This window comes from Zootoca vivipara, chromosome 4, assembly GCF_963506605.1.
Source record: "Zootoca vivipara chromosome 4, rZooViv1.1, whole genome shotgun sequence".
NCBI lineage: Eukaryota > Metazoa > Chordata > Lepidosauria > Squamata > Lacertidae > Zootoca > Zootoca vivipara.
The window spans coordinates 42,526,112-42,670,290 of NC_083279.1; the positions used below are offsets into that span (position 1 = coordinate 42,526,112).

Here is a 144,179-nt window from a genome sequence, read left to right on the forward strand (position 1 = left end):
CAGGTATAGTATCGTCACCTCAAAGTGAGGATTACATAGACTTCAAAGAAATTGGCAAAAAAAAGTTAAAACTGAAAGGTTCATGAAATGGTAGGAGATGGGTTCATGGGCAAAGGCTAGCCTAGCTGCTATATGCCGCTTGTCTTTTCAAAAGTGTCTGAGAGTTCCTGTTTTAAAATCCTGTAGTATAGCAGGGTAAGAAGCAACCTGAAGACCAGTGTATTTAAATAATAAGAACATCACAAGCTTTTAGGGAGATAGGAAACAGATTCTCAGTCTTGACTGCTACCTTGTTTTTTTGGCTTTTGTGCCACAAGCCTGTGGTGAGCAGGTACATTTACTGGTATTCTCTTTGTTTAGAATTATGACTCTTTGTTGAGGTGGTGGCAGTTTTCTTCCTACTTGGCCTGTACCAAACAGGGTTTAATAAAACTGCATTTATGACTTAGTTTTCTGGAGTGGGGGGTGGGCACAGAAAATGTGTCTCCAAACCTTTCAAGCTATTAAGGAAATACTTTTGTTGTCAAAACTCCTATTTGATCAGCTGTGGAATTAGTCTTCTGAGGCCCACATAGCACATGTTGTTATTTGAACAGTGTTTTGCACAAAATCATTTGCACAGATGTTTATTTCTAGTAGCTGCAACTGTGCTTTGCTTCCTTGATAGCATTTTCCAGTACGGCTTGAATTAGCCCTGAGTAAATGTCATAAGCAACTTTTCTCTTTTCATGTAAATGAGCATGTGCCTAAAATATTCCACAATATAATGAGCCTTGGTTGCTCTGCAAGTTCTTTTTTTAATTTTATGTTTTGAAAGACCCAACACATGATATTTTCTGCATGAAAGAATTGAGTTTTATAAAGCAGCATTGTGTAAGCTGGAAATTACCAGATGTTTATAATTAAGATGAAAAAAACATTTATATTTTCCATGTAAAACCTAATTAAAAGCCTTGCCAACAGAAGCTCTCTCACTGTACTTCAGAAGCAGTGTATGAAATGTGATTCCCCTCACTGCCCTCCCAACACCCAGGTTTGTCTTTTAGCTAAAAAGGGGCAGGTGTCTCATAAAATAATTAAAAATTGGTACATCACCATTTGGCTCAAAAAGAATAAAATACAATTGCCAACTGTTTAAGCACATTAAGAATAAAATGCCCAGATTCCATTTCTTTTAGTGGGCATTTCCAGTTTCTTACAAATATACTCTTAAAAATGCTCAAAAATCAGCATAATGGGAGCAGGTGCCTTTAGCTGAGTTATATAGCTCTTCGGTGTTTCATCTGGAAGATTCTACTTTTAAAAAAAAGAAGACGACCTCTTCTGTTGGAGTAATAGTGTTTGGTACTTTTAAAAACAAGTTTTTATCTTTTCAACTCTGCTGCATTAGAGAACCCTAGCTCTCAAGCCTCCGTCTATTCATAACAGTAACTGGTTATTCCACCCCCCCTTTCCTGCTCCCTGTTCCCCCCCCCTGCCCTCTACCCCTAAGCTATTTCACAAAAACGATTGCCCATGTTAAATTGAGGTCTGCATCAGTTCAAAAGCAGCTAGAGGAAATATGAAAATGAAGTAGGGAAAAAGAAAATGGAGCATGGTTGGATGGAAGCTATTGTAACAATGCCTTATTCTATGCTGCTTTCTACTTGCTAAAACTTCTGCACATGAATTCTTTGGGAATGTTATTGCTACATGCCACCCCACGCAGTGCACAATTTCAGGAATCCAGGTGCTTACCCAGGGTTCATGTTTCCTATGGAAATGAGGCACAGTAGTGTCTTTATGATACATGGTTTATTTACACGTATATACAATCAGAGCCTATGATTGAGGGGTTCAAAGCATTACACTCCAAGAGGTTCTTGCTTCTCCCAAGGTGGCAGCCCAGGATTCAAACTGTCAGCACACATTGTGCCCTGACCTCACGCCCCAATATTGTCGCTGCAGACTGAAACCTCTTTTCCCTGGCTCACATCAGGTGAAAATGTAATCCTAAACCTATTACTACTGGCCTTTGTCACTGCTAACTAACACAGAGCTCAGGGAGGGGTGAATCTCGCAGTGAAATCAAGTCAATTAAGAATACTTAACTTTGGCTGAAGTCCTTTCACAACTTGGGACACAGATATGACTGGATTCTATATCTCAACAGACAAAACATTATTATTCTCAGCAGACTCTTCTTAAGAATCATTTTAAACACTGCAGAACTACATGCAAAAAATGTATGAATCCCAAAACCAGAAGAAAGTTCTAATTGCATGTATTTATCAAATTACCAAGTAATTGTACTAAAACAGCTCAAGTTAAATTGCATGAGTTTTAATTAAAATTCATTTCTCTGCATAAAAATATAAAGGATTAAGTGGGACCTTATAATTAAATCTCTATGGAGTAATTGTAATAGAAAATGCCAATGTTTAACTTGCATTAATTTTTTAATAGAGTTTGGCCTCACCTTCTTGGCAAAGTTAGTTGGAGAAGGAACATTATTCAGGAGTGGCATAAAGAAAAATAATGCTCCAACTGAAGCTTCTTTCTGAAGTAATAGCTATTATTCATTCACTTCACACTGAGCAACTGATTAACAAAATATATTACCCCAGTTTTCAGAGAAATGAAGGTAATGTGCTCTCAGCAGTAGACAGCAGCTGTACTGTAGTAATAATAATAAACTTGAACATGGTGATATCATTGACTGCAAGTTATTTACAGATGTGATGAAATGAATTATTGTAGAGAACTGAAACTTGACAAATCCTCTGCATTTATGAATTAAACAAATGTGGGTATGACATGTGAATTTCAAGGGAGAGGAAGGAAAGAAGATGAGGTACAACTGGTGGTCCATACCAAACTAGTGTTCAGACATTCAAACAAATGGATCTATATAATCAATCTACATGTTAGAAAATTTATTAGCTTTCTTGCATTTATGGAAAGTCACTACATGCTGCCAGCTGAGTCGTAAGATGTTTATGCCCTTAGAAGCCAGTTAAATTGTCTGTCAAATTCCAAAGGACTTGGAACACAATTTAATACATTAACACCTGTAAATCTCAAGGTGTCCAAAACCATATTTATGTCACTGATGAGCTCTGAGCAAAAGATCTGTGATTTTAAAACAGGACCAAATCATGTGACAGAGCATAAATGACAGTGCTAGTGAGCCTTTTCTTAGGAAGACATTATGGAGTCCAACAAGCTTCAAAAGTGTATTGACTGCTTTTCAGTTCAGGCATCCTGGGCAGGTTCAATTTTCATTTACAGATTATGTGCATCCTTACTGATGCAAAATAATAAATGAGTCAGCACTGTATATGCTCACCACTAAAAATACATTCAAAGTTATCCATCTGACCTCATTTCAGGTGGTGGTTTGTAGTAGGGGGAAACTGTCCAGCCAAATCTGCTTCTGTAAGGCTACTGAGGAAAATGAAACTCGGTCAACTCGGGTAATGAAGAAAAACAAATGAAATATATTGGCCAATCACGAAATGATGCAATGACAAGAATTCAAACAATAAGACTGGATAAAAACACCTAATACACAAATAACCTCAGTTACTGCAGGACTAAACCATCCTTGGATCCTATGTGTGGAAGGAAGGCATTTGAGTAAAGGGTTTCTGAAATCCATTTTTACACATAGGGTGTGACGGTTCTCCTTAGCGCTGGTATTATTATTATTATTATTATTATTATTATTATTATTATTATTATTATTATTATTATTATTATTATTGCTTGGTAACCTTATGAGGGCGCTTAACACTATGCAAAGACTCTTCCTCCGAATAACCTCCGCAGAAGCATCTCTCCGGTGATGCGTTTGCTCGTGTGAGAGCAACCTAACAAAACGAAACAAAAACACCGCCATTGGGGCAGTAGCTGTTTTTGTGAAGAGCAGCGAGGAGCTTTTGTGAAAAGCCGGCGAATCGGGCATTATTATTAGCTTGGCCCCCGGCCATCCCGAGGGAGCGCGTGCGAGCAGGGAGGCGGCGGCGGCGGCGGCTGCGTCGCCACAGCAGGTGAACAAGCCGCCTCGGTCTTTCCTTCCAGCCGAGGGGAACTGGGGGCTAAGCCATGATGCTTTCAGAAAGCCGCCAGCCTGAGCGGGGAGGAAAGCAAGCGCCGACCTGCTTTTGCCCTTCGGTATAGCAGGAGCTCGGCACCGGCCCTGGTCTTTCCTCCTCCCCGGGCTTCAGGCCGCGCGCGCCGCAAAAGGCTCAGCAAAGGCGCACCAAAATGGGGAGAGTTGGAGGAAGATCAGAGGGTGAGTAGAGAGAGGGTCGTCGTCGGGATCCTCCCAGAGTAAAAAAGGAGGGAAGGGAAAAGGCGGCGGAGAAATAGGGAAACCGACAAAACTTGTTTACTGGGGCGTTTTCGCCTCGGCGGGGCTTTGCTCCCGTGTAAATGGAGACGAGATTGCAGCCTCGGGCTTCCGCGCTCTGCCTCGTTAGCTAATTCGCGTGTTGCTCTCAGACGCGGCAGGACTGGACGAGGTAGGAAAACCAGCCCAGGGAGAGGAAATAGCCCTTTCCCTCACACGAAAGTTGCAGCTTCCCGCGAGGAGGGGGCGAAGCAGGTCGGCGGCTCCCCTGCGATCCTTGCTGCCGAAGCATTGATGGCGCAGGGAGTTATGGGGTGGGAGGGGAGCGGAGGGTTTTAATGCGGCAGCAATATGGTCGTCATTATACGGTGATTTCCTCTGTGGGCGGCTAACGGCTTGATATCTGGTTGCATGGAGGGTATTATTATTATTATTATTATTATTATTATTATTATTATTATTATTATTATTATTATTATTCCTCTTCCACGTTGTATTTGATGCAGTAATTATAATGAAAGCCTCTTCGGGTCCCCTAAACAAATTATCCACAAGGTGGCTCCTTGTATTTTGGATCTCACTTTAAAAAAAAAAAGTTGTGCGAAACATCCTAACAAGTTAAAAACCGTGTAGCCAGCAGGATTGTCAACGCAGTATTGAAATCCACCTGCCATCGTAACAACTTTGTGCTGCAAAGAAATGGTAGCTCTTAAATAAAGTGGGGTTTGGGGTGTATGTTTTTAGGGATGTTGAAACTTTGGTTTGGCTGCTGGGTTTCCCTCTTGTTGGGGTGGCACTTAGGGTGCTTAGAAGGACGTTTCTCTGCTATTGCTGAATGGTTCTGAGCCCAAATGGAGTAATTGGAGTGCTTGATGTTAAAGGAGAATATAAATATAGCAGGCATTGTGGAAACCTGGTAGAATGAAGGGTGAGATGGGATATGTGGTCATTGCTAGATAAAAATGCTATATAGCAGTGTCGACTTAATAATAATAATAATAATAATAATAATAATAATAATAATAATTTATTATTTTTACCCCGCTCATCTGGCAGGGTTTCCCCAGCCACTCTGGGAAGCTTCCAACAGAGAGATAAAATAAAATAATCGATTAAACATTAAAAGCATCCTGAAAAAAACTTAGCTTTTTTTGGCTTGAAAGTTGCATTCACTGTAGGCCAGCCCTCTGAGTGCCACATGCCACTGGTGGGCATGGCCAAAGCAAAAGTGGGTGTAGTTAAAGCAGGCATTGCCACCCCATCCACACACACACCTATCTCACAAACAGCACATGCACTCGCCACAGATACCGCACACAGAGAGCAGATCTGAGGGGGGATTCAAAAGGCTTTCTTCCCTGCCCAGTGCCCACTACCCCTTCTTGCAGGGGGTGTATACTGGGTTAGAGAGGTGAGGGACTTTTATCCAGTGGGGGGGGGCTGCAAGGAGTGCCAGTAAACAGGGTCAAGGATGAGCAACCATCACAATGTGTCTGATCTGGGTTTGCTATGTCTGCTTTACAAGGATAGGGGAGGGAGCGGTGTCACTCTAGTTCAAGGATATGGTGTCAAGCAAATCGGGAAGAATCTCAGTTTTACTCTACCTTTATCCTGTTTTTCATGTAATTATCACCTAAAACATCTCACATCATTTAAAAAAACAGACAGGCGCAGTGCCATCAGGCTTACAAAGAAGCACAAGAGAAGTGAAAAGCAAAGGTAGAAAACATATATCAATTCTTTGAGGCCAAAACAAAGAGATGAGTAGGCACTTATATCCATTGGTGCCAGGATGATATTTCCTTGAAGGCATCATTGCTTGAGTTGGTAGCTCTTTTTTTCCTTTTTTTGACCAGCTGATGGAGCCAGCGCGTCCTTTCCCCCATGCTTCTGCACAAACATGTAACTAAAATGATCAAGGGGCTGGATGGAGCAAAGAGCAGCTACTCTTTGCAGAATGGTTACAAAGTTTGGGCTTTTTAGATTAGAAAATATTAAAGCAATGTATAAAATCAGGCACCATGTGGAAATCCATTCGCATAATTATAGAATCTGATATTATCCAATGATTCCAGATGCTGGGAGATTCTGGACAAGACCCCCAAGGAAGTACATCATCACATAGCACGTAAGCTATGCATGTAGTGATGCCACCAACTAGGATGACTTTAACAGGGGATAAGACAAATTTGTGAAATATATACTGCATCCGGTATCAAAAGCAGTATGCTCCTAAATACTGTACCAGTTACTGAGGAACACCAGCAGGCGAGTGCTATTGTACGTTTGCGCTGCTGTTGGGCTTCTCATAGGTGTCAGGTTGGTCATTTTAGGAAGACAACACTAGGCTGAATGGGTGTCTAGTCTGATCCCACTGGATTCTTCTTCTGTCTGAACAAAATAGAGTGAAACATAAAAAAGTATGTATTGACATCTGTTCACAGTTTGGGAATGACATTGCTGACTGACATTGGGTGTGTGGGTGTTTGTGTATAAAGTTAAGCAATAGTCATTTCCCTCTTATTTTGATTCTCCAAAGTAGATTTTGGAAGGAAATTTCAGAAAGCCATTTTTATTCTCTTAAATACATAAAGAATTCTATAAATAACCCACACCTTCCTAATTGCGCTGTGGTTAAACCACTGAGCCTAGGGCTTGCTGATTAGAAGGTCGGCGGTTCGAATCCCTGCGACGGGGTGAACTCCCGTTGCTTGGTCCCAGCTCCTGCCAACCTAGCAGTTCGAAAGCATGTCAAAATGCAAGTAGATAAATAGGAACCGCTACAGCGGGAAGGTAAACGGCGTTTCCATGTGCTGCTCTGGTTTGCCAGAAGCGGCTTTGTCATGCTGGCCACATGACCTGGAAGCTATACGCCGGCTCCCTCGGCCAATAATGCGAGATGAGCGCGCAACCCCAGAGTCGGTCACGACTGGACCTAATGGTCAGGGGTCCCTTTACCTTTTCCTTTTTATCCAGTGCCATGATAGTCAATGTGAGTTTTGTTTGTTAATTAATTAATATACTGCCCTGCATCTGAGTTTTTACAGGATGGTTTACAATATAAAAACACAAAAATACATGTTGACTTCCCATGGATGAATTCACTCAGTCATTGACTCCTGTAAAGCTGTGCCTTGATTCTGATTTCATCACACCCTGGATTTCAAAATACATTGAATGTCATATTTGTCCATGATTTATGATGTCTTAACAAGTTTCTATGGCTTCTGACTAGATTTAAGCTTCTTTATCCGTTTCTGTCAAATTGCAATGTGAATTTAAAATTCAATATGGGAATTATGAAAAGTGATTAAGGAAAGCAGTCCAAAGCCAGTACCAAATAATGTGACAAACTACTGGTGAGAGACAATTCTGATGAGCTTATTACTATTCTTAGCCCTGATTACTCCACAGTAATAATCCACTAGCACCAATTGAACTCTCCCAGTAAAACCTTCTGTATGGGTGTTGACGCCAAAGCATATTACAGTAAATGGGATTTTCAGTATTCCTTTCTATGCATAGGTGCCAACTCCTAGGGGCCAAGGTCCCTTCAGCCTCCCCCCCATTGAAATATTTGAGGAGGCCAGGGCCCCACAAATTTGATAGCCATTGCCATTCAAATGGTGTGCATGCACTGTGTCATGTGGTCAATGATGCAAGGTGGGACTCACCTGACCCCCCCCCCCGTCCCCCAGTATTTTATTTCTGTGGGATGATGTTTGCTTGTTATTAAGAAGTCTGAGAAAGACCTCCTACACAGTTTTAGGACTTCACCATTTTTATTTATTTTAAAGTTTCGGTGGCCATTATTTGGAATAATTATACATTACTGCTACCACACTAATTTAGAAGCATTTCAGCTGCAATAATATAAATTTTAAGCTGCATTTTAAACTGTACTGTATTCTAACTTATATTTTAATCAACTGTTTGTTTTGTTTTGTTTTTCTTTTTTCCTTTTTGTTTTGTTTTGTTTTTAATGTTTTCACTGTACAGTATTTATATTCAGTGTTAGCCGCCCTGAGCCCAGTCTTGGCCAGGGAGGGCAGGGTATAAATAAAATTTATTATTATTATTATTAAATAAACAGCCTGAAATCCAGGTCACTATATACTCAATATGACATTTTAAACTTTGGACAGTGCTGCACACACAAGCCACACCCCCAACCTCCCTAGTTATGTAGGCTCCTCTTTTAGAGGTCCTCAGAGGTCTGTTTTGTTATAAAGCTACTCATGGCCAGAGCTCTGCCTTATCAGGGATTCCAGTCATGGGGAGGTTTCTAAGTTTCTTCAACCAAAAATGCTTGGAAATCCTTGCATGCAAGCTGCAACTTCCACCTGCAGTCTCAGGCATTTGTTCAGATTCTAATATCTGCTTCAATATCTGAAGCAATATGTGGATATACTTGAAAAACTAGATGAGATTTTGATTTTAAGAAAGGTTTCAGAGGTAATAAATGTTTCAGAGGCTTTAAATGCTGGAAGGCTTTAAATCAATAATGGGAGAGACAGCAAAATAATTCCAAAGCTGTCAAGTTGGTCAAATGGTCTATGCAAAGGGACCACAAACTGCACATTGGAGAACCACAAATGCTTTTTAAAAATGTTTATATTGGGGGAAATGAAAGCAAAAGGAAGAAAATAAACATTCAGATAACCTCCTGTATAACTACCGTATTCCAAAGGAATGAGAATTCTGTGCACTGTTTAAAGGAAAAGCGCTTCAAATTGCTTAGCAATAATCATCTAATTTCTCCCTCTTACATACAGAGTGGATATATCTGTACACTATATAGTGGTTTCTGGAAAGTGAACATGTTCCAGCTCAATCCATTTTCATATCCTGTTAAATAAGTTCTATTTTTAAACTTTCATTAAGCAAATCTATAATCCACTCGCATTCATATCTCCACAGAATAAAGCATAAAAAGAAATATGAATATATGTAGGCAGCTGCCTTAGGTACTGTAACTAGGGATAATGCCTTTGTTTGCCTCAGAATTCTGAAATATATGCCAAAGTAAAACCCAGGCCCCTAAATCCAGATTTATCTTTCTTCTTGGTGAATTCTTCTCCAGTATGTGTGCTGCTTTGTTGGAGAAGGTTTCAGTGTGTAAATATTAATTGATGACTTGAATAATTTACTGAACATATGGCAAGCCTATGGGCATACTGATAATTACCTGATGCATTGCATTGTTCAATATGTGCTGCATATGAAATTGAGCTGTCAGATATTGTTTAATTAACCTTCACTTCCTTTTTTCACTTCAAAACATATTTATCCCTTAGGCCTTTGGTTCTGTTACAGTTTTGTCACCTCCTGACTTCGTTTTATGTGTTTTTTTCCTTATTCTTTTCTTGTGTCATACATCACTGCAGATAGATGTTACAGCCAGCTTCTGCAGGTGCAACCTTTCAGATTTCACAGAAGTCTTTGTCAGTAAGAATGGAAAGAAGGCTAATTCTCAACTATACTTTAGAAGTATATTGCATATCTGCTGCTTTTCGATGATGTGAAGAATAAATATACCTAAATTCATTCTCCTGGTCATAACAAGATCCCAAATCTCCAGAAATTTGAATTTTGCATGGAGAAAAAAGAACACATTTTATATCATTGTTCTTTTTCTTTACAAACCTCTCATTAAGGGTTTTCACTATGTTAATTTATATCTGAGGAAGCTTGGTGGGCATAATTAGATCCATGGACCAAATTTTCCCCACTGCTGTTGTAAACCATGGGTGGGTATTGTGGCCACTTTTGTACACAAAGTGCAAGCATGCAAACTTCCCTCTCCTGATATGTACAGAAGGCTTTTTTCCCAGTGGGTGCTTATTAGTTCCTGTGATAGTTTATACTTATCAGTGCCAGCTGGTCTTTATTGGGCCGAGTGATTTCTATTGGAGAATAATCCTAGCATGTAGAAGTTTTACTCAACAGTGGATGGTAATATCTTTCCTTAGATATTAGTCAGAAATCATATGCACTACAGTATTTCACAAAATGAACAAAGACTGCAGCCTTCTACTCTCTTATCTAGGGTTAGTAAGCCTTATTGAACTCAATGGAGGTTACTTCTGAGTAGGCATGTATAGGATTGCCCAGTAAATTTATCTGTACAGTACCTGTTTGTAGAAGGCGGGAGGGGGGAGAGTTACATTTTTGCATTTTGTTTCCCTCTGACATCACTGTTTACAATAAGCACCTGGTAAATTCTGGGATGGTGATAATATTAATGATCATCAAACATTTATATCACATGGATATCTATGCTTACTGTATCAGAGTCAGTAGACCTTGCTCCCCCTTTTTCTCCATACTCCTATGCTTTTAAGAGCTACAGGAGAAGCAGATACTCAACATGTACCTTACCCAAGAATGGAAATTTTGGAGTCTGCTGCACTCAAAGTCTATGAAAATACTTCATTCTATAAATCAAAATGGAAAACTCACTACATTTTCAACAGCCAAACTAAATTGTAACCACACATTAGTTAAAAAAATAATAAGGCTGCTACTGCAGGTTGTATTATTATTATTATTATTATTATTATTATTATTATTATTATTATTATTATTATTAGATTTCACAGATTGTAAACACTGAAAAGATTCTTGCCTTGTTGGCTCCCAAAACATGTTTCTGCAGCCTAGAAAGAAACAGTTACCAGTGCACAGGCTCAGAACAGCAAAAGCATAATTCTGGGGGGCTGCTGTAGGCCCACCCTGACACCTTTGTTAATCTGACATGTCTTGATATGCTAATTGTGTGTCCTGATTGGCTAGTGCTGCCATCCAAGAGGAAGATAGAAATCTGGCCAAATTGAGGATCCAGCAGCCCTGGTAAAATGTGCCCCAACCTGGAGACAAGAGGTGGAGGGAGACCTGCTTGCATAGCAATGCTTTGTGACTGGCTGTGCAGAAAGACAATTTCTCCTTGGAGTTGTTTCTGTCTTTGCAGTGGGCTAGCCAATCACCTCTCTGCACAGCCACTCATAAAGTATAGGTTTATGGTCTTTAAAGGGAATTTTAGGGGACAGATTTTGGTGGGACGGTGCACTAGTAGTCCTGTTTGAGAAACCACTCCTTAGACATTCAGTTTAAAGCATGTTTATGAGTATAACAAAGAATCAGAAACCACAATTAACTTACATTCTTTAATTCCCGCAGTGGGCTCTGCAACCTTCTGTAGTCAATTTTGTTCTTTATTTTCCCATAACAGCCAGTAGCATTGTTAAACTGTTTGTGATAAATAGCTCCAGATGCTTTTAAATTAAAAGGACATTTTAGTTAAGCTTCTTCGGGGAGCAGTAAAAAAAAAAAAGAACTGCATTTTACTTATTTGTCCTGTCACTACTACTTCCAGATGGCCCCGTCAGCATCTGCTGCAATTGAGACATTTCACTGCAATAAAGATTAAATAGCTGTGTTGAATGGCCATTCTCTGAGGTTCGAGACTCTCTGTGTTTCTGGTAAATTCTATGCAAAATACAGAAAATGTGACATCAGAGTATAGTGAAAGAGTTTTGTGTATCCTAATTTATCCATGACATATTTCTTCATGATTAATTTGCTGCGTGTACAACTGATGTTGTGTGCACTAGCTGTGGCAATCATACGTTATGTTTCAAAAACTGAGGAACGAAAATAAGTATGTCCCCCGTCCTCTCCCCCAAGGGAAGGGAGAGAGCGATGAAGGGGAAAGGCCCCCAGCAACACAGTGCGCTGCCGCCCCCCCCCCCGTATGCAGCCAAGAACAGCTAGGAATGGAGCTACTTATATTTGGGGGGGGGGTTCCCTCCCCTCTCCAATTTTAAAGGTGTGGCTTATATTCAGGTGCGGCTTATATTTGGGCCAATAAGGTATATATAAAACCACCCACACCAACACACTCAGCCTTACAAGTGACAAAGCGTGTTCTCCTTCATGGAGAGCCACGTGTTGCGGTGGGGGCTAGCAAAACACCCTCCTCTTGCTGTTGGGCGGGATCGTATGGATGGCCACAACTGTAATTGGAGAATTTGGGTTGTTGGGGAGATTTCTATGTTGCAATTTTTGATTGACAGCCTACTGGCTTTATATTCAAGGCTCGCAGAGTGGGCTTTCTCTTTCACTACGAGCTTCGGATCACCCGCCCACCCTCCCTTTATTTAGGCTGTTGCGTTTGACCTTGCTATGCCTGTCATGGGGTCGTCTGCTTTTGGGGCAGGGGCCTGGTAGGAATTTTACCATTTGGCTGATTGGCTGGTGCCACTTGGTTTTCGCCTACTGCGTAGCAATTCGTCACAACTTGTAATGTTGTGGTGATGCATTGGTTAATAAAAATTGGTTGGTGGAGGGATCAGGATTGGCTGTGCCAGTCCCTCCAATGCTGCTGGTTAGTGGAGGGGCCAGGGTTGTCTGTGCTGGCCCCTCCAATGGTTGCTGTAGGGGAAATGGTTGGCCGTGCCTGACCCCACAATGCTGCTGCTGCGGGGAATTCCGTTAAAGGAATTCAGGGGCTCGCCATGCTTTCGTCCGTACCCCCTACAAGGGGATAGGGCCATGGAAGAGCCCCTGGGAACAGTTGAGGAGAGTTTCAGGCCCCCCGTCTCCATTCTCTCCTCAATTTGTTTTCCTTGCCCTGACTTCCGCAGACGGGCGGATGTCATATAGTCGTAACCAATGCCTAAGCAACCACTCACATTCTGTATTTTAAAAAAAGTTGCGGCCAAAATTATGCCAAAAACCTTAAACCTAAATTTCTGTGTGAAGTGTGATTTATTGGGGGGTGTTTTAGGGACCTCCACACGCAAGTCAGTGGGGTTAATCCTCTACCTGTCATACTCAGATTATACTTCAACTTTTCCTTCGTAACCACTTCAAATCATAGTCCCGAATATAAACTTTAGTGCCCTCTAAAATGTAACTATTTTAGTCTATTCCTCTTCCACTGGTGGGTGCAAACTTCAAAACTGGTCTTTAATGGCACCTTCCAGTTTCTTTATTATGATCTTCCTTTGGAGAGTAATTTTGACTACATTATCTGTTGAAGAGGCCAGAAAACCTCAGGATTTTTCTTTATTTGTTTTAAGTTAGAATTGGCTGTCTTGAGTCCATTTTCTTTGGTATACCACATTCATTTTGAATGCCTGCTTGATTTAAATATTACCTTTGTTGTTGATTCTTTTAATGCTGTTGTTACCCCGGCTTGAGATATGAATATAAATAGCTAACTATATAGATAGGTGTCCCTATTTGAGTCAAGATGCTTGAGAAGTTGGGTGGGGCAAGGATAATGCATCGGTAGCCTTATGTTGCTAAGAAATGCACTGTAAACAGGAAAAAAACTGTTGAGTTACCACTTCTTCAAAGCTGGAAATTATCCATTTCCCCACTGCCTTACAACAGATTTACTAAGAATACAAGGCTTATAGATCAGCATCTTTGTCCTGGTTGACATTATTCCAGATGCCTGCCCCAAGTGCTTAATGCCTGCCCCAAGTGTTTTCTGCTTTCCCACTACAAGTATTTAGTCTCTCTTTAAAGGGAAAATTATCTATCACCATGGATCCAGTATAATTTCCCTGCTGAGGAAAGTAATAAATTTGATTACCACAAGCTTTGTGACACCTTCCTGTTTATGGTTTTTCTTGAGCCTCAAGGGAGTCCATGACTTTCGCGTGCAAATGGTGTCTGCACAAGGTTTGGCTGAGGTTACTGCTTTGCTGGAGCTAGGCAGGTTTGGGTCAGAACTGCAGATAAAGGTGAATTCTATGTTGCGGATCTTTAGGAAGGGGATTGAAAATAAAACTGCCTAGCCCTATATTTTATAATGCTCTTACATTTGGAATACTGTGTACATGCTTGGTCACCTCGTCAAAAGAGAGAAAGAGAGAGAGGGAGAGAGAGAGAGAGATGTAGAAATGGAAAGGTTTCAGAAATGGGCAACCGAAATGATCAAGTGATTGGAGCAACTACCCTTTGAGAAAATGTTACAAAATTTGGGGCTTTTTCCTTTAGGAAAAAGGCAAGCAGTGCCTGATAGAGACTTCTTCACACAAGGCATATTTAAAGTATGGAATTTGCTTCCACAAGACGTAGTCATGGCCACTAACAGTGTCGGCTTTGAAAGAGGATCATGGGAATTCATGTGCAATGGTTGCTACCTATGATGACTGTGTTCTACCTGTGTTTGATCAATGGTTACCAGCTATCTCCTCCTCCCACTGCTGGAGGCAGTATGCCTCTGAATATCAGTTGCTGGAAATCAAAAGTGGGGAGACTGGAGTTGCAGTCAGGTCCTGCTTGTAGGCTTCCTATATGTTGGATGCACTGGGAATACTGAGCTATGTGGTCCTTCGGCCCCGTCCAGAAGGGCTCTTCTTATGTTCTTGTGAAAGGCAGGATATAAATGCAAGAACAACAAACAAACCCTACAAGCATAACCTGATCCACAGAGAGAAATGGCCTTAAAAAAAGATGTGCAATGTGTTCTTTTTCATAAACAGCTTGTCATCAGTACCGTATGTCCATTCCTCCACGGAAGAGTCAAAAGTAAAGATCAGGAGCACGGGGTGGGGGTAGGGACACATCCAAGATTATTGCTGCGACCATACAGCCCTGACTCAATTCCAAAACTATCTGATCTGTGTGAGGCTCCACTGTTGTGACAGTCAATACAAATGTAATAATCACAACTTCCCCACCAAATCATACAGGGAATTGTGGTGAGATGCTGATAATTCTTTTTAAAGGCCCTCACAGAACTACAAGTCCCATGGTTCACAGGAAAGGGGGGAATGACTAGTATACTTATGTCTCAAAATTGTTGTGGGGAGAGGGGACTGATACTTGCACACCTGGGCTATATCTCTTCTTGTACCTGTAATCTCAAACCCACCATCATTAATGGCAAGTCAACTAGCTTGCAAGCATTGTTGTATATGATAACATAGGTTGTTGTTGCTTGTGAGAGGAGAGCCCATGCTGCTGTACACCATTAAATCTCTGAGCTGTTGTTTTTGCTACTAGAAACCCAGATGCTAGAACACTGATAATACTCTGGTATAACTTTCCTCATCCTCTGGATAAGAACCCCTCTCCCCTAACATTCCATTGGGAAACATTGTGCTCTCAACTCTTAAATTGGCAATAACTGCTACAAGCGTTTTAATGCATTGAGCACAGTGTAAAATTGGAAATGGGCTTTTAAACACAATTCTGCAGATCCGCAGTACGAAAAATATATGACACGTAGAACAAATATTTTTCATTCTTTTGCATCTTCAATTAATTCACTATATAGAAATATTATTCTACACAAAATAAAGCTAGAAGCTAGTTCTTAGGTCGGGCTTTTATTTCATAGGGTAGGGTTCAGTTACAGAACAGACCCTTTGAAATTAATGTACCTAACTTAGTCATGTTCATTAATTTCAATGGGACTGTACTGAACCCATAATAAGTATTCTGATTGAATAATTGAGGAGGTAAACGCAAGATGAACAACATTTATTCCCATTCATAAGTGAATATCCCACATTGGGTAAGGCAGTAGCCTAAACAGCCATTAAAAGTTCCCTATGAAAGATTGGGAAAGATTGAGGGCACAAGGAGAAGGGAACAACAGAGGACGAGATAGTTGGACAGTGTTCTCGAAGCTACGAACATGAGTTTGACCTAACTGAGGAAGTCAGTGGAAGACAGGAGTGCCTGGTGTCCTATGGTCCATGGGGTCACGAAGAGTCGGACATGACTCAACAACAACAACAACAACAACAACAACAACAACAACAACGAAAGTCACAGCTTTTCTGGCATAGCCCTTGTTCTAGTTATAACCTCCAATTAAAAAATGAATATTTAGTTATTATTTTGTTTCACACAGTTAACCTCTGTGTTGAAAACACAGCATGAAATAAGTGTTCTAATGCTGAGATAATACTCTATGGGATATTAAATATTAAACTTCAATATTTCACCACAGAAAAGTATGCACTCCAACTTGATGTGTCTTTGCTGTCCATAATACTAAGCTTCATTAACTCTTTTAATTTACAGTAACATTCCCAAATGCACTTTAAAACGAGCATGAACAGTTACTGCATGCTCATAAAAAATGCTCTTAATGTATATTAAGAAATAATTGCATAGACATAAATCATTAACAGTTAAGTCTTACTAAATAGGTTTTAATATTACCACTCTGTTAATTTACACTGTCTTATTAAGTTGAGATAGCTACATTTAATGATGGCTAATGTGTTTTCAGATACTACCTAATTATAACCTTAAAAATAACACTTGCCACCAAGCCACTTTGCTAAGCAGTTCTCTGGTTGCGACATTTACTTGCATTTTGAAGGAAGCAGCAGCAGCAGCAGCAGCAGCAGCAGCAGCAGCAGCAGCAGCAGCAGCAGCAGCAGCCATCATGTCCTTATTAGTGTCTGCATTCATTCCCTGGGGCATCATGTCCCAGCCTTTGTCGCCAGATAGCAAAAGTAGCAATTTCTAGCTGGTTCAGTAGCTTTTGCCATACTTTCAGGGCAGATGCTGTCCCCTGGCTACAATGATGATAAATGGTTTAATATTCACATGAAACATAACCAAGCATGGAAATGGAAAAACCCAATGAAAGTGACGGGTGGGGTGCTGTAGGGTTCTTTCCTGGGCCCATCGTTGTTCAACAGCTTTATAAATGACTTGGACAAAGGAATTGAGATGCTCATCCAGTTTGCAGATGACTCCAACCTGGGAGGAGTAGCTAATGCCATAGAAGTCAGAATTGGGATTCAACATTAATTTTATTTATTTAATAAAATACATAAAACATCAGCATGAGAAGGACATAAATACCCAGTGGGAGATTAACAGATTAAAGGCACCCTCCTAAGACTAAAGAGGAAGAAAACTATTTTGAGAAGGAGTTTTGCAATCTCTACAGCAGCATGTTAATGGAATTAGTCAGAAAGAGTGAAATATATTTCCCTTACATTTCCCCACATATTGTTTAGTAATACACAAGCATAAAAATGCAGTAGCAAGAAGCAGAGAAATTTCCCCATTTTTGCAAGATGCACAAGATGTCTGAAAAATGTTTTGCATCTTTTAATGTCTGTGGGTTTGTTTTGTTTGTTTTTGCTCTTCTCTTGTTAGGGTTCGCAAAGAGCCACCAGAGTTGATGGGATCTGACGGTTACAATGGAGGCAACATCAAACTCAACCACAGAAAACTCAGATCTTGTGAAGGGAGCTCATCTAGAGACAGATGATTGGTTGGCTTCTCCAGGAACTATCAGCAATGCTGAAGATGAAGCAACTGCGAGGGAGAACATTCACACGGACACTGAAAAAGAACTAGTAATGAAAGATCCACTTGTGCTGATAACAGATTGGGATCCACAGGCTTTACCTAGCCAGGAGGAAGACTCCTTGAGACGCTCACGGTATAGGTTAGGAGGCTCTGCTGATAGCATATTATCTTTAACTTCTTCCCATTCTCTCCTACCTCTTGAATGGAAAATTTTGAGATCTAGTCAGTCAGAGAGCACACTGGCACATTTTTCTGATGCCACTCTAGAAAACACAAGAGGAGGACATAAAAATTCATCAGACAATAACCAAGATGTTGTTGATGATATAATTGGAGATGAAGTTGCTTTCAAAATATGTACTCCTATGCTCAACCATAATTTAGGTGCTGCTTACACTGCAGAAAGGACAGCCTTTCCCGTAATACACAATGGATCACCCAGCCCTAAAGATGCAAACTACTCAAAGAAAACTTCAGATAGTTCACAGTGCAGACATATACTGCACCCAAGAACAGAAAAGTTTCCAGATGTTGGAATGCAAGTTAATCAAGCACATAACTCAGGTAACTAGGACAATCATGGCTGGGTGGTGGTTGTGACCCGGCACGGTGGCTCCTTCACACACACCCCATCCACCTGGCTGCCATGGTGCATTCTGGGGACCCATCAGACCCAGATTTGAATTCTGAACCAATCTGCATTGGCCGGGGGGGGGGGGCAGGGAGCAGACCTTGCTGCCATAGTCTGCACTCAGGTCTGCTCCCAGAACATTTAAGCAGGCCAGCTCATAACTCAGGTAACTAGGACAATTAACTAGGTTCTTTGAATGAATGAACAATTCAGTAGTGTTAATGTTCTTCATGTGTCCTTTTCAGCAGCTGATAAAAAAGATTCAAGTTTGACTAACCAGCTTTGGACAGCTGCTGCATCAGCAAATAACTTACATAATATCACCGTGTCAAATGGTTGGGAAGGCAATTCTTATCATCACAAGGTACCGTACAAAAAAAATATATTTTTCTTTAGTGTCATATGAATTCAAATGTTAAATATGTTTCTGGACTTTATGCATACAGTCGTACCTCGGGTTGCGAACACCTCGGGTTACGAACAACCCGGGTGAACTGCGCAAAGCGGCAGTTCAGGCCCTTTTTGGGTTACGAACTTTTCGGGTTACGAACTGCAACCCGGAACGGATCGCGTTCGTAACCCGAGGTACCACTGTATTAACTCCTAAGAACATAAGAGTCCTGCCAAATCATGCTAAACATCCATCATAGCATCCTGTTTTCATAATGGTGAACCAGATGCCCATGGGATTCTGCAGAGGTCCCAAGAGCACTCTCCCCGTTCCCAGCAACTGGCATTCAGAGTCACATTGCCTCCAGCTGTGGAGGAAGAAGATGTGTGTTTGGGAGGATCAATTGTGAACTAGTACTTTATTTGAAGTGAGAGATTTTACTTTCTTGGGCTCCTTGATCACTGCAGATGGTGACAGCAGTCACGAAATTAAAAGACACCTGCTTCTTGGGAGAAAAGCAATGACAAACCTAGACAGCATCTTAAAAAGCAGAGACATCACCTTGCCTACAAAGGTCCGTATAGTTAAAGCTATGGTTTTCCCAGTAGTGATGTATGGAAGTGAGAGCTGGACCATAAAGAAGGCTGATCGCCGAAGAATTGATGCTTTTGAATTATGGTGCTGGAGGAGACTCTTGAGAGTCCCATGGACTGCAAGAAGATCAAACCTATCCATTCTGAAGGAAATCAGCCGTGAGTGCTCACTTGAAGGACAGATCCTGAAACTGAGGCTCCAATACTTTGGCCACCTCATGAGAAGAGAAGAATCCTTGGAAAAGACCCTGATGTTGGGAAAGATTGAGGGCACTAGGAGAAGGGGACGTCAGAGGACAAGATGGTTGGACAGTGTTCTCGAAGCTACGAACATGAGTTTGACCAAACTGCGGGAGGCAGTGCAAGCCAGGAGTGCCTGGCGTGCTATGGTCCATGGGGGTCACGAAGAGTCGGACACGACTAAACGACTAAACAACAACAACTTTATTTGAAAATGATAGGTTCGCCTCTAGTTTGCTGGCCCAAATACATCTCATATACCAGTTCAATAAGCAATGTGTGAGGATAGTATGTTTGATTAATGACAATGGACGCTGTATTTAGCCTGTAATTAGCAGCCCCAGCTATTGCATGATATGGTCGATTTATACTCGCCTTCTAGGTATCTGCAAATAGTTTAAGTCTTTAAAAGTAAATTCATGGAAACCCATAAAATATGGCATAAAATGAGGAAAATATTTGTAAATGTTACTATGATTGTTTATATGTGATAGTTTTGATTACATGCAGACAGGAAGGCTCACAAAAGATTGCTTTGAAGTCTGAATGGTATATGTGTCTCTGCACTAAAATGTAAAACTTCCCAAAAAGTGATGGTAGCAGGAGAAGGAAGAAATTCCAGGTGTTTGAACATCTTTCTTCAAGCTCCAGTTCTTCCTCCTTTTTTCCATTGTTTTCTTTGCATTGGACATGCTAAACCAGGCTGCTGCTGCAGCCGCTGCACAAGCTGTGCCTCTTGACAATAGCCTTGCCTTCTGGCCTGATTATGGTTAGATTCCCAACACAAAAGCTCTTTTCTGATGTAAATGGAGGGCAGTGACATTACACAAGGATTGCTGGGGATGCTGGATGTGGAATCGTGAAAGCTGGTCAACGAAAACAAACTGGCAGAGGTAAAATGGTAAAGTGCTGTTAAATTAAGGATTTCTTTTTATAAAATATGAATAGAGCCGTCACTAAACAAAAACTAATGCTTCATGGTAGCAACATATTTAAAATAACCCTTTCTCTGTGATAAAGCATTTCAATCAATGTCTGAAGCACAAAATATATGCTTATGCTTATGCGAAGAACCCAAAATCTTCCTAATCATGATTATCTGCCACTACTGTTGTTTTCTTTTTAAAGAAACGAAAGTATTTTTTACTGGTTTCACCGATGCAAGATTTAGGAGCTCTTTGTAAAATGCAGACTTCATGGATTTTTGTCTGAATGTATATAACTGTTTGGTGTTTTTAAGATCTTGCATTTGTCTGCTATTTTTCTCATTTTGAGCACACTTACATTGTAGTACTCTGAATTATTCCCAATGATACTTTTATGTTGCATTTGTGTATTATCTTCACTAAGTTTTTTTACTGAGCCCCACAACCACTGCAGTTTCTATATCTTCAAAAGCTTAGTAGATATGGAGATCAGCAAATTGAGGGGTATAAAGCAAGCTTTATATTGATCAGGGCAGTCTCAAGCAGGTCGCGCGCCCTGGCGCTGAGGGGCGGAGATCGCTCTGGCGCCCCTGCCCTCGCAGGGCGCAGCGCGGCTTCACCGCACAGCGCCCTGCCTACCGGCCCAGCGCCCCGCACCACTGGGACTCTACCTAGAGCCGGCACTGATATTGATATAAGTGAGAAGTGTATCCTTTGTTATGGTTTTAACAATCCACTTGCTGTGTTGAAATCATTTACAGTAACATGTCTAATCACTAACTTTCTCAGCAGTGAAGGTACCATCTAAGCTTAAATGTGTATTCTTCAGTTTTATGCGGTTTATACGATAAGAAGCTTTAACCATCCATATATTTCAGATATTCAATATTCATATTTCAGATGGTAAAAAACATGTTTTTCTTTAAGGATTGTTGGAAATAACAAAGTTGAAGTTCTTAGTCTTTAAGCTGCCACAAGACAGGGCTAAACCTCTGAAGTTTGGATCTAGTATATGAACACCTGACTTTTGAAGCATTTATGTTGCATAGATATGGCTTAGAGTTGTCATAATTTCATAATATTTGTGGGGGTTTTGTATTGTGTTGACTATAAGCTGCTTAATGGACCTGGACCACAGAGGAGCTGAAAAGTACCCTTTCAATTCAGTAGTAGTAAAAATAATAATGTACAAATGCAATCTTTGTATATGTATAAATGCACAGGTTTGTTTGTTTTTTAAACAAAAGAACTTTATTCTTAATACATGGAAAAAAGCACACTTCACAATATGCAGGACCATGTAACAGCTCTAATTACACAGCACAAATTAAACACTTGAAATTTCTTCTTGTCTTTCTTTCTTTCTTTCTTTCTTTCTTTCTTTCTTTCTTTCTTTCTTTCTTTCTTTCTTTCTTTTTTGGTTAGTCAACAATGAAAGGAAGATGTCCTGCAATGTCAGAGTTTCTGCTGAAATCTCCAGATGAGAACAAACAGGAATTTCATCAAGCCATGAAGAATGTGCAGGCTAAACATAAAGTACTGTTGAAAGGACAGAGTCCACATGCAGATGATGGCAAACTTTACGGGAAGGTGAACAATTTACATCTTAAAATAGATTAAGTTTCTTTCATTATAAGAACAAAAGGCCAATGGCCCATCTGGTACAGCATCCTATTCTCAAAGTAGCTGTCCTGGGGAAGCCCCAAACATGACTGGAGCACAACCATCCTCTCCCATCCTGTGACTTCCAGCAACTGGTATTAAAAAGCATTACTGCCTCCTACAGTGGAGGCAAAGCATAGCCATCATGGCTTGTAGCCATTTATAGCCTTATCTGCCTAATCCAGGGGTCAGCAAACTTTTTCAGCAGGGGGCTGGTCCACTGTCCCTCATACCTTGTGGGGGGGCCAGACTATATTTGGGGGGAGGGGGATGAACAAATTCCTATGTCCCACAAATAACCCAGAGATGCATTTTAAATAAAAGGACACATTCTACTCATGTAAAAACACACAGATTCCCAGACCGTCAACGGGCCAGATTTAGAAGGTGATTGGGCTGGATCCGGTCCCCGGGCCTTGGTTTGCCTACCGATTGTCTAATCACCTTTTAAAAGTATCCAGCTTCATGGCCTATTGTTTATGCACTGAGTGAAGAGGTAGGGTAGTTTCTTTTACCTGTCCTGAATCTCCATTGAATCCAGCTTCATTGAATCTCCATGAGTTCTAGTGTGTAAGTGCAGGAGAAAAATCTCTCTCTGTCCACTTTTTCCATGCCACGTGTAATTTTGTAAACATCTATCATGACACCTCTTTCTCCCCTTTCAGAACCTTTTCCAACTCGGCAATATCCTTTTTGAGTACCAGAACTGTACGGAATATTCCAAATGTGGTCACACCACAGATCAGTAGACCAGCATTCTGATACCAGCAGTTTTATTTTCCATTCCTTTTCTACACACACCAGGTTAACATCTTCATCAACTGAAGCACTTTCACTTTGCTGTTATCCTTAGTTCTGGCATACTGTAAAATTCGAAAGCGAATAGAGAATACTCTGTTCTTAAATAGCATATGATAGCTGCAAGAGTGAAGCTACAATTAACTCATCAGCAAAACTATCCAAAAGAAGTGGGGGCACGGGAAATAAAAACTGCGTAATTCCCCATTCCTTTGCTTCCTCCCTGCATATTATACAGTGGTACCTCTAGTTATGAACTTATTTCATTCCGGAGGTCCATTCTTAACCTGAAACTGTTAACTAGAGGCGTGCTTTCACTAATGGGGCCTCTTGCTGCCACTGCGCAGCTGGCACACGATTTCCGTTCTTATCCTGGGGCAAAGTTCTCAACTCGAGGTAACTCTTCCTGGAAACGATGCCTTATGAGGAACGGCTTAGGGAGCTGGGTATATTTAGCCTGGAGAAGAGAAGGTTAAGGGGTGATATGATAGCCATGTTCAAATATATGAAAGGATGTCATATAGAGGAGGGAGAAAGATTGTTTTCTGCTGCTCCAGAGAAGCGGACACGGAGCAATGGATTCAAACTACAAGAAAGAAGATTCCACCTAAACATTAGGAAGAACTTCCTGACAGTAAGAGCTGTTCGGCAGTGGAATTTGCTACCAAGGAGTGTGGTGGAGTCTCCTTCTTTGGAGGTCTTTAAGCAGAGGCTTGACAGGCATATGTCAAGAATACTTTGATGGTGTTTCCTGCTTGGCAGGGGGTTGGACTGGATGGCCCTTGTGGTCTCTTCCAACTCTATGATTCTATGATTCTAGGTTAGTGGAGTTTGTAACCTGAAGCGTTTGTAACCTGAGGCGTTTGTAACTCGAGGTACCACTGTATACTTAAAGAACAATGGATTGAATAGATTAATGAAGCGGTTGTGTACTTGCGTGATTTGACTTTTGAAGGGGGGAGTGGCAAGTCAGGTGAACTGAAATGCTTCCGAAATAGATAATCTTGGTTGTACACTAAACAGATGGCAATGGCAGGAACTCAAGAGATAAAAATAGACCAGTGGGCGAGCTGCTGCAGACTCTTAGGCAGGGCTGTAAGCACAAGTTTATAGGGGCTTATCACACAGAAACTATAAGAACAGAAGGGTAAAAAGAAAACATATAGAGGTATTTTTTGTATTCGCATTTATATGACACCGCATAGCCAGCAATGAAAAAAACAAAAGAAATCAGAGCAACAAAAGTCAAAGACAAAAATTCTAAGCTTTACGTTTTCTCAGCTAAACAAACTGATGGATGGGTGTGGAGAAACCACAGGTTTTATACAATAATGAATCTAACAGATAGCATACCACACCAAAAATAAACAAAAGCTATCCAAATAAAGTATGGGAATGCCAGTATGCAAAGTAAATTTGTGGGGAAAAATAAAAGCTTAATAATAGACCAGGTTTTTTCTTCCTGAATTATAAAGAAGGTTCAGTTAAAAGTGAACATAGAGAACTTATTTCATGTTCATTGATAGGATGAGGAATACTATAAGCAAGAACGTAAAAAATGCATTGTACAGTATTCAAATATCTTGTTAATTCCTTTGTTCTTAGAGGTTGTCCCAATTTTGCTGTTGCTGCAATCCAATCATTTATTGTTAGTGCCTCCACTTGTTTGCATCATTCATATGTATTACATATATATATATATACACACACACACATACATACACACAGTGTATATATATATCACACACAGAGAGAGATGAATATAAGTATGTGTGACTTTATGTAGATATGTTGTAAGACATCAATTAAAAAAACTCAGAAGTATGGGGAAAGCACATATTAATTATTGTTCAGAATTACAAATAGAATGCAATATTTTTATCTTCTCTGTGTAATAAAAAATGTGGGTTTTGAAACTGGAATGTTTCAAATGAACAAACTAATACAAATATTATTATTTTTTAAGGAAATAGAATTTATTAATGAAGAGCTGTCAACTTGTAGCCTGCCAAAATTTGAATGCATCTCTCCCGGAATTCTACAGCAACAGATTGGTATGAAGTCATGCAAGCTTGTTAATTTCATCATTCAACATGCAGTTCCTTTAATTTCCATTTGAATGTGTGCTAATTTGCTTTTCTATGCATCAGTCCACATGATGATCCACATTTATTTATTTCTGTCAAAGTTCAAATAGCATTTTAGAAAAACATTGAAACCATGTTCTACTCCTTCTAAGAACTATAGGATGAGTGTTCAGGTTATTGCCACTACTACAATCCCACAACTGATTGGTTAACACTGGCTACCCCTGCAATCAGTCAATGCTACAGCAATAAAGTTAAGCATCAACTTAATGCATTATTCCCCACTTCCCCGCTAAAATCTCTAAATGCACTCAAGTAAACAAACGTTCCACCCCAAACCAATTCAAGCTGTACAATTTCCCCCCAAAGTGAATTCATAGAATTGCAGAGTTGGAGGGGACACCGAGGGTCATCTAGTTCTTTTGCGCAAAGTGCGTATCCTATGCCCCCCCCAGATACTAGGCACCATTCAATCGAGGCTGTATTTTTACGCACTTTTAATTCATTCTGAGAAACAAGCATAGTCCTGGGATCCAAGCTAAGTATTTTGAAGTCCCTTTTATTTCAGTAGGAGAGTTGCAATCCTATGCATGTCTACTGAGAAATAAGCTCAGTGAGACTTACTCCCCAGGTAAGTGTATCTTGCATTAAAGTCTTAAGCACAATAGGCATTAAATGTGACTAGACGATTCATACTGAATATTTTTGCATATTGATACACAGTAAACCTTAAAAGCCAGATCAACGATCTTCAAGAAGCCAATGAGACTGCGGTCTTAGAGCTAGGAAAGGCAGATGAGGAGATTTCACAATTGAAGAATGAAATGGCTCAATTAAAATCTGAGTATATGCAGAAGTTAACAGACTCTAAAGAAGAAAATCTTAATCTGAAGAAAAAGGTAAGGGGTCTGGGACAATCCTTTATTATAATTTATATACTTTAATTTTAAACCTGTGGTTTTCTTTAAGTGGGGTGGAATACAGGTTGATACATATTTCATCATGTATCAAACAGTAACCAAAGCTATAATTAGTCAATGGGTGATATTCATTTGTTTTATGCCTACAACTGTGAGCTTAAACATTCTTAGTATGTATGTATTTGTCTCCTAAATGTTTTATGTATTTGTACAGCATAATTGCATATGTCACACATTCACTGCTAAACCATGCAGTAAATAATGATAAACTCACTGCATGCAGAAAAGTAGCACAGAAGAGAAAGAGTTCTGGCCTTTTTACTTACATGTTTGGTTTGTTTGTTTATTAAATTCGTTGTTCACTTATTTTGCCACGGCAACTCTAAGCGACGTGCAATATTTTATGTGACTTACAATTTATTTTTACATGGGAAATTCAAACATAAGAACCCATCCTGCAGTCTGCAGTGGCACAGGACCAGGTAGGGTGGCATTGTGCAATTTCTCTGCACATGAATATAATCCATTGGGCAAAACTTTAACCAACCTGGAATTACAGCAGTTCAGAAGTGATCAGTTATGCTTTAAACAATTGATTTATTATATGTTGATGTCTACTCTTTATTGCTTTCCTCCTTCATGATCAAGAATCAAAACACGGTTTAAACTAATTCTCCCCCCTCTGAAGATCAATAGGATGCACAGCAGACATGATCCAGTAGACACTTATGAGCAGACCTTGCATGAAGAGATTTGTGAGCTAAGAGCTGAGTCCAGGAGACTGAGGGAAATCAGCCACCAGCTGAACGAGGAAAACCACAGGCTGAAAGAAGAGCTATGGGATGTAAAGAGGAAATATGAATGGCTCATGCATACAGTTGCTGGCAAACAGGATGGTAAAGGAACCACCATTATGGTATATTGCTTGGGTTCTTACGATGATCAGTAAACAGCCCAGTATGTTGCTCCAGCCACATCTCATTAACAAAATTAACACCAGTTACTTTTGAGCAATGACTTTATAGCAGAGCTTCATGGCAGTGGCATAGCATGGGCAGACACAGGGGCAGTTGTCCCAGGTGCATAATTGTTAGGGGCGCAAAATTTCAACACCTGAAGCTGCCTCAATACAGCTGCACAGGTCCGTCACTGGGCTGTGTTGAAAATGGCTCCTCTGTGCAAACTAGGAAGTGACCTCTCCAGACAATGGAACGACTCTTCTTGTCTCTGCAGCTGTGATCTCGGCGATGCAGATGCCGTTAGGCAGTTGAATGCGCATGCATACTTTGTCTGTTTCCCTCACTCCCACCCTCTCTCTGTGTGGCCCTGGGCGCTGGCAACTCATGCTACGCCACTGTTCATGGAGCCCATTCTTCTGCATGGGTTCATCATGTGTCCACTGCGATGTACTAATACAGGAGGAAGACTGAGTATAACAGGCCCCTATCCATCACTGTTGTGCACTGACTGCTGCATAAAAAATAGTTGCTACTCGCCATGCAATCAGATTTCTTAAAAGGATAAAGTGCATTCAACAGGTTTTCAATAATAATAAAAATCACTGAAGATATAGTGAGAATCAACTTGATTTCAACCACCACGTTCAATATGAATCCTATCATGGAGAGAAAAGTCGGACATTTCTTTCATAAGCTGGATAAGGCAATAACTTGTAGTGGTTAGTGTAGCAAGTAAGGCTTTTATTGATGCATGTACAGAGATACACATCATCTCATCATTCTGGGCTGCCTCTGTGTTTGTGCCCAGAATGACTGTGTTTTCATTTTAAAAGATCTTGTCTCTAGTCATCAGGTATATCTTTATACCCTCAACAATTATCCCAAGTATTTTATAAATTATCCAAGGCAAAGTTACAACATTAATACCAATACCACCACAGTGAAATTCACCAAAACATATCTTCATTGGAATTTGAAATTCCGGAAGAGGTATTTGTTGATTAACTGCAAAGGTGATTAACCCTCAACAGGTAATTAATACGGTCAGAGCTGATGGTTAGCAAAAAGAGATCCAGCTCTGCAGAAAAAGGGCTTCAGCTTTCTACTGCAGTCACAGCAATGCTGAATCATGGCAAATAGCTATAAAATAGCTTTCTTAAAACTAAAAGTGCCTGAAGATCAGTGCAACTAGCAGCATTGTATATTCATTTTACATTAAGTTCTTCCAATGTGTATCTAATATTACTCATTTGATTACAGTTTATTTTAAATGTGGCATCTGTGATAAGACAATTCTGTCCCAGCTATACTTAAGCTAAAATGAATTTCTCACGTCTTAATTTAAAATAATAATAATAAGCAGGAAGTTGCTCTTTCAGAAGACATTCAACCAACAAACGGAAAAGACATTTCACTTTTAAAAATACAACATTTTAATAATTAAAGCATCAGTGCTTGATAAAAAATAGTTTTGTTTTAATAGACTGCATCAACAGTGATTTCAAAAGACTGAATGAAATATTATTGCTTTATAATATCTAAAACATCTAAGCAGAATTTGATTATAAGCAAGGCTTTTATTTTTATCTAGAAAAGATTCAAGAACGTTCTAGGAAAAATGCTTCTTCGCCATCATCTATCAATAGTGAATCTACAGAATTTCTGATTTCTGGATACTGTGACACAGGGCTAGCAAAAGAAAACAGAGACTTAAAAGGTATGGTAATTAAAATATGCAATTGCACATTTTCTCATTTTGCTTGTTAGCACAGAAAAGAATAAAAAAAGTATACTGCATGTTCCCATGAATCTTCATATGCGAAGAAAAATCGCTAAATTGGTTTTCTGTTTTCAGCTTTCTTTTTATGCAGTCAGTGATAAGTAAGATCTAATCGGCTGATTAGAGTTGTGAAATACATTCCTTGGCGTTGGCTTTTATTCATTATTCTCCATGGCCTTTCCCCACAAAACATGCCAGATTTCAGTGCACCAAAAATATAGGAAAAATTCTGAGCTTGGGTGTTACTGCTTTTAGTAATGCATCTGCATGCTTTATTGGATTGGGATAAATTAAGTGTACCTCAAAAGTGTAGCCTCCCTGCATTTGTCCCATATGGGGGAAAGGATCATTGGTCAACATACTGTTTTCAGTATTGGCAAAACAGCCACAAAATGTGATGGCTATGTAAGGATTTTGTTGTTGTTGTTTAGTCATTTAGTCGTGTCATTATCATAAAGGCATACAGACAGACAACTGAAGAAAAGACTAACCTTGGAGCTGGATATCCTATTATTATTATTATTATTATTATTATTATTATTATTATTATTTTGTTGTTGTTGTTGTTGTTGTTGTTGTTACTACTACTACTACTACTACTACTATTATTATTACTATTTATTGAATTTATATACTGCCATATACCTGCAGGAATATAAACCACAAAGTACATAATCAAAATAAAACAACCCAGTAACACACACATACCCATATTTGTAAAAGGGCATAGGATGCCAATCAAATCAACCAAAGGCCTGGTTAAAGAGGAATGTTTTTGCCTGGTGCCTAAAGTTGTATTATGAAGGCACCAGGCAAACTTCCCTGGGGAGAGCATTCCACAGACAGGGAGCCACTGCAGAAAAGGTCTGTTCTCATGTTGCCACCCTCTGGACCTGTTGTGGAGGAGGTACACGAAGAAGGGCCTCAGAAGATTATCTCAGGGTTGTCTTATCTGACCATTCTTATCTAATCTTATCTATTCTTATCTGTCCATTAGGTTTATCTACAGAAATTATTTTCATCCTTGGAGTTGTCACAATATATCTGTAGTGGTATATTTTATTAATTGAACGAATGTGCTTTTGGCAACTCCATACCATTTCCCCAAGAGCACAGAAATAACCAGGAAAGTCAAACCTTTAGCCCAGGGAGTTTACCAGGGCCTTCAAGAATCCCCAATACATCCAATGGCATCTCCAGGGCTGTGAAGCGGACTAGCCAGTGACTGAGGCCACATCAGTGTCTCTTCCCTTGTCCCCTTTCAAATTAGCAATATGGGCTCAAGAAGTGTGGCAAGAAAAGAGAAGTTTGATCAAACTGAGTGCACTGGAGCAGGCTGTGCAAATTACAGTGTTCTAGCATTTTTCGTAAAGTAAAACCAAACCAACCAACCATGGATTGATGCACTTTAATGGGTTCCAGGAGGCATAGCACCACTTTGTCCAAAGCTGTCAGATAAATATCTACATTTTTACAACTTAAGTATATAAGTGAGGTGAGATTAGGTTTTTTGCAAACAAAATTATAGAATATTCCCTGAGCATCTGTTGGTAGGGACTGGTTCCACATTACCCATTTGAGTTGGGCATCCTTGAACAAAATATTGCAGCTAGATTTGATCCAAATTTTTGAGCAGCTTTTTAATTTTTTTAAAATCAAGATGATGCATCTGAAGAGGTCACAAAGGCGAGCAGCAGCAACTTTCTTTGTATTACTCAACACAATCAAACAACAAGTCATGAGAACTATGATCAAAACATCTCAAGTTCATCTTCGAGTGGTATCTCTCAAGTGGATACTTGCAATAAATATTATCCAAACAGGTAAGAATTGAATGGACATGAATATGATTGTGTTGTAAATGTACCAGTAGTTTTCTGCTGTAAAGAAAAACGTTGAGACCCCACACTGTGTAGTACTGCCAACTTAATGAATTCAAAGAGGTCAAGTAACACTTCAGCAACAGTCTAGCTAAAGCGGGAAAGCACTGAAACAGGTCTGCTGGGCTTGAGCTCATCACAAGATCAAGGACTGACTCTCCCCTTTGTTCTGATTGTGTATAGATGTCAGCCAGCACATTAGATGAGATCAATCAAAATCTCTTGTGCGCTCCAAGATGCGACAGCTAGGATTGTTTCAATTTATGGATACTGTATAACGCTAGGCTTGCTTCAGAAAGGTAGGGCTATGAGAACTACATGGAACTGAATGAGTGGCAGGTGTTGGATTGACAACTATGGGTACACTGATTGCCCCAGCAAAACCATTGAATAGGAGGGGAAGCAGTAGCATAGGGGGTCCCTTATTGCTAAGCTAAAACCAAGATAGGCACTAGAACATACAGTGGTACCTCGGTTTATGAACACAATTGGTTCCAGAAGTCTGTTCATAAACTGAAGCGTTCATAAACTGAAGCGAACTTTCCCATTGAAAGTAATGGAAAGTGGATTAATCTGTTCCAGACGGTCCACGGAGTACTTAAACTGAAGCGTTCATAAACTGAAGCGAACTTTCCCATTGAAAGTAATAGAAAGTGAATTAATCCGTTCCAGATGGGTCCGCGGCGTTCGTAAACCAAAAATTCGTAAACCGAGGTGTTCATAAACCGAGGTTCCACTGTACCTACATTTCAAGCCAAGCCTCCTGCATGCTGCTTTTAACATTATGAATGACAGGAAAAGATCACCACCAAATATTCTCTTTAGCACAGGGGAGGGAGGCCCCTAACCCTTCAGGACTCTCCCTAGGTTACACACCTCACCAGCCCTACTCCACACCCGCTAAGTAATTCTACTGGAGTGGAATGTGTCCTTGAGTTGTGCTAATGCCCCTTGCTTGCCTGCTTGTTGCAATAGAGAGGGGCCTGTGCTTGCAGAACCCTTTGGCTTTGTGTGTCTGGAATGTGTCATATTTTATAAAGCATTGTTTCCATTGCTGCACCCACTTTTGCCTTTGTCCCTAACACCATGTGAGTGCAGGCCTTGAAAAGTTGGCCACGAGGGAATATGGAAAAGACAAAGCTGTGTACAGTGAAAATCTATTTCATTTCTATCCCATATTTCATTACACCTGGTGATCCTATGGCAAAACCATAGAATAAAAGCATTTAAAAACAATGACCAATATTCTATTTCTATCCTATGTCTGACCAGAACCCTTCCATAGCCCACATACAGAGGGTAGCATTTTGGATCTCTGCCTCCTCCTTTGCCTTTCTTTTCTGTACTGCAATGTTGTTAAAAAGATCTTCCATAATGCTATTAAAGAGAGGCATGGACAAACCTAAATCCAAATTTTCCACAAATACTGCATGATTCCCAATCCTTTACAAGGATAATAATTGCTTTCCTAGAGACAAATTAAGCAGCTTGTCCTCAGTCTCTTTGATGTACTAGTTACAGGTAGGTAGCCGTGTTGGTCTGAGTCGAAGCAAAATAAAAAAATTCCTTCAGTAGCACCTTAAAGACCAACTAAGTTTATATTTTGGTATGAGCTTTCGTGAAGAAGTGTGCATGCACACGAAAGCTCATACCAAAATATAAACTTAGTTGGTCTTTAAGGTGCTACTGAAGGAATTTCTTTGATGTACTGCTACTGTTTAAAACACAGAGCAAGTTTTGCCAAGAAAGGAGGAGTTGATTTTGTTAAAATGTGTACAGCAGCTACCACTGGTTGAAGTTGAAAGAACCTGCTGCATAAAAGATTTTTCTTGCAACTTGCCTATAACATCAGAGCAGTGGCTTACATCAGAATAGCTGTGTCTTGTTTCTTCTGCAGACCAAATAGCAGCCAGTTGTCCCCTAATTTTGTGCATGAAGATTCCCATATGTTGTTAGAATCAAGAATTTGAACAGCTCTTTTACTTAAGTTGCAATGAAAATGCAGTGTTCGAGTGCATATACATTCAAGGGGAACAACTGCTTTTCTCAGGTACCAAAGTAGACCCATTTTCTTGCATGTCATTTCACCGATATAAATACCATCCAGTGAAGCTGTGAAGGAAGAGGAGAGAAAAATAGGGGCACCCATATTGTACCCACCCACCCCACCCATGGGCATTTCTCCTATTTAAATATTTACAGAACTGTGATTATCCCTAGAATGGGAAGAAGATGGGAACAATATAGGTGTCAATCCTTGCCCTTCCTACAAATTAGCATTGGCTTGGGGGTGGGGGGGCTGACTGAAGGAAATGGAACTGTGAGGGTAAACACTCAGCAACATGGCCCAATCCAATTTTGTTTCTGCAAAAAGTTGTTGGGAGATTCAGTCCCAGGTTTCCCCTGTCATGTCTAGTTTGTTCATAAGATATGTAGGATTCTTTGGTAATCACAGTCTGAATAATAAAGTTGTGCTGGAGTATAAAAAAACCCCAAACAACCCTTATTTCCTCTTTCAAAGGAAAGTTATTGATTTTCTACCATTTTTTATCCCAGGATTCGTCTAGATAAGGCAGCACTATCAAGACGACCATTTGCACCCAGGAGTGTTACAGACTTGAAAGTTGGAAACCTAGTGAAATTTTCATGCCCAGCAGGGAAAATCAGCAAGGGAACTGTTAAGTATTTGGGACCACTTTTGGGGAGAGAAGAGGACTACCTTGGAATAGAGCTGGAAGGCGATCAAATAGGGAGGCATGATGGAACTTTTCAAGGAGCACGCTACTTTCTTTGGTAATGTTTACTCTTATACCTGGCAATAGTATATTTAAGATCTTCCCTTCCCACCCCAAACCCAGTTTTCCCCAGGGGCAGAAATAAAGCAATTTCACAGTCTTCTTGTTCATTTTACCTTTACCATGCATAATATGCAACCACTAATGGATCACAAATGTGTGTTGGCAAGTTTGTGGTTTTGAAGTATTGTGAAAAATACAACATTACAAAAGCTATACTACTCAATTGAATATATTACTGGTGAGGACAGGTTTCATGGCATGCCCATTAGGATAGTAACTAACAATAGCAATAAGTTCACTTTTTATTGATGAGAGCTTCAGGATTTAGCTACTGTCTGTTGCAAATTGTGTTAAGCATTGATATCAGTATAAATGCAAGTACCTTGCATCCTCCCATCTGTAAAAACTGGTGTGTAAGAGATGGAAAAAGGAAAGTATGTGGGAAATCCTGTATCACGTGCACCTAATCAAGACTAGAATTTCACATTTTTTTGCACTTTATCAAACAGTAACCATGCCTTGTACTCTTAATTCGGAGTGATGGCAAATATTAAAAAAGCATTATTCACAGAGCTTTGTAAATGCACCATTTGCAACTTAAACATGTGTAAATGCTTTACTCCATCAACTACAAGGTATTAAATGTTTCACTCCCATAATTGTGGTAGTTTTGGAATTCCCTCCCTACAGCCGTCTGGCACCTTCATTATGCATTATTACATATTTCTATAACCCACTCTTGTTGTGATTGTAATTTGTTTCAAACTGTTAGTATCTCATCCTGCGACTGTCTGGTGAAGTGGGTAATAAATCTAAAAATAACGTTTTACTGGTGCTATTAAGCATTGCAATGGATGTAGGAGAAAAATCCTGAAAATGGGATGTTTTCCTGGCACTCTATATATGCCTGTTCCTGCCCACTTTCTGCCTCCAATCAATTATTTTATATCTATGTATCAAAAATATCTGAGAACTTCCTTTATATAATGGACATTATGAAAATTCTGAAGAACAAATTGCTTCATGCATCACTAGAGAGAAAAGCTTGAACTCAGAAATTCTATAGTTCAAAGTAGCTCTATAAACACAAGATGTGTGCATGAGCCCAAGAGTCACATTATATTTGTGCTTAAATATATATATATATATATATAACCTGAGTTGTTCTTCACACTTCAGTCTGTGCTTTGGGTTCAGAGGCACTTTGTATAAAACAAAAAATTACTTTGCTAGGCCAACTAAAACTCTTTTAAATTGTACTTTTAAATTGCTGGGAACCTCAGAGTGGTAGTGAGAGTTGTGTGACTTGAATAGTGCATGTATCGCCTATTAACTACAACCTATAACAGGAATAGCCAAAATAATGCTTTCCAGATGTTGCTAAGCTACAACTCTCAGCATCCCTGGTGAGCTGTAGTCCAACACCTAGAGGGCACCATATTGGCCATCTCTAGCAATTTGTATCTCCATCCCAAGTCTGAACCATGCTGTGCTCTTCAGAATTTTAATACTAGCTTTACTGCCTGAGCAATGGCTGTAACTTCAGTGCTGCAGGGAGCGTTTATCTATCCCCTCAAATAACCCTGATATCTACTTTCAGCGATGCCTTATCATTTCTTGATCCTTTCCTCAATTTATTTTTTCCTGTCTCTACCAGTGCTTCAGCATACATCTCCACTATTGTATCTCCCAGAGTATAGGTGATAAAGTGGTGAAATAGAAACTATCCTCAACAGCAAAAATATTCCACCCTATTGGGGGCGGGGAGAGAGAGAGAGAGAGAGAGAGACTAGTCACAATTAAAAGATAGTGGAAAACCCCTTTACCAGGACCAGCACTAACAAAAAATTGTGCATTTTCCCCTGTCATGGAGAAATGTATTTGTTGTCTTTAAATTGTGGCCTTTTAGAATCCAAGCAGAAAACACTGTCCAGCAGCAGATTTCTGTTTCCATGACCATCCAAGTAACTTGCACCGAGTTTGTAACTCTTGCTGGTTTGTTAACTTTATTTCATTAAAAAGTCATGTCAAAGAACCATATCCACATTACTGACTTTCAAAATTTGTTTTCCAGTGCACCCAACAAAGGAGTTTTTGTTAACTTCAGCAAAATCATTATTGCCTGGGAATAACGATTCCACTGCATCCTGAACAATGAATGCATGGACTTTAAAGCCTTCCGATATATTGTGCTTCTGCTGCAAAGAAGAAACAAAGTGTTTAGAACTCTGTTCATCGGTGTATTTTCTTCCATTTTTATCAAGTTGTATTTGAGCATTTTCTAGTATTGTATTTTTTTGTAAAAATAAAACTAGTTGTACTATTACTGAAAATGCAAACAGCAAACATCTAGACTCAAGTCATAATAGGTATGAATTCCCCCAGTGAACTGATTTAAAACAGTTTATTTTCGTTCCCATGTAGGGCATTCAAACTTATGATTGCTTACATATTTTTACAGAGAATGGAAACACATGAACAAAGTGGTACACAAATACAGCTGGAGTGTTTTCCATGATTTTCCATTAGGAAAAATATGCAATCATAACTGCAGATATAGATGCTCCTGCTCCCGCCACCCCCACTTAAAAAAAATGTACGTGAAGGCATGGCTAGGATAGCCTCTGTGTACAAGCAGCAGCCCAGGATAGCAAATGAGCCCAGGATAGCAAAAAATCTGGATTCTTCCACCATTCAAAAATAGCTACGACAGATTAATACAGCTATCCCTCTGAAAATTAGAGAAATGCTTATCACAAACTTGCTGAATTGAATCTACCATGGTTGGGAGCACATTTGTAAACAACTTCTCCCTCTTTGGGTTCACAGTACTGGTGCATGAAAATCAATTTTAGCTAGTTTTCAAGCACTTTTAAATCAACTGTACCATTTCACCAGTCATAACAGAGTGCCTGGGAAGAGTTGGAACCCTTTCCTGATAGCAGTAGTAATAGAGAAGTCCATCTAAGTATGAAGGAGCTGGTATATCTGACTAGGCATGAGAATTTATTATTCACTGGTAGTAAAAAATGGACCTAGCTTACATTGTTTGGAATTTGATATTTATCAGCCATTGGTTCAGAAGACATGATTACATATATTTTATGTACCAAGCTCCTAATTAATCACTTGCCTTGAACTTGTACTTGGACCTGCTGGATCTACCGGTATGATGAAATACAGTAGTGAAGTGACATCATAAAATGGCAACAATAGCAGCCCCAAGTATTCTAAACAGAAGGATTTTGCCCAGCCCTAGCTAAGAGTCCTTTGGCTCTTGTGCTTCAGCTCAAATCATAGGCAAGGCACTGGGCTTAAATTACCTAAGGGAGACAACAACAAAAAACAAGGCACCTGAAATAGCCCCAAGTGATTAACTTCAGCCCTCCCTTGCACTACTCATGTTAACATTACCTAAGTTCCCCTCTGCCCTGTCCAAAACTACCTGCAAATAAGTTCTCACGGCAAACACTGAATCTAAAATGATTTTATGGTAATGCATTGGCTTTGGTTCCTGTGTAAGGAGGAACCATAGTTATGGTAAGGATACAGCCTGAGGGAGCAGATTTTTGCTAAAGAGGGCAAGATCCTTTCGCTTACTCTGGATCTCAGGCCATGCTGAAATGTTAGCATCCATTCAGCAACCTATAGAAGCAGCTGATGGTGTGTTTAGTTGCACCTTGTGACTGAAATGTGGAAGCCTGAAGATTACAAAGCAAGAGTTTTTAATGGTTAAGGTGTCATTTCTTACAGTAAGGGGGGGGGGAGTATTTGATCCCCTGCTAAATTTTCCTGTTTGCCCTCTGACGAAGAAATGACCAGTCCATAATTTTGATGGTAGGTTTCTTGGAGCTGTGAGAGACAGAATAACAACAGGAAAACCCCCAGAAACCCAGAAAAGTCAGAGATTGATACGCATTATAATGAGTGAAATAAGTACCGTATTTGATCCCTTTGCAAAAGATGACTTAGTACTTGGTGGCAAACCCTTGTTGGCAATTACAGAGGTCAGACGTTTCTTGTAGGTGGTCACCAGGTTTGCACACATCTCGGGAGGTATTTTGTCCCACTCCTCTTTGCAGATCCTCTCCAAGTCAGTCAGATTTTGAGGCTGATTTCAGCTCCCCCCACAGATTTTCAATGGGATTAAGGTCTGGAGACTGACTAGGCCACTCCACAGGACCTTAATGTGGTTTTTCTTGAGCCACTCCTTTGTTGCCTTGGCTGTGTGTTTTGGGTCATTGTCATGCTGGAATACCCATCCTTGACCCATTTGCAATGCCCTGGCTGTAGAAAGGAGGTGCTCACCCAAGATTTGACGATACATGATCCCATCCATCGTCCCTTCAATGCGGTGAAGGTGTCCTGTCCCCTTAGCAGAAAAACACCCCCAACACATAATATGTTCCCCTCCATGTTTGATGGTGGGGGTGGTGTTCTTGGGGTCATAGGCAGCATTCCTCCTCCTCCAAACACGGCGAGTTGAGTTGATGCCAAAGAGCTCGATTTTGGTCTCATCTGACCACAACACTTTCACCCAGTTCTCCTCTGGGTCATTCAGATGTGCATTGGCAAACTGCAGACGGGCCTGTACATGTGCTGTCTTGAGCAAGGGGACCTTGCAGGCTCTGCAAGATCTCAGTCCTTCACGGCGTAGTGTGTTACCAACTGTGTTCATGCTGACTATGGTCCCAGCTGCCCTGAGATCATTGACAAGCCCCCCCCTCCCGGCTGCTTCATCACCGTTCTCCTGATCATTGCAACTCCACGAGATGAGATCTTGCATGGAGCCCCAGACCAAGGGAGGTTGACAGTTATTTAGTGTTTCTTCCATTTGCGAATTATTGCACCAACTGTTGTCACCTTCTTACCAAGCTGCTTGGCAATAGTCCTGTAGCCCAGCCCAGCCTTGTGCAGGTCTACAGTCTTGTCCCTGACATCCTTGGACAGCTCTTTGGTCTTGGTCATGGTGGCTACTTTGGAATCTGCTGGATTGATTGCTTCCATCGGCAGGTGGATATTTTGTATAGGAACTGTAACGAGCTGGGATTACAGGTAAAACCTCTCCCTTATAGCAGGTGCTTCTAATCTCAGCTGGTTACATTCAGTGATGATACCAGGTAGCCTGACATCTGGCTAGTTGATAGGGGATCAAATACTTCTTTCACTCATTATAATGCACATCAATCTCTGACTTTTGTCTTCTGGGTTTCTGGGGTTTTTCCTGTTATTCTGTCTCTCACAGCTACAATAAACCTACCATCAAAATTATGGACTGGTCAGAGGGCAAACAGGGAAATTTAGCAGGGGATCAAATACTTTCCCCCCTCACTGTATCTAGTAACCAAGTTTATTCTTTCTTCAACAACCTAGGAATTTGATATAGAAGCCTTTATGTAACTCGCATGCATGATCAAATGTGAAATATCTGCATTGGATATTAAAATGCAAGAGTTTCCTCTAGCAATGAGGATAAACAATGAGACACCATTTGTGCAAGATGATACCCAGGTACCTAATTTTGATTTTTATGCAGTTATACAGATTCACTGGAAACCGAAAAGACCAAAACCACATTTTTTCTTCTTCACGGTGGAGATCCAAGTTTAATGTAGTCACCAAACAAGATAGGTACTTATTTTCTGTTTAGAATGTGTAATGCAGCAGTTGCTTAGGGAGAAAGAATCCGCATTAAGCTGAGAGAGTAGATGACACAGCAAGAAGTATTCTAAAAGGTTTCTTACTACATATGGAAACAAATGCAGGGTGTTACATTTTCTTAGTTTATTGATTTTTAAATTTTATTTTAGGAAACTGCAGCTCCCAGTATATGTCATTCCGAGGTCCCATGCATGCACAGCCTCTTAATGCCTTTACACATTTCATCTTGCAGCAATTGTTTCCATTCACAGCATACATACATAATGTTGTAAGGAACACCCTATTTACAGGATTTCAAAAGATTGTGGTTTTTGTTTTATAGTGAAAAATATTAACAGGACTTCAACAGAGAAAAAAGTATAGATCAGATACATTGGCTTTGTCACAGATAACACAATTCAAAAAGTTTGTTCGAAGGTCTTGAGAATTAGAATATTGCTTGACTCTTGGCCATTGCTTGCTTCAAAAACAAGAAGACCTCTCAATAATAACAACAGAAACAAGATGTCAATAGCTCAAATACATGCCAAGTTTGAACAATTATTTGGAAAAACAGATCACACAGAGGCAGCGTTGGCTATAATATGCATTTATTTCTGTGCACATTTTCAGCTCTCTGTAGACTCATAGCATCTGAGCAGGTGACAGAGAAATTGAGAGCCCGGTTGGCTACTTCAATAACTACACTGTAAAATTTTGTATTTCAAATTACATATTTCAGGCTTCTTGTGTTAAAAGTTTGTCAAGCCAAGATCACAATACCATTAGCCATCAGCATGTTTAAACTTTTCATCATCTCTTTAAAACTTTTTTAAAAAATGTCTTCAAAAAGACTAAATCCAAGAAATTTTAGAGATTTATAATCAAATCACTTGTGGGGAAGTGAAGGAACAGTACATAAATGGAGTATAACGCAACTGAAAGAAACATTGACTTAGTAGTATGACTGAGACCAGCTCTTTAAAAAATATACTTGCTTCACACATCTGCCATAATGGGGGAAAACACACATACCACAGACACACAAACACACTTCTCAATTTGATCTATTTCACAAAACATTTTCTCGTCGCTTTCTTAGCCCCTCCTTTCCTACACAAGCTAGCTTGATAGCAATATCATATATCCAAGTACAGGATTTAATTTTTGTATGCTATATTCCAATGTTTTCCACAAGCTATTCTATTGACTAAAACTTGGAGGAGCTTTTATATTTTATATGGAAAGGGAAATCTTTTTACCAGCAGTTAAATATAAAACAGGCATTTATAAACAGACAATTATTTGAGAAACTGGACAGTCTTGAATAACTAGCATCCAATAAGGGTACCCCCTGTACTGACCCAAGTTCTATGGGCAACGAAAAGACCAGCTATTACTAAGAAGGAGTGCATTTTAAATATTCATGATGACCTCTAACGCCCATCACACACAGATGTGCACATTCAAAATTGTATACACTGCACTGCATTTAGTATCATGGGGTCTTTCACACATTAACCAAAGGTTTTATGCAATCAACATTTATTCTGGCATAATCTAAACCCACTTTGGTTGGTGTCACCTATTCACAAGCGAATTCCAAGTGGAAATTGATACCTAATGCTCATATATAACTTCCAGATGAAAATTAGTTTTATTACCATCATGAGTTTTACAGTGTGGATATTTACAACAGTTTTGCAGCAGCTTTTTTTGCAGCATGTATACTAGTTTTGCTTTTGTTTGATTTTTTTTTGCAGAATCAACGAGTGTAACTTATTAGTTTAACGTTTTTTCCTAAGAATCAACATGACCACTAGCTACCATCTCCCCCACAACAAACTATGTTCTCACCTTCTACTCCACAAGTAAAACTATGAGTAAAAGGAAATAGGTCTCCATAACAACACCGTCACAGATCCACCATGCAGTACTGCAATGTATATATGTATCTTCCCTGTTATCTCCCATGAGTCAGAAAATACTGTTCACACAATATGGAAATAATACGTGCAGTAGAACAATCCCTACCAAAAAATGAAACAGGGAAGGCCTATAAGCACAGAGCTGTATGCTTAGGGCAAAGACCCTGTAGGGGTCTTTCTGAAGTCTGACTGACTTCAGAAAGCATGCATTTATAGTGGATTGCACCCAGAAGTAACAGGTTAGCACTCCCCAACCAAAAACCATTAAAGTCGCACAGGTGTGAAAAATTGGTACATACCTTTCAAACATGCTCTCTACTCATAACTCAAATGACTTCAGTTTCCTCACCAATGGCAGCACCTAATAGTGCCAAACGGGAGCTTATGTTCAAAGAAGGCAAGAGGATCAATATGAAATCATGGCAAATGTTACAAACACATGATGCAATTTAACTGAAAAACCCAATGCTTCTTATCTCTTTGTTTTTATGTTTTCTAAAAACAAAACAATTCCATAACTGAATTCTTAACCAGAGCAGCAGAATTCTTAAAAAAATTTATCTAGATGTTCAGCAGTCATATTTGTAAGTGTCAAAATCATGACTTCAGAAAAGAAATCTCAACACTGATTCATTTCACTGTGTTCCTTTGCTGCTTGATATAAATCAGTAAGATTTTACACACCAGATAAATTCAACTTTGAATGAACAACCTCTACATCCTATCACTACATGGGCAAGATGTGAAACGTGCTTGCACAAGGTGCAAGTATTTGAAGTACTGTAATATAATTGGAGAGTGTAAGAAATTACACACATTGTTGCAGTGCTTTATCAGTGAGGAAAAAACAGTCTGACTGTTCTTGAACAGTTTTATTATAGAATGACTCAACTTCAAAACCAAGAGACCTTCACAAAAGTGTGCTTTATTTCAGCAACCTAGCACTCAAACAAATCAAACATCCTTTTTTATAATAATCAGATGCATAAAAGTACCAGTACAATTCCACTTTGTGTTGTTATGTTTATGCCTATTAACTGCCCAATGTTTTAAATTAAAAAATGCATTTAAAGATCTGCTGCTCTTACTAATTAATACAGACTGGCTTATTGGCAGTGTGCAAATAAACCTTTATTGAAGAGCTAATATTGATTACTGTTTTTCAGCTAAATCAGAATGGGGGCACAAAGTACCTTCTGTGCTGTAAACATAATGAATTCTTCACATAATTGGAAGCTGAAAAGGCCTAAGGAAAAGGGTGCAAACACTTCTCATAACAATGGCTGAGCTCAAGTCTTCCAAAAAGAATTTGGAATAGTTCTGCATTTGGCATACGTCCACTCTACTGTCATCAAGCACAGTTTTAAGGGAACGTCGTTTATAAAAGCATAATTTACTTTTAGCTTTAAAACACAATGGCCTAATAAAAGCATGCAGCACTATTTTCTTCCTCTGTAATATGATATAATTACTTAATTACCAGTGTTAACATGACTTGGTGAGCGCTGTACAAGCAAAAGGGATTGTAAAATCACCTCTGATTGTACTCTATAAATAAGGCTCATACAGTACGTCTCCCTCCTCACCATGATCCACAATTTCAAAACAGCATTTGTGTAGAATTAAATTACCCTGAAAAAAGCAGCATTTACAAATATCCTTATTTTTTACTTTTTTTGCTCAACCCCCCCCCCCAAAAAAGAAAAACACCTTCCTTCTTTTTCAGTAGTTTACAATCTGGAAACATAGGGAGTCTTTGTTTTCCAAACGGCTGTGGCCAGATTATCAGATCTGGCTCTTCACAGTTTGTCTGGATACCTGTAACACTTCACACCACAAAGTAATAGTTCTATGCTTATAAAAATATATATATATAAGGGCTACTACCCAGCAAATGTAATTATAGGGGCTAGAACAGCAGCAATCATCTGATTCCTTATACATTCTTCACCAAGGGAATCCATTTTGGGTATCCTTTCAGTCTTGCTCAACGCAGTGGGATAAGAGTATTTTCCCCAAACTAATATTTAGTGCAGCATGAATGGAAGGGGGATCTCTCCCTTATAATTTGAAATAATTGGCTGGCAAACGCCTGGCAGATGACTGAAAGGTGTCTCATATATTCGTCTCCTATGGCTGTGTCCTCAAGAGCTTGTTTTTAATCCAAAGCAGACCTTTATGGATTCAGGCATACCGCGGCATTTCACATTGCTCACAGCGATTCATTGCTGGGTGGTTTAAAAAAGTACAGCTCTTACAATTCCACGGAGCTCCTTCAAAGTCTTCGTCTCTTGGCTGTGATCGTGCAGCTTGCTTGGAACTTCTCTGATGATCTACAGAGAAATTTTTTCTTTTAAAGTCTTCAGTTTTAAAACACACCAAAGCCCATGCATGATAATATAATAAGACTACTGAAGTTTTAACATTTTGGAACCACATTGTTACCCACATCTGATTTTACCTTTGTTCCCAGGGGAGGCCAAAACACACAAAATATTTCAGTTATAAAGTGTTTCTTAGACATAGCCTACATCCCAGCATTATAAGGCTATGTCAGAGCATAGTATGGGAGCCCAGTGTGGAAGATATCACTGCTAAGGTCCACTGCTAAGTAAAAGCTAGCATTTACTTCTTACTCTTCTTTGCAAGGAGGAGTTGGACCAGGGCAGCTTCTGAATGTACACCAAACATTACTCTGGTCCTCTAGATGTTCAGCATGATACAGAGCATTACCACTATCATAATGTCATTATATCATTAATTATTCTATAGCATCTACAAATCCCTATGCTGCGTCACTTTCATACCTACTTCATACCTTATTGTTTCAGTCATGTGTGGGATGCATCTATTTACACCCAGGTGAATTCAACCAGAATGAATTTGTCACAAATTAACTTTGTGGCGCAAAACCACAAAGTTAAGCCAAAGATAATTTGCTGTCTCAAGTGTCCCATGCTATTCAAATTTTGCCACTAGATACCAAGAGAGGCTTTAATGTTGCCTCTCATTCATGCTCTCAATTCCTCACAAACAGCTTACTATAGCCACCTACCCTCACATTAGCAAGCATTTTTTAGGGCGATAACAAAATGAATGTAAGGAGAAGTATGTAGTACGTCTTCCACAAAAGGTTAAATGATGCAACGTCAGTGTTTAATGCTACACTGTCAAAGCACTATCAAATTACTGTAGCTAATACTTGGCAGAAAGCCACAAACATTCTTTTGTGCATTATTTTATCACTTGGCACCAAGTACTTCGGGTTATATAATGTACACCCTCTATTCTTCTGAAAATATTCTTCACATTTCACAGATTTATTTTTAAGCTGTGTTAGTTTTCCCAAATGACTGTAGGTTGTCCAATAGAGCCACGGTGACACAATGCTAAGGGTTTAGGTGCACAGAAATTTCTGTAAGATGTGTCCAACTATAATGAACATGAAAAGCAGGGGAGAGGAAAGAAAAGAGACAGGAAGATTAACTGATTCATTATTTGATCACACGTTCATCAGAACTGGCCACCTGGGCTATCACACTGACAGTTCTCGCTGTGGTGTTTTCAGTCCCTGAATTTGTCCCTGCTACAAGAGGGGTTGCCCAGTGGAGATACAGGAGGCAGATCACACCCAAAAGTAAGGAAGGGCAGGGTAGGGAAGAGACAGTAACACTTCTGTAGTTGCAGAGTTGTATTTTTCAAATGTTTCTCAATACAATGGCCTCAACAAATCAATATTAGATACAACACACTGATATACTAATACGCAGCATAAAAATTCTTCAGCAACGATCTACTAGAAACTAAATATTGAACATTTTATTAGCGACTCACCTTTTTTACATGGCTTTGGTGGCACAACAGGACCAGGCTCTATATGATCATAAAAGTTAGTCATGGCTTTTGGGTCAAAGTTCCCTATTAATATAAAACAGAAAAACAGAAAAATTATGATCCCCACAGAATAAATAGTAACAAAAGTGACTAGGCTTAGTTCACATGCATGTTATCAACACGAGAGATGTTGACAGCCTACATTGTCTCCTTCAGGTCTTTGTCTAGACTTTCCTGTCATGGAAATATGTGGAATTTCCTCCTTACATTGGTGCATCTGGCACCTTCATTGTATAGCTTTCACTGTATGCTGAAAATGTACCTCTTTACCCCGGCCTTTGGCACCTGATATTATTATTTTTAGCATCCGCCCTATTCTTCAGATTCTGAGTTATTTTAACTGATTTTAATATTGTATTCTTACACTGCTGTAACCCACCTTGGTGAACTAGCAGGGGAGAAGTTTACTTTTTAAATCAATCAGTAAGTAAATAATGCCTTGCTCTTTGAGGAGACTGTGCTTTCAGGGTAAAAATGCTATGTCTGTTTTGTCATTAAAAATGCAATTCCCTGGAACACTGTCAGAATCAGCTTTTGCAAGTGCCCTTTTCAATTTATACTCCTTAGTAAAAGGATCAAAAATTTTAAAAAACCATAACATATAGTATAACTGAAATACCCAGCGTCCAACAGCATAAATAACTGGCAAAGAGAAAACAACTGCAGATTTATATCACTTTACACTAGATATAGGACAGTCAATACATGTCAGTAATATGCATGAAACCAATCACATTCATTTGTGTATTGTTTTGCTTTCCTTTGGGTCTCATTGGGGAGGACAAGGGGGTGGGTCATCTGGGCAGCACAGGACCTCCATATACACTGCCCAGGCTTGCGCCCTGGAGAGATCACTTTGGTGATGCAAATGCTGCAAAAAACACCATGGTCTAAGGTACGAGCACTAGGGGTTGCCTTTGTCGGCAGGAGAGATCACCATGTCTCACCGGTCAACTACTACTCACCCTTAAGCTGGGCAGCCCCTGGTCAATAAAGTGCTGACCTGCCACTGTCTGACTGCTTCAGTGGGTACTGGAGCTCAGAGTATCATTTGACAAGCAGACTGAACTACAGCACCAGGCAAGAAAGAAAGAAACAACCCTTCTTGTGCTTAGCAAGCCAGAACATCAGGACCATGTGTCCTGGTCTTCTTCACCGACCTGCTGCAGGTCAACGACTTGCAGAAGATGGACATCATTGACCCTGAGCTGAAAACACTTAACAGTGACATTGCCACTTTTCAGGAGACCAAACATGCTTTGAATGGCAACCTCCAAGAAAAGACCTACACCCTTTTTCTGGCAAGGAGGGCATCCAGAAGAACCTTATATTAATGACATAGGCTTTGCAGTGAGCCACTGCCCTCTGTTTGCAATAGAACCACTAACTAGGGGCTCAGAATGCTTGTTTTCCCGCTGCCTCTCAATCACCACTGGTCCGGTTAACACCTTAAGCATTTACACTTCCACTATGTGAGCTCTGACATACAGGCCAAGAACCTGTTTTATGAGGGACCAGGCTGTCAGGAGAGTTCCAGCCTGCAAACTCCTAATCCTGCTGGGAAAATGCAATGCCAGAGTCACACATGGGACAACTGCATCAATCTCTACAGCCATAGCAGGCGCTGTAACTCTCCAACAGTTTGACTTTACCCCCGAAGGCACACTTCTCTACTGTTTCCTGAGACAGGCAGATGCCAACAACAATAACATTCAAATATACAGCTCAAAACAAACACATATTTTTGTAATTATTTTAAAATATATACCTCTAGACTGAAGGAGGTCTATTTCTTTCTGTGTACAGTCAACGTTTATCTGGAGCTGCCTGTTCTTGCTTCTCAATCTGGTCATCTCCTCAGGCTAGAAAGCAGAACCAAAAATAGAAACAGAAGTCAGCATAACCATTTTTGTTAAGCCATGCACATACATAAGTACAGTGAAATATTAATTTAGCTGTTCTTCCTCTCCTTATTTTTATGCAGATGTAATGGTGTAGTGAAAAAGGTTTGTGGGGTCCCTTGACCAGAACATTTCAAAAGTGAGAACCAGTATGTTTCCACTGGTATAGTACTAAATTAGTATGGACTTTTTTTCAGGCAAAACATTATTTACCAATTTATCAGCTTGGGAACTGAAATCAGGATACAGTGGTACCTCAGGTTACAAACACTTCAGGTTACAGACTCAGCTAACCCAGAAATAGTATCTCAGGTTAAGAACTTTGCTTCAGGATTGTACTTTGGCGGCGCGGCGGCAGCAGGAGGCCCCATTAGCTAAAGTGGTGCTTCAGGTTAAGAACAGTTTCAGGTTAAGAACGGACCTCCGGAACAAATTAAGTTCTTAACCAGAGGTACCACTGTAGAAATTGCTGATTTAAATTATTTTAATTTAAAATCAGTACATTCTGTATTGATCAGTAAAAGGAGTTTCAGCACCATCACAGTAGTATGACTCCAAATGCATCTTGCAAATAAACCAAGACAGTTAAACAAGTTTCAAACCAATGTAGCATAGAAGCACTTTGAAAGTGATTATGTGTGGTTTTGTTTCATGATAAATAAAACTTGGTAAATTTCTTGAATGATACAAGCAAATAATTAATTCACCCTGTACCTGTGAATCTCCACAAAATATAGATTTTAGGACAAGTGTGGGGTTAGTCCTCCAAATGTTTCTAAACTACAATTCCCATCATCCCTGGTCATTGGCCATGCTTGCTGGAGCTGTTGGGAGCTGTAATTCAGCAACATCTTAAAGGTCAAAGGTTCCCCACACCTGTTTTAGGATATCATAGTCAGATTAAGTTTCCTTGTCAGAAGGGAAAGAACCACTAATTTAGACATTCACATAAAACATTTGGATGTTGAATGACATTATCTCAAGAAAAGTTTATTACAGACTGCAGCGTATTTAAAATTTAAAATCAGTCACATGCCCTATTCCTTTCACCTCTCCCTTCCTTCAAGTATGACAGTGCTTGTACCGCCGGGGTCACAAAGTTGTTTTTCCTATCATAGCTTTTTCCAGCCTGGGTTCTTATTCCCAGCTGATGAGACCACTATGTTGCTAACATGCAAGCTGTTAGGAGAAAATCTAAAGCTAATCCCAAAGAAAACACTACCATGCTTTTCTGGTCTGGGAAAAAGCATGGACCAACTACCAGAATATGCTCATACCCAGCTGCTGAAGTGGTTACTGAACCTTATCTGGCAGAATATGAATGATATATAATCTATATATGTGGCATGACAATGACAAACCCTGTCATTAGGAGGGAATGACTTTAATATTCTAAAAGCTTCTTACTTACTGTTGGGATTGAGGTTGTGCAGCTTACTCTTCTCAGACGCCTTTGCATAAGATCGTGTTCCATGCCATTCACTTCAGCTTTCAGCTTTTCAAGCTCCTCATTTTCAAATTTCAGTTCTTTTGCTAGCCTCTCCATCCTTGCACGTTGGTGTAACAACAAGGCTAGTGTGGTATAGGGAACAAAGTCAGTGCAAATACACAATACTGAGAAACCCAACTTGCAACTGGAATAGTATATACAAGTGAGCTTTTAAGAGCAGAAAGTGACTATAAACATGCAGCCAAACATCAGTGTAGAGATGTTTCATGCTAATGGAACTATACTTGCAGGCGTAAAGTTCTTCCATCATAAAAATAATTATTTTAGACAGTAACTTGGATATTACCATTTCTGGCCACTGCTTCTTTTTTTTGTTCTTTGTCCGCTCAAAAATAAAAGGCACCTGTGCAGGATGAAATGGCAATCTAATTGTAACAGTGTACTGACAAGACTAAATCTTAAAAATCAAAAGGTATAAGACACTGGGCTACAAGATGATCTCCACTGCTTGCGATCAAGTTCACTTGATACAATGGAACGTATTACTATAGCAAGTGCAGTCTTTTCTTAAAAGCTGCTTTTATTCTTTGGAAAAGCAGTTTTAACCTAAAAGATCACAAAATCAGTGCTCTAATCAACTGCAGGAGCCTGTGGCTAGATTAGGACAGACAAATTAGTTAACAGAGTCTTCATAGTAAGAGGCTGGCCCTCCTTAACTGACTTTTTAAAAAATTAATTGTAGAGTAGAAGTTTAACTACTGGAGCAAATTCTACATTTTGTAGTAATTCCCAACTCTCCATTTTTGTCCTTAGTGGGGGGAAATCAAGAAAGATTGCAAAGTAAAGGCATTTTCTTTAGTGAGTGGGTGGGATGAGAGAAAAGCACTCTACAAGCAGAGGGTCTAGAAATTTCTGAAGACCCTTCTTTCTTGCTCTTTCCATCGGACTTCCAGAAATGCAATCTGCTGTGTTGAAGAAACTGAAGACTCTTTTTGTGGCGTGCTAGAAATGCAGGGTTGCTCTTCCTAACTGTTCAAAGTACTCACATCGTCTGTCTTTAGGGATAATTTGAGGTCTTGGGGTGCCTGCCAATTGGACAGCACCCAACTCCCTGGCAGCTCAGATGTGGCAGACAGCAGGAAAGCAGTTTCTTCCACTGCATTGTAGTGGTGGTGGGAGAAACTGAAGCACAAACAGGGCCACAACATGGGAGCCCTTCAGCACAGCTACCGTATTCTTGACCATCCTATGTTCCTCTTAAAATATTCTACACCTTGTGTTACTTAAAATATGAGTACGCAATATTTTCCACCATCCGGATATAGATCTACAAAGCCTCCCTCCACATTATAAGGACATTTAGAAGAGGTCCTGTAAACTGAGTTGACTGCATAGTTGCATTATTTCTCTGCTAAATGTCACAATTAGACATCTGTAGCAAGGCCAATGGTTCATTCACAAAATGAATGAGGACAGTATGAACTGTGATATTACATTCCAGTGTTCGGTTTTGCAGCACAATTATTTAGCACATTGTTACTCAGTACTTTGCCTTGATACACCCTGGTCATTCTGCATACTTCTCTCTCAGGTCTCCTTCAACCATCCTTAGCCAGCATTCTACTCTTTTATCTAAACGCATATGCTCCTCTTCAAGTTTACATTGTAAGGAATGCTATACTCAGAAGTAAAATGAACTATACCCCATATATTCAAATGTATGGGGTACTGTACAACACTTGCACGGGTTGGAGGGCAGAGCTGCCATACTTTGGAAGTCTTCATTTCCCCCCATGACTAGCAGGAGAAGCATAAACTGTGCAAACTAGTATAAACTTTAGAACAGCTCATACAAAAGCAAGAGAAATACAGCAAGGGGGCTTAACTGGAATAATTTATACAAGTTACAGAAAATGGGAATATCTTGGCACAGCATGTGGATTTCTTTTTAGTACAGAGTAAAACAATCCTGCACTTAGCCCAGAGCAAAAAAACAAACAAAAAAACCATAGTATGGGAACAAAATAATACATCAGCATTCCAATTTATCCATGAAATAGTATGCAAGTTCAAGAGTTTAAAATATAATTAACTGCTTGAGTTACAAACTCTGTATGTTTGTATAAACATCTCTGAGTGCTCTGGTAGAAGAGCAAGATCCAAGATATAGTTGTACCTATGAAAGGCTTAGATTTCAATAGATAAATTAAGTTAATTGAAGTTAGGTTCTACTGAAATCAACAGGACATATTAGTTATGATTTAAGTCCTGTAGATTTCCGTGACCTCAACAAAAGTAACTTAGCTTGGCTCTAACCAGTGTCATGTTAGCCAGTGCCATGGTTTCAAACTATTCCACAGATGAAAACAATACATCAAAGTTAGCTCTTCTTCCTTGTTATAAATTATATACAAATTTTGATTCATACTGAGCTCCGCCAACAGGTCCATCTATGCTAGCGTTGTCAACCTGCTAAGCAGGAATGCTTTAGGATATCAGACAGAAATCTGTTGGTATTATGCTATCTTAGGTCTCTAAACTGGAGATCTGAAAGTAGGATAAAACTGAACAACTATATAAACTCTGCCATATTTGGTTTTATAAAAAAACAGGTTTGGATCACCAGACAAAATAATGCTCCCAAAACTAAGCGTACACCTGGCCCAATATTGAACATAGGTCCAGTATCTGAAAGACTGCCTCTTCCCATGTTATTTACCCAGACCCTGAGGTCATCTTCAGAGCCCCTTCTCTGGCTGCCATCTCCAGGAGAGATATGGCATACTAGCTATGGAATGCTCTCCCCAAAAAGGTTCACCTAGCATCTTCTTTACTATCTTTTCAATGCTAGATAAATAGCTTTTTATCTTTACAGTCCTTTTAAATCTGTTGGTGCAAAGTTTGCATTGGTTTTTACCGTTTTGTTTTCTGCTCTATCATGCCGAATCAGATGTTATCATCATTTTTATTATTTCTGATTTTTAACTTGTTTTTTTAAGTTAGTGAATTGCCCTATTTTGTTTTTAGGGCAGCTTATAGATGTTGAAAATAAATAATAAAATGACACTTTTAACTGGAGTTGTCATGGAATTGAATTGGGGACATTCCACATGCAAGTCAGGTTTTCTACTACTGAGCTATGGCTGCTCCCTAATTACAGAGCTACAGTCATCCAAACTAAATTTATCAATGGCCCAGATCCATTTGTCTCCTTTCTCTTTGCTAGGTAACAAACATTATTGTCAACATTCTTATGCAGCCTTGGAAAAGTAGCTCATCATACAATTGGAAGCTTAAATAGGTTTCAAAAGCACTCCACAATAATGCACCTTTATGCACGTTCTCCTCTCCACATCAACTACTAAAGCATTTAGTTCCTTAGCAGATGTACTTGAAACATTTTTAACTACAGATAAACCCATTTTCAATCCAAAAACTTCAATCAGTTTTGACATTACACAGGAGTTTGCGGTGACAAAGCTACAACAGCATGCGATGTTATTGCACATCATGAGCACTACTTGCTCTGTAAATTCTAACCTTGCACAATAAGTCTAGTACACCAAGAGATGCAGGACTGTGTTAGCTCTATATTGGCAGAAGTTACTCTAGGGTGGTATTCAGTCAATTGAATTAAGCGTATCCATTCCTACCCCCAGATCATTTCTGTGCTATTCATGAGTAGGCAAACTAAGGCCCAGGGGCCGGATCCAGCTCAATCGCCTTGTCAATCCGGCCCGCGGGCGGTCCAGGAATTGGCGTGTTTTTACATGAGTAGAATGTGTCCTTTTATTTAAGGTTATTTGTGGGGCTTGCCATGTGTTTTAACATGAGTAGAATGTGTGCTTTTATTTAAAATGCATCTTTGGGTTATTTGTAGGGCATAGGAATTCATTCTTTTTTTCCCTTCAAAATATAGTCCAGCCCACCACATGGTCTGAGGGACAGTGGACCGGACCCCTGCTGAAAAAGTTTGCTGACCCTTTTATTGGGTTATGCATCATATGGCATTAGGAACTGTTTCTTCTGAACCACATTGTATCAATGCAATATACTGCAACATTGTCCCACATTACAGTGGCAAAGTAGCCCTTAAGCTAAAGTTACCTCCTTTGCTGCTGCAGAGACAATAAACTTCCAAAGTATATGCTCATTCTATCTTCTCTCTTATGAAACAAGATAATATATATTTGCCATTAATGAATCTCGATAAAATAACCATGGCATTCCGCAATGGCTTAAGAATTAAAAAAAAAAACTGTTAGTAGTTTAGGAACCAAAGCACGGAGGATGTACCACAGTGCAAATTTTTTTTTTTCCGATAATTACTGCAACATGCAATTCAATAAGTTTACCTTGAGTATAAGCATAGTCATCAGACCCAGAACTGGAGCTCCTCTGATACTTATGGCTTCCTCTTTCACATCCAGATCCTGGTACAACTGAAATAGGCTGAATTGGTTCTGGTGCTGTAGAATGCTCTTCTTGGTCCACTAAATTTAAAAGGTTCTCAGCTGGTGCTCTGCCTACGGTGATTTTAAAAACTGCTGGATTTGGCTGAGATACCATGACCCGAGGTGACTGAGTAAGCACACCCGTAGGTCCAGCTGGCTGTGTATATGTTATATATAAAGGATTAACACTATAAGGAGGTTTGGGCTGACCTGACATACTTCTGGAAGGAGAACTTGAAGGAGGAGTAGCAGGTGTGTACAGTGGGTGCTGATTCCGTTGGGAAGGTGGGTTACTTATAGGTGAAGGGCTCCTATTCATTGTAGTCCCAGGCCTTTGTGGTGGCTCAACGGTAATTTCTATCTTGTTCATGGAGCTTTTGGATAAGCTAGGTCCACCATAGGGAAGATAAGATACCGAGTGTCCACTTGGTTTTTGATATGTTTGGGGCGTTTGTTGATATGAATGGGGTAGCACAGTTGAAGGACTAGGAGGCATAAACACATGGGAACTTTGATGGCCCAACGGGGTAGGCTGGACTTGATGCTGAGGAGAGCCAAAAGGAGAAGGACACTGAGAAGCAGGTGGCGACTGAAAAGGTGACTGAGGAATCTGGGGCTGTTTTGGAGAATACTGAGATGGTTGATAGTTTTGTTGGTGCGGATAAACAGGCAGTGGATGTGGACTATAATGGGGCACTGGGCCTTGTGGCGATGAATGCCACTGTGCACTTTGAGTAGGAGTCTGTCGTCCTGAAGAACTTTGAGATGTCTGCCTAATATAGAGAGATCCAGGATTCCCGTAAGGATTGCTTGGAATTGGAGGAAGAATTTGTAAAGCTCTGGGTACAGTCTGTCCAGATGGGAGGTTCTGCGACACTGTAACAGTTATAGGATTTGTGCTATACCGAGGTATGTGCATATACGCAGGAGGAGGCGGGCCTTGCATAGCAGATGTATTCATTCCAGGTTGTATGGAAGAAGGTTGCTGAGGTGGTTGCAAAGGAGGAGTAGCTGCGTTTCTATTCTGGTCATTTATAAAAAATGGATTGTAGTTGGGAGAAGCTGCCACAACAGCTGGAGCAGAGTGTGGTTCTTGAACTAAGCATATCAGTTGTTTACCTGCTGGGCGTTGTGGATCAATATGTCCATCACTTGAACTATGTACCAGTGTACGGCCACCATTAAGTTGAGCTCCATCCCCTCCGTGGTAGCTGGTGTGAGGATGGATGCCGAGGTTAATATGCAGATGGCGATTCCTGTTCAAACGAGTGTCATCTGGGTGGTACTCCATGTATAGGTATTTGTTACTCTCCTGTGCAAGAGCTCGACAACAAGCATCAAGGTTGTTGTTGTTCTAGTAATAAGAAATAGAAAATGTTAAGGGTTTAAAATTAAGTAAGTGAGTCTGACAAGCTATACTCTAGTTCCACATGCATACATGTCAACTACCTATAAAGCCTAGTCTGAACATCGTATTTCAGTTAAGACTCTCTGCTGAATTAAGGAGCATTAGCTGAATGATCTTCTTTTTGTACTCAATTAAAGCTGCAGCATTTGTATATAAACAAAGGTTTTAAAGAAGGTACACTTTACATCCAGGTCCTGGGATCAAATGGAGCCCTCGAGCCTCTCCATCTGACCCTCAGGATTCTCCTCAGGCCACTCTTCCTACCAGTCACTCCCTCCTCAAGTAATTTGCCTTGTTGGGCTGTGTACTTCAACTGTGATAATGTCTCATTTGCCTGGATAGAGAGTTGAGTGTGTGGTTAAAAAAGCATGGCTGGAATGTAGCCAACTGCACAAAAATAATAGTTATTATTATCTGTCACACCACTGAATTTTTGCCCCTGGCCCACAAAGGAAAGCAGGGCTTGAACTGGAAAAAAAAAAACCAAAAACGTAGGCAGTAACCACCATCTCCTCCTGGTGTGAGATGGAAGACTGCTTCTCCTAATTCTGGGCTAAATATTCTCTCAGGCACTTTCAGGGGACTATCCACCCCCTGCAAAAGTGTGGGGGAGGGGAAAGCAAATTTCTCCAAAATTTTAAGAGGGATGACTTACCTTAGTTAACTTTACAAGTTGGGTAAAGCCCTTCCCTTTTCCAGCACTTTTTAAAAAGCCTCATGCTCGCTTATAGCAGCAGCAACAACATCCAGCACTTCTTAAGAAACACAAGCGGTAGGCTACTATGGAACCCTGCTGATGGTGGAAGGGGCTATGAGGCTTCTTTACACATGAAGGGGAAGAATGTCTTATTCACCTCAAAGGCAAGCCAACCTCCACCCCAACATTTTGGGAAAGCTTACCTCTTCCCCTCCCCAAATTTTAAAATCCATTTTCTTTTCTCCCCCACCACCATAATTTCAGCCCAGCTCCAGTTTCTCCTAAGATTACAACTGCCAATCATAGCCAGGAAACAAAATCGTCACACGTTTCTTCAGCACACATTGCTTTCATTTTAAAGAAATATAAACATGTCAATAAAAGGGCTGCATTAAAGGTAAAATTATAAAGATTTTCAGTGAAAATATTGCCTATCCAAACCCCCTTCCGACTGTTTACAACATCTATTCTCTCTCTCTTTTCATAACTGATGGGAAAGGTTAAATGTTGTCCTTATTTGTAGCTTGAAAGTGAGGAAACAGGAACAGGTGGGAGACATGCAACGTTCAAACATCTCTTAACATCTTAAAAGCAATAACTACACTGGTCAAAAAACATTTAGAGGGATATATTAAATGATTCCTAATAATGTAAGCTTTTAAATCTACTCTTTGTTGATATCTAATGAAATCTCTTACAATTATTGACATTCTCTTCAAATTGTGATCAACAGGATTGAACACATTAAAGTTTGCTAAGTGCAGAATACTGAGATCTACACTCTGCTGTGCTTGGGTTTCAATGCAGCCAATACAGCCTCCAAGCCGCCTGTTGTGCATGTGTCTTCACTTTAAAAGAGTGTTTTTTCTTCAATATTGTTTTATTCCTATGCTTTCGTTCCCTTTTCCATGTGTAAACTTCTTATAACTTTATCATGAACCATTATAATTTTTTATTTTGCTTTTTCCAGAAAATGTTAATTTGCAATACTGTCAGAGGTAAGTGGAATACCGTGTTTTCCAGTGTATAACACTGTATAAGACGCCCCCTATCACTTACTAAGTCAAACAAATATTTGGAAATTCTAAAGCTTTACCTGTAGCATGAAATACCTGAATTTTAGGATGGGGAGTTCCATAGGGTCATTGCCCACCACATTCCCACTCTTCAAGATGGGGGGAAATGGTTGGTGACACGTTTGTAGGCTTCATCCATAAGATCTGGAGGCTCCTGACCATCCACTACCCCAGGATCCACAAGAGCAATAGCTCCCAAAGTATTGTTTTCGATAAGCTCAATGGTAGGAGCACTAAGGTCTTAAGGATCAGGCCTACACAGCTTCTGCCATTACCAGACTTGTTTCCTGAACACTTCATTGAGGGAGAGGGAAAGGAGAGCATCTGTGGAAAGGTCTGGTAAAGAACTTCCCCAGGTATGCCAACATTCCAAGCTTAAATCAGAATACTCTGAGTCAAACAAAATTTTCCTCCTTACTGAAGGGTTGAAAAACCAAAATGAGTATTTGGAAATGTGTTTGCCAAGTAGATAAGCAGCCTCAATCTTCTACTGAGGCTCAATCCAGTGCGTTCATTGTTTCTTCAGGCCTTTCCTGGCTCTTGCAACTGCCTACCTACAGAACCTTTTCTTACTGTCTTGGCATCAAAAGCACACACCTTTCTTATTCTGGCAATGTTCCCATACGAAATCACTTAAATGTGTTCAGGGCAGTATTACTCAAAACACACACACAAACAAAACAGGTATCTTACTGTGAGAGAATTCCACCTTAGGAGATTACACTACAGGGAGGAAATACCTTATTTGCTTTAAACATTTCCCCTTTCCTCTACAAGTCATTGAAAGTCTCCCATACAGATTGTTAAGCGATATTTGCACAACACTATTTTATTTTATGTAGGAATACTTGGTTTAAAATCTTATTACAGCTAAACAGCACAAGAACTACCAACGGGCCAGTGTCATATTGGAATGAGGATGATTTTAAAAGGACCCAGGCATGCTCATCTTCCATTCCTCCAGATTGCAGATTACATGCCTATACTTATTTGCCACACATTTTATTTATTTCTGCTTCCCCCCAAGGGCATTTTGTGTTCTACTTAAAATAATATATTGATAATAAAATACAATATTTCAGGCGAAACACAAAATGCTCTGTGGATTACTAGAGGAAAATAAAAATGCATAGATGGGTAAATAGATGATATACTGTAGATAGATAGCATTTAAGATCTTAACTATTGTTTTAATCTCGCTGATCTCAACAGGACACAGCCTGTACCTGTGCTAGTTAGATGCAATGGGATTTTTAATTAAAGTGGTACGAGTAGAATCTATTTTATTAATGAAAGATACGTTAACAGTGGGTTTCAACCAGTGTGCTGCGGCACCCTGGGGGCTTCAAATGGTGGTCAGATGTGCCATGGCCAGCCCCAGCTTCCTTCCTTCCTCCCCTCCTCTGGTGCCCTCTCACATCTCTGCCTCCAAAGGCACAGCAGTTTGTTGCAGCAGCCCTGGCTACAAGTTCTCCAGGTGAATGCTGTCACAGGGGCAGGTCAGGGGGTGCTGGTTGCCAGGAGCTAAGATGGCTTGGAGCAAGCAAGCAAGCAAGTGAGGATTCCTGAGGAGAGATGTCTCAAAGGGGTGAGGGGCTGACAGCTCAGCAGGCAAGGGGACAACATAAATAAGCTCCTGAGACTCGGAGCGCATTTCCCCACAGGGGAGCCACAGAAAGAATGTAGTTGGTCAAGGGAGCCACGGACTCAAAAAAGTTGAAAATCTTTGTGTTAACATACAATAAAGTATGCTATGGGAAGCCTGAAGACCTAGCTTGGAATTAAGTTTTCACCCTCAACCCCACAAAAAAGCCATTATCTTTTAGAAACAAAGAGGATGAAATTGTGTGTGGATCTTACTAGCATATTACAATGAACTTTTTCCAAAAAGAAACCACAGTTTTCTCTCTTACCTGGAGCATGCACTGTGACACCACACTCTCTGGGATCTCAGGGAAATGTTGCCGGAGGTCATGGAGTACCTGCATGTCGAGTTGCTGGCTGCTCTGTGCCATGTCAGACTGATGTTAGTCTCAAGACTCTAAGAAAATAGCAGTCAACAGGCTTCCCAGTGGCTATGCTCTTCTGATGCTTTTGGCATCTTCTATAAATACAAATACAATAAAATGAAGTACGTAATAGTTTAACATGATTTAGACAATCACACAAAAACATATACATATCTCATGGACATATGAATATCAAAGCCTCAGTTTATTATTTCATAAGGCCATGACTTTCATCACTCAATGCCACAGTGAAGAAAAATTACAACCTATGCTCTATAGGACTGTACTTGAAAACAAGTTTCTTCTCCTAGACTTGGGACAGGGATCTTCAAATAAATGAGACAAGAGCAAGCTTGTCCCTCCCAACAGTAACTTTCTTAATTACAGTTCTTCTAGCAAGAGAGCTTGGGACCAGTACATAGCTACCATCCTCACCTTTAGATCTCTCTTCAGTTCAAAATAGAAGAGGAACTACATAGCAAATCACACTCTGAACATACACTTCAAAACTAACATGAACAATTACTTGGATTTTCCCAAATTAATGGCAAGCAGAGGTGGGTAACACATGAATCTGAAAACATTGCTAAATTTACCTTAAGTAAATATTTGAAGTATTTATGCTTATGACATACTGTATTCATTCTATAATATATTTAATGTTACATATATCAAACTTCTTAATTCTGTCCTATCCTTTCATTTTAAAGTTAAGTACAAGTATGTAACCCAGATAGATGAAAAACTTAGCACAGTAAATGAAGCTTTGCAGAAGCAATCCAACCTTGAAGAAAGGGCTTTGTTCTCCATTTTGTACCTGTATAAAGACAGTTCTCTCTCAGTGCCAATTCCAAGAACCCCACACAGCGAACCCCCAAAGAAGCAACGTGTCTGCAGCACTTCCTTCTCTCATGCTTCACCCTTTTCCTATTTTCACTTGTTACAAGGGTCCCTAGCCAGGATCCTTTGTGTGAGTATTACCCCATCCTTGGTACAGTAATTGGTGTGGATGAGGGCTAGTCTGCTTAGGTAGGATAACTCCTTGCATCCAATTTCTAGTCCCCATTTCTCCATGAGGGAGAAGATGCACCAGCTGTGGAAAACTTGGTCGAGAAGTAATTTCTTTATTGGTCTGCTTGTGTGTCCATATATTCACTGGCAAAGTAAGATGTCTTTGCATCCCATTGCACAGAGAGATCCCAGGATGTGTCTCAGGCCTGATCATCTTGGAACACACAGCAATGCTGTTTAATATGTTAGCACTCCAGTCTGACCCCCAAACTGAACCCCGTAACATAAAGACAGCTGCATTGTATAGCATAATGCATAGTTCAATCCTTCCACGTCAGTTAGGGAAGAAGGCAAACTGCAACATTTACATCTGACAGTCTAGAGAGATAATCTTTATAAATGTAAAAAATCTCACTGGAATGAAATTTGGCTGGCCATACCCACATGCTGTCAGCATTGCCACTAACATTTGAATACAGATCAATACACTGAGAGGAATCAAGCATGAAGCGGCTTCAGTAGATGTTATTCTCATTGGGTACATATTCCTAAACATGAGTGGTAGGAGAATACAGTTTAAGGATTTGACCTAATTTAAATCCCCGTTTCAGCATTTGTTGAAGTGGTGAAGTGTTACACTTATGCAGTTCAAGGATCCAGACAGAAGATCCCAAATTTGACAGTGGAACAAGTTAGAACTGTTTTCTCCACCCCTGAACAACAAACAAGAATATGCTCCATTTCCATCTCCATTCACACACTTTGTCTCCCAAACATGCACTTGAAAGATACTTTTTTGCGAAATCAGGAAGAAATAGTTGGCACAAATGGCACAGTCTAATTTTTCAGGCATGGTTACATTTAGTATTTTGTTACTGGAGAATCTTCACGAATATGTCTGCTTCCGAACACCAGAATTGTACAAGAAATACATAAGCTAAATACAGTTGTACCTTGGTTTTCAAAAAGTTTAGTTCTTGAACATTTTGGCTCCTGAACGCCACAAACCCGGAAGTGACTGTTCCGGTTTGCGAACTACAGTGGTACCTCGGGTTAAGAACTTAATTCGTTCCGGAGGTCTGCTCTTAACCTTAAACTGTTCTTAACCTGAGGTACCACTTTAGCTAATGGGGGCTCCCGCTGCCGCCGCGCGATTTCTATTCTCTTCCTGAAGCAAAGTTCTTAACCCGAAGTACTATTTCTGGGTTAGCGGAGTCTGTAACCTGAAGCGTCTGTAACCTGAGGTACCACTGTATTTTTGGAAGCCGAACATCCGATGGTGCTTCTGATTGGCTGCATGAGCTTCCTACAGCCAATCAGAAGCCACACTTTGGTTTCCAAATGTTTTGGAAGTCAAACGGACTTCTGGAACAGATTCCGTTTGACTTCCAAGGTATGACGGTGTCTCCGAAAGATTTTACACATCATTTGGGAAGACAGGCAAACTAATATCAGTGTACTGGAAGAAGCAAACATCACCAGTGTTGAAGTAATGATTCTTCAACATCAACTTTGTTGGACTGGTCATGTTGTGTGGATGCCTGATGATCGTCTTCCAAAGCAACTACTCTATTCCGAACTTAAAAATGGAAAGCATAATGCTGGTGGTCAACAAAAGAGGTTTAAAGACTGTCTCAAGGAAAATCTTTAAAAATGTAGTATAAACACTGACAACTGGGAAACACTGGCCTGCGAGCGCTCCAGTTGGAGAACAGCCTTTACCAAAGGTGTCATGGGCTTTGAAGACACTTGATCTCAGGACGCTAGGGAGAAACGTGCTAAGAGGAAGGCACGCTTGGCAAATCCACACCGTGATCAACTCCCGCCTGGAAACCAATGTCCCCACTGTGGAAGGACATGTGGATCCAGAATTGGCCTCCACAGTCACTTACAGACTCACTGTTAAGACCGTGTTTTTGGAAGGCAATCTTACTCGCCTACGAGTGATCGCCAAAGAAGAAAGAAGAAGTAACTACAAATATGAAACAGAGGCACACAAATACACAAAGATAGATTTTAAAATAAGAGGATAATGATCCTACAATGTAAGTGGTAAAGTATAACTATGTGAGTTGGTCCTCAGAAGCCATGATCACAGCAATCCAAAAAAATTACTAAAAGCAAGCAACGGTGTAGATACAACTTGTGGCACTCGTTCAAATGATAGTTCACTACTGTGACTCCAGATACTATTCTGCAATGTGAAAATAAAAGAGTACAGTGGGACCTCTGGTTACGAACTTAATTTGTTCTGGAGATCCGTTCTTAACCTGAAACCATTCTTAACCTGAGGTACCACTTTAGCTAATGGGGCTTCCCGCTGCTGCTGGTGCATGATTTCTGTTCTCATCCTGGGGCACAGTTCTTAACCCGAGGTACTATTTCCGGGTTAGCGGAGTCTGTAACCCGAGGTGTTTGTAACTTGAGGTGTTTGTAACCTGAGGTACCACTGTATTGCTTTAGCTTTTCCAGGTCGAGTGCTGCCTCACTTCTAGTAAGAGGTGCACCATACAGAGTTTGACAGCCAGCATGCAAAGACAGCCCCATGAAGAGGCTGCTGCACAGCCAGCTTAAAATTCCAGTTCCATGTTCAGTCCTACTGCTCTACAACAAGCCAGTTTCTGGTCAAATAGGATCTGAAGTCAAGATGTACAGTACAGTCATACCTCAGGTTGCGTCCACTTCAGGTTGCATCTTTTCAGCTTGCGAACGAGGCAAATCCGGAAGTGTTAATTTCCAGGTTTCACCACGCACACACATGCAGAAGCGTTCTGCGTGCTTAGTGCATGCGCAGAACTGTTCTATTGTGCTTCGCACGTGCGTAAAGCACCGCTCTGGTTGCGGACTTTCCGGGGTGTGAACGGCACCCTGGAATGGATCGTGTCCACAACCAGAGGTACCATTGTACATCTAAATAGCTAACTCATGGTTACGCACTGTCTACAAGCTAACATGAGAAACCATAATGTTAAGTAAGTCTGCAAGGTAACAAGCAGATATCACTGTCTCTCTTTTTTTAGTGGGTAGAATCCCAACTGGACCCTTGCCCTGTTGCTCCAGTGGAGGCATTCCCTAACAGAAGAGTAATTTTTAATCATTATTTATCTCCCTTAAGTCCCCAACCCCTCTGCAAATCTATTCACAATTATTATGTCTGCACTGACATCAAGCATTGTATGAGACTCGACAATGTTCAAAACAAGTTCACATCACTTGGCCAACATGACTTCCCTTGCTAATCTCCTTTCACCAGTGAGCAGAACATGAAATGTGATCCCTCCTTACCACTTATGTCCCCTCGCTCATCAGTTGGTTGCCTCTAATTTGTTTATTTATATACCCCCCACTCATAAAACATCAGGTGTACAGCAACATAAAAACATTAAAAGCAGTAAAGTGGTACCTTGGGTTAAGAACTTAATTCGTTCTGGAGGTCCATTCTCAACCTGAAACTGTTCTTAACCTGAAGCACCACTTTAGCTAATGGGGCCTCCCGCTGCCACCGCACAATTTCTGTTCTCATCCTGAAGCAAAGTTCTTAACCTGAGGTACTATTTCTGGATTAGCGGAGTCTGTAACCTGAAGCTTCTGTAACTCGAGGTACCACTGTACAGCTACTTCTTAAAGAGTAACATGTCTCTAACAAGTTGTATGTGTTACTTTCTCACCTCTGAACTAAAAACGAGAAAGCAACTACAGTATGCACAGAACAAAGCACAAAAAAATTAAGGTAGCTCAAGATGTATTATGGTATTCCTATGGAACAGAATATGTGAAGATTACAGAAGGTAATACTTTTCACTGACTGACAGGGAATTCGAAGATAACCTAGAAAAACCCCAATTTACAATGCTTGTGAGCAGCTGGCTAGAAAGTTTGTTATATAGCTCTGCTTGGCAGAAATTCTTCACTGAAAGTGAAAAAGGTCTCACAAGACACAGGGCTAAAGATAAAATGGTTCATGTGGAGAAATCTTAGTTGAAAGATTATTCAGTTTTTAAAGGGATTCATTTTATTCTTTATTGTCGCCTTTTGAATGTCCCAAGAGGATCTTGCTTCCACTTCAATTCACACATCAAAAGTGGCACAGATGGCATCATACATCTATCAAAACACAGAAGTTAAACTGCAATTTTTACTACACTTCCAATATGATTATCAATGCTTATCTCCATCTCAAAGTATGCTTCCTAAATGTATCAAATTCCAGATTTGGTATTACATTATACATATATTTATAAAGTTATATCCATGCTTTCTCTTGCCTCTTCACTAGTAGAAACAATATACATAAGCACTTGGGATGGAATAATACAAAATTAGAATATATTTTTATTGTTCACTTCTGCGCTTGCCTCCAGACCTTTGTCCCCATGGACTACTTGAACATTTATTAAAATCTATCAAACAACCTAATGGTTTTTCTGCCTGCTGTAACAATTGTCAAGTACTATGCTAGGTAATGTATTATTTTTATTTTTACAGATATTCTATGGATGACTTAAATGAAGCCTGTGGACCACTGGTGGTTCACAGACTACAGCTTGGAAACCCCTATACTAGATCTAATCGTAGGGGTTGAAGGTCACTGTAATCCAGGTAGTGCTTCTGTTGCAAGGAAATCACTTTTATCTACCACTGAGCACAATGCCACTAGGGAAATGCAGTTTTTATCCTAGCTAACACAGCAAATGTAGCAATTGCAACAGGGCAACAAAAAACATGGCTGTGCAAGTTCCACAGTCACCTACAACATACCGGTAGCACACATTACAGGCAACAAGTATTAAAACTCACACCGCCTTCCACCTGCCTCATATTTTTTAAACGTTTTATCATCATGATTTTACTTTTACAGGTGGAGCATTATTCCACTGCATCACCACAATGGAAGATCTTTTTATCACAACCAGATGCATATAAGCATTTTCTTTGGGTTACTTAGGCATGAAAACATTATAAACACTGATTCTCTCTACTCCGTCTCCTTTGTGCCACAAATAACTACCAGAGGTACATATGTGCAGGAAGGCTAGTTGCTTTGTTGCCTTATTTGTATGGTTGGTTTACCCAGAAGAAAAACAAAATAAAAAAGCAAAACAGGCAACACAGTTTCCCATCTACAACAATGCCCTGACATTTCATAGCTTTTTCAGTTTGTAGTGAAGACCAGCTCTCCTGAAGCAAGGCTACCCTGGCTTCTTAATTATATATGAATGCAGCATACACAAGTAGCTCTTGGCCCAGACTAGCGCAAGTATGGCATAAAAATAAACAACATAAAAAAACCGAACACCTGAATGGTCTTACTCAGTCTTTTGAACATATACACTCTAAAATATGCCTACACCAAACAAGATATAAAAACATTTAGCAAGAATAAGTTTCAGTAAACTGCCAAGGCCTTGCTACCACTCAAGACTGTCTATATTCAAAGCTGCCAAAACCAAAGCAGCAGCATCATACTGCAGTCACCCTGCTGAGGAGACATGCCAAAAAAGAAAAGAAAAAGAAAAAGCAACAAAAGCAGCTATTACATATGCAATTACTTGCAACAATAACAAAGTAATAATTGTAGCACGGCTCATATCCCTGCTATACAAATACATGCAAGGTGTGGCATATCCAAGCAACCTGAAAGCAGCCTCCAAAACAGACAAAAAGTTTTCCTGATCATGTAGGTGTAGGAGAAAAGACTCACACCCATCACACCCTATTAAAGTTTCACCCTGTTTGTGATTTAATCATTCAAAACCAAGCAGTACAGGTCCAAAAGTGTGCCTGCTGTGCGCACACAAGGGGATGGACACCTGACCCCTTAACATTGGTCCTCGATTAACAGGCCTCAAAAACAGGTTCCCCATCACACAGAATACACCTCATTTCTTCAGTCCCCAGTTCATCTATAAACTGATTACCAACTTCATGAACAACACTACTACTATATTTGTAAGATGAAAACAGATAAAGAACAGGGGGATAAAGTTTATGCTCTGCCTTTCATTTACTACATATTTTTAAGCAGGTGCCAGGACACACTTGCTATCCCCCCCCCCTCCCAACCCATACTAGGTTTTAATCCACCCCAGTAGCCCATCCACTGTTGCAGCCTTTTGTTTGTGGAGTGGGGGGTCGCCACCCCAAGCATTGCCCAAGTCACCACTTTGACCCCTTCCTGCCTACTTACTGGACACAGTCAGCCTGCCCCCCTCACCCGCCTTGCCATGTTTTGCCAACAACCCCTCCACCACCCCCTCTCACACCCACACACCCCGGCCCTTCCCCCACCCCTCTCACCGCTCGCGGGGGGCCCGGTTCCAGCAGCACCATCTCGCGCTCCCCTCCCATCCGGCCCCTGAGCGTTGGGGGCAGCAGAGGAGGCCAAGCCCCCGTCGCTTCCGGGGTGTGTTTGTGTGTGTGTGGAGTAGGACAACTCCCCCCCTTTCCGTCTGCGTGAGACGAGGGGGGCGTCTCCGGGTGGTACCGGCAGAGTGCAGACCGAGCGGGGGGGGGAGAGAGAGTGTGTGTGGGAAGGGGCGGGTCAACGCACTAGACAGGGCCGTGAAGCGTTTCCGGGACCTCGCCCGCCCCGCCCGCCCACTGCCAGGCAGAGGAATTCGACTGGGGATTCTCGAGCAAAGGCCCAACTGGCTGAAGGGAAGGGAGGGGCGGGACCAAGCCCGGCCAGCTGCACCTCCTCCTCCTCTTGATAGAGATGTTTGGGGGGGGGCAGTCGCCGCCGCTGCTTCCGAACAGACTTCACTTCCGGTGCCGGATTGAACTTCCAGGAATCCTCCATGTGCGGGGCAGGAGTGGTGAGAATTTGGGGAACGGCTTGGTTAAAACAGACAACGTCGCCCGCTCCTTTTACGTTGCCGGGTTTTGAGTTAATTCTGGTCTACTCTACCTACCCAGGAGGTACAAAAGGAGCCTGGGTTTGAAAAGAAACACGGGTATTATTATGACATAATTCTGGTCAGATTCAAGGCTTTCCTCGCTGGCATGTCGCCTGCGAATCTTGAAAAAGCCTCGTGTCAGGTAGAGATTCAACAGATAGCGATGCAGCAATGGGAAGTGTTCCCCCCTCCCCCGCTTGTCTTTTTAAAACGCTCTTTGCCGCAGCGCTTTGAAACAACGGTTTTCCTCAGAGTAGAAAAGAAGCTTCGTAAAGTTGAAAAGGGGACATGAAGTCTCTACACGCCTAAATCCTCACGACAGACAGAAATTCACCAGGCGTAGCCTTCCCTATCTGTAAAGGTACAGAAGAAACCTTTTCCCTCCAATAATGTGTTAAATCCGGCGGGGGCGACCCGTTTTTTAATGGTAGAAGGCATTTTAAAGCACATTCACCCGAAAGCTGTTTTTAAATTTTATCCTACTTATCCTACGCCCCACCCCCTTACCTAGAAGTGAGCCTCACTGAATTATAGAAACGGTTAAGGTGGCATTGTTGTTTGTTTATTCATGGCATTTATACCCCGCCCTTTAGCTAAAATGGTTCTCGGAGCAGCTTTCCAAAACCAGCCCATTGCTCCCTATGCATTTCAACTACAGTTGGCCGGGGGAGGGCGGGGAGATATATGCAGCCAGTAACCGGAAATGCAGCTTGAAACCCATCACGACTGGGGGCCTTTTTAGCCGCCAGTCTCTTGAACTCCGAACATGAATCGCTGAAAAAGTATCGCGAGAGTATGGCTGAGACACTCGATCAGCTGAGAAACGACAAGAGGTCGTTTAAAAGACGGGCCATGACCGCGCAACTCAGGACAGTGTGAGAAGGAGGGTTCTGCCCGAATCCTGGGGCTGTAGGGCTGGTTCTGCGAAAGCGGGACTCGATCTAGAAGGGAGCTCGTAGTTTCTAGGAATCTTGGCTTCAGAAGCTTATAGCCGGGTCGTGCGGTCCCTCGCTGTCGGGACTACAAATCCCGTCAGGCTTTGCGATAAGCGGGTCGAATATGCGTAGCCTGCTGGGAGGGGGGGAGAGGCTGCGGGTTCGGCTATTGAGAGGGAGGTTTACTGCGTTTATGCTAATCAGCAGCAGCAGTAACAACAATTCGTTGCCTTAGTACGGTATTTCCTGGCGCTCACGTCCGTGGCGTGTATTGTTCATGATGTGTTTCCATTCATTCGTGTGGTTCTGCAGGAAGGAGAGAGCAGATGTGTCTTCGGCTGCTTTTTCTCTTCAGTGTTCCTGCAGAGCCTCTGCAAAGGCATTTAATATTTTTGCGCTGCAGCTCCCACCATCCTTTGAACACTGGCCTTGCTGACGGGAGTTGGAAACCAACATCATTTGAGGGCACCTTTATTGCTCCTGAAAAAAAGGACAGCTCTCCTTGTGATATTTCTATTTTCTCTCTCTCCTATACTAAGGCGATGGGTTGGTGCCCTTATAATATTTTAAGATGAACAGCCTCCTAGTATATTGCCTTGCCTGGATAATGGACTAGATGAGAACTAACAAACTGAAGCTCAATTCAGATAAGACCGAGGTACTGTTAGTGGGTGGTTCCCTAAACCAGATGGATGTTCTTGATGGGGTTACTCTGCCTCTGAAAGAGCGGGTACATATCTTGGGGGTGCTCCTGAATCCTTTGCTGTCACTTGAGGCTCAGGTGGCCTCACTGGTGCAGAGTACCTTTCATCAGCTTTGGCTGGTGGCCCAGCTGTGTCCTTATTTGGACAGCCTAACTACTGTTGTCTATGCTTTGGTAACCTCTTGGTTAGAATGCCACAACATGTTCTATCTAGCTAGTGCAGAATTCAGTGGCCAGGTTGCTCACTGGGGCAATACGGTTTGAACGTATTATACCAATCCTGGTCTGACTACACTGGCTACCAATGAGTTTCCAGGCTCAATTCAAAGTGCTGGTTTTGACCTCTCTAGCCTTAAACAGCTCAGGACTGCAATGCCTCAAGGACCGCTTCTCCATATGAACCTACCCAGACCCTGAGATCATCCTCTGAGACCCTTCTTCGTGTGCCTCCTCCACAAGAGGTCCAGAAAGTGGCAACATGAGAACAGGCCTTTTCTGCAGTGGCTCCCTATTTGTGGAATGCTGTCCCCAGGGAGGTTTGGATGGTGTCTTCATTATACACTTTTAGGTGCCAGGCGAAAATGTTCCTTTTTAACCTGACCTTTGGCTGATTGACATGCAATACCCTTTTAAATGTGCTGTGGAAGGGGGGATTATTGGGTTGTCTTTTTTCTTATTTTAGTATGCATTTTGTTTTGTTTTTATATTGTAATTTTTTGTTGTGAACCACCCTGAGACTATAGGGTAGTCTACAAATTTAATAATAATAATAATATTGTGAGTGTTTACAACAATAGGTGACATTGAAGGCAGCCATACCTACATAACTGAATGTTCTTGTAACCCTTCTCTCGCTGCCCCCCAACCTTCTTTCTTAATAACTGCGGCATAGAAATGATCACCATTATTGTTCTGTTGTTGTTGTTTAGTCATTTAGTCGTGTCCGACTCTTCGTGACCCCATGGACCATGGCACGCCAGGCACTCCTGTCTTCCACTGCCTCCCGCAGTTTGGTCAAACTCATGTTCGTAGCTTCAGTGCAAACATCTAGGAAGCTTATGAAGGAGACGCCAACTAAGGTCCAGCTTGCACACGTGGTTCAGGTACCATAATTAAGCTACAGGCTTTCTAGGTAACTGAAAGTAGTTTCTGATGAAGCATGTGTTTTGCATTATATAACTTTATTCAGTGCTATTATTCTAGGAAAAGAGATGCCGGACTCACCATGAATGCTTCCCTTGTTCTCTTATAATGGCAATGGCGCCCACCTGAGAGGTGCAGGAACTGAGTTCCGGTGAGTTCCAGCTGGTAAAAAAAGCCCTGACTTTATTCAAAACAACAATCAACTCTACTGCAAGTCTCCTTTTACTATCTCTTTTCAGATTAACTCTCCTTCCCCTTTTCTCCCTCTCTTCCAACTATCCTTTGTCCAAAGATGACATTTCACTCTTCCTTCCTATCTTACATCCTTCATCTCTCAGGGATGTTTCAGAATGAAATAACACCTCATTGATCATGCAACATTTCAAATGGAAAATTCTACATGAGATCTGCAGAGGCACTGGATTATGCTTTAGCTTACACCATCTTTTTAAACTGTGCTGCAGAAGTTTCTGGCATGATTTGAACAGGAGAAGAATGTTGGTACAAGGAACACCAGGGGGGAAGTGAGGGTGACTACTGAAGTGAGAAGCAAATATTTGTAATTAACATGGAGCCCATACCCTGGTATCAGTAATTAAAGCAGGAAGACACTTTGTGGCCATAACAGCTGGGTTTGTGCTATATCAGCCCATTATTTTAATGAAGCCCATTTGAAGAAGTGGCTGGGGCAGGGATGTCTGGTTAGCGTCTGACTGGTTTGCTCAGGAAAATGCCTTGTAAATGAATTCTGTAATCCTGTAATCACACTGGCCATATCCTTCAGCACATCCTTTGTTTTTCCATCAAAGGTCATTCACACATTGGAACAAGGAATGGACACTAAGGATTTATCTGCATTAATCCAAAAATCTCATGCAAATTGCAAAGGGAAAAACAATATTCCCTGGGTTGCCCATGAGAGAAATAGTTAATTCCTGCCTGTCATGGTCCCAATCCTGCTCCCCTCAATGACAGCTATTTGCATTTTTATAAAATGCAAAATAAGCAATATAACAATGCATTTAACATCATGTCTAGTTTGGCCCAGTTGGAAGTTCAACTGGACATAAAACAAGAGAAGGGATATGAGCAAGATTAAAATATTGTCTTGTGTCTGCAAAGTCTGTGAAGAGAAACAGCAAGGAAGTCGCACAGGACATAGACTACTGAGCTTCACCATCTTGCATTTGTCACATGTTGCTGTCTTCCGTCCACTTCAGGTAATACAGTGGCAGAAAATTACCTGCCTTGGTAAAAAGGAAGAGATAACAGCTAGTATCAGTTGTTCTGCTGCAGGCAGTGATTTCAGCTATATAGATTTCTTGCCCCCAATGGATGAAAATGTAGGCATGAGTTCGGATTCCTGCAAGGGAAACAAAATCAAACAAGGTAACATTGATAAGACAAAGTCAAAGCAAAGCTGTGAAGCTTCAGACTGAAGAGTCATACAAGCAAGATCAATTTTTGGTATAGTGGCAAGCTGTAGCTCCACCTCCAATAAGCAAAGACCCTTCATGTTAAAGAGGCCTGGCCTGCTTCAGTAGCTCCTTAGATGTTGCATGGAAGACTATGGTTCAGCTGGGTGTTTCTGGGCTCAGCTGGAGTTCATGACCACCTTGTGTCAGTAAGGTGCTGCCAGCACTGGTTCCTGATTTGCTGGATATTCCTGGGCACGATAGATGTCAGGAGTTGGTTCTGCTGGCAAATATCTCTTCCACTCATACTATCTTCAAATCCTTGGCCTTATCCCAGATGATGGAGAGTCAGATTCCAGGGTCATGGCATTATCCAACAAGAAGCTTAAAATGATTAATTATGCAAGAGCAAAGTACCACTATCTCCACGTGGAAAGTGAGCAACACAAATAGCAATAAATATGGTGATAATTGTGCATCCTTCACATTTAAGGATTTAAGCTGTAATGTTTAGTTTGCAGGTGAACATTTTCACATTGTTAATTATTTCACCTGCAGTAATTCAGAGATGGTGGACAGTATAATGAAATAGTACTGAAGCATTCTATCAAAGTAACTGAGTCCAAGTAGCTGACACAAGGTGTATTTTGCTCAGCCACAGTGTGATGCTTTGCTAAGTCAGGAAAATCTGGAACTTTATAGCACATATATGAGGACATAAATAAGGTTGGACGTAAGTGTCTTATTCTGAAGTGCTGACAGCACTCCAAGGAGACCACTTTTGTTTTCCATATTCTGAAACAGACTCTAATTACATTCCATAACAAATTAAAGAGAAAAGTAAATTGCCTCCACATAAAACACAGGAAACTGAGAAGTCTGCTCTTGCCCTATCTTCTTACTCATCACACTCTTGGACTGCAAGCTCCAAATGCATTCATGGAGCTAGTAATGAGACATTCCCCATTGTTTCTATTAGATTTTATGAGGTGGAAACCCAGATAGTAGTTACAAAATTGGTTCTATAACCATTAGCCACATCCTCTCCAGTTCCCCATCTTTCCCTCCCCATTTCACACTTCAGCTCATATAATACAATCAGGTAACAGGACTGTGCAACTCAACTTGTTATTCCAGTAATTACTTTCTGTTCATCAAAGAGACACAATTAACAAATGAACTCACACAATATCCTCTACCTAACTAGGTAACATAGACACCTGTATCTCTTTTGCCATTGTTCTTTTATCCATAGCACCAGACAGAGATACAGGTGCTTGAATCCAGCTTGCTGGCTCCCACAGACATCTGGCTGGCCACTCTGAGAACAGGATGCTGGGTTGGATGGGCCATTGGCTTGATCCAGCAGACCCTACTGATGTTCTTGGAGTCTCAGCAGATAATTCCACAGCAGCAAGTCCCCGAGTTTAAAAAGATCACATACTGTGAATGTAACATGGGAGTAGGAGAAGAGCATTGCATAGCATTAGAGATATCACAGGTACACAGGTGTTAGACATTTGGATACTCCTAGATACCCCTCAGTATCTATGACTTGAATTGCATCCAATGTTATGGGACTGCAAGGATACACACACAAAGGAAGTTCCCCCAATTTATCCCTTCTGAAACCCCTAAAAAGGTTTACGTCTCAATAAAGGCATATTGTGGAGGGCTGTGGTAGGACAGGGAAATTGGGCAGATGCAGACTGCATGAGTGAAGCACTTACAGAGGCAGATTTAAGGGAGCGCAACCAGTTTGCCTGCAGTGGGTGCCATGCCAAGAGGACACGACAGGGGGCACCACAACAATGATGAACAGCAGAAGGCAAGAGGTGGGGGGGACACTAAATTTGGTGTCGCACAGGGCGCCACTGAAATTTTAAAGCCCAAAGTCTGCCACTGGCTCCTACTCTTGGAATCTGTTTCCACCTGATTCCCCTCCCTCCCACTGTAGCTCCTTGCCCTGCATCTTAGGCCTTTCCTGAAGATTCCCTGACCCTCAGAGGGAAGGGGGAATTCCCCTATGTGGGCATCATTGAACCTTACTGGATTTAACTATCATGGGTATATATTCACTGGAGGAGCAATCACCTTTTCCCAGGGACAGATGCCAATGAAAAAATGAAAAAAGCTAGGAGAAGAACCGCTTTGAAGGAAGTTACACAAATTAGTAAATACTACACACATTTATTGCACTATAAACTGGCAGTCTAGAAAGGCCCTGTGATAGGACATTCACATCTATTTGATCACTAGTTTTGTCTGGAAAGATGGCCACAGATCTGAAGCCTCACAAAGCAAAAATATGTTATATCCAAAGGGTATACACTGTACAGTGGTACCTCGGTTTAAGTACACAATTGGTTCCAGAAGTCTACTTAACCTGAAGCGAACTTTCCCATTGAAAGTAATGGAAAGTGGATTAATCGGTTCCAGACAGGTCCGTGGAGTACTTAAACTGAAAGTACTCAAACCGAAGCTTACTTAAACCAAGGTATGACTGTATAATTTCAGTCAGACAAAGGTCAGTAATCTACAAAGCACTTTGGCTCAAATTGCAGTCTTAGCTGCAGTCCTGCTCTATTCATTAAACAATGTTTGCATTGAATTCTACAGGATAAGCGTACCTTAATGCTACAGTCCTGTACCCACATATCTCAGAGTAACCCCATTGAACTAAAAGTTATTCTATCTGCTTCTGGATGTGTTGTTGACAACAATACGTATCAACTATTGATTTTCTTTGTATTCCACTTTTAAGAGTCTGTTAAAATGAAGCTCCTGTATATCTTATTTGTGAATGTTATTGATATTGATCAACTATGTGGTTCATTACAAAAATTTCTTTTTTAAAAATTTAAGTAGCCAAGCAGTTATGTCTTGTGTTTTTTGGAAACACCTTATGTGCCTTTCTAATACCAGCATCTTTTCATATTAAGGTGCTCAGAAAATTCCTGGCTTCCCACTAGATAAATTGCTTGCTTGTTTCGAAGGAGTTGCAGAAGTAAATTATTTGAGTCCTGGAACCAATTTCGAGCATCAGGGGTTCAGATCAGTTAAGTATTTTTAAGAGTGCAATTCTATAACCACTTGCTTGGGAAAAAGCTCAGTTGAATTCAGTTAAGCTTAATTCTGGGTACACCTGTATAGGATTGTGCTGTTGTGTGGCAATATGCCCTCCTTCCCCTGAATGAAGACTCATGACACAGGGATTAAGATTTAATTGGGTGGTTAAGGTCACAACTTTATTAATTATGCATGTAGAGCGGAATTGGCTTAGGCGTTGGAACCTAACAGACTATATCCGACTCCAACCCGTGTGTTGAAGTCTGTGAGAAGTTAACCACCAGAAAGGAGCCCCGCGATGTAGATCTACTAGAGCTCCTCCTGTGGCCACCGAAGGGGCGTGCCTTACGGCCCAGGCAACTCCAGGCTCAGGACCAAGCCTCGCCCCCAGAATCCTTTAACGGAATTACTTCTCCAAATTTGGGCAGCTGATGACGTAACCTGCCCCTCCTCCATCTAATTGTTATGCAAATTTCCAACGCCTAACCGCCTAACCTAAGTTGTGACGACATGCTACGAGGTAGGCGAAAAACCCATCATGGCTAGCCCAGTATGGGAAAATCCTACCCAGCCCCCTGGCCAACCAGGGCGACCAACTGACGTCCACAGCAGCGTCCCCTTATCTCTTTTTAAGGGGTGGGCGGGCGGGTGAATTGTTCGCTCCGGCGAACAGGGGAAGAAAGAGGGAGGTTTTCCCGCCTGCGGAGCCCTTTAAAAGACGTGGCCCCACCCCGACCGACCTCATTGGCTGGTCGGGGGGTGACGCAGGCGGGAACCTACCATCACGTAGGGGCTGAGCTCGCAGCACCTACGTGATGGTTCAGTTGGGCAGCCCACAACCCCACCTCCGGCGCAGGCGCGGAGGTGGCTTTGGCGAGTCAAGCCTTCTGTAGAATGTATTTCTCAAACTACTGAGTCACCACTGCCTTCTGAAATTATGAAGCCAAAATTGAACTAAAGTTGGCACTTTGATACTTCCCTTCTACAAAATTATATTATCTTAATTCCAGGGTCTATATTGCACCAGTCTTTAAGAGGGATGCTGGGAAACTAAATCAGAAACGTACATTAAAAGCATATTTTTAAAAGGGAAATGTAATTGTGAATGGCATTCTGCACATAGATTATAGAATTAAAAATCACATACCTGCTCTTTTGACTGTAGCGTACAACCTGTGCTGTGACACAAGTGCCTGAACAGATTTGAAAGCCTTTTAAACCTGACAGCCTGGCCATGATATACTTTTGTCTTTGCTGACACTAATGCAACATGTCATAAAATGTAGCAGCCCTCAGGTATTTTCTCCTTTTTTTTAAAGAGCCAAACGCCTTCTGCAACAGCATTTGTGACTCTACATAAATTCTAGTACAGCAGGCACCTACATTGTAACTGCACTGTATTCAGTGATAGACTAATGACACCTTGGGAACTTAACCACCCTGGTAGTGATCCTGGTAGTGGGTGATCTGGTTATTAGGGACATAGATAGCTAGGTGTGTGGCGGGCATTGTTGATGAATTAAAAACTGGTCCCAATGGCATCTGCTTGAGAGTTATTAGAAGAATTCAGATGGGAAATGGCTGATCGTCTTAACATTATCATTACATGCCACCCCAATCTCTTGAGTGCTGAGAGATTCCAAGGGTTCCAAGCACTGACCCAGGCTCTGGTTTCCTTGGAATGAGGGTCAGCAGAGACTGTGGCATCCAGGAATGCTGAGATCCAGCTCTGTCTCGGGTGCCATGGAAGAGTTTGCTGTTGGAAGGTTGCAGTGCCTTGGTGTTGCTGTAGAGACTGATGTGGGAGAGATGTTTTGCTGCAGCAGGGGCAGATGAAGGCACCCGGTTGTGCTGCTGCAGATGTACCATGGCGTTTCTTCTCTATGTGCTCCTCCCAGAGGTCGTTTCTCCTCTGGTCCATAGCAATGTATCCATAACAGTGACCAGAGGTGTTCAGGATATAGGGTTTGTTTACACATACAATATTCCTGCGTATAAGACTACTTTTTAACCCAGGCAAATCTTCTCAAAAGTCGGGGGTCGTCTTATATGCCGGGTCGTATTTCCTATACGGCAAGTATATCCCAAACTCTGTATTTTAACTGGAAAAGTTGGGGGTCGCCTTATACGCCCAGTCTTATAAGCCGGAATATACGGTATATACAACCTGAGCATAAGCTGGAGAGTCTCACAGTATTAACACTCCAACAGATTTTGCTTCTCTCTTAGTCACAGCACTAGATTCCAACACAGATCAAACAAGGGTCTGTGGCTCAACTTTCTGCTCAGCTCACGCACAACTACACACTTACTGTTCTTCTGACTACCAGCCAGGTGAGAGGGAAGGCCCACCCATTTGGCCTATGGCACAGAACAACTTCTTTGGTAATGCTAATCATGGTGCATGTGTGGCCAGCTAGTTCAGCAACAGAATCCTGTATCAGATTTTAACCCTTGCTGGGTACAGGATCCCGAGAATTGGAAGGACATTATGCAGGGCATAATGCAGGCTGACTCCCCAAAACCTGCAGTAATATGTAACTTGTTACTAAGATCAGCTTCTGTACTAGAAGAACTAGAATGTAATGCCTTTAAAAAATAAAATAAAAAATGGAACCCTGGGGAAGGTATCCACACTGGAAGTTACGGGCCAGTTAGCTTAATATCTGTTCTGGTGAAAGTTGTGGAAATAATGGCTTAAAATTGTATTACCAAGCATATAGTAGTACAGTGGTACCTCGGTTTATGAACACAATTGGTTCCGGAAGTCTGTTCATAAACTGAAGTGAACTTTCCCATTGAAAGTAATGGAAAGTGGATTAATCTGTTCCAGACGGTCCGCGGAGTACTTAAACTGAAGCATTCATAAACTGAAGCGAACTTTCCCATTGACAGTAATGGAAAGTGAATCCGTTCCAGATGGGTCCGCGGCGTTCGTAAACCGAAAATTTGTAAACCGAGGTGTTCATAAACCGAGGATCCACTGTAGTTGTAGTAGTAGAAGTAGAAGTAGAAGTAGAAGAAGAAGAAGAAGAAGTCTTCCTATAGCAGATTTTTGAACAAATGAATAATAAATAAATGAAGAAAAGTCCATTTTTACTTCAATATCTACACCTAATTAAAGGCTCCATTTTGGATAGGTTGATTGGAATTGAAGGTAGAAAAATGAATGAATGTTACCTACACATCTGAGACCAATACAGTAAAGTGTGGGAAAAGTCCATGAATGCACAGAACCACACTATGGATGAAACAAGTGTCTACTACCTAGATCTATGTCACAGAACAGAGGTTTTATAGGACATGTGAGTACTTTTTCTTTGTTTCCCTAGCTCAGCATGCAGCAAAGGATTAAGAGCTCAGTGCTGTATGTAATTTGGTAGTTGTTGCAAAGGTGCTTTCAGCCTTCCTCCAGAGAGAAAACTATATATAGGATTTCTATTAAAGGCCAACGCAGCCTTATTAGAATTAGTGATGTTGGTGAAGTTCCTAGTTTGGCACATGAACCTTATCAACTTCTAATGCTCAGCTCTGACTTAAGGCAAGCATTGAGGGATACTAAAGTTCATATTCTGGTCATAGAACAAAGAGGGCTGAGCTTAGTTTATGAGCTCTGTACATCTACAGAATTTAGGGAGGTTGGTTGCCTCTCTCTGGGGTGAGGTAGTGGAATTTGCTGCTGGAATGTTTAAGCCAAGGATCGCTAACCTTTTTGGGGTCCTGGGCACATTTGCAATTTGGAGGGAGTGCCCAAGGTATCACCATCACTTCTTTCTCCCCAGGTCATTTCTCCTCTCTTTCAGACAAACAGAAGGAGAGAAAGAACACAAAACGCATTATTGCTTTTCCAAGGGGTCTGGGCAAAAGTCAAATTCAGCAGAATTAAAATGGATCATCTTCAGATTGCAACACTGGGTCCCCCAAATATCACCATCACATTAAATATGACAGTGATAGACTGCCCACACATTTGGTGCTTGACAACTCCAAAAACACTGTTGCAAAGCACAGGTCCTCATGATTTTTACATTGAATAACAACAAGGAAATCAGCCCCAAGTGCCCACTGGAAGGACCAGGCCCGGCTCTAGGTGTAGTCCCGGTGGTGCGGGGCTGGCAGGGGGGGCGCTGCAGGGCAAAGCCGCACGGAAGCCATTCTGTGCGCTGCAAGGGCGGCGGAGCGGTCTCCGCACCTCAGCGCCAGGGCGCCCGACCTGCTTATGACGGCCCTGGGAAGGACAGACGCTGAGGCTACAATACTTTGGCCACCTCATGAGAAGAGAAGACTCCCTGGAAAAGACCCTGATAAGTTGGGAAAGATGGAGGGCACAAGGAGAAGGGGACGACAGAGGACGAGATGGCTGGACAGTGTTCTTGAAGCTACAAACATGAGTTTGACCAAACTGCGGGAGGCAGTGGAAGACAGGAGTGCCTGACGTGCTATGGTCCATGGGGTCACGAAGAGTCCGACACGACTAAACGACTAAACAACAACAACAGAACAACAAATAAGGTAACATAACTGTCAAAAACAGAGCTACCCTATGATTTGATGGTGGCTTTGAATCAATCTCTTGTAAAAATGAAGACCCATGTTTTCATGCCATGGCAATGCTGCAAAGACCAGATCTGTGACCAGGGGGAGTCCTCAAAGGCACCATTGTGCTCCTTGGCACCATTTTGATGACCCAACTTTAAGCTGTGTACCTCTACTTATGCCCAGCCTGTGACTTTGTAAATAAACTCAAATACCATAAAATGCTATAAACCCCTACTGACCTCCTTCCAAAGGAAATCTTATTTGATTGATGGTCAACCAAAAGATGGCAAGATCCTGGTTTGAGACAGATAAGTCCTAGCACAAAGATACTTATAATTTTAAATAAATATATAAACCTTAATATGATGCAATTACTATCCATCTAGAATAAGTAAAGTACAGTAGTGAAAAAACTGACACATGAAAATAATGAGAATTCAAGGATGCTATAAAATGTTTGGAGTAAGAAGAAAATAACTTCCAGACAGCATGCACTCATGATACCACCGGGCTGATGGGAGATGGAAAGAAGTCCATAAGCTATAATCTTATGATGTAGTTGTACATACTTTGTTGATTTTTGCAAGCAGAATGACAGGTTTTTAAGAAAAGCACATTGCTATTTTGTCCCTACTTGTGGTGAAAGAGCTTGTGCATTCCATTATCTACGCCACCAAGTTCATAAAATGTAACCTATCAGCTACAAATAGCAGAATACACCATATCCTCCACTATTCCCCATTTCTACCAGATAAGCAATCTACAGAGCAAGACAGAGGAGCAAATGTAGGCTCATTATTCTTCAGGAGAGTAGTTCTCAATTTTGTGCTGTATGTGTTTAGCATCTCCGTACTCTTGTGCTTATCACACAGTTGCTAGCACTGATTACATTACGCGGTTTACAGAAGGATGCATGCAACATTACAAAAAGATGGTAATAACATTTTTTAATTTATCTGTAAGGACAACTTTAACGCAATAATAATTCTGTAGTTCATTTATCTAAATGGAGACCATATCACATGAGTGATGAAAAGTCAAAATACTGAGAGTGGATAGATCTTAACTCACATGATGGATGGGCAATTCCACACAGTATGACAGCCCCTTGTCTCAGGTCTCTGCTCAGTAACAGAGAAAAATGTTTCTGGAGTGAACGTTGATCACAGTAGAAAGAGAGAATTTCTTCTAGCTTATTATGCTCTCTTCTCTCTGGCAAAAGCCATTCATAACACCAGAGACACACAAGACCTCCTGGAGATATAAAACATGTTATTTAAGGGGTTACACTAAAATATTACACAATTAATCAATCTCTATTTAAAGATGAGAAGCATAACACCTAAAAAGTCCACTATATAAGTGGAAGCTTATATAAAGCTTCTAAGATGCAAAACCTTTCAGTTTTAAATTTTATAGTCCTCATATTTGTCGAAAGAAATACTGAAAATATCATTGTGCTATATTCGTTCAAAAAATTAGGAAACCATTTTCTTTTAATCTGAAAAATGGAGTGATTTCAAAGCAGCCACCAAAATTACAGAGGTACGACATACACTTTGTCAACCAAAATGTCTGAGATGTAACAGTCTGGTTCCACCCATACACAGTCAAGGAAAAAACAATAATTTTTAATAACAATTTTATTATTTATACCCTACCCATCTGGTTGGGAGTCAATGACATCTATGTTTCAGGAATAGCTAGTGTCTACTAATTCAAACAGGGATGCGGGTGGCGCTGTGGGTTAAAAAACCACAGAGCCTAGGGCTTGCCAATCAGCGGTTTGAATCCCCAAGATGGGGTGAGTTCCCATTGCTCGGTCCCTGCTCCTGCCAACCTAGCACTTCAAAAGCATGTCAAAGTGCAAGTAAATAAATAGATACCGCTCCGGCGGGAAGGTAAATGGCGTTTCCGCGCGCTGCTCCGGTTCACCAGAGGTGGCTTAGTCATGCTGGCCACATGACCCAGAAGGTGAACGCCGGCTCTCTCGGCCAGGAAGGAGAGATGAGCGCCGCAACCCCAGAGTTGTCCGTGACTGGATCTAATGGTCAGGGGTACCTTTACTTTTACCTTTACTAATTCAAACAGCAAGAGAAAAATATTGCGGGGGGGGGGTGGTCCCACTGGAGCTAGTCAAGAATAGATTCTGCATATGAATATGTGTGAACAAGTGCTTGAGAATTTATCTGGAATCAGATAAAATGCTTGAGAGAATCAGCTTACAGTTTCTCCTATTACCTTGGGGCAAGAATTGCAAGCCTATGCAAAACAGAAAAAAGTATTCAAGTGGCTTATAGCAAAGCTGTAATTGCCCTTCTTTGGTTTACCTGAGTAGGAGTCTAAAGGCATTGAGCCACGGCATTTGGAATTCACATTGGCCCAAGTAATCCTGATTTAAAACCCAGACATCATATTGAAAATCAGTACATGGGTTTTGGCTTTCTGCTCTGTAACGTCTTCACAGGGAAATCCTCTGTAAGTGATGGCTGCTCCTTAAGAGAAAGTCCTGTTGCGTTGAATGGGACTCACTTCCAAGTAAGACCGCAGCTAGGTTAGTATATGGCCATTTACTCCTGGTTTGTGCAGGTTTCACGGTGAACTAATGCTACAATAAACACATCAACCATACTTATACATTTAGAATAATAATAATAATAATTTATTTATACCCCACTCATCTGGCTGAGTTTCCCCAGCCATTCTGGGCGGCTTCCAACAGAACAGAACATTAAAATGCAATAATCTACAGTATTAAACATTAAAAGCTTCCCTAAACAGGGCTGCCTTCATCCATAGTGCATCCATATGACAATACTGATTTTTTTCTCGCTTAGTAAATGAATACCCTTAGCAAAATTGACACAGAAGAAGCAACACTAGTACTAACCTGCTTTCCTAACCTGAAGGAAGGTTTACGCGTTAGGATTTGTAGTAACGCCCCCCCCCCCCGGAAAATAATCGTTTATTTCTGTGGCCACCAGGAGGCGCAGCCCAGCCTCCTGATCGTGTCTCAGCTTCGTATCCGTTATCAAAGCGGTGGCGGGAGGAGGAGGAATGCTTCTAGTTTACAGCACCTGCTGTATTTCCTTGACTCGTGCTTGGCATAGCTGTCAAGTTCTCCCTTTTTTAAAGGGAAATTCCCTTATGCTGAATTGGCTTCCTCGCGAGAAAAGGGAAAACTTGGCAGCTATGGTGCTTGGCTGCTGCTTTTGTAGTATTAACTTAAGCACATCCACATTGATTGAAATTAATGATATTTTAAAAACAACAGCAACAGCACTAAGGCAATTTGTTTCCTGATCACATAAAATTAGGGGTGGGTTAAACAAACGCCAAAACTAAATCTGCTAATAATAATTCTTGTAAGACAATCTTCTGTTTTGATCGGTTATTTACATTCTTTTTACCCTTCCTTGGGAGCAAGCCCCCACTGAACATGAAGGGATTTACATGTGAGTAATCACGGCACTGCGCTCCAGAAGGCAGACTGAAGTCAACAGGAGACAAGCCCCATCCTTGTAAGGCAGGATTGGCCACTGAACTGGAATTAAATTTATTGCCACCATGCTGACCATTCAAGTGTGGGGCATTCCAGGGGGGAAAGCTTGAAAGAACTCTATGGCCAGTGGGACACTCTGGGAATCCCACTTGAAACTCAGTGGTTCTTGTCTAGAGCGGGCCTGCTAATGCAGGTGAAGCAGCTGAAAGTTAATACAGTCGTGTTGTCAGGTGGGGCAAAGTGTATTATTAAGCAGGGCGCTTAGGTCTGCAAATGAAGAAAGTTTGTGGTGAGCACCCTGTATGTGTTCTGCATTTCAGCCTGCAAGTAAGGAATATAAGCAGCGGGAGGTGAGTTAAAAATGAATTTCTTAAATGTTCCAAACTAAATGTTAACAGGAGTTCTTAATTCTGGGCTATTTAGAGCTAAGAGTTGTGGAGCCTGTGCTTGCTGGTATTAATAGTTTTTATTCAGCCACATGGCTTTCCCTTCTATAATGCCTGTATGTCTGACCGAATTAGCTGATGTCTAGTTTCCATTCAAGGCTATCTATTGTGTTAGGCTTCTTCTCTTGTTTTGTTCTTGAGGGAGGACCAGACTTGGTGTTTGGAAGGAATGAGTGAGGTCTGCAACAAAATGTTGCCGAATGAAGTTGCCTCTTCAGTGTTCCCGCCCATGGCCTTTTCCAGGGCATTCAACGCGCCACCTTCCACTCTGGTTTTTCCTGCCCTCCATGACGGTGGTCGCTGAGCATGTTCAGTCCTCATTTGGCTGTTTAGAGCTGGGTTTTCCCACTCCTCTGCCCCTCCCCTCCATTTTTTATATATTTGTACAAACCTCAGAGATCCCCATAGTATGCTGATGCCTCCCTCTTATTTTTGTTTTTTTGGGGTGGAGTGGGGTATTTAGGCTACATAAGGTTAGGCACATGGAGAATTATTAGTGTACATATTAGTGTTATTATTGTAATTAGAAAAGCCATAGTCAAGAATCCCAAATCTCTCGGTTTGGGAGATTCATGAGGCTATCAAACACAAGAACCAAATACATTCTTTAGAAACCTCCTATATTGCATGCCCACTTTGGAGACAAAACTGTGTAAGTTATTTAATAATTGGGGCCATATTCTGCTTTAAGTTGAGATACAACTTTGTGTGTGTGTGTGTTTTTAAATACTTCAGATCCTTTAGCAATGTAAAACAGAGTGGGGTATTTGATTTTGTCAGTGTGGGAATATGTGATATATGTTTGCATTTATGGTTTCAATAGTAAAAACAATTAGCTAAGTCAGCTATTTCAACTAGAGAGTGGGAAATTAGTTGCACTGTCACTTTAAAATAAGCTAGGCAGCTGCATTGTTAAAGGGGTCAAGAAACAGGCTTTTTATCTGTGTGTGGGACCTGGCTACTCTATCCTCCCGTAGGCTGCTCTCTGATGCCCACCTATCCTGAAAAGTCATAGGCTATGATTTGGGAGCTTTGCTAATTGCAATTAGGGACCAACAGTGCAATCCTATTCATATCTACTCAAAAGTAACTCCTGCTGAATTCAGTCGGCATTACTGCCAGGTAAATGTCATCCTTGGCACGCTATAGTTAACCACTGTTTGGAAGAAGCGACCAGCTGAAGACAGGGTTTCTACATCCAGGGACATCTGCACATGTCTCTGCCAGTCCATTTTTCCAAGCTGGCTCCTAATAAATCTGATTGACTTCCATTTTGCAAAAAAGGTTGCACAATTGGTTACAAAGTCTCTCTCTCCCCCCCTCCCCCCATGATAGGAAGGTTTATTTTTAACTAAAATTCTGGTTTTATCATTTGGAATGAGTACCAGCAGGAGCCATTTGATGTAAAAAAGGCATTTGAGATTAAGCTACATGAAACGTCTGTTGAACTACATTTTTAAAGGAATGTTTCATCAGTGTTAGAGACTTATCTTTTGTACACTACCTGGCGACTTGGTAGATAGTGTTTCATGACTAAATTTCTTTTGGAAATGCTGGGAAAGTACAGCATTTAATCTTGCACAAGTCTGGTTCCAGAATATACTGTCGCTGGAATAAATGCAAATATGATTAACTTCACATCTCCTGTTTGAGACAGACGTGAAGCATTGCAGTCTTATATATAACACCAGAAGAAGATTTAATCAATAAATTATTTGTCTGATAAATCATATATGCAAATGCCCATATTATATTAAGCTGCTGAAAAGCTTGTCAAAGTATTTGTTAGACTTTTGAGAACTTTGTTCTTGAAATTGAGAATATATATGTTTACAAAGTAAAGTGAGAGACAAATATTATGAAAATATTTCAGGGATGGAAAACCTGTGGTCCTTCAAATGTTAACAACTCTCACCCCTTTCTATTGGTTATGCTTGCTGGAGCTAATAGGAATTGGAATTAAACAACATCTGGAGGGCCATGGGTTCTCTATCCTTGGTCTAAGCAATGTTTTATTTGCTGTTGTGATTATCTTCGGAGTTTCACGGAGCTAGATTGTTTTAAAAGGTTTCTGTAATAATAACTGCAAAAATGACATATCAATACTTGAAAGAATACTGACTTTTAAGTGATGTTACACACCAGAAAATAATACTTTAGCTGTGTGCCTTTGCAGTGTAGTAATAATAATAATAATAATAATAATATTTATACCCCGCCCATCTGGCTGGTCTGCCCAGCCACTCTGGGCGGCTCCCAATGGAATATTAAAACAATACAGCATTAAATATTAAAAGCTTCCCTAAACAGGGCTGCCTTCAGATGTCTTTTAAAATTAGGATAACTGCTTATTTCCTTGACATCTGATGGAAGGGCATTCCACAGGGTGGGTGCTGCTACCAAGAAGGCGCTCTGTCTGGTTCCCTGTAACCTCACTTCTCGCAATGAGGGAACCGCCAGAAGGCCCTTGGCGCTGAACGGTGGGGGTGGAGACGCTCCTTCATCTATACAGGACCAAGGCCGTTTAGGCCGTAATATTAGCTCTAAAACACAGCAACCAACGATGTCTCAGGCCTCTTACCAGAAGAGGTAGCATACAAGTTGGATTAATTAGAAGAAAATTATATCTGGAATTGCCAGACTGCACTTCTGTCACTGGCACCAGCCTTTCAGGTAAATGCCATGGCAGGGAAGCTGTATGTAGGCTCCATGGAAGAGGAAAGCCATAATTACACTGAAAATGTGAATTCTGCTTTTGAATTTCAGGAGGGGAATCCAACCTCAAGGAAAGCTGGAACACAGAATTAGCTATCAATGTTCAAGGCCAGGTATGACTTCCTACTTATCCTCCAGTTAATGGCTTTGTCATGGATCAGATACATTCACTCAGAGCTGATCTCCTTTTGCCAGAGTCATCTAGATCCATTACTGTGTAAATAGCACTTGCAGCTAGAGTTGGCAGCTTTTTTTCTGGAAGGACATGTGTGCTTCAACAGATAGGTATTTAGCCGGCGGATCTTTTGTAAAATTTTATGTGCTACATTTTCATCCAGGAGAGAAAGAACTGGAAAACATTGACAAAGTAAAATCCACATTAATTAAACAACAGCAAGCACAAAGAACAATTAGTAGCCAGCCAGATAGCCAGCCAGATAGTTATGCTAAAATATGAAATCAGCTATGCTAAAATATGCAACATAGCCAGCCAGATAGCTATGCTAAAATATGCAACACATAGGAGGTGACCTTGGACTAGCCAATCTCTTGGTCTCAGGAATGTTTCTAAGGATTTGTGAGATAAAGTACGTGAGTCATTTTGAATGCTCTAAAAATTCTATAAAAGTGTGAATGGATTTTTTTAAAAAATGATTGACACCTTAAAGGAATATAGCCAGCCTACAAACTTGATATCTAGGAAATGCCTTGATTGTGTTGTGGCTGCTCTGAATACTGTATAGCACATTGTGGATAAGTTGAAAGGATGGAAGGTAATGTTGCCTTTGGAACTAGGTGAACCTTTATTTTGGATGCCAGAGATCTGATTGTGGGCCGCTATTGATAGGGAAGTTGAGGTAGTCAGCCTTGGGTTGCAGTTTTTAGAACATAGTTATTGTATTTTGTGGCCTTTGAGCCCTTCTGCTTTCTTTGTACTTGAATGTATGTGTTATATGTTTTCTAGCTGAGGATAGCACTGAAGACTTATGCTATTATGAATGTTACACATGGGGTTATGCTGTATCTATTCAGAAGTAAAGCCCCTTTGAGTTCCGTGGGACTTACCTCCAGGCACATTTTTGAGTAGGATTGTATCTATAGTCTTTAAGATGCTACTGGACTCTCTTTTTATATATGTATATTAGCCATAACAGACAAACCTGGCTACCGCCTACCTCTCTCTAGAATTGGTTTATTATTATATTTTACTGTGGTGGGAACTTTTGGGATTTCCTGCCTCCTCCAGCAAAATCTCTTGAGCCATCTCTGGTATTGAGCCAGAAATTGGTGGTACTGTTATCAAGTACCTTCCTAATGTCTCATCATAATCTATTTATTTGTCTGCTACTTTCCCATAGAATTGTGTCCAAAGTGGCTTGCAACATACAAAATGAAATATTAAAAATATTGCAAAGAATTGGAAATTTCCATAGTATCAACCAAAAAATCCAAAGAACCCCAAATCCACAAAACATAGTAGAAAACAATACAAACGATCTAATCCAATTTAACAGCTTAAAACCAAACTAAAAATTTCTTCAACTTGATTCCAGCCTTGTATTTATTTATTTTTTGAAAAGCAGAAATGGTTAAGAAAAAGTGGAATTTCTCACCTCCGAATCCATTTCTTTCAAGAATTCACTGTACATTTATCCAAACCTTGCTGTGTAATGAGTTATTGATTTCTACCATTTGGCCACTCTGTTATGTGTACATACACACATGAACTCAACTAAAGAACCCATTCAGTGAGTGGGGGCAAGTTCAGAGTAATTACACAGCTGTTCTTTAATGCTGAAAATTATCTCTATTGTGTCTGGGCTCTTAATGGCTGCAAAAGTAACAAATGTGAATAGCTTTAAGGAAAGCGACATGATGAACAACTTCCATTTTAGAGAGAGCAGCACACGTAATATAAACACCAGCTAAAATTCAGCACTGAAGGGGAGGATAGCACAAAGGCCGAAGTGCAATCAGTGCTGCTGTGAGTACCCGCCTTCCAACAGCTCAATCAGCACTTTGATATTGCAGCAATGCAGCATCCTTTTCTGAGCCCTGCAAAAAGCACAAGGAATAGCAAATTGGCTTCAGCTTAAGGTGATGCGTGGGCTAAAAGCACCTTTAAAAAAATGCTTAGCATATATTGTACACTTAAGAACAACAACACATAATGCTTGCATATACAGTAACCTAAACAGAAACTGGCCAAAGGCTAATTGGCTGTTCTTGCTGCTAACTACCAATTTTTATTTTTATTTTACTGAAAGCAGGGTATGTGTGTGTGCTAAAAGTATGCACCCTAAGCTTATCTGCATTGTAAAATGATGGTTCATATTTGCCATATGTTAGTTGCTTTGCCACTTTCCATCTGAAAGTGGACTAGACCACAGCAAAATGCAAGTAGGCTTCTATCTTCTATCTTCTTCACTTCCTTGCAAAGCTGTGCTTTCAACAGCTACCTTGCACTTAGAAATTTAGCAGGCAATGCTTTCCTGGCATCCAGAGGAAGTGATTAGAAGATAATCACAGGAGCATGACAAGGGAGAGTTGGTAGGCTTGCAGTGCAACCCTATGTGAGTCTATTCAGAAGTAAATACCATGGAGTTTAAGGGGACTTACTCCCAGGTAAGTGTGTATGCTAATGATTGCAGCCTTAGCCTATAATACTTAACAAATTCACCAAACAGTATGTTTTTATGTTCTTCAAAATGCATAAAAGAAAAAAGAGAACAGACATGAATTCATCTTCTAAAGGCAGAGCTTTGCTGAAGTTCCTATTTCTATTTTTCTTTCTTATTCCACTTACAAAAGCTAGAGACCAGGGGCAACATTTTAAAGTTAAATAAGCCAGCAAGAGTTGTTAGTGCATTTACCATTACACAGATCTCCTCCCCCCCTCCCTTATTACATCACAAGATGATATACACTGTGTAATGGTAATATTTTCCTGGGAAAACAAGTTCATAGGAAAATAATACAGCTCTTCTCAAACATTTACTCAGATGACCTGCAGCAAAGCGATATGGAGAAAGAATTTTAAGTAGCACCTGTAGTCAACAGTATATATAAATGCTTTTTTTCCTCCAAGAGATGAATGGATCCTCACTGGTGAAAGAGAGGCCAATCCTATGCAAATATTGGATTTTTTTTCTCAGCATGGAGCCATCAATTGCATGTTAGGTGTCAAGACTTTTAAGAGCTAGCAATGAGCAGGGGAGAGTAAAGCCACCTGCTTACAGAAAAATGCTAAACATGTTTTAGGCAGCCCCCTAGAATTATCTATAGTGTTGGGGCCCATCTTAGCCATTAAGATGGTTGTGCACATTTCAAAGCAACCTATGTAGAGTATGTAAGAACAGTCACAACAATAATGTTTGTTATTGCTGCTGTTGGAATTTGTACACCTCTTTAAGTGCTGTTTGCAATATACGGTAAATTGCAGTCTTTTTTTAGATACTGTTTTTTAAAACAAGTATCTAAAAGTTAAGTGTTTTCTTCACTTCTTTGTTGGAAGTATTGTAATCAATACTGTGGTTTCTAAACGGTATGGAACCTAGGGCAGCGTCCCAGAAGATCACCCAAACACTTGGAGATGTATATCTGGAATAAAAATAATAGGTTTTTTTCCCCATTTTTATGGTAACAACAATAAACAAGCAAGAGTAAACATAAAAAACTGCAAAGTAACGACAGTGTCCTTTGTCAACATTTCATTCCTGATATTAATTTAGTAGATTCCCTTGTGTCAAAGGCGGGTTTTGAACATTGCCCTTTTGTTGTATGAAATCAATGAACGGTTGCCAAATACAGTATTATAGGGGTTTGAATTCCACTAAAATCAACACCTAATAGTACTACACTTCCCTGAAAAGACATCAGTGTTTGAAATGTGCTTTTTAGGAAGGGGATTTGCCTTTCATTGGGCAGTAAACAGAAGCTATAGGTAGGGTAGTGGAGTTAAGCTCCCCTTTGGCATCCTGGGGAGCAAAGTTCAACAAGTTTGAAATAAGGATTACAGTCCCCTTGATTTGGAATATCCTGTGGAGTAGAGATGTACATCATAGCCTCGTAAACACATAACCTTATCAATGGATTTTTTTTACTACACATCTTTGCAAACATATAAAATCAGTTTCCCCCCCTCTTCTTTTTGAAGCAAGGACTCCATTCTATGGTGCTTGAGAGAGATGCCCATGCCATATACATTGAAATGCGCTTTTAAATGTGTCCTTCAGGATTCCAATATGGTAGGATCTGTTAATGAGTGACATTATGATAATGCGAGGTCCTCCTGTCATTCTGCTCCTTGAAAGGCAGACCTTGGGAGAGAGGATTCGAAACTGGATAATAGGCATAGTAATGCGGTTAATCAGCTAACTTACTTTAACAAACATTTGAACACTTAACAATGAAGCAACAAAACCAGGTTGCACCTCAAATGGCAGGGGAAGTAGGGTTCCTCTCTCTCCCTTGGGCCATTCTCACTGGCAACCAACAAATGGAGGGGTATCAGTAAACCAACCATAATGAATGAATATACCCTCTCCAAGTAGCGTGCAATTCCAAGGCTGCATAATGATCACTCATAGAGTAATTTCCAGTTTTACAAAAGTAAAGGGAGCTGTCATTATATACTAGGCTGATTTTAAAGCTCTTTGCAAGACCAGGTCTTGTGTTGGATCTCTCCCGTGTGGCTTCTGCTGGCTCCAGCAATGTGGTGTATCTCTGTTCTCTGGAAACAGTGTTTTTTCAGTGCTTTAGAGGATCCTCGCTTTTCCTGCCATCATAAATCAGCTTCAGCTTTGTCAGTTTCATGCAAGCCTAGTAGATGCACGATGTTGAGAACCTCTGCATGCATGGAGGCTCTATGCTGTATGCCCTCAATTGTAACAATAAGTTGGAAGGGATATCCTCATCTGTATTTAGCCCCTGCCTTTAAAAGCTGCTCAGTATATATTTTGAATGCTTTTATCCACTTTAAAGTTGCAGGGCACAAATAATGTGAAATCATTATGTGATTTCCCTCCCATTCAAACTGTCAACTTCTTGTACCTCTTTCAAAATGGCCTCTGTTGTCACCAGGCAAGTGTTGGCTGCTCCTGTGTGCCACTTCAATATTGGTTTTAGTAGGATTCATATTTGGTAGTACAAGATCAAATCATGAAATTATAGGTAAAGGTAAAGGGACCCCTGACCATTAGGTCCAGTCGTGACCGACTCTGGGGTTGCGCGCTCATCTCGCATTATTGGCCGAGGGAGCCGGCGTATAGCTTCCAGGTCATGTGGCCAGCATGACAAAGCCGCTTCTGGCAAACCAGAGCAGCACATGGAAACGCCGTTTACCTTCCCGCTGTAGCGGTTCCTATTTATCTACTTGCACTTTGACATGCTTTCAAACTGCTAGGTTGGCAGGAGCTGGGACCAAGCAACAGGAGCTCACCCTGTCACAGGGATTCGAACCACCGACCTTCTGATCAGCAAGCACTAGGCTCAGTATAAAGGTTAGTAAATCCGCGTCCAGGGATTCAGTCATACAGTATTGTGTACATTGAGGTTAAAGCAGCACAGATTATTGTCCTCTTCTTCAAATTGGGACTTGGGTATCTCTTGTGTAAGAGGTGAGCTTTTTGATTTTTACAGCATATTTGGCTGAGATGTCAAAGGCTTCATCTGCAGTTTTGTTACTGCTGGCAGTTGAGTATCAGTTTGATCCAGTCTTCTTTCGATCTGGGTAATGGCTGCCTTCCATTCTGTAATGAGATCCTGGCAAAGATCCTTGTGGAGTTTGTCTAACTGGGCTGTCAATTTGGTTAGCATGAAGATGGCTGCAGCTTCATTTCTTTTAGTCTGCTTGGTCTGCTTAGCTTTCATTGACGGGACATCGTCATCTTCCCACTCAGAGTCCAAAGCAAGATGTCCAGGCTCTGTAGCAGAACTGGATGGTCTTTCTGTCACTTGCCCAAGGGCAAGCAGGGGGGGAGGAAAGCTGAAATTCAGTTTTTTGAGGTTTAATTAGGTGGTCAGTTAATTAATTGTGCTTAGAGGAGCGGACCAGAGGATTTAAACCACCACCACCACCACCATCATTATTATTATTCTGCACACACAAAAAAAGATTCTGCAAATCCACTTGTGCTGAACTACCTAGCAGCTATATTTGTGTTGACATAGACTTCTGCATGTGTATCCATGGGTGGATGAGAATTGGTAAATGCTGTCTGTGTGATTCCCTAATCCAATGAGGCAGGGCTGCTGTGCTTATAGCCCCCTGTCTCCCAAATAGCTGAAATCCAGCGATTAGCTGTTTGCGAGGAGTAGGATTCAGTTCCCTGCTCCTCCCCTCCCTCATCATAAACAGCTGTATGTTACAATTTTGGCTTTTTTTTTTAAAAAAAAGCCTGTGCATCTAGTGCCAACATAGCTCCCCACTATGAAGCCACTATGTTCTTTGCTGGTAGTGTTACCACATCCCCCATCCCTCGCCCCAAATCTGACACACAGAAATGATTAAATAGGGAAAGCTTTTCCCACCACTTATTTTACTGTAATAGGTCAGTGTGCTAAATGTCTGGTAGAGCTGTATTTTCCGGTAAATTTGTTTTGTTTTGTAATTCAGTTGTTCACAGTGGCAAAATTGCTTTGGGGCATTAGCACAAATGAAGCTGTCTTGGCTGGCTGTGAAATATGGCATGTTAGAGTTGTTAATCCCTGTTAAGGTGCTGGCCTCAAAGGCACACCACATGTGGAGGGCTCGGCATATCATAGGACAGGGCTAAATGTGCCCCTTTTTCTTAATGACTCAGTGGAATTAAAATGTCATAGATATGAAATATGTTGGGGGCAAGTTCGCGGACTTAGATAACACTGCATACGAAAACATCTTAAAGTCATGACCCTAATGGCATTTGACTAACAATAACTTCCACAAAAATTAGTGGGATAAGAAGCGTCCTGCTGGAGCAGACCAAATGTCTAATTTAGGTTCAGCATTCTGTTTCCCACAGTGGTCAAACAGATGCCTTTGAGAAGGCCACAAGCAGGAGGGGGGGTGCCTCTCCTGCAGTTGTTCACAGCAACTGGAAGTAGCATATAGTTGCCACATAATTGTCCCTCTCTGCCTGTGTGCATTTACATTTTACTGTATTTTTTGTGATGTGCTGAATGTGTGCTTAATGTATTGCACACACTTAACACAGGCTTTCTGAAGACTGTTATGATTTGCCACTTCACTGTACCTCCCATCCTCTATTAAACAGCTCAGCTGGGCCACCTGCTACCTGCGCTGCTTGTTTACCAGCTTGCCTGCTGGCTGTTCCTCGCACTGTAGGTGGTGTGATTGCCCTTTGGCAGCCAAGCAAATTGCAGCAAGACAACAGTCTTATGTATACAAAAATGTATTTTAGTGAACTGTATATATACATAAATATAAAATGTTCACATTTCCTGAAGGGCTATGCCTATGGGTCATGGGTCACCTCTGGGCTCTCAGAATAGGTGTTTCCTTATCCCCTCCCTTTTCATTCCACTTATGCAGTTCAATTTTTTTCTTATGCTAAGTGGCTTTACAGGGCCATTGTGTCCCACAAACAAGGCACTACCAGTAGTGATGCTTTTGCTTGGATGCTGAACCCTTCCAGTGCCTGCTCCTATTGATACATATCTGCCTACTTAGTGGCTTATTCAAGTCAGGCCATAAGACTAAGAGAATCAAATAAATGCTGGGAGATGTTTGGTCAGGTACATATGATTTGCTCGTGTTGGGAAGTACATGACTTTGGAGAAATGTAACCTAAGATGAAAGGCAACGTATACTGAAATAACTATGATAATGTGTATTGTATGTAGAGACAAAACCATCTCTGACAAGATAATTACTACTTGAGGTGGCTCCATGTTTGATAACTTGCGAACTTGGTTACCATAGCAGACAACCTGCAATATCAGACTTGTCACCTTGGCAAAAGAAAATTAATGAATATTTAATGCCTCAGACCCGGGAATGAGAGAAAGTATTTTCTAGCTCTTGAAGGTCAAAGTCAGAGTTTGTGATGTACCACCAAGAAGTAATGGCTCTAGGTTATTATTCTACCTCAAACAAGCTTTATAAATGCAGGCTTTGTAGCTTTCACATCATTTTGAAGTAATAGCATATAGGTATAGATTGGTGTGTGTGTGTGTGTGTGTGTGTGTGTGTGTGTGTGTGTGTGTAGAAAGAGAGAGAGAGAGAGAGCATAGCATAGCATAGCATAGCATAGCATAGCAGTGTATAACTTGTTGCATTGGCTTTATGTATGCATCACAACATATATAACTTCCCTTAAGCATGAGTCCGTTGATATTAGCTGTCAGCCTAAATTGGAATAGCTTACAGAAGTGCCTGTAATCACTGGATAACTTTCCCCCCACTAATGTCACTCGGTGATGCAGCTGCTCTGCACACTCCAGAGTAAAGCCAAGAATGATCTTACACCTCTGCTTATAGAATCATAGAATTGTGTAGTTGAAATGACCCAAGGGTCATCTAGTCCAACCCCCTGCAGTGTAGAAATCACAGCTAAATACTTCTTGACAGATGGTCATCCAACCTCTGTTTAAAAACCTCCAATGAAGTTCAGAAAGTTCTTCCTAAGGTTTAGTAGGATCTCCTTTCTTGTAATTTGGATCTATTGGTTTGGGTCCTACCCTCTGGAGCAGCAGAAAACAAGCATGCTCCAGCTCCAATGTGACAGCCCTTCCAATATTTTAAGATGACTGTCATATCTCCTCTCAGTCTCCTCTGTTTCAGGCTAAAAATACCCAACTCCCTCAACCATTCCTCATAATTAAAGCTTGGTTTCAAGACCCATTTATCATTTTGATTGCTTTCTTCTGCACATGTTCCAGTCTGTCAATATCCTTCTTGAAATGTGCCCCAAACTGGACACAGTACTCCAGGTGGGGTGTGACCAAGGCATACTAGGTTGCCACTATAACTTCCCTTGATAAGCATCCCCTCAATTCCTTCATCCAAGTCATTTATAAAGAAGTTGAGCAACACAGTGCCCAGGACAGGACCCTGTAGCACTCCACTTATCCCTTTTTTCAAAGATGATGAGGAACCTATGGTGAGCACTCTCTGGGCTCGGTCAGTCCACCAACTACAAATCCATCTCACAGTAACATCATCTAGCCCACATTTACCAGCTTCTCCACAAGAATACCATGGGGGACTTAGTCAGAAGCCTTTCTGAAGTCAAAATATACTACACCCTCAGCAAGCTTGCAAATTCTATTAAAAAAACAAATAATAATAATATTAGTCTGACATGACTTGTTTCTGAGAAACCCATGTTGGCTCTCAGTAATCAAGCAACCTTTTCTAAGTGCTTACAAACCTGCTGTTTAATATCTGTTCTAGGAACTTTCTCGATATTGATGTTAAGCTGACTGGTCGGTAGTTGCTGCGCCTCTCCCCTGTCCTGTACCTTTTTGGAGATGGGGACAACATTTCCACGTGTGTGTGTGTGTGTGTGTGTGTGTGTATGTGTATGTGTATGTGTGTGTATATATATATACACACACACACACACACACTATATATATATATATATATATATACATAATATATAGTGTGTGTGTGTGTGTATACATTGTGTGTGTGTATACAGTGGTACCTTGACTTACGAAGACGATCCGTTCCACGGCCATCTTCGTAAGTCGAAGTCTTTGGTTGTCAAAGTGCCTGTTCTGCGCATGCGCGAAGCGCGATTTCGTGCTTCTGCGCAGAACGCGTGCGCGGCGAAAAGACTTCCGGGATTGTCGACTTCGAAGTCGTAATCTTCAGAAGTCGAGTCGTTTGGATGTCGAGGTACCACTGTATGTATATATGTATGTGTGTGTGTGTATATATATATATATATATATATATATATATATATATATATATATAATGCTTATACATTTGAAGACCTTAACTCCTTACGGTAGTTGTAGTCCTTAACTCCTTACAGTTGCATCTGTACTACATAAAAGAAAACAAGAGTCTTATGATACATATTTTGTTAAAATACATTTTCTTTATTAGAAATCTGTTCAGTCCAATATTATTTAAAGTGAATAAATGTTTATTGTGCCCCATTGTTTGTCTGATTTGTAAAGCAAGCTATACAAAATTGAAATTTGCACCCATTCTGCATAATAGGCATGGGAAGGGACCATGGTATGTGCTTGGTACTGGAAAGGACTGTTTATAGCTGCCTGATAAAGCTTTTATTGTGCTTGCTTTTGAACACACACATGTACCCATTTATCCTTTTGAAGAATTTTAACAATACTGAAATGCCATAGTTATAATAAAAGCTCAGAAACAGCAAGAAACAGCACCCTGGGAAGATACTACCTATTATGACAGTTATTTAAAGATGGAGTTGCTTTTCTAGCAACACTTGTTCTATCAATAAATTATTGAACCAAGCAGATGCAACTTTTTGTACTTAAAAATGCTGACGGTGTTGATGTTTGTTAAAAATGGGTTATGGCTTCTTTTCTTTTCTTCTATCTGACCTTGTTCATAATTAAGTGGCTCATTCCCACCAAGCAGGGGGGTGGGGAGTAGAGGCTTGGATTGAAGCTGATGGTCACTGGGTAATTCAGAGGTCAAGTCCTTGGTTATTGCAGATGAAAATTTTCAAGTCCCTAATTAAGAAGCCTTGCTGATTTAAGGATCTTGCAAAAAGAGAGTGTGCATAATGAATAACCTACCACTAATAGTGGAAATGATTGCTTGATGATTCCTGTTGCCCCCTTTTATTAAATTACTGTCTCAGGAATGTAACCAAGGCAATGAAAAATAATGAGTTGGATGTTGAGTCTTTTGCATATTTGTGATGTCCCAGTTATTTTTTCCCAATCAGAAAAAGTAACCTGTAATAGAATAACAAGCTATAGTAGGACAAGATATGGAAGCAGGGAGAGGACCAGGTTAGGCAATGAATGAATACTGAAGATGGGGAGAGGAGAATCAGGAAGGTTAAAGGATAGGTGTTGAACAAAGATGTGAAGAAAGGACAGGTTATTCATGGCATAGACAACAACACAGTAGGTGGGTGAATTCATCTGTCATTTTGCTAATTATCTTGATTACAATGTATTATGGATTATCTTTAGGTATGTTAAGAATGCTGAATTCTGAAACAACTATAATGTAGATAAGGGGTGCTATCTAAAATTGATTCCCAACTGGAAATGGAGCACTCCGTTTCCAGAATATCACTTCCTAAAAGATGACTTCTTTTTACAATTTAACATTTTATTCTTTGATTACATCTTTTAGAGCTACATTTTCAGAGCATGCTTGGAAGAATACATAAGAATATCTATAAAAATAAACCAAATAAACCAAATTGACAAACTCTGTATTTGTGGTCAACAAGTGCTAAATGTATTCTCTCTCTCAAGTTTTCTATGTTCTTTTAAGTTTGCCATCAACTATGTTGGCATAGAGGGACGCATGTGGCACTGTGGTCTAAACCACTGAGCCTCTTGGGCTTGCCGATCAGAGGGTCGGCGGTTCGAATCCCTGCGACGGGGTGAGCTCCCATTGTTCGGTCCCAGCTCCTGTCAACCTAGCAGTTTGAAAGCATGCCGAAAAAAGTGCAAGTAGATATATAGGTACCGCTCCGTCAGGAAGGTAAACACCGTTTCCATGCGCTGCTCTCGTTTTGGTGTTCTGTTGTGCCAGAAGCAGCTTAGTCATGCTGGCCACATGACCCAGAAAAACTGTCTGCGGATAAATGGCGGCTCCCTCGCCCTGTAAAGCGAGAAGAGTGCTCCAACCCCAGAGTTGTCTGCTACTGGACTTAAATCTCAGGGGTCCTTTACCTTTACCTTTTTATGTTGGCATAGAGAGGCACTCTCCTGATCTTAGGAAGCAGCAGTGCGGTACTGTTGTGATACGCCATGTACAGTGAACATATCAGTGAATCACTCACTCCCAGTGGCCCCACTTACTTGCCTTCAGTAGACTTGACATGTGTACAAACACTATACAGTTGTGCCTTGGTTTTTTAACAGCTTAGTTCTCGAACATTTTGGCTCCCAAATGGTGCAAACCTGGAAATGACTGTTCCGGTTTGCAAACTATTTTTGGAAGCCGAACATCCGACAGGGCTTCCACGGCTTCTGAATGTTTTGGAAGTCAAATGGACTTCTGGAATGGATTTCATTCGACTTCCAACGTATAACTGTACATGTGGCTGGGGGAAAATGTGCCCTTTGTAGGGTTCTGGGCTTCTGTGCCATTCTTATCAGGATGCTCCTGTTCTTATTGTGAGAACAAAGGTGGCTTGTGCTTTTGTAAATGGGGAGGCACAATACCAAATAATATAATCCCTCTTAAAACAGATTATCCAACTGTGCCATAGTGAGTCTCTGCAAACCAAGACAACATGTGAACTATTTGGCGTGCATCTACGGTATGTATTTTTACTATTTTATGATTTGTGAGTTATCTTCAATATATTTTTTAAAGCCAGGATTTTTTAAAAAAGTCTTTTAAAAAGTCTCTCTGTGTGCGATTCAGCCACTGATAGATGTTGTCATGCATAGGGTTACGATCCTCTTTGTGGCACAGCTTCTCTGCACTTAAAACAGCTGTGTTAAACACAGAAAATGAAGTTTGACTGATAAAGCTTCCTATCACTACATCTGTACAACTCTATTCTAAGAAAACCCTCACTATCTGACTTGGCATTTTCCTGTTAAAGGTGCAGGAATCTTGCCAGAAAAAAAGATTGTAATCTTAAATAAGCCTTGGATATGTGGCATGATAACACATGGCAGCTTATGTGGAGCGACAATCCAGCTACTGTAAACTTTACAAGTGATGGAAATAGAAGGGTGTGCAACAAAGGGGCTTTACTTGAACAGGGAATCTCTTGCAAATCTATCTAATAATGGCTACTACTCTAGGTTTTTATTCCTTTTGTGCTTTTTGTAGGTCTGCTGCTCTCTCTGCAACAACCATTCAGGGAACACTTGTTACTAAGTTGAATTACTGTCACTATATATCTGACAAACTAACAAACCGATTCTCAGTGTGGATATCTCACCAATATTGAATGGTGGTTGCAATAACAGCAGTAGCAGCCTGTGTGGTAGTGCAGATCTGCCTTCAGTTTACATGGACAGGGTTGGAACTAGGCAGGGCAGATGCCACATCTTCTAGCTGTTGCTTGCAGATTATGCTCACTAAAACATTAATTTCTCAGACTCTGACTTGCTTCCTCTCCTGAGTGGCACAATTGTTTTAAACAATTTAATGTTTTATGTGAACCAGGCCAGTGTGTTGTTTTTCTCATCCTGCCAAGTTTGCTGCAATTTGTTAGCCATATTGAGTGTCTTTTAAATGCAGAAATTCAGGGTGTGCATATTGTAGATATGTGCTACAATTTATAGTAAAGTTGCCATATTTATCTACTCCATAACTGGTGAGATGTTGATCTTTTCTTTTACTTCCTTGGTTTTCTGGATATATGGTAAAAATGCCCCCCACTGCTTAGCAGGATGTTATAGAGGCCTAATACAGATGACTAGCTTGACAAGTGGAAGTTTTATTGTCACAGATTTGCTTGGTCATTGAAATAAAAAAAAAAGTGTGATTAAATTTATTTTTCCTCCCATGTGAGTGGAAAAATTGGGGGTAATATCAAGTGTAAGGCTTCCTCGCATTAGCCATTCACAGCTTATCAAGTTGTATGTAAAAAATGCCAAATTGCCACATGATAAATAGTTGCTAATTTATGCTCCCTCTTATCCTATGCATCAGATTCATTCCAATTAAAATTTCCAAAACAGCATGGCCAACATCACCCATCCTATATGGCATTGTATTAATAGACAATAACTGGGTTTGAAAGACCTTGTGTTTCAGAGCACGAGCCCCTTTTGTATGCACAATGTCATTGCACAAAAAGCATCAGATTGCCATTACAGTATAGTCATTATAGTTTTAGAAAACCCAACTTCTCATTTTTATTATAATCGCTAACCACAAGGTGGCACACATCTTCTGTTTTAAATTCCAATAGGTGCCTACCCCAAGAAGCTAACTTGCCATTCTTCCACACTAAAGCACTAGCTGTTTGGTGGTAGTAATACTAAACAACGCAGCAAAACTTGGCTGAGTGTCACAACAAAATGTTGATGGATATCAGTAGTTCAAATCCAAACATCAGTTGACTTACCGGTATTTGATGTGTGGTATATTTATCTATGAAACAGATGTAAGACTGCTCCTAGTTTCCTGCCTTGTTGTTATGGTTGTAAGCTATATTGATTTTTTGCTGGTTTATTGTGTTTTAGAAGATGTTGTAAATGACATTTTGGTCTACAGCCCCTATAATCCTCAGCATAATTGTTTATATACGTTTAAACCCAAAATTAATGGACCTATGACCATGGTTCCAAGGCACGAATCCTGTTATTTTAAAAGTGTGTGTGTGCATGTGTCAACTTGCTTGACTTATTTTTGCTGTTTTTGCTCTAGATTTTATAGGATATAAATAACAGAAACCACAACAAAGGCTCTTAAGTTGCTTAATATTAAGATGACACAATCCTGGGTATTTTCTATATATCAACATTCCTGTGAACCATGTCCTTCTCTGTTGAAATTCTCCTCCACCTCAAATATTGAAATGTTGTCCTACCTCATTCCCCAAACCTGGTATAATATTGCTTCTATACCATTATTGACTTGAGTTTGCTTAGGGGCATTTTGCAAAACCCTTGCCAAAAGAGCTGATAAGATTAATGATTATGTCTTGTGTGCATGACCTTTGTATTCTAAATAAATTGTTGGTGCTGCTTCGCCACCTCTCCACCTTGTTTCAACATAGGTTATGTCAACTTAATGCTTTTCACCGTAAGTCAGTATACCTTGCAGTAGGGAGCATTGATGTTAGAATCCATTCCAGTTATTCTTTGAGCCCATCCTCTCTCTCTCTCCCTCTTTTAACCCAAAAGAACAGCTGTTCCTATAACTCTTTCGTTTGTGATCTTAATAAATGGTGTATAAAGGGAACAAAGAAGTCCTGTTAATTGTGCCAGTTGCCAAAGTGTTCATAGGAGACAATGATAGACATAATCTTAGGTAAAGGATGTTGTTAATACCAAAATATTAGCTACTTTATCCTTACTCTCAAACCATTCTGTTTCATGTGTTAGTCAAGGACACATGCTAGGATTGTACCTTGGTGGATGTGGAAATGTCAATTTTCCAGGGCAGCCTGGCATGGTTTTAAAGAGAGACTGTGCTACATACGCATTCATTTTGTCTAAAGCACACCTTTGTGCCTCTGAACAGCTGAAAATTGTGTATTAGATTGACATCACACCTTTAAGCAATCTCTGTCTCCTTGCAGTCATCCTTCTGTTTTGGGAACAAAAGTCAAAGCAGGTCAGTTCTTTGTGTTCATTATTCCGACTCACGAGGTTTCCCCAGCTTGTAATGCCACAGTGGACACCGGCACATTCTGTTGTCATACAGGGAATCTAATTGGGAAGAAATATGATTTCTGTTTTTCTCTCTGTGTTAAAGCTGAGCAAGTAATCTGTAACCCTGGGAAACCAAGAGCTTTTGCCAGGAGGCTAAAAAACACATATAAAGATAAAGTCAGCAAACATCCTGGGAGAAATGTGTGCAGTTCAGTCACACAGCAAATTCAGAAATACCACAACCTCGTTTGTGCCATTATAAAAGGGACTATATGTCATGTGCAAATAAATGGCTCAGAACAGTCATGTTTTAATAGGACTCCTTTTTGTGATGTATTTTAAGTCTTGTACACCATATGATCTCTTCTCTGAATTACTGATGGCAGTTAATTTGAAGCTGTATTGGAACCTGAAATAGAGTTATCACAGGCTATCCTTTCCTGCTTTATCTGTCATGATATGATTATCATTTGCTTCTCTGGTACCCATGGAAACAGCCATTAAGATAGCCACTTTCTCCAAGGAAGAGAGTGTTGTTAATGTCTGACATTTATCCAGCTGTGTAGCTTAGGATACAATTTTACAGGATTTTAAGATCAATCCATTACTCTGCCTTGAAGTATGTGTAGGAACTAGAATCCATCCAGAAATACAAGATAAAGCAGGAGAAGATTTCTAATTTCCATGCTGCTAGCAGGCACATGGAAAGCTAACATACATAAATGTTGTTTAAGCATATATTGTTGTTTTAAATCTGCTCTCTTATACTTACATTTATTTTCTTATATGTGAACTGATTTCTGCAGCTCCATAATTGCATTAGTAATAAGATCATTTTGTTTATCACGAACATTTTTTTAAAAAATGCTGCATGTCACAGCCTGCCTTAGAGGATTTCACTAAGGTTGCAATGCAGTCCTTCTGGACTTAGTGGATCTTTAATTGTATCCATGACGACAAGGATGTTGCCACTTGTCTAAGTAAGAAGCACTTCCTGCCTCTTTCTCACACTCAAACTACGTATTGCTTATCCTCTTTGATTTTCCAAAGTCTTGTGTTTGGGCTGTTTTGCTTCAGAAAACACATGGGGGATCAAATGATTGAATGCATCTCCCTACAAAATTTCCCTTCACATTGAAAATAAGATGCAGAGGAGAACATTCTTTCTGACATCTAGCCTTTTGGGTATAGGATATTTTGTTTGAGTGGAGTGAGAAATGGAGCAATGAGCAGTTTCCTGGAGCCCAGACAGAGGTTTACCACTTTGGCAAGAGCTATGTGTTTACGTCACATGCACAAATAACTGCATCTGAATGTTGTGGTTTGTGTTGTATTAAGCTGATCATATTTAGATGATGGGGGGAGTGCCTGGTGGCGGGGGGAGGGGTAACTTGTAACTTTTCAAAATATTTTCTGCTCATGCTGTCCCTTAAACCACTGAGTTCTTTCCTTAATCCACCATTTTGTTACGGACTCTTCTCCCTCTGGCTCTTCTCCTTCTCTCTAAACTGTCATTTTGTAACTGAGCACAAACTGGTGGATCCCAGTGGCCTCGCTTAAAATACATATTAAAAACTTGGGAGTCAGCTATACAGCTGCAAATATACGTTTTAAGTGCGTTTTAAGTGCATTATACAAGATGGTGATGGTGAGCTAATGGGAAATTCAGTACAGTGGTACCTCTGGTTACGAACTTAATTTGTTCTGGAGGTCTGTTCTTAAGCTGAAACCGTTCTTATCCTGAGGCACGCTTTCGCTAATGGGGCATCCCGCTGTGCACACACCTCTGGCGCACGATTTCCATTTGCATCCTGGAGCAAAGTTTGCAACCAGGAGCAGCTCTTTCCGGGTTAGCGGAGCTCATAACCTGAAGCATTCATAACCAGAAGGTACCACTGCATATTTTTTAAATGTTTTTTAAAAAGCATTTTCACAGTGTTATATATGTTTAGATTCAGCCCTTATCCTTCTTATGTTTCTCTTCATTGTTTAAGGGACATTTTCCTATCTAGCTTCTGACTGTTCATTGTGGCTGCACATCTCCCTTTTTCTTGAAAAAGCTGTTGCTCTTCCACACTTTTAGATGGGTCTGAGGTAGTGCTGTGCTGTTCTCTGTTCCTAAGTGATAAAGAATCTGCTGCTACTCTGACTACTTGATTGAGACTGTCACTGGCCAGGCTTGTTTGCTACTAGCTCTATTATTTTCATGGAGTTCCTTTTGTTTATGCTTGGAATTCTGCTTTACAACCTCACACCTTATTTGGTGAATTCAAGCCCACCCCCACCCCAAAAAATTCCCAGTAACATCCCAAGCCCACTCAGCATTTAGCAATCAAATTTAATTAAAACATGCCTGCATTTCCAAGATATGGAGGTCCAAAGCCAGCATAGTTTTGCCCCCTGCTTCTGGTCCATCAGTCTTTTATAAGGATTCCCAATAAAAGTTATCCAAATGTTACCTTCCTTTCCAGTCTCCCATCAGAATCTTTTAAGTTGCTGGGTCTCACAAAGGCCTAGTCTGAAGCTAAGTGATTTAAGGATAATGTATCTTACCACTATGATATGGTACAAGATGACGATCAACCATGCAAAGCTCATTCTAGGAATGATTTTCCTCTTCCACAGTCTGCTTTAGCAGTGCCTCATTCACCAAACAAAGAGCTTTTGTCTCATATTGATGAGAACTTCTTTTTTGCATGCAAGATTAAATGGAAGGGTTTGTTACATGTCATCTCCACCAATGTGTCCATGAGAAAATCTTGATAGAAGCGATGAAAAGGAAGCATTTTGTCTACCTACAGACTATTTTGTTGCCAGTATGGATGTTTGTCTGTTAGCATGTGCTGCGACTGTCAACATTCTATATCCAGAATCAATAACAAAAGACTTAAAGCAAGAAATATATTTTGAGAACCATTTACTGTATTTGTTTTTGCTACTTTTAATATTTTTAAAGCATTTATCCAACAGAAAAGCATAGGTCAGGCATCCCCAAACTTCGTCCCTCCAGATGTTTTGGACTACAATTCCCATCTTCCCCAACCACTGGTCCTGTTAGCTAGGGATCATGGGAGTTGTAGGGCCGAAGTTTGGGGATGCCTGGCATAGGTTATGAAAAGCTATCATACCTATAAGTGGAACCCTGTCAGTATCTGGTCCAATATCCTGGTCTCACAGTAACCAGCTAGATGCTGGTGGGAAGCCTGCAAGCAGAAGCTGAGGGCTGCAGAACCATCTTTGCTTATGATACCCAGCACCTGGTATTCAGAGGCATAATGCCTGTGTTAGTGGAGGTAGAACATAGCCATTGTGGCCTGTAGCCATTGATAGTTGTATTCTCCATGTATTTGCCTAATTTCCTTTTAAAGACATTCTGAACTCCAAGTTGATGACCATCACAATGCCTTGTGGTAGGGAATTTCAGAGTTTAACTACCGTATATGCTGTGTCAAAAAATACTTTATCCACATATGCCAATAGAATAGCTTTTCTAGTTGCAGAAACCTTTTGCTGACAGTTGCCACAGATTCACCCTTCCATTTTAAAAAGGTAGAAGGACCAAAACTAGAAGTCTAAATTTCCTTGTTATTGTTCCTTAAATCATTTTTATGTATCACTTAAAAAACCACATTCCTCTATTCCTGGTGTGCATTATGTGTATTTCTCCTTCTGCAGTGGCATAACCAACAAATCACTGTTTGAAGACTAGTACATAGTGATCATTTTAAGATATTCAGGTGTATGATACTTCATGTGTGTGTATATGTGCAGCAGATTGAAGCAATGTTTCTTTTTGATGATATGTATCACACAGTGATTCTTAAATCTGCTTAGTGCAACAGAGACATTGCAAAACCAGATGCAGATGTATATGGACTGTTAGTCAGCGGCTCTGCCAATATTTTTGTTGCTGTTCACAATGGTGAAGTAATTGCATTATCAATCTTGTTAGTCTAGGGTCATCTAGGGCTTCATTCTTGCTTTGACTGTGTGTGTGTGTGTGGGGGGGGGCTCATGTCCAAATGCTGCACAAGCTGATGGCAGCAGGGAGAAGGGGGCTCTAAAAAAGTGCAATGGAAGGATTATAGCTCAGTGATAGAGCATTGCTTGCAGAGGGCCCCAGTTCATTCCTGGAATCTTTACACAGATTAGATCAGGGGTAGGCAACCTAAGGCCCATGGGCCAAATGCGGCCCAATCGCCTTCTCAATCCGGCCCACGCATGGTCCGGGAAGCAGCATGTTTTTACGTGAGTAGAATATGTCCTTTTATTTAAAATGCATCTCTGGGTTATTTGTGGGGCCTGTCTGGTGTTTTTACATGAGTAGAATGTGTGCTTTTATTTAAAATGCATCTCTGGGTTATTTGTGGGGCATAGTAATTTGTTCATCCCCCCCCAATATAGTCTGGAACACCACATGGTCTGAGGGACGGTGGACTGGCCCATGGCTGAAAAAGGTTGCTGACCCCTGGATTAGATTGAGGACAAACGCTGAGAATCACAAAGAGGAAAGTACTAGTGCTTTTGTGCCCTGTTTTAAACATAGGCTTGTGGCTAGCCATTGTGAGGACAGCGAGACTAGATATGGAACTTTAGTCTGATGAAGAGTTGCTGTCAGGTTGTTTTATTTGTTTAAAATAGGCCTACTTATATTCTGTGTATACAAACTGATGTACAGACTTAGAGCTCCTTCATAGGCTGGCTGTATACACAAATAGGAGGAGTGTGGCCACTGTGCATTAGTCGAGGACAGGGCTAGCACTTGTTATTTCACTCTATATGTGTCTAAACTCTACTATCAACAGTTCTGAGCAACCTTAAGAACAAAATCCATTTTTTTAATTGCTTACATTGTTCCAATTTATAAATGAAATTGTGCAGGGGTATATTCTTGCCTTTGGATTACTATACTGTGTAGGAATGTTTGATAAAATGATAATAGTTGGGCTATTTTCAATGTGTGATCTTTAGTGTTCCAACCCCAAGAGGGGAAAAGTTGCTTCCAGTTTCTCACAATCAAGTGCTAAGCAAACCCATCCTTGTTTGTTTGGAAAGGAGCTGAAATATGTCTTGTCTGAGAATGCAGCAACAACTGTACGTAAACTTTCAAGAATGTCTGCTTGAGAGGTGAAAATTATGAGGAGAGATGGATGAAAGCAGAAGCAGTTCTAGTGATATGAATTTTAAGGAGTGCTTCACAGAAGGAAAGTATTCATGGCTTGAACTGAATCTTGTTTACATCCAAACCAGGCAGTTTTCATTAAATAGCCATGTAGACTTGAAAACACTGCTCAGGCTTTCTGTTATGAGGTTTATGTCCTTAGCTTATAAACCAACTTGTGAAAAACAAAAAGTAAAAGACATCAAAGCATCCTTAACCCCTCCCCTCCCAGGCACTACCATTTGGCTTTTGGCCACGAAGCCTTTAATTGCAGGGTATTTAATTGCACTGTAGAAAGACGTGAATTCAAGAATGGATAAGGTGGCATTCTGCCCAGCTGAAATCTATAAAGGCAGTCTAACTGGGAAAAAGAGCCACAACTTAAATGCTGGACAATCAGTAAAAATGTCCCACACTCATTTTTATAACATAATTGCGTGCTTTATTGATATACACAGTAAAGCAGTATATAATACAATAAGTAAGGCATATATTTGGTGAAATTTGATATGTTGTGAAAAATGCAGTAAAACTGAAGTTTATAAAAATAATTAGTAAATGTTACAGTGTAGATGTTAGAACACAATAGATTATGATACCAAAGTAATAAACCAGTACTGGATAACAATGGTATAACATGCCAAATGATAGTTAGTTAGTTATGCTGATAAATGTATTACAGTTTAATAGTTTGTGGATATAAGGAACATGAAATATTCCCAAAGAAATGCTTAAAAAGCAGCAATAAAGCTCTTAAAGTCTTTAAATACTTTTGACAGACTCACTTCAAAACTAATGTCTATGAAGGGGGGGGATGAAAACCCTGATGAAAACAACCGTGCACTCTTTATTAGTTTCCAAATGTTTAAAGAGAACTTTCAACTTAAAAGCATAAATGAACAAACCCCACCCCATAGATTCTGCATTTTCCTATGAGAATATGCAGGATGCTTATTGATAAATGGTACAATCCAGCCTAGTATGGGTCAAGTGTCTGCTCATGAGGTAATGGCCCCTCCCCTCAGAATGCATCCTTTTGGAAAAACATATCCCTGGGCAAGATGGGAAAGTTTGGTGCCAACAAACTTCCATTCACAATCATGGTTGAGGGAGACTGGGAGCAACAGGGCTTAGACCTCAGTGTGTGGGCACTGTGCTCACACTAGGATAGATTGCATCCAAAGTTCTTTTAAAAATAGTTTGAAAATGTATGTTTGGGGCCACTTTTGCAAGTTATTACATTTTTAAACGTCTTGTTGTTAAGATGGTAAGACCTGTTCACACAATGGACAAGTGGTGATGATGTAATATATAATTGTCAGGAACACCACAAAACCAAAGTGAGGTAGAAATAACATGACTACCCATGTTTAATGTTAACTAGCATTAAAAATAAAATATTTTTCCCCAAGTTTAATTACACTTCGTACAAGAAGAGGTAACAGATTTTACTCTTGCAAAGTATTAATGTAGATTAGATTGGTGAAATTCTATTTTCAGACAGTGGAATTAAAGGCTGGTGGAAGGGAAGGGAATGAAATGGTAAAGCTTTTGTTAACAGCACCTCAAAATTTTATAGTAGTAAACCTGAGGAGCTGTTATGTAACATCTATTTTCTGTTATCCCTCTCCTGAGTCATTGTTAATTGTGCGGTATTATTTGTAGAAAGACCTAGGGAGGAACAAAATTACCGGCTATTGTCTTGGATGACCAGCCTCCCATGAAGCAGTGTGGCTACTTATAACTGTTGATAGAACTGAAGCTGATATAATTGCTCCATGCTATTTCCTGTTTAATTGAAATGTTGTGGCTCCTTGGAATTTGCTGCAAGGCAGATCTCTAGTGACCATTTTGTTTTTAAGAGACTAGGCAATTCTCAATGCTTAAAAATACTGCTACTATAACAATTAAAATTAAATATTAATAATATGAGTAATCAAACTTTCAGGATGGAAGCAGATCACAGGTCGGTCACTATCTGTATTCAAGTCCTCAACACACACACCCCTAAAAAAAACCACACACACAAAGATGCAGGGTATCTCACTAAAGGTGGCATCACAGGGTTTAAAAGCAAATCAAGACTTCTGCTTTGAAGCATTAAGGTGCTGGCCAGTGTCAGAGGCAGACTACCGGATGATGAAGTCCAAAGGTATAATCCGGTGAGGCAATTCCTATTTTGTGTTTACTAACAACATTTGGGTTCATAGAAGTGGAGGAAACAGCAGGAGCAGAGAATACTGATTCAATTTGTCTTTTTTTTATTGTTGCAAGCTCTGAAGATAGCATTCGTCATGTAATGTGCTCTTTCATATTATTGCCAACTAGCTGGATAAATTCCCGTAAGACTTAATTTTTACTTGGAAGGAGGTGGAAAAGCTACCTCTACTGGAAGTTCAGGACAATACTATTTTTTTAAGCCAGTGCTAGTCAGACACAAAACAATGAGAAATGTATGTTAATAGTTTTGGTGTTTCAGAAATTCTCTCTTTGATTCATAAGGAAAAGAACACAGAACATGAATTATGTCTGATACAATTACAGAGCAAATGCACTGCCTCTTTTTTGTTTTTTTTAAATAGGGATTTATATAAACTTTTTTTTATAAAGCACACTTTGTTTACAATCTTTATAACGGTTATAAATTTTTTTTAAACAACCCAAAATGTGTTCCATATAAAGAAATGGCAAGTTATTTAGCTATCAAGATTTTACATGTAGTTTTCTTATAATTTTTTTGTACAATTGCATAGACGTGTAAAACCTGCCATTGTTAACAAAACAATAACAGACTTAAGAAACTACTGAAATCTACAGTATAGTACCACTACCCTTCACAAAAATATAATTTGTTTTCATGTAAACTCTTACAGTCTAATCCTTTTGTCATATGAATATTATAAAAACCATGCGGGTACGCCTGAAGTTGTAAAACACATCTTGCTATTCTAACACCTTGTTGTCGGTCATCATGGTCACTAACGTTTCCATTGCTCGGCCCAAGTCATCTGCCATGTGGAAAAGGCTGTCTACATTGTGGCCTGTAAAACAAAGAAAAAGATTTCACAGATGAAGCTGTCCTTGGTGTACTGCAACTGCTTATGAAGATTGCCACACATACTTCTTAAAAGAAAAGTGAGTTAGGTACCTTGATATAAAATGATACACACTTCCATGCAAGGACAATTGTCAATTATTAGTCATATACATATATATATTCGAAAAACCACTAGCAAAGCTGCATGAAACCTGCAGAGCTTTTCAGCCAGCACCACACTGAATTCTTAAATGACAGACATAGCAAATCAATTTCAAAGGCACATGCATGAAAACCCTTGGCAAAAACTGCAAAATTAAATGTGCATGTGAAAGACTTTGCCACACAAGTGGTTGCAAATGAATCAATTAAAGTGAATAACAGCTAACCTGATCAATCATAATCAACCCAAACAGCTTGACTAGGGAACTTGCCAAAGTGCTAATTGATGTTAATGAGAGTAAGGTCCTGGACGAAACCTCCATTGGAGACCAAATTGAAGAGTTAAACCAACCTACATAAATTCACTGAATCTTTTAAAATACTGTTGCTAATGAAAGGAAGCTAGTTGCATGAACTCTATTATCAAGGGGGCAAGAAAAGCTGGATGTGCCAGGTTACGTTAGCTATTGTTAGCTACACTGCAGTAATACTCTTTTCATGATTTATGTTGTTAAGAAATACCATTTGATGGAATGTTTGCTTTTTAGCTAGGTTGTAACTTATCTCAATCCATTCCTGACAAAAATGTATCTTGATAATATGCAAGTCATCACACTGCAAAGATAGCAGGCATAAAATGGGTGGGTGTACAGCAAGTTAGAGTGTGCATGCAAATATTTTATTTAATCAGTGTTTATCTCTGCAGTTCTTTCAATCCTGCTTTTCGGACCATGTTGGTGTCCCAAAATGGGAATGACTACAAGGCCAACAGAAATCCTCTTTTTTTTTCTAAGAATGTATTTGTTCTACTGGTTTACTGATAAATGGGCAACACAAGAAGAGCAGCACTTTTTTATAGTAAAGCGTGCTGTCCTTCTGTTCCCAACATTCAGGACGGGCTATGATATCCTGCAATTTTCTGTTTGCAGCTCTTTGAGATGGGTCATGTTCAGACATAGTCACTTCATGAATGAATTAGGATTTGGGATGGAATCTTTACTTTCTCAAAGGGTCTAAAAACAAAGAATTGCTTATCTTCTCTGTAGCATTCCTATTTTAGTATATGTGCTACCCGAACTGAGCATCTTACAAAAAAGATATACGGTAATGCAGCAGAAATAAAGCAATAATAAAGCAAAAACCAAATTAAGCAATTATGACATATGCAGGTAACACGTTAGCATTTAAACAAAATAAAACTGAACTATAAAAAGCTTTGGATAAATCAGATCTTTTTCCAGCTCTGAAAACAATTTTTGTACCTGGCAGACTTAACCATAAGGACCCTTGTCACTATGTGATTTACTTGTAGAGATTCTGGTAACTAGAGAAGAGCCACTGATAATGTTCTTAGCATTCAGGAATGTTTGCATGGAAGGTGATGGTGCTTACTAGCCGTAATCAACAAAGAACAACTAGTGGGCCACAGGATTGAAACTGGTGCTTAATTGTTTGTCTCTCTGAAGGTGATGGTGCAGAGCTGCTCTACAGGTTATGGCCATCCTGTGGAGGCTGTTTCAAATTGAGAGCTCCTATGTGACTGGACCCTCCACTATACTGTAATGGTTCATCTACCCTGGCAAAGCAGCATAAATGATCCTTAGAATATTGATGGAATAAAGTGATAGGCATTTTTTACAAAAGGTAGAAACTAGTACCAACATTGTCTCTTTAAGCGGAGAACTGAACAACTCAAGAACTTTAGCCTTAGACTGCTAACTTGGCACCTTTACATGTACAGGCAATTCTTGTTTTGCGTGGGAGTTCCAAGTGTAAGCCTGCTCCATCCCTTTTTGTGATGTTTCTGTGATGTTTTGGGGCTACTTCCAGGTTCGGCACTGTGTGTGTACTTGCGATTGCACGTCATTAAGATGTGCCTACACTGGGAGTTGCCAGTAATAAGTTCTCATAGGGTGTGAAAGATGTTGTTTCCCCTTCCCCAATACATATATAAGGCTCTGAAAGCACACAAAAATATTTTGTTTTGTTTTTTTAAAAGTAAATACACAAGATCAGATCTATTTTAAAAAACCTTTTTGTTTAAACAGAAGAAATGTGACATGTTTATATGCTTATATACAGCAGAACATCAAAATAAAGGTATCACTTCTGGGTGGTAGCAGTAATTTGCCATATAGCTGCCTCCCTGGTCATGGGAGGGCACCGTCTTTCTTGTACTTTGCTTTGGGGGAGCCCTCAGTGTTGTTGGGGATGGCCAACAGTTGTGTATCATTAGAGACCCCCTCCCTTCCCCAAATTTGTAATGTGGCAGTTAAGTTACGTTTTGCCCCACCTCCTCACAGATAATAAATGTGGATGGCAGCTTAATCATTATGGGTTTCCCAGTTGATGAAATGTGTGCCATCAGACACAGTTGGGCACTGCATACAGCAGCCTTTGCCAAGCAGGTGTCCTCCAGATGTTTCAGACCACAGCTTCCAGCATTAGATGGGAGAGGCAAGCTCCATCATGCATCTCCTGACCCTGAACTGTGACGGCTGGTCATTATAGGCTGGCTGGTGCCCAAGTTTTGATTTTGATTTTCCTTTTCCCTCCCTGTCTCCTTTAGCTTGAGTACTGTAATTTTTTTGGAGTGCAAGCCTGGAGGTAGAGGTTGTCTTGTTTTGGTTGAATGTAAGCTAAACGGGAACAAATTTTAAAATGCTAGCTTTCTATACAAGAGAAATTGGCTTCATATTTGTCTAGCATAGATTCAAGACAACTATAGTTGCAAGTGAATTTCTGAATGTTGTAGTCTTTTGTAAGGCTGTTCATCTTCCACCACATACATTGTTTGGATAACAACAGTTTAACATTCAAATGCTTATGAAAATGTTTTTAAGATAATAAATGAACTATTCAGTTTAGTTGTACTTTATAGAAAGTGAAAAAAATCTGTTAGCATGCTCTGGGATTGATGAGCAGAGAGAATTATAAACTTTTTCTTTGTCTTTGTATCATGAAAACAATTAACTTTAGCTCCATATATTCTTATAACCAGCCTGTGAAGTAGTTACAGTTATGGGATTCAAAATGAGATTCAAAAGGGTTGCCCAATGCCACTCAGCAGAGTGCATAGCTGAACTACATTTAAATCTGTCTCTCCCACATGAAAATGCAGGATTTTATTCACATTGGTTTTCATATCCTGTACGCCTTAAACAGCATAGTGGATGTTATTGATATTCTGTTTGGTGTAATGCTGAACTTGCAAACCAAAGGAATACTTTATATCACTTATATATCACAACCACTTCTTTTCCTATACATACAATATTTGTAACCTGTATTGTAGCCAAGAAGTTAAGATGGTCTCAGACTTTAATCTAAAGCCAGATGATAACTTCACACCTCATGAACCATAAAGATTTTATGGCACCATTTTCATCTTTATTCCCTTTGCCAAGTAAATGTCCTTTGGAAGGGCCTAGCAGAGAAAAGGCATTCCTTCAATTTCTGATGTCAACTAAAAGTTCAGAGGCATTGCATATTAGACAACAACTGTTAAATGTACCTAGCAACACACATGCTGCGCCACAAACGCCAGACAAAAAAAGAGGATGCAGCCAACAAGAAGCTATTGCAGTAGGCATCAGACACACTAACCTCTCTCACTGGCTTTCCAGAGGCATTTCTTCCTTTAGTAACAGAAGTAGTTTGGTATCAGAAAGAAAAAGGGAGAAACACAAATACAGAAATACTTGTTTATTATGGAGTGTTTATTATGGAGCTGAATTCAGAGCATTGTTTTTTTAAATAAGCCCAAAGACTACAGTGCATAAAATGTCCCTTGTAGGTATGTAAAGTAATAAAAATCCCTATCTTCTGATTAAAATGCAGAGAGCCTGAGATAATAAATTTACTGGAAGAAAAATAAAAGATTGGAATAGATTTGCTCAGTATGTGTTGATTAGTCATCATCCTTTGTTCTAAAAAAATTTATTACCCACAGAAGAACCTGTGATAGTATTGATTCATTATTAAGAGTGATCCACCTTAGCACTGTTACATACTGAAAAACAATAAAACTTTTTCAATACCAAATTAAGACTGAGAAAAATATGCAGAAAGAATGTGATCTTAGCTGAAAACATTTCACACACCATTAGTTCACTGTTGTAAAATAATAATATGCAGACTACATAATAGGTTGTTGAGCCATTAATATTGTATAGTACCGGTATTTTTTGTAAAGGAAGGGGAGAGATGATTCAATGCAGGAGACAAACAAAATTCTCTATATCTTTCCACTAAGGCTGGGCAATACTGTGGAACCTCGGTTGTCGACCGCTTTGGAAGCTGAACAATTCAGAACCCAAACGCTGACAACCCGGAAGTGAATGCTTCCATTTTTTAATGCACCTCAGACGTCGAACTGCTTCTGAGGCACATATCTCTATTTTTAAAAAGGAATTTGCCGAACGGAAGTAAAATTATCTTTTGGAATGGATTACGTTTGACAACCAAGTACTGTATCTTATTTTCAACATTGTGATATATCACCAGCTAAACATCACCATATACCAATATATCACAATGTCTGAAATAAGGAGGAAGGGGGAAATAAGGTGTGGAGAGAGAAGCAGCTGAGCGCTGAATTCTTGGATGTGAACTTCAAACCGGTTTGGGACGATATATCACCCAGCCCTAGCCAAGAGCACTGTTCTCCTACAGCACCTACCTTGCATTTTCTTTGGAAGAAGAAAAAAACTCAAACTTTTAAAACTCTCCAGGAATGTACCGAAAACATAACCGTGAACAAGTGAAATAAGAACTTCACACCCCACGGACACCTTTTGTTAAAATGTTCAGTTTTTACTTTTAATTTGGTGAATATCACTATTAAAAAGACAATAACACCCTTTAGTTCTAGCAACAGTTGTGAAATGGGTGGCAATCTCTCCTTAAATATATTTATAATGCCCAATTGTCCAATCACTGAATAAGAGGTGTGTGGGGGGGGTGTATTTGTCCATTTGCCCACCTGAAAACTCAACCATTTCTTGGCTGGGGATGCAATTTAAGAGGCAGTCTGGAATCCAAGTTATTTCCATGTTTGCCAGTTTCAACCAGATATAGCACCAAAAAAAAAGTTCCAAAGAAGTCCAGTGGGGCTACTCAGATGTAAGTTGTAAGCTAGGAAATGGGGGGGGGGGAGGGAGAGAATCTTTTCCAAGACTGACTCCTCCCAAACCCAGTTTGTTCCTAGCAGAATATTTGCAATTGGAACTAAAGAATATAATATCAACAAGTGGTGGGCAGGGAGGGGGGGGAGCAAGAGACAAGATCACAGCACAGAGGCTTTGGCATGGGGAACAGTGTGCCAAGGTTCCAACCCAGCCAGCAAGTGTGGCTGATTGATTGTGCATGCCCCACGTCCCTCTGCAAGGTCTGATGAACTGGATGCACAACCACAATTTCTTCCATTGTACCCGTGAGGAGGATGTTGGCTTCTTCCTCCCTCCTCTCCAGTTCCCTCTCGGGACAACTTCCATTGCAACTGCCCAGCCACGATCCCACCACATCCACCACTTCGTGGCATAAAAGGAACCACAGGGCAGGATGGGTGGAGAAGGCTTGCAAGAGAGAGGGAGGGAGAGGAAAAAAGAAAAGGTAGAGGAGGGAGGCAGAGAGAGAGAAAAACACACCACAAGGGCTTGGTGAGAGATAGAGGGAGATCACAGCCCAACAGAACAAACATAATGGGTGGGGGACCAACAACCTCTCTCTGCCTACAGAGAAAGCAGATTATAATTGGCTCTACTTAATTCTACTCAATTTCCTTCTTCCCTGGACTGCAGGATCCAGAGCTGCTTTAGAGCTGGCTAGCAGTCCTTTACTTAACAGTAAAAATTTTTTTGCAGTACTCTGATAGGCAGCAGGCAAGGACTTCAGCAAATGCTTGCACCCCTGGTGGGCACCGAGTAGGGATTTGCGATGTATTTGCAAGGTCAAAAATAATGAAACGGTTATTGCAATCTGGGCTTTTCAACTATGTATCAATAAATCGCAGAGCCCTAATTTCCACTTAGTAATTTTCTTTGTTTGGTTAAATTGCCCTGTCATTGCAGTTTGACACCTATATCTAGAAACTGTGGTACAGATAGAATTTATAAGCAATCTTCCATTTGAATCATTTTGATTATAAATTTCATGAATAAATTAAACTGCTCTTTACTAATGTTTCCAGCAGGAAAATACATAACATTAAAAACAAAATGTATTAAAGCCAAATCAAATGCGCACGTACTACTTGTCACAACCATCATCAAAATAAACAAAATGAAATAAAATAGTGAAGCAGACTAGAAATAATCACAGCTGAATAAGTCACCACCATTTCAATAGTCACTCTACTCTTGACATATGGAGAGCATTGGGATAGATCTGCTAACAGTCAAGAAGAATAACAACAAATTATTTTTCACAATATGGAAACATTGTCTGAGACACTGCTAACATGAAGGATCCCCCAAATCCTCTTGAATATGCCAACATCCTCATTAGTCATGCCTATTTAGTTAGGACTCGCTTAAGCCCCATTGATTTCTACACAACTCCAGTAGCATTTATTTCCTTGGGAATGGGGCTAAGAAGCAGCTACTTTGTTCTAAGGATACCACCAGTGCTTTTTTTTCCTGAGGGGGCGCAGGGGTACACATACCCCTAAACATTTTGTGAATCTAAGTTTGGCCTCATTGTGGGGGCAGTATTTCATTGTGAGTAGGAAAATGAGAGTACTGAACCCCTAAACATTTTTTTAGGGGGGAAAGCACTGGATACCACAATTTCTTACAGCTTAGTCAAAAATTCTATTCTTCAGTTTACATTCCATTCCATTGTCATTCTTTTGCTAAAATGAACAAGATCTCAATGAAATACATACAAAACTCCCATCAGACTTGGCAGTTTGTCCACAAGTGTAGTGTGAAAGCAATTTACTCTATGACCTATTATCTTGCAGGGTTTAATAAACCACTAAGGTGGTATTTAATACAATATTTCCACTATGTCAGACCTCTAGCTTTGACATCTGTTTTGAGTTAGCACAGCAGCTGTGGAAAACAGCTGCAGCTACTATGAATTTGCTTTGAGCAGCATGCTAAAGGGAATGTGGATGGGACTGTACAGTTTATGAGAAAGAAAATTCCTTACGGACAGCAATCATCAGATTCTCAGCAGAAATTCCCACTTTTAGCACCATCCTTCTGCTTTGCAGCAAGTACAGAGATCATTCTATAATGTTTAAGCTTTCAGCTATTCTTTGCAGTTTTAAAAGTTAAAACAAGAGAAAAACTATATAGACATCTGCATTTTTTCCTCCAAAAGATCTGTTTGCTAGGTCAGACATACACTAACTTTGTCTACATAATGCATTATTTCTTTTTAAAAGAAAGGCTAAAAACATAGTTGAATAGAGAGGAGGAAAACCTGATGCCATCAATGTGTAACATTTAAAGCTGCATCAATTAATCATCAGTATAATACCTTCCTGAGGTTGAACCTATCAGAGATTATTTCCAAATTTATTTGTAATCGAAAGCCTAGAGAATAATTTTCCCAGTGAGATTTATTTCCATATCATACTGGGAACTCTAGGCTGGCTTCCTACTTAGCATACATAGAAAGTTCTTTCACTGATCCATCATTACTAGCTGCAGAATTATCCAGGCAAACAACACAATGAGAATATAACATCGGTCTCTTGAAGAATGTTTTCCTAACAAATAGTCTAGGGAAGACTACGGTGACCTGGTATCAAAAGAGGACCCTGTGGGAAAAAAACCCCTGTGGTTTTATAGCTAGGGTTCTGCAGGCCTGGACTGGGACTTAACCAAAGAGCTACATGCAAGAACTAGATGATGAAGAAGAAGAAAGGAGGAAAAGGCACTGAGAGAAGAACAAAGTAGCAGGACAGAGTTTCTGCAGCAAGAATCTGAACGCCTGGAGCTCATGAACGCCGAGCTGAAGGCCCAGATCGAGGAGCTGAAACAAGAGAGGCAGAAGCTGATCCTGATGCTGAACCGCTACCGCCCCACCTGCATTATGCAGACAGACAGTGTCAAAACCCCAGAGAACAAGCCCAACCCGCTGCTTGAGCAGCTGGAGAAGTGAGGGGGGCCTGGTGGGCCAAAAGAACGTAGGCAGCAAAAAAGAGGATAACCAGGGACCTTGGAGCATCTCTCTTCCATGTACTGTATGAAGGACTGTGCACCAGAGATGGGTGCAACCAGAACACAGTGAGATTCCTTGGGGATTGCACACTCCAACCAAATAGAGGGGATGGAGGAGAACGACCACAACAGAAGCGCTCAGAGGGGGAGCTGTGGCTGCAGTTGTACAGCTCAACAGAAGGGGGTGTGGCAGCTGCTGCTGCAGAGGATTTTCCAGCACCCCATCAGCTACCCATTGCAGAGCATCTAAAATGTGTTGGGGGTAGGGATGCTAAGAGGTAGCGCTGTGGCTTCCCTGCCATCCCTCTCCCTACAGCTCCTGGTTGGCAATCAGCATGGACACAAGGTTTGAACACTAGTAAGAACTAGGGTAGGAGGAAGCTGGAAGTAGGCTAAGCTGTGCAAGCCTCTGCTCCCTTGGGACCCTGCCTCTGCCCCCGTGCTCTCCCCAGAAAGAAACCAAGAACGGCAAACACTTGACACAAGTCCTGGCTCATTGCTGGGCCTGCCTGTGGCACTGTGGCGCAGGCGTCCCCACAAGCACACCCTCAGTATAATATTTACAGCCCAGCTGTCCACACCATGCTTTTAAAAAAATGCACATTTTTACACATTTTTATATTTTTATAAAGTTTTGTTTTTATACAGCAGTCTTTATATGGATTTATATAATCACTAGATGTGATTCCATAGAAATGTAGGTATATGCCACAGTTAATCTCCATTGTGTTACTTGTTCGGCAACGGGCCTTCTTTTCCCTTAGCATGCTGGGAAATGGGCCTGTGCCCTTCCCATGGGCTCCACTGCCATGTCCATCCATGCATGTCCTCCTTCATAATACTCAGTCCTATATCTCTTGCAGAATGTAACATCTGTGTTTTACTTCATTTTTGCATTAAGGAACAATGCCAGAAAAAGAGTTTTGTATAACTTGCACATTTGCTGAAAGTTTCATTTTTTAAAGTGATTAGGTAGTCCAACAGAATATAGTGTCTTTGCTTCTGTTCTTCACACAAATACATTTCATTAACACCTCTATTTAGTATTCAGCTAAGGTATACCCAGGCATACTGAAGTTAATGAATGTGACTAACTTAGGTTCATTAATTTTAATGGGTCTACTCTAAGTAAAACTTAGTTGAATACTGTCCTCTATCTTTTCAGCAGAGGTGATTTCCCAAGAATGCTTGATACACCCTGAAAATTGAAGTAAGTTGAATATCACCAACATTCCATAAGATGGTGCTACATAGAAGAGGTTTCATAAAGGGTAAACTGGATATGATATCCTCAAGAAAAAATACTCAGGGCAGCTGAAACAGAACTATGCACTATTTGACACACAGCACAGTGTTTCACTGGAACATTTACCTGGGGAGCAGCTTTTCAGAGACAGGTTTAAAATTACTCCACATAAACATCCATCAAGAAATAAAATACTGTCTCCTTTAACCTAAACCTTTTTCATAGCACTATAATGTGGTAGCCAGATTCGGCAATGACCTTTTCTTGAGCACTAAACATTTCTTGGAAACATTATTCAAATACTATCTGTGCTCTGTTTTGACAAAGAAAGAAAATGTTAGAAACATAAATTTTAAAGAGGTTTCAACCTCTGAAGGCCCCAAACCCCAAACTCTCACCTACTCCAATTAAATGAAAGAGCATATTCTTTTTACCTAATGTCTGCCTGTAATATATTTGGGTTAAGTTCTGCTTCTAGCACCAGAGTGGGGAAAAGAAATGTTTCAGAGATGTAAAAATGGAATAGAGCGCAGATACAGCAATTCTGAGAAAGATTTGTGAAAAGAGAAAACCTAAGCCAAAAATCCACTTATGAAGGTTGTAGTTTGTGGGCCAGTGTCTATATGCTGGTTACTATCTGAATGTATAAAAAGTTAGTCTTAAAAGGGTAGTTTATGACCCCAGTAATTTTATCATTGTAATAGTGATGCTGCCCAATATCATTCTCATACTAGCTATTACATATTTTTGGCTATTTATTTTTTTTGTTACTGATGATGCTACCAATCACCAGTGGGGTTGCTAATTTTTCTTGGGTCATAGACTATTGTTTACTCACCTCGGATGGTAACAACTCCCCTTTTTTGGCATACAGACAACTGAAGCACCTTTGAATGTGCAAATCCCCCCCCCCCCGAACTGAAATGAATGAGTCATCGCAGAAGCACAGAGATCCATCTGCACATCTGAGAACACACTGAAATCCCAGTAATACCAGTAATGCTATTCTACTATGGAGATTATTTTTCTACTGCTAGCATTTCAGAACAAGAACTGTTTGAGGCTAAATCAAAATGCTTATGCATACAGGTTTTAGGAGAAAAAATGTGTTAGATTTTTCTCTTACGACACTTGCACCTTTCACTTGTGGAACAGTCTGTGAACATGATACTGAGCTGCGAGTAATATGCACAACATATAATTTAACTGTTGGTCTTTGCTTCTGAACACTAAAGCTTACCTCTTGTACTTGGGAAAGAATTGTTGAGCTGTTCCATGACCTCTTCTAACCCTGTGCTTGTGTCCTGGGGAGGACTGAGCAGATCATCCTCACCTAAAAAAACAAGAGCAGAAGGACATTCATTTTAATAAGAGCCATTAAAAGGTACTTGCTTCATAAATACTGCCACTGGTTACAGTTTATGATCCTTAACCATTCATTTAGGACTCTGCAAGGTTCAGTTTGCAGAATTTCACCCTATTTAAATCCTGTTTAAAAAATACTCCTGGCTAACAGTCTAAAAGAAATTTTAATATATATGCATACACACGTACATTCCTTCCTCTTTTTCTAAATTATAAAGCTTCTTCCATTTATGAAGTAGTGTAGCCCTGTGACAGTAAAATAAAATATTTCAAAAGTCCTAAGTGTCTATACTAAAAATGGTAAAAGTAATTGCTAGAAAGAATGAGAGCTTCCCTTATTCCATTACCACAACTAGGTTTTGTAGTTGTGTGCTGCATTTCAATGGTGATATGGCGAGACAGGAAATGTGTTTCTAACCAAGTAAATCAGAGCTGACAAATATGCAGCTGCATTAGTATTAATAGTTTTGACAACTTAATTGCATCAGATAAAAGCTGCAGAAAGATTGATTTGTACTCTGAAAAGCCATTTGAAATGTTTGACATGGCAGAATGCACTTGTCCCCTTGAATAAGTTCTATGACCCAATAACAAAGCACGGCAGAAATGCAGAGTTCAGATACCATAGTGGGTTTCACTCAGAATTTTAGCATTACTGCTGCTCAAATTTGTAGGCTAATTTGTATACTGAGAGAAGGAAACTGCCAAATGTACAGAGTTTACATGTTGGATATTATAGAAGTACTTGTAAAACATAAGGCAAGACTATTCTTTTAACACAAAATAGTTAATTCAGAATAAGCTGATTAACTGGTTAAACTCAACGAAAGTGTTATGAAACAGAGCTAATCTAGTCCAACCCCTGTCAAGGCAGAAAGTGCCATGTGGAAACCATCATCTCTCTCATCACATAAACCAGCCATATTTCAGTGCTTCCTCTGTTTTTTGCCCTTTTGTGCAACTTGTGATGGCTTGGAGGAAAAGCATTCTTAACTGCTGCAGATGAACAACCTGCATGGAGACAACCTCAGTGTGGAACAACTTAATGCAACTATTATGTGGCGGCTATAACATACACATGCATTCTCATACCTATTCAGCCAATAGGAATAAGACTGCAATTTGAAGATTTGTTTTTAAAGCAACAAAGACGGGACTAATTCAACTGTTGTGCCAGCAAAATCCAGTGTTAACAGTGACGTATCACATACAGTAATTGGCCACTGGAAACAAAACAGAACAGTACAAGTGTTCACTGACTGAAGAATAAATTGTTCAGCTAGGGTGCTGACTGGAAGATTGAGCTTCTTTTAAGCCAATGTACTGAACATGATTTAAATCATGTTTTTTGAACTTGATTCACGAAGAGCGGAAGATCACTGTAAACATAATAAATGAATAAGCAGTGACTAATGCTTATATTAATAAGAAATTGGTAGCTCGTGTCTGCTTTTTGGGATTTCCTCAGATATATCCTCAAAAAGAAAGGAACTACTTGAAGCTATTAAGATGTGTTCAAAATCATTAGGAATACCAAATGCTGATGCAAACCTCATATTAATAACTAATTCCTAATTTTTCAGTACAGTAACAATAGGGGACTGGAACATAATATTTTTTGCTTACTTTGTTTTTCAAATTTGACTTAAAGATCATTAGTACAGATTTTGAGAAGAAACTGTACTGTATCAGGATATATCTGTTTATCCCTGCAGAAACACAGATGCTCATTGTTTTTCCAGAATGGTAATTTATAGCCCAGCTACTGTTGTTCATTTATTATGAGGGAACCAAATGTCTTCCCCTTATTACTGCTTTAAGTTTAATTTTAGATTAGTTTCCAGCATTTAACCAAATTTGCCAAAGCAACTTACATGCAGTGAATTTTAGAGACAGGCTTAGACCATAAAAAGGTACACTGATTATGAACTGAGCAAAACTTCTCTTCTCTAAACTTCCAACATCTCAAAATCTAGTATCCCCATACAGTGGAACCTCGGTTTATGAACACCTTGGTTTATGAATTTTCGGTTTACGAACACCGCAGACCCATCTGGAACGGATTAGTTCACTTTCCATTACTTTCAATGGGAAAGTTCGCTTCAGTTTATGAACGCTTCAGTTTATGAACAGACTTCTGGAACCAATTACACCCATGCTTCGGGTTAAGTACACTTCAGGTTGAGTACTCCGCGGATCCGTCTGGAATGGATTAATCCACTTTCCATTACTTTCAATGGGAAAGTTCGCTTCAGTTTATGAACGCTTCAGTTTATGAACAGACTTCCTGAACCAATTGTGTTCATAAACCGAGGTACCACTGTACTTCTCTTATGTCAGTTTCACTTTTACTGTTTCTTTCCAGAGCTTGAGTAGGGAAGGAAAACCAGGGAAGCTGGGCTGTCAGAGGAACCATATTTTATTTCCCATTGTTTCAGAATAGCAATGAGAACCTCAAAATTTTTAATATTATTTGCCCGAGTCAGAACAAATTATTTCAGAGTTCCAAGTGGTGGTGTGGCATTTTGAGCGTGCTCAGATGTTTTTATTTTGTTGGTGGGTACTTAAATACCGTACAGACCTCTCCTGTTCCTAACCTTCTCTCTTGGCAATTTCCATCCTCCTCCACTCGCAAGCTAAGGTTGGGAAAGGGAAAAGAGGAACACAGCTACCAGATTTCAAAAGACTTTCCATGGAAAAATCCTGAACAAACACTCTCTATGTCCTCTTATCTCAAACACTCTGAAAAAGCTCAGAAAAAATCCCAGGCCAATTCTAAATCAAGATAGGGAAGTATGCTCATCTCTACTCACAAAATTATTAAAATTAAAATTCAACTAGACACCTTAAATTATAAACATTGAAACAATAATGAAGTCTTCAAGCAGAGGCTGTACAGCCATCTTGTTGGCAGTGTTTTAGCTCTGGATTTCTTGCACTGAGCAGGGAATTAGACTACATGGCCTACAAGCTCTCTACCCCCAATTATAAAGTCTGAATTTAAAATGTGTTAACAAATTATTGTTCAGAGGATTTTTGTAGCTTTATAAATTGCTTGAAATCCAGCTGAACCCTCATTTTGCACCGCTCCTTTGACAACAGCAGCATTATTTCACTTAAGACTAATTGATAGAGCCCGACCAACATGGTGTTCCCCTTATAGAAAGCCTCATATTAAAAAAATTAGTGAACTGAACGTGTCTGAACCATGTGTTTTGTGGTAGCTTGCATATACAATTCACAAGCATCCAGGACAAATTATAGCTCCCTATAGATGTCACAGTCAAAGAGGTTTTCTCTCATACCTGAAAATAAGCAATAAACCTGTGGCTGTTTCAGTAACCCATAACAGAAGGGTATGTGTTTTGTCTGTAATAAAGACGCTGGCAAGATTTCCCGTGACCTAGATAAGAGACTAAAACTGCTGCTCACCTCTGTAGCATGCCAGGTATGGCAGTCACCAGGTACATTTGTGCTGGGATTTTTGCCCTTTGCCCCAGTATGTAAATCTTTTGTAATATACAGAAGTACATAATCTTTTGGCACCTTAAACATGACTGATTGATTGATCAATCAGAATATTTGTGTTGTAATATACTGAATAATAAGGGACCCAGGTGGCGCTGTGGGTTAAACCACAGAGCCTAGGGCTTGCTGATCAGAAGGTCGGCGGTTTGAATCACTGCAGCGGGGTGAGCTCCCGTTGCTCGGTCCCAGCTCTTGCCCACCTAGCAGTTCGAAAGCACATCAAAGTGCAAGTAGATAAATAGGGACTGCTCCGGCGGGAAGGTAAACGGCGTTTCCGTGCGCTGCTCTGGTTTGCCAGGAGCAGCTTTGTCATGCTGGCCACATGACCCAGAAGCTGTCTGCGGACAAACGCCAGCTCCCTCGGCCTATAGAGCGAGATGAGCGCTGCAACCCCAGAGTCGGACACGACTGGACCTGATGGTCAGGGGCCCTTTATACTGAATAATAAAGGGTCACTGGGCTTTTATTAGAAAGATAAATAGCTTCACACATAGAACAAACATGATTCCTCCTAACTAAATGAATGTAATTTTCTTGTAATTACTGCAAAACATCCTGTTCATTCTCAAATCCTCAGGTATAATAATATTTATACAAACATCTAAAGTAGCTATCTAATTACCTATGGTATCATGTTAAACAGAATTACTATGTAGCCAAAGCTAACCATTATGCATAATAAAAATGCTTATAAATGAGACACCATATGAGAATAGCTTTGTCAGAAATATCTTGCTGAATTCCATTTGTCTGAGCACTAGCAGTGTACATTATTTATGTAATGTGTTTATGGGTTGACATACAATAAAATTTCTCAAGGCGGTTCACAACAAGATGATAAATTATTTTTGGACCATTGTCCAATGCAGCCTTACATACAATGCACTGCAGTAGTCCAAATGTGAGATTACCAGGGCATAGTGGTCCATAAAAGCACCTCAGAGAAACACTATAGCAAAAGCATCCCATAGCTGAAGCAACAGAAAAATAAAAGAACATAACTGCACCACGTTTTGTAGTTAAGTTCTGCAGGTAAGTGAGGATTTTTTTATTGAATTATCTTCTAGCAGTCCAAGTATCAATGGCCCTACTTGCCACAATAGGGTCAAATATTTTCACTCTTGTTTATTAATTTAGCTTGTGTTTGTGTACCTTGTGTCAAATTATTTACCTTCACTTCTGTCAGCTACATTAAGTGAACAACTATGAAAACAGCCAAAATGCCATTTGTAGACTTCTTTAAATTCTATTTTATTACTTTGTGGAGTGTGCTTTGCTGAGTGCTCTCCTGCTGTAAAAGAAAAATTCAAACACAGGAGTCTTCCTGTGGCCCTTAAATGGTGAATACAAGGAAGGCTACCCTGAGTTGCCACAGTAATGGCCAGGTGGGCATTCCTTAATGCACTCCACCCTCTGACAGAAGGTCACACATTCCTCAACTGAAAAAGAGCAACAACAGTAACAAAGTACCACTATTTTTATCCCTCTACAAACTGAAACACCACAAAACCAGGTTTCTACCTTTTCATTTGATAGAAATGGGCTGTTGTGCTGCAAAAAAATGGATTGGTATTAATGAAAGTATAACGAATGAAAAAAAAATCCCACAAAAGGCAGACAAGAGTGTGGTGGTCAAATCACAGACTGAATCAATAGGGCTGCGAGGTTTGTGTAGTCACACTCCATGTGGTATGGAATAAAAGGAAGGCATGATACCTATTCTTTTTGGCAACATGTTGCCATTGGAATGCTAAGAAAAATGTGATGCCCACATACAGGAATGCTAAATTTAAGAAATAAATTGGGATCCCTTACAACAGAGATGGGGAATCTGACTTTACAGATGTTGCTGAACTACTACTCCCATCATCCCTCAATGCTGATAGTGCTGATGGAAGTCCAACATTTGAACAGCCAAAAGTCCCCTGAATGCTCTAAAACTGTTAACATGTAACCATTACTGTGCAATAAATCCTGATTGTCTGAAAAAGGATCCATGTTAGCTACTGATATAATACGAAATTTGAATATAAATGGCAAACAATCCTCATTTTAAAATAGTATGAGTTATATCATCTTACCCATAGATTCTGAAGTCTGACTCCCAACTACGCGGAGAAGCATTGGCTGATTACTATCTGACCTCTGTAACGAGGTAGGAGAAGACTGAGTTGTACCATTCACCTTGGAATCCACTTGAGGCTGAAACACCAGAAGGTAATATAATAGTTATCCTACAATTAGTGGAACACTACAATCCTATACAACAGGGATAGGACACCTTTCTCCCCCCCCTCTCTCTTTTTACATCTGCCCAGTAGGCTGCCATGGGAGGGACAGACCACTCTTGCCAGAGATCTGAACTCATCTCCGCCTTTCATCACGCCCATCTGTTTGGGCTCCCCACCTTCTCACTTGGCACCTCTCCCTCTTGACTCACCTCACCTACATGAAATTAAGCCTAGGACTGTACGCAGCCAAAGGGCCACAGGTTCTGCTGTACAGATTTACTCAGAAGTAAATCTCACTGAGTTTAATGGGACTTTTCCCAAAGTAACAGAATACAGAACAGAATTGCAGCAAAAGTCTGCAGTAATGCTATCATGTTTGTATTTATATTTGTGATACGTTCAGTGTAAACAAAAGTTACTAAATAAAGAGACCAACCTATGTACAGGCAGCTCGAAGCTGCTTCCAGGTTCAAGCCATATTTGTTAAGTGGTCATACATACGCTTTTCCATATTAAGGTTTCAAGCCATGATTAGAACAGACTGAGAATTCACCTGTTCCAGCAGCTGCCTCAACCTGTGCAGCTGTGATTCCAGCTGTTTGTTGTGATCCTCCAGGATTTGCATCCTGGCTTCTAGGCGGCCTTTGTGCTGACGAAGCAACTTGGCTTCTGCAATGAGTTCAGCATCTCGTGGACTCTGGGGGGAAATGGGCATCATCTCAGGTGGGGATGGCAGTGGAGACAGTCCTTTGTTATCATGTTGCTGCTTTAATCGATCATATTCTGCTTGAAGGTTTCTATTGAAAATGGAGAAGAAGTGAGACTTTAGCATATTTATAAATGCACCATCGTTTCCATTTTGTAGCTAGAATGCCAGACATTATTGCCTAATCTTGCAGATTAGATTTGGGGTCCAATCCCTTCTAAGGGCTTCAGGACAAAAAGCTTGCTGATACAACTCTTGAACTGGAGATGAATGAGAGTTTTTGTCTTAGGTTGTTGAAAAGTTGTTACATGGCATTGCTATAAAATGCCATGGTTAAATTTTCAATTCAAAAGGCCTGTTCTTTTGTTTCTCATAAGTGCACAAGACGTTTGCATTTATTCAAAACCTATGCATTCCAATCCTACATGGTTTACAACAAATTGGACTCTTAAGTTTAGATTCCAGTCTGATGAAATCATTAAAGTCAAACTTGTTTATGTTTGGACTGGTCACTAATTCAGTGCTGGGAAGTGCATGCATGTTTGCTGCTTACATAATTCACACCTACCGGTATGTTATAAATAATGCTTACAAACTGTTTTGGGGATTTGCACTTTCAAACACCAACCAACTCAGGCACCATCTAAGAAATATTCTTCAGGTTGATTGCATTTTGGTATTATAATCCTACTTGCATCAGCTATGTTTTTGAGTTTTAAGTTTGAGAATCCATTTGTCTCTGCACAGCTTGTCAGAGTTTGCTTATTGTTATATCTATGCTTGATTACAAATGACAAAACTGGCTCTGCGGTACAAACAGTGAGACAGTATGTCCTCATATACACATAACATTAATTGCACACACATGAAAGGGATAAATGTTTGGTTCATGAATCACAAGTCATGGTGAACAACAGAAAGGACTAGGCTGTGGGGAATTAGTGACAGGTTGAGGATCCAGTACCCGATTAATCAATAAGCAGATTAATACTACACACACACACACACACACACACACACACACAAACACACATATATATACACACATACACATACACATAAATATTTTGCATAGTCTTCATTCAAATTGGACTGGCAATGACTTGGTTAATCCTATGGGGGACTAGGGGAGAATTCAGGCAGAAAAACAAAAAGAAGCAAAAGGCTGGTGCTACAAGAAGGCTGGAAAAGGCTTGCGCCAAAAAAGGAGAGGAGAGGGTGATAAATGCCAGGTAGAAAAAGGCGGAAGAGAAAAGTGCCTTTCTGGGGAATGCCGCGGATTGGGAAGTTGTCTTCTGGTGCCAGGCCACTGAAATCCTCTATTTTTGAATGTGCAGTAGGAGAATGGAGGGCGAGCAGAATTCTTGTGTGTGTGTGCTTTGGGTGAAGGCTTTGAGGAGAAACACAAGGCCACATGTGTTCCCTCTTCAAAACAGGATTAAATCAGGGTATGACACAGTAGAATAGGAGAAAGAAAGAGGGATGGGGGAAGAGGGCAGGAAGGTAAGCAAAATTTACTTAACCCAAGTATATTGACAAACGATTGAGCATAATTTTAAGAGTCTTTCTTTCAGGTTCAATTATGCAAGTGAAGGGTTTTCCTATAACAAGGGTGGGGGGGGGTTCCCTGTTATGAGTGCTGATTGCACATGCACACTTTTGGGGTGAAATTTCTAGAGCAGATAAATGCTAATGAGTGGAAATGATTGGTATTTAATGCTAGTCCGAGTTGACCAATAAATTAATATAAACAACTATTACTGCATTCTCATGCTTCTCTGCATCATGAGCAAAAATTACTGCAGTTGTAGGTGGCTAAAGGGTGGTTTTGGTCTTGTTCCCTAAGCCTTGGCTTGCTTAATCTTTCCAGACAGAATGGAATTTCCTACAGTTACAGTGATAGGGCATGCTTAAAATGGTGGTGAGGCTGAGCTTCTCAGTAACAACTAAGACACCTCTGAATAAGCTTAATAGTGTTTCAGTTTTAAAAGTGACATTGTGCTGTGGAACACAAATTTTGTGTCTACTAAGAAAACCCTACCAGAATTCTTGTATAGCTTATTTCTTTTGAAGAGCGATAAAGCCCCGCTCCCCATTATGTAGTTCAACTGGTTGCTATGAGTCACTTCAATAGAGGCTGATAATGCTTCTATTGAGAAGTGGCTGATTTGAAAGGACCTTGACCAATAAAAAGGAATGGAGAGACACAGTGTGGCATTATGGTGGCCTCACTAGCTGCTGTATTAATGGTGGAAGCAGTGCTATTTTTCTAGGAAAAAAGGTGCTGGAATAACCACGGACACTTCCCTTGTTCTCCTACAATGGCAATAGAATGCACCAGAGAGGTGTCGGAACTGAGTTCTGGTGAGTTCAGGATGAAAAAAAAAGCCTTGGATGGAAGTACCGGTATATATTTGTTATCAAAATTATGTGCCAAGGCAACACATATTCAGTTACAAAAACTAAGTTCTAAAACCCTAGTTACCCATATACGCTTATATTCAGCACTGCATTTAGGAAACAGGAAGCTATGGTTTTTGTCCCTGTGGTATCTGCAACATGCTTTTAAACCAGAGAGCTGATGGATAGACTAATTCTACATACTGCTATACTAAAATCCTTATGTCCACATTTTTTTAATGACGTAAGGAATAATCAAACCATATAACCGTCTCGGCCTTCTCGGTAGGGGCACCCACCCTGTGGAATGCCCTCCCACCAGAGGTCAAAGAAAACAACAATTACCAGACCTTTAGAAGGCATCTCAAGGCAGCCCTGTTTAGGGAAGCTTTTAATGTTTGATGGATTTCTGTATTTTAATGTTTTGTTGGAAGCCGCCCAGAGTGTCTGGGGGAACCCGGCCAGATGGGCGGGGTACAAATAATAAATTATTATTGTTATTGTTATTATTATTATTATTATTATTATTATTATTATTATTATTATTATTACCAGGAATATCTTCCTTATTCCAAGTGCTAGTTAAGGAAAAAGAAGTCATCCAAAGAATCATTGCTTAGGTGAATATTTCTGTATCAGACTCTTAGAAGACAAAAATAAATTCTCTCAGTATATTGCACAAAGCTCTGGAGAGCAATCTTAAGCCAGTGTGAGCGGATAAAAAGAAACATAGACCTAGTGAGCATTGCTTTTGTCAGTCAGAATTAGCATTAAAAAAAACCCTTCTGAAAAGATATAGATGTAGGAGAGCAGGGAGATAAATGTATAATCCTTTCAAAATGAGCAAGTGCACAGCAACTAGCAATATCCTGAAATCCACCTTGCCAAACTACAACCTGGGCTAGCTGATTTTATTAGCAGTCAAAGTGATATCACTGCATAATAAATCTGAGATGCCTCCAGACTACCACACCTCATTAAGAGGACTAGTAGAAAAGAATAAAAACTATTCCACAAGCAAGGATGAATTTGTGTAGCTGAAATTGCGACAACACCAGAAACTTTAAATCTGAGCAATGCAAACATCCCACTCATGAGCCATTAGTAACATCAGTGGTGATACAACAATTACTTGTGAAAGTAATTACTCATGATGGGAAATGAACAACTGTACTTATTGCCAAGGATTACAAGTATTTATAGCAGGCCTACACAACCTGTTAGCAGATATCAAAACAGGAGCCTAGTAGGTCATACTGTACAAACTTGGCAATATAGAAGTAGTTTTGTACCTAGAAGGGTACTTTTTAAAAAATGTTATTTGATTTCAGAAAATTCATATTTCAGAAAATTACCCCACACCATTTTGCAGGGCCTTGTATGTTCAAGCAAGGTGTAACACACTAAAATGTAGGCAGGGTTGTCCAACCATTTTGGATCTGGGGCAGTGTTCAACTTTGGGCTCTCAAATATCAGTGGTGTGCTGTGCAATGCTAAAACACAGAACCCTCCCACCTCTCGCACTGTGATCTACAGCACTGTTGTGGTGCCCCCTGCAGCATGGCACCTGGTGGCCAAACCGGTCATGCTACCCTAAAACTGCCTCTGTCTTGGGGCATATTTTGAAATCTTAAAAACTGTCATGGGCACCACAAAATACCCATGCCACTGAAGGGAAACTGACAATACTCAGAATCCCCCCCCAAAATCCAGGAAATTCACCTACCTACCCCAACCCCTCAATAAAACATCGGGGGGGAGGGGAAGCAGGCAACACCCTTAACCAAAAGAAAAATCATAAAGCTGCAATTTAAAAATAATAAATGGTAGGAGCCTTGATGGGCACCAAGCAGTATGTGAGAGAGCACTGTGGCACCCACAGGTATTAAGCCATCATTTTAATTCATGGCCAGGGCTGGGCTTTTGTTTTGCTTCTTTGTAATTGCATTTGATTTCCCATATGGAGATGTATATAAATAGGGTATTACCCCCTCCTAGCTTACATTAATAATTATTTGGCTATATATATACATATATCTATATATGTATTATTTCGCTTTTTATTTATTTCTAGAGCTCTTAAGACTTGCTTTTCTAACATTTCCAGTGTTGCTTTATGAGTACCAAATCTTTTTCTCTGCTATTCCTTGTAAGCAGGAGAACAGCCTTATACTTTTCCACCTAAGTACTGTATCTCAGATCTCGTTGATGATGATTCAGTTGCTTTATTCATGGAAATGACTCAATGAGACTTACAAATGCCTTTTCTCCTTTGATGTTTTTTCATTATTCAATGTGCAGTTTATTATTATTTAGTTTTGTACAGCTTATATGAAAGCTGCTCCCATAAAGTATTACTTTAAAATTGCACTATTGCATTAAATGATGGCAACGATTGTGCAGAAGGTAGCAATTGTGCAGTTCTTGGCAGTAATTTCATCATTAACATTTACTCATCATATCACAAAAGTGGCTGAAGGCTCAAGTGAAATTGGGGAGCTATTGCTCTAGGCTATGAATATAATACTGTAAGCTTTTTGCACCAGGTATAATAGATTGAGTTCACAAAGCAGTGCAATTTGAAGGCAAGATATAAGGAATGTATTACAAGCTTATTGTTAGGCTGTGTATGGGCAATTCTTATTCCGAAGACTAAAAATGCCCCTTTGGGCTGCAGAGGATAATGACATCTCTTCAGCGCTACATTTGCTAATGTTTCTGCTATGTATATAGTGTCACAGTGCTTGATCAGAAAATGTTCATAACATCACTGATGACAAGACACTAAGAAAAATGTGTATCTTGACTTGGACAGCTCTGCTATATACAGCAAAGCTCCAATATTTCAGGTATCTCTATTATTTTCCTTTAAATGATGTGTGTGTGTGTGTGTGTGTCCACAATTGTACAGGGACAGATAAACAACTTTGCATGAGGCACATACTTACAATTCAGCTACCATATCTAACAAATATGACTGAAGATAGCAATAAATGCACATGCAACTATGTAGCAATTTTAGGCCAAAATCACATATTTTATAGGATTTAAACATTCCTTCTGAAGCAAGAAGTCATGTTCTATCATTGCTGCATTAAACATGACAAATAGGTTTATTTGCCATCTAATTTTTAAATTTAAATGGTTCACATTTTAGGTTTAGATGTTTATTTTAAATTAAGCATGACAAATAGATTTACACACCATCTACTTTATCACGCATAATATAAAGAAGAAAATAGCATGTGACAAATTTCCAGGCAACTTACATTCCAACTTGCTGCTTGTTGATTTAAACTTTACCTCATGAACAATTTATTCTGTGTATGCATGGAAATAGTACCAAAACAAAACTGACCTGTTTTCTTCCTCCAGGTCTGCTAGAATTCTCTCCAGTTCACCTCTTTCTTCACTCTCCAAGGAAATTAGAATTTGTGCAGGGCTTCGCGGTTGACTGAGTGGGGATTCTTGGTTCAAACTTTGGCAGTAGTGCTGGATTAACAAATGTTCATCATCTCTAAAAATGCAAAAAAAGGAAAATGGTAAGAACAAGAGAAAGCAAAGCAAAGAGACCAGACCCACATTTCCATCTAGAAAACTGCCCTCCCCATATTTTGTCCTCAAGAATGGCAGAGAACTGTGATAGAGTATGTATCAAAGGTTGGTACAGAGTTTGTCTCGGCTGCTGGCAGGAACTCAGAATTCAGTGTATTAAACTGATTACAACAGAACAGTTCAGTCCCATTTTTATTTTTTTTTACATATTACTAGGTACATTCTGCTAAAATTTAGGCAGAAGGGGGAAAGTGGCATATCAGCAAACTGGTCAAACCAGTTGCTTGGTGCCATCTCTCTGAGAAAAGAAGTAGATAATTTGTTATGGAGGAGTATGAACAATAGGTAGAATGAAATCTTCAGCTGCTGTCAAGATAATCTTATCCAAACTGAGATCCCAGGACCCCCATTTGGGAGGTCAAGATTCCTACCTCTTGGGTCAACAATAATGTCTAGGTAGGGATGTTCTGGAGCCTCCAGCTTCCCAGTGATATTCAGGGTCTCCTTTAGCCTAAATACAGAACAGCTGGCATGCACTTCACCAGAGGAGCAGTTCATTCTTCCACTTTGAATACAGTGTAATATGATGTGATCTTGTGTATAAGTGAATTTCCCCTCACTCTTGTTTTTGTTTTCCTGTTCCTCTTCACCCCAACACTGCATACTATTCCATCCAGAAATTAGAAATGTCATGTCCAGGTTTTCCTTATGCCTTCATTTGTCCCACTGCCCTAAGGCTTTTCAACTGGCTCATAAGTGAGCCAATATGTATGGCTGTTACTGAATCACTCACCTCTGCAAGGTGGCATTTATGACTGGTACCTTTTTAACACAAGGCATCAGCAACTTTAACAAATGCATGCAGAGAGAAATTCAACCTGTGAAGCATTTTGAAATCAAGAAGGAAGCAACAGTTGTTTCTGTGCAGGTTTTGGCAACTAATAACCTAGTGTCCTTCATAATAAACTGCATATGTGTAACCAAGGTTAAGCCACTATATGCCATATCATTAAAGCACTGTCTTGGATTACAGCCAGCTCCTCTATTTTTGCTTTGCATTTGTTGTGAAAATTAGTTTAGCAGAGTTTTATGCAAGGTTGTAATTCTGTGCACCTTTTATTACTAGGTTATATGAAATTTTAAACTGGTTATTTTAAAATAAAACCACAATAAAGATTAAGTTATGGAGAAAACAACTAGTAAGACAGAAATACAACACTTGTATCCATGGAGAGTTACACCTGGTCGTTGTGCTTACACATCTGTGGAAATATCGCAGGCAGGAGGACATAAGAGGCAAAAGTACTGCAAAGCCAACTGGGAATGTGTATTGCTTAACCAGTAGCTCATTCATGCATATGCGCCAACTTGTGAGGGAGAATGGGGGGGGGGCGACATTGTGAGCTAGGAACATGGCGACAGCATGGCTTCAGTGGCCGGCAGCTCTTCCTCCTCTGCCGCCATTGGCTGGGGGCTGCTTTCCCCTCCTTCCCCTCCACGGCAGCAGGAGGAGAAGGATCTGGCCATAGAAATCTCATCACGCTTGGCTCCATGCTTCACCCTGACTTTTTGGAACATTGGAGGTGCTCCAAAAATATTTTGGGCCCCCAAAAGGGTTAGGCCCCCAGGAGTTGGAACTTCTGCATTCATGTGAACCTCTGGATTGTTTGAACAAACAAACAAACAAACCACTTTTGTAACTCTTTTTGTAACTTTTTAAGTGCACCTCCAATCCCTGAAGTCTTAAGTTTTGTTGTGCATAGATTAAAATGTTGCTTCCATTTTGGATTTTAATTTGTCTTTATGCTTTAAATTACTATGGCAAAGAGCAATTCATAAATAATAAAAAATACTGGTTTTCTCCAATTCTGTGGGTGATCATTTAGAATTTGTTTTTGGAAATGTAAGCCACACTGATAATTCAATTATAATGTTTAGTATTTTAAAAGGAAAAACTAAAGGCATTGCTTTGTTTAGTGTTAGGGAGAAGCATAGCAGCAGCAAGCTCTGCCTTTGTCCTATGTGTGTTCACTGACACCAGAACAGAATGCCAACATGCAGATGTCTGAAGTTGTTCCCCTGAGTATATCTTATGTATCTGGGTTTTAGCACCAAGATACATAGTCAATGGTCATTGTATAAAAGACATGTCCAAAGTCCATTTCGGGGGCCTAATGCAGCCCACTGGTCAATTTAATCTGGCTCCTGAGGCAGTTTATCTCCTGGGGTAAAATCCTATAAAAAAACTTCAACCCTAAAGAAAACTCAACAACTTCAATCCTAAAAACAACTTTGGTTGACCCTTTGGTCGGCCCACACAACCCTTCACTTCATCAAATCTGGCCCTCTTTGAAAAAAGTTTGTCAATTGTACCATGAATAATGCATATTATTCTCCAGAAGAAGCAATAGAATGGTTCTCACTTGCAGTTCTTTACCTATCACACTTGGTGACAATAGAACTCTAGTCTATTGGATAGAAGCCTATGTTTGCTCAAGCCCATGAGTTCAACCAGGACAAAGTCTGGTGAGAATAATTGGGTTGTTGCTTATGGTGGCAATCCTGAAACAAACAATACTGAAATATGCATTCTTTATGTGATTTTTGACATTAGTTTGGCAATACTGTCTAATGTGTAGCATTGTTATGAATTTTAATTTTAAGAACTTATGACAGATCTGAAATCACATATGCAATATAAAGTTTTCCATAATTTCATAGAAATGGCACACTTACATGCTCTCATTAGGAGAAATGCTATCATTCAGGTACGTCCCATTGGTGTTCTCCATTTCTGCTAGCCTACAGAGAAAAGAAAATATCTTAAATATCTCTAAGTAGTCTGCCTTTAAATGTGACACAGATAACTGTAACAATCAGCACAAACGGTTCTGAAATAATAGCACCCATACCCCTTTTCTTTCCCTTGGAACTAGTTATTAGGCTGCTCAGCAGTCATATCTAAGACTAATTGCTTTCACTATAAATGACATGGAGGAAAAGTTACATTTTTTCATTTTAAAAGATTGCATTGTACTATTCTTTGCTATACGCACCCACTCACGTTTCTCTCGCTGGGGCAGAAAAAACTGTAAATATTAGAATTTAGCTTCTACTCTGATATATATGAGATGATTCTTCTAAATGTGTGGTATACTAATAGGGTATGATTATTTTTCAAAGCAGTCATTTTCCTCCCCTATAATATTCAGAAACTGTATCACTTTTGATCCATGCACTAAAATTGACAGATCCTGGACAGATATCGCTATTTTGTAGTACATGGTCACTGCAGGATTCCACTGAAGCATATCTCTGGAAAAAAGAATGTATAATGAAGTTCTGAGCACAAACTCAGAGTTAGATGTAAGCAAGAGAGCATGCTTTGGCAATTCCTATTTTAAGTGAGTTGTAGGTACATTCTAAATATCATGCAGTCACTCTGCATGCAAGTTAGTCGGCAAGCTGATTAGAAGAAGTTAGTAAACATGTATACCCTCCATCCTTGGAGCTTTTAATAATCCTAGCATCGTTTGTTAAAGTTTGTGTGGTGTTGGCCATTATAATTCCAATATTTAAATTGTTTGCATATTGCCTTGGTCCTCTTTTTTTTAAAAAAGGTGGAAAAATATAATTTATGATGGTGATAATTTAATAATTGTTTCAAGGAAGATTTGCCTAACAAAGATTTGTCCCCATCTCGTACCTGCTAGCATAATGTTCAATACGTGAATGGGTATCGTCATGTGAAAGCTGAGGGGACGAAGCAGGCCTATAAGGCAGAAAAAACTGATTAATCACACAAGTAATAATGCTTAGAAAGAGAAAATCCACCAAAGTTGTTATTGGCCTCACTGCATCTAAGAAATATCACACTTAAGAGTTGCAACCCATGTGATCTGTTTGCTTCCTCAACCTACCTGTAAAAAACATTTAGTGAAAATGGACGCTCAAAAGTTTGGGGATTTTTCAAAACCAGACAATTGCTGTTATGTCAAGAGCTTCTTGCAAAATACTTTCTTCCAATGCTATGTTTTCTCATAAAGTCTGTTCAAGTCTGTATTATGTTCAGACTTTGTTTTGCTCTTTTCTAAGCTGCATTTCCTGTCTACAATATTGGTTCATCAAGGAAAATCGAGGAGAGGACACCTGAAAATTTCCAAATTTATACCAGCCATCCCAATCAAGGCCTCCTCAAAACCATCCCAAACATACCAAACAATCCATCGTATACAGCCAGGCCTTACGTTACAACCGCATCTGTTCCAACTCTACAGACAGAGAATCTCACCTAAGAGATCTACAGCAAACCTTTTTAGAACTAAAATATCCACCTGATGAAGTTAAACAACAGATCAACAGAGCCAGACAGATACCTAGAGAGAACCTGCTGCAAGACAGACCCAAAAAAGAAAATAACAGAACACCACTAGTCATCACATACAGCTCCCAAGCTAAAACAGTACAACGCATCATCAGAGATCTACAGCCTCTCCTGGACAATGACAGCTCCCTTTCTCAAGCTCTGGGAGGAAGACCTTTCATTGCCTACAGACAGCCACCCAATCTTAAACAACTCCTCACCCACAATAATACAACCACCAGACTTAACATGGACACTGGTACCAGAGCCTGCAATAAACCCAGATGCCAACTTTGCTGCCACATACACCCAGACAACACCATTACTGGCCCCAACAACATCCAACATACCATCTCAGGACTATTTAATTGCTCATCTTCTAACATTGTGTATGCCATCAAATGCCAACAGTGCCCTTCAGCTCTCTATATTGGACAAACAGGCCAAACCCTACGCCAAAGGATAAATGGACATAAATCTGACATCAGGAACCAGAAGACAGAAAAACCAGTAGGAGAACACTTCAATCTCCCAGGACATTCTATACAAGACCTCAAAGTAGCTGTCTTACTACAAAAGAATTTCAGAAATAGACTGGAAAGAGAAGTTGCTGAATTGCAACTTATCACCAAGCTCAAAACCATGGAGGGACCTGGTTTGAACAGAGATATCGGATTTTTATCTCATTATACATGATAAGCGATCTTCAGCCATCTCAACCCTTGCTTTTTCATGCAAAACCATTTGCAGTCGTTTGCGGTCATCAACAGCTATCAGTCAGTCAATCACCCATTTCCACCACCCTTCTGAGTGATCCCCCCTCCCCATCCCCACCCCTCCCCACCCCTTCTCTACATAAGTGCCTGGAAACTTCCATTTCACTGTATCTGAAGAAGTGTGCATGCACACGAAAGCTCATACCAAAATAAAAACTTAGTTGGTCTTTAAGGTGCTACTGAAGGAATTTTTTTTATTTTACTTCGATCCAGACCAACACGGCTACCTACCTGTAACCAGTCCTCAAAACAGATTATCAAAGGGAAGGTGATGAGGTCCTTGCATTGAGTACCTTCCCAGAAAGATGAAGGGCGAGAGCTCAATGTGGGTGGAGATGAGCTTGTATCCTGAAGCTGCATTTGCAGTTCTCTGAATCAGGTTTCTATTCCTTTCACAGAAAGCCTGACACTGCAGCAGCCTGTTCAGTGTGCTACATATAGTGTGCTGTATAAGCTGTATATAGCAAATACGCTCAAAGGAGGATAAAAAAACACACCAAAACGTGTAAATGCTTGGGGTGCATTTGTAATTGCCTGCTTCCCTCAATGCAAGTATTAGATCTGTGTACTAGTATTAGAAACACTAATGCTTCTGAATCCATTACTGTTCAAGCATGAACAAACATTTTACCATTGCTGCTGCCACATCCATGGGGATTCTTTGCAAGAGCAGGATCAGTATTGTTTAATTCGCAAGCCAAAATCCAGTTGGGGTAAATATCCTTCATAATAATGTCCCTGAATATTCCCCACCCCTGGGGTTTGCCAGTGCAGCTATTGAGTTCTGTTTGCCTTTCCTATGATGAATTAATCTATCATTAGACTTGCTTTTTCTTTTAACCAGGTGTGTAAATGACCTGCTAAAGTATTGGCATTGTTTTAAAAATATCGTTGGCCTGCAGTATGTTTAGTATTGGAAAATTGTGCATTTCGGGGTAGTCTCAGATTTTATTAAGAGACTGAGAAAATTTATTCTCACTTTAGCTTTATATGAGGAACCAGCTATATAATAAAACTGTGTTTCCCAATAACAACAGGAAGTCCGCCCCCCCCCCCCTCAGGAGAAGTGATAGACCTATTCTCAGCCATCTCAAATTTCCTGAGACAATAGTTTGACATGCAATTTAGCATAGTTCTTTCAGATCTCACCACTACATTTTATGAGATGACTTTGTAATATAGACCAGGTCATTTTAAAAAGCTTGGTAGTATTTTTATAGCAACACTTAATGCATTTTACTGCTCTGACACATCACGTGGTTTTTTTTAATTGTCAGACCTCAGTTGCATCAAACAATGCCTCCTCTTTTTCTCATAAGTTAAATTGCCTGTTTAATGTAAGTATTTGTTATTCCCTCTCTACATAAATTTCATAGCTTTAGAAGAAAGCAGATCGACACTTCAGAACCGGACTAAAGCATGAAGAGACAGAATCAATACTATTTTACTTCTAGGCAGGGCCGTCTTAAGCATACCTGGCGCCCTGGCGCGACGGATCCGTCTGGCGCCCCCACCCCGTTTCCCAGCGCGGCGGGTGGGCGCAGCACGGCTGTCGCCTGGAGGGCCGGCACCCTGCGCCACCCAGCCTGGCTGTAGGGCTGGCCCTGGGCCAGGGGGCGCTGCCCCCCTGTTGCGACGCCCCTGCGCGCGACGGAGGCAGCCCCAAGCCCGCGTGCCTCCGGAGAGCGGCGTGAAGCCGCTGAACAGCTGAGAGGCGCTCCTGGGGCTACATCCGGCACACCTGGGGCGTCCTCCACCGCGCCTCTCAGCGGGCGCTGCGGCGCCCCTGGTGGCCTGGCACCCTGCACCGCCGGACCCAGGCCTAGAGACGGCCCTGCTTCTAGGGCAACTATTCTTGTTTTATATGTAAGCAAATACAGATTTACAAATTCTGCAAGTATGTAACCTACATGTGGCCTATAGTTTTCTCTGTTTCAAAGGGTTTTCTTTTTGTATCCGTGGAAAGAGTTCTAGCTTTGTCTCACATGCCCATGATGATGGATGGGCAAGAACCAAGTATTCCAGGAAGGAGGGAAGCAGTTCTGGGGAGAAATGGAGTTGCTTCCATTTGGAAATCAGCAATAGTAAGTTTTGTACAGTGTTAAGTAAAGTATGTTTTATTGCCTAATTCAGCCCCCTTTAATATCATTTTTATAAAAAAATTGAAGCAGCAGACACTCCATTGTAAAACAGTGAATCAAAAACAAAGCTTGGTGTTTGAACTTCTGAAAAAGCTGTACACAAGTATTTGAATAGTACTGAATTCCAAGCAATTAAATAAGGAGGATTATATCCTTCAGTGAACATTATTTCTTCATGTTGTAGGTGAAGCTTTAAAAAAATATGCCCCCCCCCACATTTTCAATAATGCAACAAAGAGAAGAGACATAGAAAAGGAACAGATAGAGCTGAGTGGGGTAGATAAAGGGTATCATAAGAAATGCTTCAATCTGGTTTTGGGGGATCTCTCCATCCAATCGCTCACCCCTGACACATCACTGATTTAACAATGAAGTATGTACATTTAGGCAAGGGAAGCCCTAGCACTAGAGAAAGATCCAAACAGAAACAAGTGCCTCAGTAGATATGAAGATCTGGTAATGTACACACATTGACTATAGCATAAATTCCTGTCCATACACTTGGAAAAGTGATGGAAATGTAGATTTATTGAACTACAACAAAGTTCAAAGCCAAAGATAAGGTTTAGATCAGCAGAAACAAGAAAAGCCTCATTATTTATTCACTGGTACACTGGATTCCACAGCTCCAGAACGTGAATAGTGTGTTGTTGTTTTTATCACAAATGGTCAAAGAACAGTGGTTTCTAAAATTGCCTTTGAGAAAAGATTATGTGCTGCCTTTAAAAACTTGCAAATCACTGTAAGCCAAACTTACTGGTACAGTAAACCAGATTATAAATATAAACTAAATAACAGGTATATTATAAATGCTTCCTCAAACAGTTGAAGTTGTTGAGTCTTACTGGATGTCAGCCTAGTAGTTAAAGCAGCTACTACAAAAAACACCAATCTGGAAGGTTTATAATACAAAGAACAGTAACCATGTAATCAGTTGCTTGTACAACAGGTTTAAATAATGTACTGTACTGTAGAAAGGCTCACCTGTTGTATGTGCTTTCAGAACACCAAGAACTATCAAACTGAACTATGCTCAAACAGAAAAAGAAACATCAGCAATAGTATTTGGATACATAATATCCCACAACTTCATCTGTGTAAAAACAGTAGGTGTTGGAACAGATTTAAAAGGCCAGTGGAGGCAGTTTATAAGGCACGTCTAAGAATCCAAAGATGACTATCAACACTGCAGAAATCTGAGTTGCTGATACTCTAGCCAGAGTGTATATCTGAAGAAAGGAGAACCAGTGTCACAGATAAAACACTGCTATTTTTCATTCTGAAACTAAAGGAGTTTCACTAGTGATTGTAAATATTAAGAATTCTGCTGTTCCTTTAGAAACTTTTCTGGAATGGTCAGAAAGAGATGTCTGATGATATTTGTATTTATTAGAACTAGATGAAGGAATTAAATGGACATAATATTCATCATTAAGGAATAATAAAACAAGACCTAAGGATAGAAATACTGAATGCTATACATGAAAATCATCTGGGAATTGAACAATGCAAATGAAGGGCTTCAGAAGCTATTTATTGGCCAGCCATGTGCCATCAAATTGTAGACTTGACACAGTTATGTACTGGATGTTAAACTGACAGAAATAAAAGCGAAAAGGAACCTGTGTCACCTCAGAAAATTCCACAAAAGAAACAAGATACTGAGATGCCTCTGTCTACAAAGAGAGATAGTTTGATATGGACATTTCAATTTAAAAGGAGAGATGCAGTAATAGTAGAAATCAAGGGTAAATCAACTTTTAGTTCAGAATGAATCCACTGAATTCTATTTTAAACTGATGTCTTCAGCTCATTTTCTCTTCTATCCTGCTAACTGCAAATAAATAGTTTGTTCATAGTTGTAAATCAAAGTCCCTGCGTACTGCATGGGCTAGGTGAAAACAATGACTGGCTGGATGCAGACAGCAGGCCAAATGCCATCCACCCATTATATTTTTTTATTTTTGTTGTGTAAAAAATAATGAAGTTTAATTATGTCTTCATAGGCATTACATACCGAAACTGTCAAAAATTATTTTGCGTGAATTTTAATGAACATGCTGTGAGGCTCTCATATATTTGCTCCCCATCCTCGAGAATAGCAAGTGAATAGCATAGGACCTCCTCTGTGCTGGTCCTATGATGAGGCAGAGTGAAGCAACTGCCTTAGCCAGCAGATGCGGAGGTGGGGGAATGGCCAGAACTATGAGTGCCATGTGGCATGCCCTGTACCTGCTACACTAGCCTGCTGGTCTCAAGTGATCCCAGCCCCCTCCCCAGTTCCAAGGTTTGAAGAAAATCTAAGGAGTGTTTGGCAAATGTTGAGGTGCAGGGAGTGCCTTGCCTCACAGTGACTGAACCAACAACCTTCCTGTGACCCTTTCCTATTGGGGGGGGGGTTGCTGCTGGAGCAGTGCAAAGCCAGGCCCTGGTGACTACAGGTGTTGCGTTTGACTAGAAAGGCCAGCCAAAAATAATGTCCCATACTGTTACAGATACCACTAAAATGTAAGCTATTCTTAATTCACTTGTAGTTGAGTATCCAACAGAAAACAGGTCACAGACCTAGCAGTAGGTGGTTACTGGCATTCAGTCTACACAGTTCTTCAAATACATGCAGCAAAAACCAGGATGCTCATTCATTAATATTATAGGCTGTAATCCTAGACAATTTATCTGGGAGTAAGCCCACTGAATTCAACTGAACTTACTGCAGTGGGACATTTATAGGATTGCTTTCTAAGAGAATGCAGTTAGCCTTTACAACAGTATGCTCCAAATATATACTGTGAATTAATTGCAGTTTTAGAGCTGCTTATTTCAGTAATCACTCTTTGCAAGGAAAGGGCAGAAGCCACACTCTTCAGAAGAATTTTAGTAGTGTTCATAGACTAATTTTAGGCTTCCTCCTTCACTAATATTTGGCAGACATATGAATTAAGTAGCACAAACAAATAATTAAGACCAATCTTAAAGTTATGTTAGCATCAATGTCAAGCTGATAGTTATCTAAAGTGGATAGTTATTCATATCTGCAATTACTGAACTAACTTGTCAGTGAATTCATGCAGCCTTAAATTAATAAGAGATTTCTGTTGAGAAATAATAGTATCTTGCTCCTGAAACTTCAGGCACAATTCATTCTAAATTTAATGTTAATGAAAGCATCTAAATGCAGGAATCTAAGTACAGGGAATGCTCTCCACTGAAACAAAATATTGGAATATGCTTTGTGTTGCATGGATCATAACCAGACCTCTGACAGTATTGAAAAGTAGTGTTCATTCTCAATAATACATTGTAATTGGACTTGCAATATACCAGAATCTTGTGACTGCTTAGGAGGGCAGAAGCAGAACTTCTGCACAGACACTGCCCATCTACAAGCTCCTCTCCATTCATTTACACTGTAGGCAGATCCCCCCAAAACCCATAGATGCCAGTCTGGCTTCTCCACTGAAATGAATGGGAAAGCATGCATATACCAAATAGCCAAATGTGCATTTGATCACACATTCATCTAGGGCAACTGTGTGTATAATGTTAATGACCTTAAAAGTAAGCTCAATGATATATTTCCTTTCCTTAAATAAATAAATAAAAATTAAATCTCAAAGTTGCTTGTTTCCCAACCAACAATGCCTACTTTAATCCAGAAATTCAAATATTTAATGTGCATGCTTCCATATGAGGTAGGACTGTGCAACCAAATCTCTGTGATTCAGATAGAAGTTAACTTTGATTATATGATTCAGTTTTGATGGACCGTAACTTTGAATACAATGTCACGTACATTTAATGAAGTGCAGGAAACCCTACTGGTATACCATTCCATTGATTTGGACTAAAATTTTGTTTTAAATTTTAACCAGGTGGGGAGGAAGGAGGGAAATGGACATATGTTAAAAAACAAAACTCAACAGAAATTAAAAACAAATAGTGAGAGAACAAATAGTGAGAGAACAGCAGAAGCAATAGCAGCACACTTTGGCAAAAGTACTCACGCAGAATCTACTGGCCAGAAGTTGATCAGAGTAACAGGACTGAAAGACAAAAAATGAGGAGGTGAAGAGAGAGGCAGAAAAAACTTAGCAGCAAAATAATTACAGAAAGTTAAAAAGAAACCCAAAAACAGGAAAATCCAATAGACCAACATGAATGTCCATGGAAAGCAGCCAAAAATATGCAAAATAAAATATTAAAGAGAAGGAGAGAGACAACAAGCTGTAGTGCAATTGCTATTAAATCATGTAACTATTAACTAGCAGATGATAGGGAAAGAAAAACACAAGACATAATTTTTGTGTCATCATCTCTATGGGAAGAAATATGGAAAAATGTGGGAAATTTACAGTATAAATTTAAAATTAAACAAAATTAATAATTCATAGAATCATAGAGTTAGAAAGGACCAAGAGGGTAATTTAGTCCAACCCCCTGCAATGCAGGATTTTTTTGCCCAATGTGGGACTCAAACTCACAACCCTGAAATTAAGTCTCATGCTCTACTGACGGTTCTATATTTGATAAAAGTATTCTCCATATCAAGAGAAAGTGAATGAATGTTGACTTCTGCTTATCTTAGGGATGGAGAATCTGTGGACCCCCAGATGTTGCTGGACTCCAACCCCTATCAACCCAATGATGAAAGCTGTTGTCCAGTAACATCTGGAGGCCCACAAAATGACAACCACTTTAAATACTTTCAAAATGACAACTACTTTAAACACTTTCAGTGCAATCAATAAGCTCACAGGCATTTTTTCTTTTACTGGTTCAAGTTGAACTTATAGCAATTGAAACGTCAGCTTGTATATTACTTTCAACCAAAATAAACAAAAATGAAAGAAATGAAAGTGGTGTTATGCAGTTAGGAAGTAAAGGGATCAGGTGCCACCTGAGCAGCTCAAAGAACTTAACAAATAAAAAAATTATTTATCTGCTTCACTCACGTTTCCATGTTGTCTCCCTCCAACACTGTTTGTACAGGCAGGTAGCCCATTCTTGGGTGTTTTGCAAAGTATCTTTTTGTTCGGAATTTGTTTTTCAATACCTTGGCGAAGTCACGAACATCTTCTCCTGAAGTAGTCTGGAAGCAACATATTAAGGGTATCACTTTACAGGAGAAATCCAAATATTTGACTGGCCTCTTCCACCAAACCACAAACATTTTACCATTATGCATTAGAAGTGCATGACAACTTACTTCAGGAGCATGATTCACTTCCCATGATCTAGAGATTTGCAATATATCAGCAGATTTGTTCAAAAAAATGTATTCATGAACATGAGGCTGTTAATGTACATATTAAATATTTACAAAAAAAAAACAAGTTTGCCAGGTCTGTGATAACCCATAAATTTGTATGTGGCATGTACCAACACAGCAAAATAGGTAGTACAGGAGGTTGCTGTGTCACAGTAGGAACAGAATAGAAAAGTAGCAACAGGATAGTCTCCATCTTTATAGTGAAACTGTATTCTCGTAATGTTCAGTAATATGCACCCCCTAACCAAATATACTATTTATCATATTTTTATATTGACCTTATCAACAAAGTAACAAAAAACATCACTTCTACAAAACAGATGCTGCTATATATAATACATTCATTTTTAGGGAAGATTTTGTTCATTTGCTAGGAAGAAGCAAGTAGAAACAGTCGGCTGTATTATATACCGTAATCTAATTCTCTCTAGTTACAATTAAAAGAAAGTGCTAATGCACT

General features: G+C 40.2%; 3 protein-coding genes and 1 long non-coding RNA gene across 19 annotated transcripts in view; 2 read left to right on the top strand and 2 right to left on the bottom strand.

Moving 5' to 3' along the window:
- Positions 1-3,790: 3,790 nt before the first annotated feature.
- Positions 3,791-36,276, top strand: LOC118084806 (uncharacterized). 4 transcript variants are annotated; one of them, XM_035114795.2, is made up of 12 exons: positions 4,038-4,276; positions 6,409-6,461; positions 17,480-18,199; positions 18,512-18,630; positions 21,842-22,006; positions 24,843-24,930; positions 25,687-25,862; positions 26,572-26,779; positions 28,434-28,559; positions 30,283-30,445; positions 33,059-33,295; positions 35,375-36,276. In XM_035114795.2, the coding sequence occupies exons 3-12, from the start codon at positions 17,524-17,526 to the stop codon at positions 35,430-35,432; spliced, it is 2,016 nt and encodes a 671-aa protein (XP_034970686.2). In that variant the 5' UTR covers positions 4,038-4,276; positions 6,409-6,461; positions 17,480-17,523; the 3' UTR covers positions 35,433-36,276. The 4 variants fall into 4 exon arrangements, with proteins under 4 accessions (XP_034970687.2, XP_034970686.2, XP_034970685.2 ...); XM_035114796.2 differs by lacking the exons at positions 4,038-4,276; positions 6,409-6,461 and adding an exon at positions 3,791-4,031; XM_035114794.2 differs by lacking the exon at positions 6,409-6,461.
- Positions 36,277-41,925: 5,649 nt separating this feature from the next.
- Positions 41,926-65,389, bottom strand: TAB3 (TGF-beta activated kinase 1 (MAP3K7) binding protein 3). 2 transcript variants are annotated; one of them, XM_035114792.2, is made up of 7 exons: positions 65,066-65,389; positions 57,662-57,852; positions 52,469-53,921; positions 48,075-48,235; positions 46,531-46,624; positions 44,703-44,786; positions 41,926-43,201 (listed from the first exon to the last, which is right to left on the bottom strand). In XM_035114792.2, exons 2-7 carry the CDS (start codon positions 57,761-57,763, stop codon positions 43,053-43,055), a joined length of 2,043 nt encoding a protein of 680 aa, XP_034970683.1. In that variant the 5' UTR covers positions 57,764-57,852; positions 65,066-65,389; the 3' UTR covers positions 41,926-43,052. The 2 variants fall into 2 exon arrangements, with proteins under 2 accessions (XP_034970683.1, XP_034970684.1); XM_035114793.2 differs by having other exon boundaries at positions 53,687-53,921; positions 65,066-65,382.
- Positions 65,390-73,620: 8,231 nt separating this feature from the next.
- Positions 73,621-84,218, top strand: LOC132591988 (uncharacterized). Its single transcript, XR_009557463.1, has 3 exons — positions 73,621-77,441; positions 81,291-81,320; positions 84,183-84,218. It is a non-coding gene; the product is annotated as an uncharacterized LOC132591988 (long non-coding RNA).
- A 20,967-nt stretch (positions 84,219-105,185) lies between these two features.
- The window catches only part of DMD (dystrophin), a 1,020,507-nt gene continuing 981,513 nt past the window's right edge, over positions 105,186-144,179 (bottom strand). For 6 of the 12 annotated variants that reach the window (XM_035114375.2, XM_035114388.2, XM_035114386.2 and 3 more), the window contains 9 exons: positions 143,403-143,539; positions 142,455-142,493; positions 134,877-134,942; positions 133,907-133,972; positions 130,974-131,132; positions 125,063-125,306; positions 124,360-124,480; positions 118,626-118,718; positions 105,186-107,807 (listed from right to left, as the gene is read on the bottom strand). In XM_035114375.2, the coding sequence (XP_034970266.2) occupies positions 107,710-107,807; positions 118,626-118,718; positions 124,360-124,480; positions 125,063-125,306; positions 130,974-131,132; positions 133,907-133,972; positions 134,877-134,942; positions 142,455-142,493; positions 143,403-143,539 (1,023 nt within the window). In that variant the 3' untranslated portion in view covers positions 105,186-107,709. Of the gene's footprint in view, positions 107,808-111,571; positions 111,604-118,625; positions 118,719-124,359; positions 124,481-125,062; positions 125,307-130,973; positions 131,133-133,906; positions 133,973-134,876; positions 134,943-142,454; positions 142,494-143,402; positions 143,540-144,179 lie in introns of all 12 variants that reach the window. The other 6 variants (XM_035114380.2, XM_035114383.2, XM_035114385.2 and 3 more) reach the window with 6 other exon arrangements.

Bases quoted from the DNA above. Each gene is read 5' to 3' on its own strand.
- LOC118084806 (XM_035114796.2), top strand. From the start codon at position 17,524: ATGGAGGCAACATCAAACTCAACCACAGAAAACTCAGATCTTGTGAAG. The intron at 22,007-24,842 runs GTGAACAATTTA...TTATTTTTTAAG, and splicing joins ATGGCAAACTTTACGGGAAG to GAAATAGAATTTATTAATGA. The intron at 25,863-26,571 runs GTAAGGGGTCTG...CCCCCTCTGAAG, and splicing joins ATCTTAATCTGAAGAAAAAG to ATCAATAGGATGCACAGCAG.
- TAB3 (XM_035114792.2), bottom strand. From the start codon at position 57,763: ATGGCACAGAGCAGCCAGCAACTCGACATGCAGGTACTCCATGACCTC. The intron at 53,922-57,661 runs GTAAGAGAGAAA...TCTTATTACTAG, and splicing joins TGTCACAGTGCATGCTCCAG to AACAACAACAACCTTGATGC. The intron at 46,625-48,074 runs GTAAGTAAGAAG...TCTGCTTTCTAG, and splicing joins GCACAACCTCAATCCCAACA to CCTGAGGAGATGACCAGATT.